The sequence below is a fragment of the Scyliorhinus canicula genome, chromosome 3 (assembly GCF_902713615.1).
Source record: "Scyliorhinus canicula chromosome 3, sScyCan1.1, whole genome shotgun sequence".
Taxonomy (NCBI): Eukaryota; Metazoa; Chordata; class Chondrichthyes; order Carcharhiniformes; family Scyliorhinidae; genus Scyliorhinus; species Scyliorhinus canicula.
Window position 1 is genome coordinate 274,857,380 of NC_052148.1, and position 144,179 is coordinate 275,001,558.

The 144,179-nt window shown below is 48.5% G+C and overlaps 2 protein-coding genes across 6 annotated transcripts in view; one reads left to right on the forward strand and one right to left on the reverse strand.

Moving 5' to 3' along the window:
* The first annotated feature begins 12,393 nt into the window (after positions 1-12,393).
* Positions 12,394-119,877, forward strand: nfkb1 (nuclear factor of kappa light polypeptide gene enhancer in B-cells 1). Of its 5 annotated transcripts, none has more exons than XM_038792889.1 (26): positions 12,394-12,545; positions 15,907-15,963; positions 25,996-26,085; positions 28,593-28,638; positions 33,153-33,243; positions 37,200-37,240; positions 43,515-43,613; positions 64,057-64,208; positions 65,283-65,446; positions 67,897-68,055; positions 70,368-70,472; positions 75,640-75,731; positions 77,711-77,849; positions 78,620-78,739; positions 81,797-81,892; positions 86,546-86,698; positions 87,257-87,398; positions 89,609-89,723; positions 95,580-95,787; positions 100,555-100,724; positions 105,658-105,760; positions 106,708-106,811; positions 109,944-110,010; positions 110,786-110,958; positions 112,086-112,251; positions 118,890-119,877. In XM_038792889.1, exons 4-26 carry the CDS (start codon positions 28,597-28,599, stop codon positions 119,018-119,020), a joined length of 2,832 nt encoding a protein of 943 aa, XP_038648817.1. In that variant the 5' UTR covers positions 12,394-12,545; positions 15,907-15,963; positions 25,996-26,085; positions 28,593-28,596; the 3' UTR covers positions 119,021-119,877. The 5 variants fall into 5 exon arrangements, with proteins under 5 accessions (XP_038648817.1, XP_038648820.1, XP_038648821.1 ...); XM_038792893.1 differs by having other exon boundaries at positions 12,395-12,545; positions 112,086-112,239; XM_038792890.1 differs by lacking the exon at positions 12,394-12,545 and adding an exon at positions 15,585-15,772.
* A 3,449-nt stretch (positions 119,878-123,326) lies between these two features.
* manba (mannosidase, beta A, lysosomal) overlaps positions 123,327-144,179 on the reverse strand; it is a 125,061-nt gene continuing 104,208 nt past the window's right edge. The window contains 3 exon segments of the mRNA XM_038792894.1: positions 123,327-124,115; positions 127,015-127,269; positions 131,801-131,943. Coding sequence (XP_038648822.1) covers positions 123,891-124,115; positions 127,015-127,269; positions 131,801-131,943 — 623 coding nt within the window. The 3' untranslated portion in view covers positions 123,327-123,890.

Here is a 144,179-nt window from a genome sequence, read left to right on the forward strand (position 1 = left end):
CAGGGGGAGGCAGTGTGGGTGCAGTTCCCCTGTTGCACCCAGGGGGAGGCAGTGGGGATGCAGTCTCTGTTGCCCCCATGGAGCGGTAGTGGGGGTGCAGTTCCCAGTATTGCCCCCAGGGGGAGACAGTAGACAATCAGTTTCCGGCCATTGCCCCCAGGGGAGGCATGGGTGCAGTTCCCTTGTTACACCCCCCAGGAGGAGGCATTGTGGTTGCAGTACCCTGTGTTACACCCCCCAGGGGTCGGCATGGGGTGCAGTACCTCCTGCTGCCCCCAGGTGGAGGAAGTGGGGTGCAGTTCCCTCTGTTGCACCCAGAGGGAGGCAGTTGGTGCAGTTCCCTGTGTTGCCCCAGGGGGAGGCAGTGGGGTTGCAGTACCGTGAGCAGCCCCAGGGGGAGGCAGTGGGGCTGCATTCCCTGTGTTACACCCCCCAGGGGGAGGCAGTTGGTGCAGTTCCCTGTGTTGCCCCCGGGAGAGGCAGTGGGGGGTGCAGTATCCTGTGTTACCCCCAGAGGGAGGCAGTGGGGTGCAGTTCCCTCTGTAGCTCCCGGGGGAAGACAGTGGGGGTGCAGTATCCTGTGTTACCCCCAGAGGGAGGCAGTTTGGGTGCAGTATCCTGTGTCACCCCCCGGGAGAGGTAGTGCGGGTGCAGTATCCTGTGTTACCCCCAGAGGGAGGCAGTGGGGTGCAGTTCCCTGTGTTGCACCCAGGGGGAGGCAGTGGGGGTGCAGTTCCCTGTGTTTAACCCGGGGGAGGCAGTGGGGTGCAGTTCTCGCTTTTAACCCCAGCGGAGTCAATAGTATGCACTTCCTCCTATTGCCCCAGGCGGGCAGTGGGGTGCAGTTCCCCCTGCTGTCCCCAGGGGGAGGCAGTGGGGGTGCAGTTCCTCCTGCTGTCCACAGGGGGAGGCTGTGGGGGTGCAGCACACTGTGTTACCCAAAGGGGGAGGAATTTGGGATGCAATTCCCTGTGCAGCCCCTAAGGGGGAGCTGTAGGGTGATGTTCCCTCTGTTGCCCCCAGGAGGATGCAGTGGGGGTGCAGTTCCCTCTGTTGCCTCCCGGGGGGAGGCAATGGGGGTGCAGTTCCTCCTGTGCCCGCAGGGGGAGGCGGTGGGGTGCAGTTCCCACTTTTGCCCCCAGGGGGAGGTGGTGGGGTGCAATACGTCCTGTTACCCCCAGGGGGAGGCAATGAGGTGCAGTTCCTCCTGCTGTCCCCAGGGGGAGGCAGTGGGGGTGCAGTTCCTCCTGCTGTCCACAGGGGGAGGCTGTGGGGGTGCAGCACACTGTGTTACCCAAAGGGGGAGGAATTTGGGATGCAATTCCCTGTGCAGCCCTCAGGGGGAGGCAGTGGGGTGCTGTTCCCCCTGTTGCCCCCAGGAGGAGGCAGTGGGGGTGCAGTTCCCTCTGTTGCCTCCCGGGGGGAGGCAATGGGGGTGCAGTTCCTCCTGTTGCCCGCAGGGGGAGGCGGTGGGGTGCAGTTCCCACTTTTGCCCCCGGGGGAGGTGGTGGGGTGCAATACGTCCTGTTACCCCCAGGGGAGGCAATGAGGTGCAGTTCCTTCTGCTGCCCCCAAGGGGAGGCAATGGGGGTGCAGTTCCTCTTGTTGCCCCCAGGGGGAAGCAGTGGGGTGCAGTTCCTGCTGTTGCCCCCAAGGGTGAGACAGTGGGGCGTGCAGTTCCTCTTGTTGCCCCCAGGGGCGAGACAGTGGGGGTGCTGTTCTGGCCGTTGCTCCCAGGTGGAGGCAGTGGGTGCAGTTCCCTGTGTTGCCCAGGGGAAGGCAGTTGGTGTGCAGTACCCTGTGTTACCCCCCGGCGAGGCAGTGAGGGCGCAGTTCCCTGTGCAGCCCCAGGGGGAGGCAGTGGAGCTGCAATTCCCTGTGCAGCCCTCGGGGGAGGAAGTTGGGTGCTGTGCTTCATGCTGACCCAAGCGGAGGCAGTGGGGTGCAGTTTCCTCTGTTGAACCCAGGGAGAGGCAGTGGGGATGCTGTTCCCACTGTTGCCCCCAGGGGGAGGCAGTGGGGTGCAGTTCTTGCTGCTGCCCATGATCAACGGTCGGGGATGGGGAGGCAGTGGGGTGCAGTTCCCTCTGTTGCTCCGAGGAGAAGGTAGAGTGGGTGCAGTTCCCTGTGTTATTCCCAGGGGGAGACAGTGAGGGTGCAGTCCCTCCTTTTAGTCCCGGGGGAGGCAGTGGGGTGCAGTGCCTCCTGCTGCCCCCAGGGGGAGACAGTGGGGGTGCAGTCCCTCCTTTTAGTCCCGGGGGCGGCAGTGGGGTGCAGTGCCTCCTGCTGCCCCCAGGCGGAGGCAGTGGCATGCAGTTCCCTCTGTTGCATCCAGGGGGAGGCAGTGGGGATGCAGTTCCTAGTGCTGCTCCCAGGGGGAGAGAGTGGACATGCAGTTCCGGCCATTGCCCCCAGGGGAAACAGTGGGGTGCTGTACCTCCTGCTGCCACCAAGGGGAGGCAGTGGGGTTCAGTGGCCTCCTGCTGCCCCCAGGGGGAGGCAGTGGGGGTGCAGTACCTCCTGCTGCCCCCAGGGGGAGGCAGTGGGGATGCAGTTCCTAGTGTTGCTCCCAGGGGGAGAGAGTGGACATGCAGTTCCGGCCATTGCCCCCAGGGGAAACAGTGGGGTGCTGTACCTCCTGCTGCCACCAAGGGGAGTCACTGGTGGTGCAGTTCCTCTTGCTACCCCCAGGGGGAGGTTTTGGGGGGATGCAGTTCCTCCTGCTGCCCCCAGGAGGAGGCAGTGGGAGTGCAGTTCCTTCTGTTGCCCCCAGGGGGAGGCAGTGGGGTGCAGTACCTCCTGCTGCCCCAGGCGGAGTCAGTGGGGGTGCAGTTCCTCCTGCTGCCCCCAGGAGGAGGCAGTGGAGGTGCAGTTCCCTGTGTTGCCCCAGGGGGAGGCAGTGGGGGTGCAGTATCCTGTGTTACCCCCAGAGGGAGGCAGTGGGGTGCAATTCCCTCTGTAGTCACCAAGGAAAAACAGTGGGGGTGCAATTCCCTGTGTTGCTCCCAGGAGGAGGCAGTGGGGGTGCAGTTCTCGCTTTTAATCCCGGCGGAGTCAGTAGGATGCAGTTCCTCCTATTGCCCCAGGGGGCAGTGAGGTGCAGTCCCTCAGCTGTTCCCAGGGGGAGGCAGTGGGGGTGCAGTTCCCTCTGCAGCCCCTGTGTTACACCCAGGGGGAGGCAGTGGAGGTGCCGTTCCTCCTACTGCCCCCAGGGGAAGGCAGTGGGGTGTGGTTCCTCAGATTGCCCCCAAGGGAAGGCAGTGGGGTGCAGTTCCTGCTGTTGCCCCCAAGGTGAGACAGTGGGCATGCAGTTCCGGCCATTGCTCCCAGGGGGAAACAGTGTGGTGCAGTGCCTCCTGCTGCCCCCAGGAGGAGGCAGTGGGGGTGCAGTTCCCTCTGTTGCTCCCTGGGGAGGCAGTGGGGTGCAGCACCTTCTGCTGCCCCCAGGCGGAGGCAGTGGGGTGCCGTTCCCTCTGTGCCCCCTGGGGGAGGCATTGGGGTGCAGTACCTTCTGCTGCTCCCAGGCGGAGGCAGTGGGTTGCCGTTCCCTCTGTGGCACCCAGGGGGAGGCAGTGGGTGCAGTTCCCTGTGTTGCCCCAGGGGGATGCAGTTGGGGTGTGCAGTACCCTGTGTTACCTCCAGGGGGAGGCAGTGGGGGTGTAATTCCTCCTGTTGCCCCCAGGGGAGAAAGTGAGGGTGCAGTTCCCTGTGCAGCCCCCAGGGGGAGGCAGTGGGGGTGCAATTCTCTGTGCAGCCCTCATGGGGAGGCAGTGTAATGGGAGAGGTGTTTTCAGAACCCCAAAATGTATCATGGAAGTGCAACCAACCTCACCTTTAATGGATTGTTGCTTTTGAAGCACACGGCTTGTTCCCCAGGTGTAGTATTACAATTATGGACACGTGGTTTTTAAAACATAGCAATGTTCATTCCATGAACTCAAATTAACCTTTTAAATAAACATTGGATCTCTCAACACCCCTTACTTCAAAGATAACCCCGAAAATAAGACACTACCCAATCCTGCAAACTGTTCCTTTACACATCCAAAAGACTTAACAAATCCTTCAAACAGAAGCACATTAGATTTATATTCAATACTGAGACCTTTTTACAATTCCAATTTCACCAAAGGATTAAGAGATAGTCCTTCATGGCAGAGATCCCCAGCAATGCAGCTCACAGCCACACCCAAGCTTTCTTCAAACTGAAACTAAAACTCCCAAAAGCAGAAGTGAGCTCAGCTCCACCCCCCCCCCCCCCCCCCCCCCCGTTATATCACTTCAGTAATTTGATCAGCTGCACTTCTTAAAGGTACATTTCTTAAACATCCAATTCTTAAAGGCACTCTCACATGAAAGCAGTGGTGTGCAGTTCTTACTGCTGCCCCCAGTGGAGGCAGTGGGGGATGCAGTTCCCACTGTTGCCCGCAGGGGGAGGCGGTGGGGTGCAGTACATCCTGCTGCCCCCAGGTGGAGGCAGTGGGGTGCAGTTCCCTCTGTTGTACCCAGGGGAGGAAGTGGGTGCAGTTCCCTGTGTTACCCCCAGGGGGAGGCAGTGGGGTACAGTTCCTGCTGTTGCCCCCGGGGGAGGCAATGGGGGTGCAGTTCCCTGTGTTGCCCCCCAGGGGGAGGCAGTGGTGTGCAGTCCCTCCTGTTACCCCCAGGGTGAGGCAGTGGGGGATGCAGTTCCCACTGTTGCCCCCAGGAGAGGCAGTGGGATGCAGTTTGCACTGTTGCCCCCAGGGGGAGGCAGTGGGGTGCAGTATCTGCTGCTGCCCCCAGGGGGAGGCAGGTGGTGCAGTACCTGCTGCTGCCCCCAGGGGAGGCAGTGGGGTGCAGTTCCTCCTGCTACCCCCAGGGGGAGGCAGTGAGGTGCAGTACCTGCTGTTGCCCCCAGCGGGAGGCAGTGGGGTGCAGTTCCTCCTGTAAGCCCCAGGGGGAGGCAGTGGGGTGCAGTTCCCTCTGCTGCCACCAGGGGGAGGCAGTGGGGTGCAGTACCTGATGCTGCCCCCAGAGGGAGGCAGTGGGGTGCAGTTCCTCCTGCTGCCCCGAGGGGGAGGCAGTGGGGTGCAGTTCCCCCTGCTGTCCCCAGGGGGAGGCAGTGGGGTGCAGTTCCTCCGACTGCCTCCGGGGAGGCAGTGGGCTGCAGTACCTGCTGCTGCCCCCAGGGGGAGGCAGTGGGGTGCAGTTCCTCCTGCTGCCCCCAGGGGAGGCAGTGGGGTGCAGTTCGTCCGGCTGCCCCCAGGGGGAGGCAGTGGGCTGCAGTACCTGCTGCTGTCCCCAGGGGAAGGCAGTGGGGTGCAGCACCTGCTGCTGCCCCCAGGGGGAGGCAGTGGGGTGCAGTACCTGCTGCTGCCCCCAGGGGGAGGCAGTGGGGTGCAGTACCTCCTGCTGCCCCCAGGGGGAGGCAGTGGGGTGCAGTACCTCCTGCTGCCCCCAGGCGGGGCTGATGGTCCGGGTGTGAGGGGCGGGCGGGGTATTTCCAGCCGGGGAGGGGGAGAAGCGCTCAGCACCGGGAAGCGGAGACTGGGGCCTGGCAGAGCGGGAGCGCGGGGCCGGGCGGAGCGGGAGCGCGGGGCCGGGAGCGCGGAGCGGGAGCGCGGACTGGCGGATACTCTGCAGCCGGAATCTGTGACTTTGTTGCCGCTGTGAGTAAAGTGGAAACATTGTAACTCCCTCCGCCCCATCCCCCATCCCTCAGCCCCTCATCCCTCAGCCCCTCATCCCTCAGCCCCTCATCCCTCGGCCCCTCATCCCTCAGCCCGGACTGACTCCCTCCATCCCTCAGCCCCTCATCCCTCAGCCCGGACTGACTCCCTCCATCCCTCAGCCCCTCATCCCTCAGCCCGGACTGACTCCCTCCATCCCTCAGCCCCTCATCCCTCAGCCCGGACTGACTCCCTCCATCCCTCAGCCCCTCATCCCTCAGCCCGGACTGACTCCCTCCATCCCTCAGCCCTCATCCCTCAGCCCCCGATCCCTCAGCCCCTCATCCCTCATCCCCTCATCCCTCAGCCCCCCATCCCTCAACCCCCCATCCCTCAGCCCTCCATCCCTCAGCCCCCCATCCCCCAGCCCTCCATCCCTCAGCCCTCCATCCCTCAGCCCCCATCCCCCAGCCCCCGATCCCTCAGCCCCTCATCCCCTCATCCCTCAGCCCCCCATCCCTCAGCCCTCCATCCCTCAGCCCCCCATCCCTCAGCCTCCCATCCCTCAGCCCTCCATCCCTCAGCCCCCCATCCCTCAACCTCCCATCCCTCAGCCCCCCATCCCCCAGCCCTCCATCCCTCAGCCCCCCATCCCTCAGCCCCCCATCGCTCAGCCCCTCATCCCCTCAGCCCCCCATCCCTCAGCCCCCATCCCTCAGCCCCTCATCCCTCAGCCCTCCATCCCTCAGCCCCGTCCCTTATCCCCTCAGCCCCCCATCGCTCAGCCCCTCATCCCCTCAGCCCCTCATCCCTCAGCCCCTCATCCCTCATCACTCGGCCCCTCAACCCAGACTGACTCCCTCCGTCCCTCATCACTCAGCCCTTCATCCCTCAGCCCCTCAGCCCCTCATCCCTCAGTCCCTCAGCCCCTCATCCCTCAACACAGCCCCTCAACCCCCCAGGGGGAGGCAGTGGGGGTGCAGTTCTTGCTGTTGCCCCCGGGCGGGGGGGGGGGGGAGGCAGTGGGGTGCAGTTCCCCCTGATACTCGCAGCGGGGAGCAATGGGGTGCAGTGCCTCCTACTGCCCACAAGGGGAGCCTATGGGGGGTGCAGTTCCTCTTGTTGCCCCCAGGGGAGGCAGTGGTTTGCAATTCCTCCTGCAGCCCCCAGGGGGAGGCAGTGACGGTGCAGTTTCTCCTGCAGCCGCCAGGGGGACGCAGTTGGGCTGCAATTCCCTGTGCAGCCCGCAGGGGGAGGCAGTGTGGGTGCAGTTCCCCCTGTTGCACCCAGGGGGAGGCAGTGGGGATGCAGTCTCTGTTGCCCCCATGGAGCGGTAGTGGGGGTGCAGTTCCCAGTATTGCCCCCAGGGGGAGACAGTAGACAATCAGTTCCGGCCATTGCCCCCAGGGGAGGCATGGGTGCAGTTCCCTGTGTTACACCCCCCAGGAGGAGGCAGTGTGGTTGCAGTACCCTGTGTTACACCCCCCAGGGGTCGGCAATGGGGTGCAGTACCTCCTGCTGCCCCCAGGTGGAGGAAGTGGGGTGCAGTTCCCTCTGTTGCACCCAGAGGGAGGCAGTTGGTGCAGTTCCCTGTGTTGCCCCAGGGGGAGGCAGTGGGGTTGCAGTACCGTGAGCAGCCCCAGGGGGAGGCAGTGGGGCTGCAATTCCCTGTGTTACACCCCCCAGGGGGAGGCAGTTGGTGCAGTTCCCTGTGTTGCCCCCGGGAGAGGCAGTGGGGGTGCAGTATCCTGTGTTACCCCCAGAGGGAGGCAGTGGGGTGCAGTTCCCTCTGTAGCTCCCGGGGGAAGACAGTGGGGGTGCAGTATCCTGTGTTACCCCCAGAGGGAGGCAGTTTGGGTGCAGTATCCTGTGTCACCCCCCGGGAGAGGTAGTGCGGGTGCAGTATCCTGTGTTACCCCCAGAGGGAGGCAGTGGGGTGCAGTTCCCTGTGTTGCACCCAGGGGGAGGCAGTGGGGGTGCAGTTCCCTGTGTTTAACCCGGGGGAGGCAGTGGGGGTGCAGTTCTCGCTTTTAACCCCAGCGGAGTCAATAGTATGCACTTCCTCCTATTGCCCCAGGCGGGCAGTGGGGTGCAGTTCCTCCTGCTGTCCACAGGGGGAGGCTGTGGGGGTGCAGCACACTGTGTTACCCAAAGGGGGAGGAATTTGGGATGCAATTCCCTGTGCAGCCCTAAGGGGGAGGCTGTAGGGTGATGTTCCCTCTGTTGCCCCCAGGAGGAGGCAGTGGGGGTGCAGTTCCCTCTGTTGCCTCCCGGGGGGAGGCAATGGGGGTGCAGTTCCTCCTGTTGCCCGCAGGGGGAGGCGGTGGGGTGCAGTTCCCACTTTTGCCCCCAGGGGGAGGTGGTGGGGTGCAATACGTCCTGTTACCCCCAGGGGGAGGCAATGAGGTGCAGTTCCTCCTGCTGTCCCCAGGGGGAGGCAGTGGGGGTGCAGTTCCTCCTGCTGTCCACAGGGGGAGGCTGTGGGGGTGCAGCACACTGTGTTACCCAAAGGGGGAGGAATTTGGGATGCAATTCCCTGTGCAGCCCTCAGGGGGAGGCAGTGGGGTGCTGTTCCCCCTGTTGCCCCCAGGAGGAGGCAGTGGGGGTGCAGTTCCCTCTGTTGCCTCCCGGGGGGAGGCAATGGGGGTGCAGTTCCTCCTGTTGCCCGCAGGGGGAGGCGGTGGGGTGCAGTTCCCACTTTTGCCCCCAGGGGGAGGTGGTGGGGTGCAATACGTCCTGTTACCCCCAGGGGGAGGCAATGAGGTGCAGTTCCTTCTGCTGCCCCCAAGGGGAGGCAATGGGGGTGCAGTTCCTCTTGTTGCCCCCAGGGGGAAGCAGTGGGGTGCAGTTCCTGCTGTTGCCCCCAGGGTGAGACAGTGGGGCGTGCAGTTCCTCTTGTTGCCCCCAGGGGCGAGACAGTGGGGGTGCTGTTCTGGCCGTTGCTCCCAGGTGGAGGCAGTGGGTGCAGTTCCCTGTGTTGCCCAGGGGAAGGCAGTTGGTGTGCAGTACCCTGTGTTACCCCCGGCGAGGCAGTGAGGGCGCAGTTCCCTGTGCAGCCCCCAGGGGGAGGCAGTGGAGCTGCAATTCCCTGTGCAGCCCTCGGGGGAGGAAGTTGGGTGCTGTGCTTCATGCTGACCCCAGGCGGAGGCAGTGGGGTGCAGTTTCCTCTGTTGAACCCAGGGAGAGGCAGTGGGGATGCTGTTCCCACTGTTGCCCCCAGGGGGAGGCAGTGGGGTGCAGTTCTTGCTGCTGCCCACGATCAACGGTCGGGGATGGGGAGGCAGTGGGGTGCAGTTCCCTCTGTTGCTCCGAGGAGAAGGTAGAGTTGGTGCAGTTCCCTGTGTTATTCCCAGGGGGAGACAGTGAGGGTGCAGTCCCTCCTTTTAGTCCCGGGGGAGGCAGTGGGGTGCAGTGCCTCCTGCTGCCCCCAGGGGGAGACAGTGGGGGTGCAGTCCCTCCTTTTAGTCCCGGGGGCGGCAGTGGGGTGCAGTGCCTCCTGCTGCCCCCAGGCGGAGGCAGTGGCATGCAGTTCCCTCTGTTGCATCCAGGGGGAGGCAGTGGGGATGCAGTTCCTAGTGCTGCTCCCAGGGGGAGAGAGTGGACATGCAGTTCCGGCCATTGCCCCCAGGGGAAACAGTGGGGTGCTGTACCTCCTGCTGCCACCAAGGGGAGGCAGTGGGGTGCAGTGCCTCCTGCTGCCCCCAGGGGGAGGCAGTGGGGTGTAGTACCTCCTGCTGCCCCCAGGGGGAGGCAGTGGGGATGCAGTTCCTAGTGTTGCTCCCAGGGGGAGAGAGTGGACATGCAGTTCCGGCCATTGCCCCCAGGGGAAACAGTGGGGTGCTGTACCTCCTGCTGCCACCAAGGGGAGTCACTGGTGGTGCAGTTCCTCTTGCTACCCCCAGGGGGAGGTTTTGGGGATGCAGTTTCTCCTGCTGCCCCCAGGAGGAGGCAGTGGGAGTGCAGTTCCTTCTGTTGCCCCCAGGGGGAGGCAGTGGGGTGCAGTACCTCCTGCTGCCCCCAGGCGGAGTCAGTGGGGGTGCAGTTCCTCCTGCTGCCCCCAGGAGGAGGCAGTGGAGGTGCAGTTCCCTGTGTTGCCCCAGGGGGAGGCAGTGGGGGTGCAGTATCCTGTGTTACCCCCAGAGGGAGGCAGTGGGGTGCAATTCCCTCTGTAGTCACCAAGGAAAAACAGTGGGGGTGCAATTCCCTGTGTTGCTCCCAGGAGGAGGCAGTGGGGGTGCAGTTCTCGCTTTTAATCCCGGCGGAGTCAGTAGGATGCAGTTTCTCCTATTGCCCCAGGGGGCAGTGAGGTGCAGTCCCTCAGCTGTTCCCAGGGGGAGGCAGTGGGGGTGCAGTTCCCTCTGCAGCCCCTGTGTTACACCCAGGGGGAGGCAGTGGAGGTGCCGTTCCTCCTACTGCCCCCAGGGGAAGGCAGTGGGGTGTGGTTCCTCAGATTGCCCCCAAGGGAAGGCAGTGGGGTGCAGTTCCTGCTGTTGCCCCCAAGGGGATACAGTGGGCATGCAGTTCCGGCCATTGCTCCCAGGGGGAAACAGTGTGGTGCAGTGCCTCCTGCTGCCCCCAGGAGGAGGCAGTGGGGGTGCAGTTCCCTCTGTTGCTCCCTGGGGAGGCAGTGGGGTGCAGCACCGTCTGCTGCCCCCAGGCGGAGGCAGTGGGGTGCCGTTCCCTCTGTGCCCCCTGGGGGAGGCATTGGGGTGCAGTACCTTCTGCTGCTCCCAGGCGGAGGCAGTGGGTTGCCGTTCCCTCTGTGGCACCCAGGGGGAGGCAGTGGGTGCAGTTCCCTGTGTTGCCCCAGGGGGATGCAGTTGGGGTGTGCAGTACCCTGTGTTACCTCCAGGGGGAGGCAGTGGGGGTGTAGTTCCTCCTGTTGCCCCCAGGGGAGAAAGTGAGGGTGCAGTTCCCTGTGCAGCCCCCAGGGGGAGGCAGTGGGGGTGCAATTCTCTGTGCAGCCCTCATGGGGAGGCAGTGTAATGGGAGAGGTGTTTTCAGAACCCCAAAATGTATCATGGAGTGCAACCAACCTCACCTTTAATGGATTGTTGCTTTTGAAGCACACGGCTTGTTCCCCAGGTGTAGTATTACAATTATGGACACGTGGTTTTTAAAACATAGCAATGTTCATTCCATGAACTCAAATTAACCTTTTAAATAAACATTGGATCTCTCAACACCCCTTACTTCAAAGATAACCCCGAAAATAAGACAACACTACCCAATCCTGCAAACTGTTCCTTTACACATCCAAAAGACTTAACAAATCCTTCAAACAGAAGCACATTAGATTTATATTCAATACTGAGACCTTTTTACAATTCCAATTTCACCAAAGGATTAAGAGATAGTCCTTCATGGCAGAGATCCCCAGCAATGCAGCTCACAGCCACACCCAAGCTTTCTTCAAACTGAAACTAAAACTCCCAAAAGCAGAAGTGAGCTCAGCTCCACCCCCCCCCCCCCCCCCCGTTATATCACTTCAGTAATTTGATCAGCTGCACTTCTTAAAGGTACATTTCTTAAACATCCAATTCTTAAAGGCACTCTCACATGAAAGCAGTGGTGTGCAGTTCTTACTGCTGCCCCCAGTGGAGGCAGTGGGGGATGCAGTTCCCACTGTTGCCCGCAGGGGGAGGCGGTGGGGTGCAGTACATCCTGCTGCCCCCAGGTGGAGGCAGTGGGGTGCAGTTCCCTCTGTTGTACCCAGGGGAGGAAGTGGGTGCAGTTGCCCTGTGTTACCCCCAGGGGGAGGCAGTGGGGTACAGTTCCTGCTGTTGCCCCCGGGGGAGGCAATGGGGGTGCAGTTCCCTGTGTTGCCCCCCAGGGGGAGGCAGTGGTGTGCAGTCCCTCCTGTTACCCCCAGGGTGAGGCAGTGGGGGATGCAGTTCCCACTGTTGCCCCCAGGAGAGGCAGTGGGGATGCAGTTTGCACTGTTGCCCCCAGGGGGAGGCAGTGGGGTGCAGTATCTGCTGCTGCCCCCAGGGGGAGGCAGGTGGTGCAGTACCTGCTGCTGCCCCCAGGGGAGGCAGTGGGGTGCAGTTCCTCCTGCTACCCCCAGGGGGAGGCAGTGAGGTGCAGTACCTGCTGTTGCCCCCAGCGGGAGGCAGTGGGGTGCAGTTCCTCCTGTAAGCCCCAGGGGGAGGCAGTGGGGTGCAGTTCCCTCTGCTGCCACCAGGGGGAGGCAGTGGGGTGCAGTACCTGATGCTGCCCCCAGAGGGAGGCAGTGGGGTGCAGTTCCTCCTGCTGCCCCGAGGGGGAGGCAGTGGGGGTGCAGTTCCCCCTGCTGTCCCCAGGGGGAGGCAGTGGGGTGCAGTTCCTCCGACTGCCTCCGGGGAGGCAGTGGGCTGCAGTACCTGCTGCTGCCCCCAGGGGGAGGCAGTGGGGTGCAGTTCCTCCTGCTGCCCCCAGGGGAGGCAGTGGGGTGCAGTTCGTCCGGCTGCCCCCAGGGGGAGGCAGTGGGCTGCAGTACCTGCTGCTGTCCCCAGGGGAAGGCAGTGGGGTGCAGCACCTGCTGCTGCCCCCAGGGGGAGGCAGTGGGGTGCAGTACCTGCTGCTGCCCCCAGGGGGAGGCAGTGGGGTGCAGTACCTCCTGCTGCCCCCAGGGGGAGGCAGTGGGGTGCAGTACCTCCTGCTGCCCCCAGGGGGAGGCAGTGGGGTGCAGTACCTCCTGCTGCCCCCAGGCGGGGCTGATGGTCCGGGTGTGAGCGGCGGGCGGGGTATTTCCAGCCGGGGAGGGGGAGAAGCGCTCAGCACCGGGAAGCGGAGACTGGGGCCTGGCAGAGCGGGAGCGCGGGGCCGGGCGGAGCGGGAGCGCGGGGCCGGGAGCGCGGAGCGGGAGCGCGGACTGGCGGATACTCTGCAGCCGGAATCTGTGACTTTGTTGCCGCTGTGAGTAAAGTGGAAACATTGTAACTCCCTCCGCCCCATCCCCCATCCCTCAGCCCCTCATCCCTCAGCCCGGACTGACTCCCTCCATCCCTCAGCCCCTCATCCCTCAGCCCGGACTGACTCCCTCCATCCCTCAGCCCCTCATCCCTCAGCCCGGACTGACTCCCTCCATCCCTCAGCCCCTCATCCCTCAGCCCGGACTGACTCCCTCCATCCCTCAGCCCCTCATCCCTCAGCCCCCGATCCCTCAGCCCCTCATCCCTCATCCCCTCATCCCTCAGCCCCCCATCCCTCAACCTCCCATCCCTCAGCCCTCCATCCCTCAGCCCCCCATCCCCCAGCCCTCCATCCCTCAGCCCTCCATCCCTCAGCCCCCCATCCCCCAGCCCCCGATCCCTCAGCCCCTCATCCCCTCATCCCTCAGCCCCCCATCCCTCAGCCCTCCATCCCTCAGCCCCCCATCCCTCAACCTCCCATCCCTCAGCCCTCCATCCCTCAGCCCCCCATCCCTCAACCTCCCATCCCTCAGCCCCCCATCCCCCAGCCCTCCATCCCTCAGCCCCCCATCCCTCAGCCCCCCATCGCTCAGCCCCTCATCCCCTCAGCCCCCCATCCCTCAGCCCCCATCCCTCAGCCCCTCATCCCTCAGCCCTCCATCCCTCAGCCCCGTCCCTTATCCCCTCAGCCCCCCATCGCTCAGCCCCTCATCCCCTCAGCCCCTCATCCCTCAGCCCCTCATCCCTCATCACTCGGCCCCTCAACCCAGACTGACTCCCTCCGTCCCTCATCACTCAGCCCTTCATCCCTCAGCCCCTCAGCCCCTCATCCCTCAGTCCCTCAGCCCCTCATCCCTCAACACAGCCCCTCAACCCAGACTGACTCCCTCCGCCCCTCATCCCTCATCCCCTCAACCCGGACTGACTCCCTCAGCTCAGGCCCGGTTCCGCCTCACTCCCTCATCACTCACTCCCTCTGCCCCTCATCACTCACTCCCCCCTCACCCTCCCTCCGTCCCCCTCACCCTCCCTCCATCCCCCTCACCCTCCCTCCGTCCCCCTCACCCTCCCTCCGTCCCCCTCACCCTCCCTCAGTCCCCCTCACCCTCCCTCAGTCCCTCTCACCCTCCCTCAGTCCCTCGCTCCCTCCCTCTGTCCCCCTCTCCCTCCCTCCGTCCCCCTCTCCCTCCCTCCGTCCCCCTCCTCCCTCCCTCCGTCCCCCTCTCCTCCCTCCGTCCCCCTCTCCCTCCCTCCGTCCCCCTCTCCCTCCCTCCGTCCCCCTCTCCCTCCCTCCGTCCCCTCTCCCTCCCTCCGTCCCCTTCACCCTCCCTCCGTCCCCTTCACCCTCCCTCAGTCCCTCTCACCCTCCCTCCGTCCCTCGCTCCCTCCCTCCGTCCCCCTCTCCCTCCCTCCGTCCCCCTCTCCCTCCCTCCGTCCCCCTCTCCCTCCCTCCGTCCCCCTCTCCCTCCCTCCCCCTCTCCCTCCCTCCGTCCCCCTCCTCCCTCCCTCCGTCCCCCTCTCCCTCCCTCCGTCCCCCTCTCCCTCCCTCCGTCCCCCTTCCCTCCCTCCGTCCCCTAACCCTCCCTCCGTCCCCCTAACCCTCCCTCCCTCCCCCTCTCCCTCCCTCCCCCTCTCCCTCCCACCGTCCCCCTCACCCTCCCTCCGTCCCCCTCACCCTCCCTCCGTCCCCCTCACCCTCCCTCCGTCCCCCTCACCCTCCCTCCGTCCCCCTCACCCTCCCTCCGTCCCCCTCACCCTCCCTCCGTCCCCCGCTCCCTCCCTCCGTCCCCCGCTCCCTCCCTCAGTCCCTCGCATCGCTCCCTCTCTCAGTCCCTCGCATCGCTCCCTCCCTCAATCCCTCGCTTCCTCCCTCCCTCAGTCCCTCGCTTCCACTCCCTCAGTCCCTCGCATCCCCCTCCCTCAGTCCCTCGCATCCCCCTCCCTCAGTCCCTCGCATCCCCCTCCCTCAGTCCCTCGCATCCCCCTCCCTCAGTCCCTCGCATCCCCCTCCCTCAGTCCCTCGCATCCCTCACTCCCTCAGTCCCTCGCATCACTCCCTCCCTCAGTCCCTCGCATCGCTTCCTCCCTCAGCCCCTCGCATCCCTCCCTCCCTCAGTCCCTCGCATCGCTCCCTCCCTCAATCCCTCGCATCGCTTCCTCCCTCCCTCAGACCCTCGCATCGCTCCCTCCCACAGTGCCTCGCTTCCTCCCTCCCTCAGTCCCTCGCTCCCTCCCTCCCTCAGTCCCTCGCTCCCTCCCTCCCTCAGTCCCTCGCTCCCACCCTCCCTCAGTCCCTCGCTCCCCACCCTCCCTCAGTCCCTCGCATCCCTCACTCCCTCAGTCCCTCGCATCACTCCCTCCCTCAGTCCCTCGCATCGCTTCCTCCCTCAGCCCCTCGCATCCCTCCCTCCCTCAGTCCCTCGCATCGCTCCCTCCCTCAGTCCCTCGCATCGCTCCCTCCCTCAGTCCCTCGCATCGCTTCCTCCCTCCCTCAGTCCCTCGCATCGCTCCCTCCCACAGTGCCTCGCTTCCTCCCTCCCTCAGTCCCTCACTCCCTCCCTCCCTCAGTCCCTCGCTCCCTCCCTCCCTCAGTCCCTCGCTCCCTCCCTCCCTCAGTCCCTCGCTCCCACCCTCCCTCAGTCCCTCGCTCCCACCCTCCCTCCCACCCTCCCTCGCTCCCTCGCTCCTTCCCTCCCTCAGTCCCTCCCTCCCTCAGTCCCTCCCTCCCTCAGTCCCTCGCTCCCTCCCTCCCTCCCTCCCTCAATCCCTCCCTCAATCCCTCGCTCCCTCCCTCCCTCAGTCCCTCGCTCCCTCCCTCCCTCAGTCCCTCGCTCCCTCCCTCCCTCAGTCCCTCGCTCCCCCCTCAGTCCCTCGCTCCCTCCCTCAGTCCCTCGCTCCCTTCCTCAGTCCCTCTCTCTGTGTCTCTGGGTTTAGGCCGTGATGCTGAGGTCAGATTGTCCACGTTTCACCGCATTGTTTCTGAATCTTTCTGTGACTGTCTCCCTCAGACTGTGTTTTGCTGCTTCCTCACCCTGTAGCCCCCATTTCCCAAGTATTTGAATTGCTGCGTTCCTCCCCTCCTTCGATCAGGACCCAACCATTGCTGATGTGTTTGTGGGAGAGAGATTCAGGGTGTGTGTGAAGTGCAATGCTACACGGTTCACACTGGGCACTAACACACGCTAACAATCAGAAAAGATGTGACAAGTTGAGATTGATATTTTATAGCTGGTAAGGCTGTAGGTTTCTCTGCCTGATACAGAGTTTATATGTTTTTGAGATGTGTAATCAGTGAGCTGAGGAGAGAGTTGATTCTGAAGGATGTGTGTTCTCGTTGTAATGCTGTTGTCTACTTTCGTTTCTAGTCTCATTCACCTCGGCCCATGTTAGGAATAGGAAGTGAGGCTGTGACACCATTAACAGTGAGTAGGCCTTTACTTCATGGCAAGAAATGGCTTGTTTCAAATTGTGTAATGTTTATAAATTCCAATTTTTAATGACTGGAAAGTGATCTCAAAGGATACATTGACACAGACTGAGCATTCCTTATTCGAAATTGCAAAATTCCAATAGCTCTGAATCCGCACTTTTCCAGTGTCGGCTGATCCTAGGACTTTGCCCATTCCCGATATTGTGCACATGTGTGTGTGTACCGTAGAATCTACAGTGCAGAAAGAGGCCATTCAGCCCATCGAGTCTGCGCCGGCCCTTGGAAAGAGCACCCTATCCAAGCCCACACCATCACTCTATCCCCGTAACCTTTTTTTTGGACACTAAGGGCAATTTATCATGGCCAATCCACCTAATCTGCACATCTTTGGACTGTGGGAGGAAACCGGAGCACCCGGAGGAAACCCACGCAGACACGGGGAGAACGTGCAGACTCCACACTGACAGCGACCCAAGCCGGGAATCGAACCCGCAACCCTGGAGCTGTGAAGCAACAGTGCTAACCACTGTGCTACCATGCTGCGTGTACCATACCAGTGTGGGCGTGTGTCTGTGTGTGTGCATGTGTCTGTGTGTGTGCGTGTATCTGTGTGTGTGCGTGTATCTGTGTGTGTGCGTGTATCTGTGTGCGGCGTGTATCTGCGTGTGTGCGTGTATCTGTGTGTGTGCGTGTATCTGTGTGTGCGTGTATCTGTGTGCGTTCGTGTATCTGTGTGCGGCGTGTATCTGTGTGTGTGCGTGTATCTGTGTGTGTGCGTGTATCTGTGTGTGTGCGTGTATCTGTGTGTGTGCGTGTATCTGTGTGTGTGCGTGTATCTGTGTGTGTGCGTGTATCTGTGTGTGCGTGTATCTGTGTGCGTTCGTGTATCTGTGTGCGGCGTGTACCTGTGCGTGCATGTACCTGTGTGCGCGCGCGTGTACCTGTGTGCGCGCGTGTATCTGTGTGCATGTGTGTATCTGCGCGCGTGTACCTGTATGCGCGCCTGTATCTGTGTGCGGACGTATATCTGCGCGCGTGTATCTGCGCGCGTGTACCTGTGTGCGCGCATGTATCTATGTGCGTGCGTGTGTCTGTGCATGCATGTATCTATGTGCATGTGTGTGTGTATCTGTGCATGCGTGTATCTATGTGCGTGTGTGTGTGTATCTGTGCATGCGTGTATCTATGTGCGTGTGTGTGTGTATCTGTGCATGCGTGTATCTATGTGCATGCGTGTGTGTATCTGTGCATGCGTGTATCTATGTGCGTGCGTGTGTGTATCTGTGTGCGTGTGTGTGTGTATCTGTGTGCGTGCGGGTGTGTATCTGTGCATGCGTGTATCTATGTGCATGCGTGTGTGTATCTGTGCATGCGTGTATCTATGTGCGTGTGTGTGTGTATGTGTGTGCACCGACCGGTGACTCCATGCTGCGTCAGCAATCTTTGCAGCTTGGCATTCCAAATTTTGAAAAATTCTGAATCCGAGACATTCTCAGCCCCAAGCTTTCAAATCAGGATATTCAACCTGTAAAACATCTATGCTGCAAATAAGCCAGCTCTATCTCAAAGCAAAAGGATGTCCCTTAAGATGCATATTTTGTAGCTGTGATAGGGTGATGGGCGTGTAGCAGGTGGATGTGTGTGTAACATGGTAGCACTTGTGTATCAGGGATGTGTGTAATGGATGTGTGTGATATGATGACAAGTGTATAATGTGGGGATGTGTTTAGTATATGTGTGTGTGTAGCAGGGTGTGTGTGGCAGGGTAATGTGCACACGTGTGTGTGTGTAGCAGCGTGACGTGTTTGTTTAGCAGTGTGATAAGTGTGTGTAGGTAACAGGGTGACGTGTGTGTGTGTGTGTAACGGTGATAAGTGTGTGTATGTAGCACACCCTGCTACACATACATGTGTCACCCTGCTACACATACATGTGTCACCCTGCTACACATACATGTGTCACCCTGCTACACATACATGTGTCACCCTGCTACACATACATGTGTCGCCCTGCTACACACACACACACGTGTCACCCTGCTACACACACACGTGTCACCCTGCTACACGCACACACGTGTCACCCTGCTGCACTCAGGCGTGTCACCCTGCTGCACTCAGGCGTGTCACCCTGCTACACTCAGGCGTGTCACCTTGCTACACACACGCGTGTCAGCCTGCTACACACACGCGTGTCAGCCTGCTACACACACGCGTGTCAGCCTGCTACACACACGCGTGTCAGCTTGCTGCGCACAGGCATGGCGCTCTGTGTAAGTCGAGCAGAGTGACACCTGTGTGTGTGTGGGGGGCAGGATGACACATGTATGTGTGTAGAAGGGTGACGTGTGTGTGTAGAAACGTGACGTTTGTTTCTATGTCTGTAGCAGGGTCACGTGTGTGTGTGTGTGTGTGTGTGTGTGTGTGTGTGTGTGTCTGCAGCAAGGTCACACGTGTGTGTGTGTCTGCAGCAGGATCACGTGTGTGTGTGTGTGTCTGTAGCAGGGTCACACGTGTGTGTGTGTCTGTAGCAGGGTCACACGTGTGTGTGTGTCTGTAGCAGGGTCACACGTGTGTGTGTGTCTAGCAGGGTCGCACCTGTGTGTCTGTCTTTAGCAGGGTCACGTGTGTGTATGTGTCTAGCAGGGTCACACGTGTGCCTGTGTGTCTAGCAGGGTCACGTGTGTGTGTCTGTAGTAGAGTCACGCATGTGTGTCTAGCAGTCACACGTGTGTCTAGCAGAGTCACACGTGTGTGGCTGTAGACGGGTCACGTGTGTGTGTGTGTCTGTAGCAGGGTAACACGTGTGTGTGTGTGTGTGTGTAGCAGGCAGACACGTGTAGCAGGGTGACATGTGTATGTGTGTGTGGCTGTAGAAGGGTCACGTGTGTGTGTGTGTCTGCAGCAGGGCAACATGTGTGAGTGTGTCTGTAGCAGGGTCACACGTGTGTGTGTGTGTGTCTGTAGCAGGGTCACGTGTGTGTGTGTCTGTAGCAGGGTCACGTGTGTGTCTGTAGCAGGGTCACGTGTGTGTGTGTGTCTGTAGCAGGGTCACGCGTGTCTGTCTGTAGCAGGGTTACGTGTGTGTGTCTGTAGCAGGGTCACACGTGTGTGTGTCTGTAGCAGAGTCATGAGTGTGTCTGTAGCAGGGTCACACGTGTGTGTCTAGCACAGTCACACGTGTGTGTCTGTAGCAGAGTCACACGTGTGTCTAGCAGAGTCACACGTGTGTGTCTGGCAGTCACGTGTGTGTGTGTCTGTAGCAGGGTCACACGTGTGTGTGTGTGTCTGTAGCAGGGTCACATGTGTGTCTGTAGCAGGGTCACATGTGTGTGTCTGTAGCAGGGTCACACGTGTGTGTGTCTGTAGCAGGGTCATGTGTGTCTCTAGCAGGGTCACGTGTGTGTCTGTAGCAGGGTCACACGTGTGTGTGTCTGTAGCAGAGTCACATGTGTGTCTAGCAGAGTCACACATGTGTGTGTCTGGCAGTCACATGTGTGTGTCTGTAACAGGGTCACGTGTGTGTGTGTCTAGCAGGGTAACACGTGTGTGTGTGTAACAGGCTGACACGTGTGTAGCAGGGTGACACGTGTATGTGTGTGTGTAGCAGGGTGGCGCGTGTGTGTAGCAGGGTGACACGCGTGTGTGTGTAGCAGAGTGACACACGTGTATGTGTGTGTAGTAAGGTGACATGTATGTGTGTGTAGCAGGGTGTGTAGCAGGGTGACACGTATGCATGTGTAGCAGGGTGACACGTGTATGTGTGTAGCAGGGTGACATGTGCGTAGGAGGGTGACATGCGTGTGTGTATCAGGGTGACACGTGTGTGTATCAGGGTGACACGCGTGTGTGTATCAGGGTGACACACGTATGTGTATCAGGGTGGCACACGTGAGTGTAGCAGGGTGACGCGTGTGTGTAGCAGGGCGACATGTGTGTGTGTGGCAAGACGACACGTGTGTATGTGTGTAGCTGGGTAACATGTGTGTGTGTACATGTAGCAGGGTGACACGTGTGTGTGTAGAAGGGTGTCAAGTATGTATGTGTAGACGGGTGACACGTGTGTCTGTAGAAGGGTGACACGTGTGTCTGTGTGTAGAAGGGTGACACGTGTGTCTGTGTGTAGAAGGGTGACACATGTGTCTGTGTAGAAGGGTGACACGTGTGTCTAGAAGGGTGACACGTGTGTCTGTGTAGAAGGGTGACACATGTGGTGTGTGTGTGTAGCAGAGTGACACGTGTGTGTCTGTAGAAGGGTGTCAAGTATGTCTGTGTCGAAGGGGGACAAGTGTGTCTGTGTGTAGAAGGGTGACACGTGTGTCTGTGTAAAAGGGTGACACGTGTGTCTGTGTGTAGAAGGGTGACACGTGTCTGTGTGTAGAAGGGTGACACGTGTGTCTGTGTAGAAGGGTGACACGTGTGTCTGTGTAGAAGGGTGACACGTGTGTCTGCAGATGGGTGACACGTGTGTCTGTGTAGAAGGGTGACACGTGTGTCTGTGTAGAAGGGTGACACGTGTGTCTGTGTAGAAGGGTGATACGTGTGTCTGTAGAAGGGTGACACGTGTGTGTTGAAGGGTGACACAGATGTCTGTGTGTGTGTAGCAGGGTGACTGTGTGTGTGTGTGTGTGTGTGTGTGTGTAGCAGGGTGACTGTGTGTGTGTGTGTAGCAGGGTGACTGTGTGTGTAGCAGGGTGACTGTGTGTGTAGCAGGGTGACTGTGTGGTGTGTGTGTGTGTGTGTGTGTAGCAGGGTGACTGTGTGTGTGTGTGTAGCAGGGTGACTGTGTGTGTGTGTGTGTAGCAGGGTGACTGTGTGTGTGTGTGTGTAGCAGGGTGACTGTGTGTGTGTGTGTGTGTAGCAGGGTGACTGTGTGTGTGTGTGTGTGTGTGTAGCAGGGTGACTGTGTGTGTGTGTGTGTGTGTAGCAGGGTGACTGTGTGTGTGTGTGTGTGTGTAGCAGGGTGACTGTGTGTGTGTGTGTAGCAGGGTGACTGTGTGTGTGTGTGTGTAGCAGGGTGACTGTGTGTGTGTGTGTGTGTGTAGCAGGGTGACTGTGTGTGTGTGTGTGTGTGTAGCAGGGTGACTGTGTGTGTGTGTGTGTGTGTAGCAGGGTGACTGTGTGTGTGTGTGTGTGTAGCAGGGTGACTGTGTGTGTGTGTGTGTGTAGCAGGGTGACTGTGTGTGTGTGTGTGTGTAGCAGGGTGACTGTGTGTGTGTGTGTGTAGCAGGGTGACTGTGTGTGTGTGTGTGTGTAGCAGGGTGACTGTGTGTGTGTGTAGCAGGGTGACTGTGTGTGTGTGTAGCAGGGTGACTGTGTGTGTGTGTGTGTGTGTGTGTGTGTAGCAGGGTGACTGTGTGTGTGTGTGTGTGTGTAGCAGGGTGACTGTGTGTGTGTGTAGCAGGGTGACTGTGTGTGTGTGTGTGTGTGTGTGTGTGTGTGTAGCAGGGTGACTGTGTGTGTGTGTGTGTGTGTAGCAGGGTGACTGTGTGTGTGTGTGTGTGTGTAGCAGGGTGACTGTGTGTGTGTGTGTGTGTAGCAGGGTGACTGTGTGTGTGTGTGTGTGTGTAGCAGGGTGACTGTGTGTGTGTGTGTGTGTGTGTGTGTGTGTAGCAGGGTGACTGTGTGTGTGTAGCAGGGTGACTGTGTGTGTGTGTGTGTGTGTGTGTAGCAGGGTGACTGTGTGTGTGTGTGTGTGTGTGTGTGTGTGTAGCAGGGTGACTGTGTGTGTGTGTGTGTGTAGCAGGGTGACTGTGTGGTGTGAGGGAAGGGATCTAACATTTCGAGTCGGGATGACTTGGTCAGAGATTCTTGGTTGACTATTGGATTTCAGATATCAGAAATGATCTGACAGAGGGGTGGGATCAGCTGAAGGGGCAGAATGGCCTCCCCTGTTCCCCACACTATGTTGTGTTTCAGAATAACGGGTGTATGTGACCACACAGTGTCCAGTGGAATCTGGGCACAGATTTATTTCCTGTCTTTGCTGAGCCTTTTAGGTTTTTTTATTTTTTCCAACCAAGGGGCAATTTAGTGTGGCCAATCCACCCACCCTGCACATCTTTGGGTTGCGGGGGTGAAACCCACACAGACAGCTTGCCAGTTACAAAACTAATATTCCTTTATCCAAGGACAGATGTAACCTTTAAAAGAAGCCTGGGTCGCATTCCCTGCCCATTTCTCCAGAATATTACATTGAATATATATTTATTATATACGTGAAGTATTCTGAGCAGGTGTCCAGGTGGGTGGGACTGAGTCACAGACTTCACTTCCTGGGTCAGTGACTGGGGTAATCCCACCTCACCAACATAGCTGTGTGCAGACCAGAACCTGGTTTTTAAAAAACAGGTTCAACCTCTCCACGTGGGAGACCTTCAAGCAGTGTCTAGATCAGTTAACAAAACATTGGGAAAGGGTTGCAATGTGCACCGACTACACAGGGTGTTCATATTCACTTTGCAGGATGGCACAGGAGCCCATTCAGCCCATCGAACCCGTGCCAGCCCTTGAAAGAGCGATCCAGTTAGTCCCACCCACCACTGCTCTTCTCCTGTAACCCTGGGAAATTCTCCATGCATGGCTCATTGACAAACTCTGGCCGTTCCCAGATATCTCCATGCGTGACTCATTGACAAACTCTGGCCGTTCCCGGATATCTCCATGCGTGGCTCATTGACAAACTCTGGCCGTTCCCGGATATCTCCATGCGTGGCTCATTGACAAACTCTGGCCGTTCCCGGATATCTCCATGCGTGGCTCATTGACAAACTCTGGCCAGTCCCGGATATCTCCATGCGTGGCTCATTGACAAACTCTGGCCGGTCCCGGATATCTCCATGCGTGACTCATTGACAAACTCTGGCCGTTCCCGGATATCTCCATGCGTGGCTCATTGACAAACTCTGGCCATTCCCGGATATCTCCATGCGTGGCTCATTGACAAACTCTGGCCGTTCCCGGATATCTCCATGCGTGGCTCATTGACAAACTCTGGCCGTTCCCGGATATCTCCATGCGTGGCTCATTGACAAACTCTGGCCGGTCCCGGATATCTCCATGCGTGGCTCATTGACAAACTCTGGCCGTTCCCGGATATCTCCATGCGTGGCTCATTGACAAACTCTGGCCGGTCCCGGATATCTCCATGCGTGGCTCATTGACAAACTCTGGCCGGTCCCGGATATCTCCATGCGTGGCTCATTGACAAACTCTGGCCATTCCCGGATATCTCCATGCGTGGCTCATTGACAAACTCTGGCCGGTCCCGGATATCTCCATGCGTGGCTCATTGACAAACTCTGGCCGTTCCCGGATATCTCCATGCGTGGCTCATTGACAAACTCTGGCCGGTCCCGGATAACTCCTTAAAAACAAATAATGTTTTGGCCTCAACTACTTCCTGTGGTAATGAATTCCATAGGCTCACCACTCTCTGGTTGAAGAAATATCTCCTTATCTCTGTCCTCAATGACCCAGCCCTTATCCTCAGACTGTGACCCCTGGTCTGGACACACCCACCATTGGAAACATCCTTCCTGAATCAATCCTGTCTAGCCCTATTAGAATTTCATAGGTTTCTATGAGATTCCCTCTCATCCTTCTGAACTCCAGCAAATACAATCCTAACCATAGGGCGTAGCTGACTAGTAATCCAGAAGCCCTGGATAATCCCACCAAGGCAGATGGTGAAATTTGATTCAATAATGTGGGATTAAAAGTCTAATGAAGACCATGAAACCATTGTCGATTGTTGTAAAACCCATCTGGTTCACTGATGTCATTTAGGGAAAGAATTCCAGTGGTTGCACTGGTCGTAATCTTCCAAGAATCCTTAAATTCTGGAAAAGTCCCAGAGAATTGGAAAACTGTCTTTATTCAAAAAGGGAGGGAGACAAAAAAGAGGCAACTATCGGCCAGTTGGCTTAACATCTGTCGTTGGGAATAATGTTAGAGTCCACTATAAAGGATGTAATAGCAGAGCATTTAGAAATGCAGAATATAATTAAGCAGAGTCAGCATGGCTTCATGAGGGGGAAATCATGCCCAACAAATTTATTAGAATTCTTTTAAAGGAGCTAAATTGAGGAAAGGCTGCAGCCGAGGGGTTTGGGGTCCTCGTGTATAAATCACAAAATAGCTAGCATGCAAGTTCAGCAGGGGAGGTAAAAAGAATGTTGGCCTTTATTTCAAAGGAAATGGAATTTAAAAATAGGTAAGTCTTGCTGAAACTGTACAAGATACCAGTTAGACCACAGCTGGAATACTGTGAACTGTTTTGGTTCCTTTATCTCAGGAAAGGGAGACTGACGTTGGAGGCAGTCCAGAGAAGGTTCACGCGGGTTGATCCCGGGTATGGAGGGGTTTTCTCATGAGGAGAGGTTGAGTAGGTTGGGCCTGTGCTCAGTGGAGTTTAGAAGAATAAGAGGCGACCTTATTGAGACATATCGGATTCTCAGGGGGTTTGACAGGATCGATGCTGAGAGGTTGTTTCCCCTTGTGGGAGAATCTAGAGGGTATAATCTCAGAGTGAGGGGTCACCCATTAGAGACCGAGATGAGGAGGAATTTCATCCCTCAGAGGGTAGTGAATCTGGGGAATTCTTTACCACAGAGAGCTGTAGCGGCTGGGTCGTTAAGTATGTTCAAGGCCGAGATAGACCCTTTTAATCAGTGAGGGAATCGAGGGTTATGGGGGGAAGACGGGAAAGTGGAGTTGAGGATTATCACATCAGATCAGTCAAGATCTCAGTGAATGGCGGAGCAGACTCGATGGGCCGAATGACCGACTTCTGCTCCTACGTTTTATGGTCTTATGAACAAGTCACTGCCCCGTCAAACAAAATCAATATCAAACATTAGTCCATTTCCAACACTGAGCATGACCCACAAGGCGAAAGAATGTTGTACAGAATTCCTTTGGGCTTCTTTATTGCAAAGTCATGTTAGTATTTGTGCTGGAATGGAAACTGTTGCATTTTCTGGGTTTAATTTTTATTCCGTTCAAAGAGTTACAAAACCAATATGCAGAGTAGACAGGGAAATCCCTTAATTCATCTCCATGTTTGCTCCAGAAACCAAGTTCAAAAATTAAATCCAATTCATGATCCCAATAAAGAGACGAGCAAGATTAAAGCAAATTACTGCGGATGCTGGAACCTGAGGCAAAAGCAGGTAAGGCTGGACAGTCGCAGCAAGTCTGACAGCGTCTGTGGTGAAAGAAGGGAGCTGACATTCCGAGTCTGGATGACTCTTTGTCAATGCTGCGTTGCACCTTATCTCGGGTTTGATCCTCTGCTGGATCAGGTTTTGATATTGATGACATTTCATTGCAAAATTGGCAATAAGCACTCTCCAATCCCAGAATTGTTGAATTCCTGAAGGATCTATTTTGATTATATTCAGGAGCAACATTCTCACACTCAATTTAAAATCAGTGTGAAACCTCTTCAGATGTACACCCTGGGTACACCGCTGTGCTGTCATGTGTTAATGATGTCGAGGCTTCTACAAACTGACATTTTTTCACCGAGCTTTGGCGAAATTTTTTCAACTTGTTTTTTGCGAGAGTTTTCCCAAAATGAGTTACAGCCAATTAATTATTTTGGAAGTGCAGTTGCTGTTCTAATGCAGGAAGTGTCACAGTCAATATCTAATAATAATAATAATCGCTTATTGTCACAAGTAGGCTTCAGTGAAGTTACTGTGAAAAGCCCCTAGTCACCACATTCCGGCACCTGTTCAGGGAGGCTGGTACGGGAATATCTCCACAGCAAGAGTGACTTAATTGAAACATACAAGATCCTGAGGAGTATTGATGGGGTGGATGTGGAGAGGGTGTTTCCACTTGTGGGAGAATCTAGAACAGTTTGAAAATAAGGGGTCGCACTTTTAAAGCAGAGAGGAGGATTATTTTCTCTTTGGAACTCTCTTCCTCAAAAGGCGGTGGAAGCAGATTATTTGAATATTTTTAAGGTAGAGCTAGGTAGATTCTTGATTAACTATCTTCCACTTCCATTTTTCTAGAGGAATAATCGTGCTGTTGTCAGCAGACTTTGCTGCCATTCTATTCATGAGTTCTCTTTGCTGTGGTTTATAGAGACGGTTTAGAAGAAGGTAAATAAACTGAATTTGGTTCACTGTTTGCTTTGAAAATGTAGGGCGAATTGGGAGTGTTCTCTGCATCCATAAATGGATTATCGGGCATTGTGATGTTGTGCAGTATTCCCGCCAGTTTTAGGATGTATTCCACATAATAGGGGTGTAAAAAATGGAACCCCACCCACATTATGTAAATGAATAGTGTATTTAAGGTCATCAATGACACAACTAGAACATAGAACATTACAGCGCAGTACAGGCGCTTCAGCCCTCGATGTTGCGCTGACCTGTGAAACCCCTCTAAAGCCCATCTACACTATTCCCTTATCATCCATATGTTTATCCAATGACCATTTGAATGCCCTTAATGTTGGCGAGTCCACTGCTGTTGCCAGCAGGGCATTCCACGCCCTTACTACACTCTGAGTAAAGAACCTACCTCTGACATTTGTCCTATATCTATCTCCCCTCAATTTAAAGCTATGTCCCCTCGTGCTAGACATCACCATCCAAGGAAAAAAGCTCTCATTGTCCACCCTATCTAATCCTCTGATCATCTTCTATGCCTCAATTAAGTCACCTCTTAACCTTCTTCTCTCCAACGAAAACAGCCTCAAGTCCCTCAGCCTTCCCTCATAAGATCTTCCCTCCATACCAGGCAACATCCTGGTAAATCTCCTCTGCACCCTTTCCAATGCTTCCACATCCTTCCTATAATGCGGCGACCAGAATTGCACGCAATACTCCAAATGCAGCCTCACCAGAGTTTTGTACAGCTGCAACATGATCTCATGGCTCCGAAACTCAATCCCTCTACCAATAAAAGCTAACACACCGTACGCCTTCTTAACAACCCTCTCAACCTGGGTGGCAACTTTCAGGGATCTATGTACATGGACACCGAGATCTCTCTGCTCATCCACACTACCAAGAATCTTACCATTAGCCCAGTACTCGGTCTTCCTGTTATTCCTTCCAAAATTAATCACCTCACACTTTTCTGCATTAAACTCCATTTGCCACCTCTCAGCCCAGCTCTGCAGCTTATCTATGTCCCTCTGTAACTTGTAACATCCTTCCGCACTGTCCACAACTCCACCGACTTTAGTGTCATCTGCAAATTTACTCACCCATCCCTCTACGCCCTCCTCCAGGTCATTTATAAAAACGACAAACAGCAGTGGCCCCAAAACAGATCCTTGTGGTACACCACTAGTAACTGAATTCCAGGCTGAACATTTCCCATCAACCATCACTGCCACAACTGGCTGCCATAATATGGTGTGAATGCTATAGTACACCTTTAGAGATAGATTCACGCCATGTGTGGTTTCTGTTTTTTATGGGGAAGCTTGTTAGGGCAGGTTTAGCAGCTACAGCTGCCCATTTCTCTGAATGAAGATAGGTAGCCTGCTAGCTGCAGAAGGAGCTGCCTGACTGATTATATGTGGGACATTCAATCCTATTTTTCACCAAGTATTTGTCTGGATCTTTTCAGTGTTAACGATTGCCGGCAATAGTAACATGATGTCATGAGTGAGAATGATCATTTCAACCCGCTCCATTTCCCCTCCTCCTTCTGCTGGAGTTAGTGACTAGTTAAGATAACTATTTGGAATCACGGGTCAATGTCCCACAGCTGGTGTGAATGGGAGCGAGTTTTCCACTCATAGTTAAACCAATTCAGCTCCACCTCCCTGTTCTATTCTCAGGATAGGACACATTGGAGGGTAAAACACTGTCTCCATTTCTGCAGCCCCCTTTAACATTAAGGCAGAGTGATGTCTGCAGAGCAAACGCCCATCCACAAAGAGTGAGTTTAAGAAAAACCTGGCCACAGGGTTACTTCTGGAGAAGGTTTTTAAAGAAAGGCAGAGAAATGATGCAACTTGGGGAAGCAGTTCCGGGGGTATGGAACAGAAACATCCACAAGAAGTAGACAATGGAGAATTGTCATAAATGTTGAATGCACAGACTTGAGTACATAATTCGGACTGATGCTTCCGGAGCAGAATGGAGGGAGTGCTGCTCTGTCGGAGGCGTCGTTTGTCAGGTAAAATGTTCAACTGAGACCCCACCTGCCTGCTCAGTTCAACATGTTATTTCCCATGGCACTATTGTGAAGAAGAGCAAGTGAGTTCCCCCCAGTATTCTGCCCAATATGTATCCATCAACATCACTTAAAAGCAGATGATGGTCATTATCTCAATGCTTCTCGTGGAATCTTGCTGTGCGGGTGCATGAACCATCTGCCGTATTTATAGCGCTGCAGCAGTAACTATGCTTCAGAAATATTTAATTAGCTGTGAAGTGTTTTGGGACATGCTGAAGTGGTGAAAGGTGCCATAGAAATTCAAGTTCTTTTCCATTGACTTTAACATTGTTACTGGATTGCATTCATGTGTAAAGCGCTCTTGTTTTGATTTTGAAACCTTAATCTGATTTTAAAATAACTGCAACATAGTTTCTGAAATGTTGCTGTGTGTTTTTTGTATTAATTTTTTTTTTGCTTCCTTCCCTAGGCTGATGATGGGTGATGAGGATACGTATCGACTTGGAGTTCCTGGTGTAAGTGGCAGAGCTTCCTACCTTGTGACACATTACACCTTTCAGTTTGTAAACGCAGTCCAGTTTTCCAAACAGTGCAATGTCATTCCGTGTCTCTGGTTTGCATCGCATTCAGTCCTGATAACCAGGGGCGCGATTCTCCGTAACCACGATGGGTGGGAGAATAGCAGGAGGGCCGCTCCCGCACCTCCCGCTATTCTCCCACCCCCCCCCTCCCAAAATGGCGTGTCCGGTTTTCCGACACGGTGCTCGGAGAAACGGCGGCCTGAGATTCTCCGGCCCGGATGGGCCGAGCGGCCTGCCGTTCCCGACCTGTTCACGGCGGCGGCAACCACACCTGGTCGCTGCAATCGTGAACATGGCGCGCCAGGTAAGTGTGGGGCCTGTGGGGGGCGGAACGGGGATCGAGCAACACGACCGTGCTCGGGAGGGGACTGGCCCGCAATCGGTGCCCACCGATCGCCGGGCCGGCGTCTCAAGGGGACGCACTCTTCCCCTCCGCCGCCCCGCAAGATCAAGCCGCCACGTCTTGCGGGGCGTCATTCTTGGCGCGCCGGGCCTTGAAGCCAGGGACAAGGCCCGGCGGCCGAGTTTCCCGGTACCGCCCTCCTATCCCCCCGGGGAGGGGAGAATAGGGGGCCGGGAGAGGCTTCCGACGCCGTCGTAAACCTCACCAGGTTTCACAACGGCGTCGGGCCTTGCGGAGAATTCCGCCCCATATATATTTACAACTTTTAAGGAGCGTGTTCAAAATTCTGAACAATTTGACAGGGTAAATAAGATAATAACCTTTATTGTCACAAGTAGGCTTACATTAGCAATGAAGTTACTGTGAAAATCCCCCGGCCGCCACACTCCGGCACCTGTTCGGGTACATGGAGGGAGAATTCAGAATGTCCAATTCACCTAACAAGCACGTCTTTCGGGACTTGTGGGAGGAAACCGGAGCACCCGGAGGAAACCCACGCACACACGGGGAGAATGTGCAGACTCCGCACAGACAGTGACCCAAGCTGGGAATCGAACCTGGGACCCTCAAGAAACTTAATTCCAGTGACAGGAGGGTCGGTAACCAGAGGGACAGATTTAAGACCATTGGCAAAAGAAGCAGAGTGATGGGGAGATGGGGAGAAATGTTGATGGGACATTGTGATCTGGAAGGCGCTGTTTGAAAGGCCGATGGAAGCAGATTCCATAATAACTTTCGGAAAGAGCAGAAGAGTTGGCCTAATGGGAAGGTCTGTTATAGACTTGATGGGCTGAATGGCCTCCTGTGTTATGAGATCTAAACTCAAGTCAATCATCAGCTGAATTCAGAAGCAATTTGAAATGTTATTGTGGTTTAGGATCTCCCCTTTCACTTTGCTGCAGTCTCCTGTGCTGCCCCTGCACGGAATGAGTTTTCATCGCTCTGAGTGGATGCAGAGTAACACAAAAATGCTGCAAATTCATCACAAATTAACAATCTTGCCCATTAATAGCTGGTGTGGTAAGTCAGACTGAGACCGAAACTGAGGCATTTGTTGCAGGAACTTTTATCGGCATCAGGTCTGGTGTGGGATTGTTTGTGGCTCTCTCTAGGTGCTTGAAATGAAAAGAGTTCCATCTCTCCAGTCATTTTCACCCACTTGATCAGTTCAAAAACCAAGAAGATACAGAGGAACTTAAATTGTCAACATTTAATATTTCTCTGCTGTTCCTGTGGTAGATATGGTTACGAAACTGCCAGCAATCACTCACGACTACAATAAACAAGCATTACTGAATTATTGTCACAACATTTTAAACATGATGGAAGTTGTATGGTAATTACTAAATATCTGTGCATCTTAACCAGTGAATTTTTTTAAAAACAGTTTAAAAAAAAATAAAATTCACCAGAAACTTACAATCTTGAGTAGAACATAGAACAGTACAGCACAGAACAGGCCCTTCGGCCCTCGATGTTGTGCCGAGCAATGATCACCCCACTCAAACCCACGTATCCACCCTATACCCGTAACCCAATAACCCCCCCCCCCTTAACCTTACTTTTTAGGACACTACGGGCAATTTAGCATGGCCAATCCACCTAACCCGCACATCTTTGGACTGTGGGAGGAAACCGGAGCACCCGGAGGAAACCCACGCACACACGGGTAGGATGTGCAGACTCCGTACAGACAGTGACCCAAACCGGAATCGAACCTGGGGCCCTGGAGCTGTGAAGCAATTGTGCTAACCACAATGCTACCGTGCTGCCCCAAACTGTCTCGAGGTGCTTCACAGGGGCTTTAACATTTGACACTGAACCCCATAAACAGATACCTTTCTGGCCTCTCACGATCCAATGTTCGTAGGTTCATAGGATTAAGGAGCAGAATTAGGCCATTTGGCCCATCGAGTCTGCTCCGCCATTTGCTGCAGAGGGGAGGAGTAGAAAGTGTGGGAATGCAATAGTTACAGGGGATTCAATTGTAAGAGGAATAAACAGGCATTTCTATGGCCGTAAATGAGACTCCAGGATGCCTCCCTGGTGCTAGGGTCAAGGATGTCTCGGAGCGGGTACAGGACATTCTGGAGGGGGAGGGTGAACAGACAGTACTCGTACATATTGGTACCAACGACATAGGTAAAAACGGGTTGAGGTCCTAAAACCAGGGTATAGGGAGTTGGGAAGAAAGTTGAGAAGTCGGACCTCTAGGTTAGTGATCTCAGGATTATTATCAGTGCCATGTTAGTCAGAGCAGGATATATCGGATGAGTAGGGGGTTGAAGGGATGGTGTGAGGGGGAGGGTTTCAGATTCCTGGGGCATTAGGACCGGTTCTGGGGGAGGTGGGACCTGTACAAACTGGACGGTCTGCACCTGGGCAGGACTGGGACCGATGTCCTAAAGGAAGTGTTTGTTAGAGTGGTTGGGGAGGATTTAAACTAAATGGCACGGGTGGGGGGGAGGGGGGGGGGGGGTATGCAAAGAGACAAGGGAAGATGAAACAAGAACAAAAACTAACGGCAGAAAGGAAAATAAGAAACGTGATAGGCAGAGAAAACAAGGGCCCGATTCAAATAGGGCCACAGTGAAAAATATTGGGAGCGGGTCAAGTAATGTCAAAAAGGCAAGCTTAAAGGCTTTGTGCCTTAACACGCAGAGCATTCGCAATAAAGTAGATAACTAATCGCGCAAATAGATGTAAATGGGTATGACATAATTGGGATGACGGAGACTTGGCTGTAGGGTAACTCGGGCTGGGAACTGATCATCCAGAATACACTAGTATTCAGGAAGGACAGAAAAAAAGAATAAAGCAGTGGAGTGGCAGTGCTAGTTAAAGAGAAAATTGATTCAATAGTGAGTCAGTTAGCTCTGACAATGTGGAATCTGTATGGTTCGAGCTAGGAAACAGCAGGGGGCAAAAACATTACTAGGCATTTTTCATAGACCCCAAACTGTAATGGAGATGTTGGGAATTCCTGCCCTGCCTGCCCAGCTCTCTTGCTCTGCCTTGTGGTCACCTATTTCCTTTCTGCCTGTGAGTCTGTGCCTGCAGTGTGACCACCTCTCTGTACGTGATCTCCACGGCACTCCCCACCACGTGGATATTCCACAGTGTCCCCAGCCGCTGCTCCAGCTCTGAAATCTGGGTTTCCTGGAGCTGGAGACATTTCCTGCACACATGCTGACCCTGGGCACTGTAAATGTTCCAGGCCTCCCACGTTGAGCAAGAGGAGCAAACCACGGCGTTGAGGTCCCTGCCATGACTTGAATCTTTCAATTAAATCTTTGGAAGATGCTTGATATCAGATTGGGGTTTAGTTCAGTGGGTATGTAGGAACAGGAGAAGACCATTCAGCCCTTCGGTCCTGTCCCACTGTTTAATGAGATCATGGGTTATCTGTACCTTAACTCCACATCCCATAATATCCAAGGCTTGAAAAATTCCATTAATCTCAGATTCAAAATGATTAATTGAGATACTGGGCGGGATTCTCCCACTCAGTGGCGCACTTTCTCTTCCCGCCGCCTGTCAATGGGATTTCCCATAGAAGCCAGTCCATTCCGACCAGTATCTGTTCCTTTTGTGAGAGAGTTCCAGATACCTTCCACATTTGTGTGAAAAAAATGCTTCCCAATTTCGCGGAAAGGTCTGGTTACATTTCTTTGAAACAAGTTGTAAACAATATTCCTCAGGTCCATTCCGGATTTAACCATTGCAGGCGCTGGCTGGGATATGCCCAAGTTGGGAAAGGTCACTATTAGTTGAAGACACCGAATGCCAGCCAACAGTAAATATTGCGTCCACCAGTTTGAACAACACCTCATCTGCAAGTAGTTCTCTGTACCTCTTGCCCCAAACAATCATTTTCACTAACCCTTGTCCGAAGAAGCGTACTGACTGGCTGGTTTCCCACTTGAGTGGCATCAAGTACCATCTGTGATAACGTCAATACCTGACATGGAACAATGATTTATTTTCTGTGTAATTTACAAGTGAACTCGAATTTTGACTCTTTCCTCCATCTCACCCCGTTTAGATTTATGGCATTGATGATTACAATGCTTTAGACATACCTGCCACCATATTTAACTCACCGATGGGCCCCACAGACTCTGCACTACAGACAAGTGAGTATCAGTGATGGATGTTCTATTGCTCACTAGGTCCTGAATTATATATTTGCATTTTAACACTCTCTTAGAAAAATGTCAAATTGCTTGTATCAGATTTTAAGTATTTGCCCCAACAAAATAATCATCAGAGGCATTCACTGATCAGATGGGGTTATGCAAATGAATTGTGCATCAGACGGATCCTTCACTCTTTCCCAGAGATCTGAACTGAGAGGCTATAATAATAACAATCACTTATTGTCACAAGTAGGCTTCAATTAAGTTACTGTGAAAAGCCCCTAGTCGCCACATTCCGGCACCTGCTCGGGGTAAGGCCGGTACGGGAATTGAACCCGCGCTGCTGGAATTGTTCTGCGGTGCAAGCCAGCTGTTTAGCCCACTGTGCTAAACCAGCCCCTATACCTATCAGGAAAGATTGAACAAGCTGGAAAGTGAGGGCCGAGTGGGTGATGATTGAGGTCTTTAAAAATGTGAAGGAGGTTTGATGTTTGAGAAGAATCTTTTCCACCTGTGGAGGAACCCAAAGCTAGAAGTTATCAATATCAGGCAGACACTAATTAGTCCAATACGGAATTCAGGAGAAACTCCAGAGACTGGTGAGAATGTGGAACTCACTCTCACAGAGATTGTTGAGGAAAATAACAGAGATGCATTTTAACAGGAGAAATGCATGAGGGAGAAAGGAATAGAAAAATAATGTTAATGAAGTGAGAGGAAGCGCAGGTGGGGGGAGATATATAATCTTTTCCTTTGTATAGTGAAAGCGGAAGAAATTATCTTTTGCAGTATCATGGAATCATAGAATTTACAGTGCAGAAGGAGGCCATTCGGCCCATCGAGTCTGCACAGGCCCTTGGAAAGAGCACCCTACTGAAGCCCACACCTCCACCCTATCCCAGTAACCCCACCCAACATTTGTTTAGACACTAAGGGAAATTTAGCGTGGCCAATCCAACTAACCTGCACATCTTTGGACTGTGAGAGGAAACCGGAGCACCCGGAGGAAACCCACACAGACACGGGGAGAACGTGCAAACTCCGCACAGACAGTGACCCAAGCCGGGAATCGAACCTGGGGCCCTCGAGCTGTGAAGCAACAGTGCTAGCCACTGTGCTACTGCGCTGCCCAATAATGAATAATGAGGAGTATTCGGTTGTAAACTGTGCTCACTGATTGATCCCTGCAATTAGAGGATTTCCAATGAGGAGCACTTTTTTATTCATTCACTGGATCAGGATGTCTCTGGCAAGGCCAGCTTTTATTCCAATTACCTTGGTGGTTTCCTAGGCCATTCCAGGGGGCAGTTAAGTGTCAACCACATTGTTGTAGGTCTGGGGTCCCATGTAGGCCAGATCGGGTAAGGATGGCAGATTTCCTTCCCTAAAGGAGATTAGTGAACCAGATGGGTTTTTGCAACAGTTGACGCCGTCATGGTCACCATTACTGACATGAGCTTTATATTCCAGGTTAATTTCACTAACTGAACTTAAATTCCCCCAGCTTCCAAGGTAGTATTTGAACACTTGTCTCTATTCAGGTGTCTGGATTATAGCCTCGTACATTATCACTGCTACTGAGATTTTTTTTAGATTGAGTCGGATGGGCCAATATTCACAGGTATTTAGAAGAATGAGAAACCACATTAAAATGTGTAAAAGGCTTTGCGAGCTAAACGGGTGGACAAAGGGGGGAGATCGTTTCCCCTTGGCCCGAGAGTCTAGAACATTGGGCCACAGCGTCAGGATAAGGAATTGGTCGGTTTGGGCTGAGCTGAAGAGAAATTTCTTCATTCAGCGAGTTGCGAAACTCTGGAGTCCTCTACACAATAGGGCTGTGGATGCTCCATCATTGGACATATTCAAGGTGGAGATTGATAGATTCTTGGACGCTAAGACAATGAGGTTTACGGAGCTGGTGCAAGAATGTGATGAGGTAGAGGAGCAGCCATGGTTTTATTGAATGCTGCAACAGATCTATGGAGCCAACTCCTCTGATTTCTTTTTTTCCCCAAATTCTCCCCAATCTCTTGCCATTACCTCAGATCAGTGCCAAATGGTGGCCTTCAAGATGCCTAATTTACAATCTCAAGATGCTCTTGAGGTTGTGACCAACTAATGTTTCATTGATCTCATTCCTACTTGTGTGTCCTTTTTTTTTGTATAAATTGGCTGCATTATTTGGCTGCTGCACAGTAAAAATTGATTTTACTGAAACTCCTTGAAACATACTGAAGGCATGATAAACTCCAATTTCATTTTTGTCCCCTTTTCTCTGTTCCTCGCTCGCTCCTGCTGACACGCTCCTGCTTTCTCTTGCTCTTTCCTCCCTCCTTCGCTGTCTCTCTTTCTTTTTCCCGTTTTCTCTTGTCTTCCTCTCCTCTCACTGAACGACTTTACCTGTCGTTTTGTATTAACGGCATTTGTTTAATAAGTTTGAGAAATATTCAGCTTCTCGTTTACTATACCAGACAAGAGTTGAAACTCGACGAGGATTAGTCTAGATTCTAACTGCTTCCTGTCTAAGACTTTTTTTAAATATAAATTTAGATTACCCAATTATTTTTTCCAATTAAGGGGCAATTTAGTGTAGCCAATCCACCTACTCTGCACATTTTTGGGTTGTGGGGGCGAAACCCACACAGACACGGGGAGAATGTGCAAACTCCACACGGACAGTGACCCAGATCGAACCTGGGACCTCAGCGCCGTGAGGCTGCTGTGCTAACCACTGGGCCACCGTGCTGCCCTATCCTGTCTAAGACTTTACAGAGATTTCAGTAAATGTTTTCAGCGATGACAAATAGGTTGAGTCACTACTTCTAACTCTCAATCTCAAAGCTCCTGAACACGTTTGATACGAACAGTTTCTTATTTTCCGCATTGTATGAGGAAAAGGTTGTTATCACAAGTCTTGTTGGATTGTCTGTCACACAGTCTCTCTGTCTGGTTTCATGCTGTTGTTTATTAACAGTCAGAATATTTTTTCCACTGTACATAATGTACTTATAAAATTGCAGTGTAGCTCCTTTTTTAGTAATTAAATTAATGGTTTTAGATTTGGTATAGATGACAGAGGTTTTGTTTTAATACAGGAACAGGAGGAGGCCATTCAGCCCCTCAGCCATTGAGATCTACCAAGGCTCTATGGGATATGAGGGTTTCCTAGTGGAATTGTGTTTGGAGGGAAACAGGCTATGGTTGAATAATGGAGATCCAAAGGTGGACAGTTATTGTAGTTTTCACTGAGGAAGAAAGATTTATTCATGCCGAGTTTCTCCTTAGGAATTGGAAAGCAATAGGTCCATGAATCCACTTTAGGAATAGGCTTCAGAGAAAGTTCAGACAAGGTTTACAAGAATTGTTCTCGGGATGAGGATAGACTGGAGAAGCTGGAGTTCTCCTCCTTGGAGAAGAAAAGGATGAGAGGATTTCTAATAAAAGTGTTCATAGTTTCTCTCTCTCTCTCTCTCTCTCTATGTGTGTTTCAACAGGATCATCTGTCATCCTTCTAAACTCCAAAGAGCATAGGCTTAATTTAACCTTTCATAATTACACAAATTAAAACCTCAATCCTGTATATGAGAGAAGGTGCATTAAGTACGGGAGATTGAGATGTAATTCATATTTTATGCCGTGACCTTATTTTTGATGAAGTGATGAGACCTGATATCCTTTTGGGAAAACACTCATCATTTACTGATTTGAAGTTTGACCCGTATTTCTGTCAGGCGCAATTGGGGTCAGATTAATAAGTATATTACAGATTGAATTGATGCACTCAGTATTTTATGATCTAGGCCCTGTGAAGGAGAAGCATTTACTTCATAGGCGGGCTGGGGATTTCCAATCAAAGAACTTTACTGAAATTCAACTCCCAACGGGCTAATGAAATGTATTTTCTGTCGGTTCAATTTCTGCAGTTGTAATAATTACTGTCACTTTTCTTCTAGCTGATGGGCCATATCTGCAGATTGTAGAGCAACCCAAACAGGTAAGAGAGAGACAATAGAAACACAAAAACCCCACTGTCTGTGACAGAGATATCAGCAACACGTTTACCCCCCCCCCCCCGCTCCGTATCAGAGAGACATCAGCAACACGTTTACCCCCCGCTCCGTATCACAGTAACATCAGCAACACGTTTACCCCCCGCTCCGTATCAGAGAGACATCAGCAACACGTTTACCCCCCGCTCCGTATCAGAGAGACATCAGCAACACGTTTACCCCCCGCTCTGAATCAGAGAGACATCAGCAACATGTTTACCCGGCTCCGTATCAGAGAGACATCAGCAACACGTTTACCCCCTGCTCCGTATCAGAAACATCAGCAACACGTTTACCCCCCGCTCCGTATCAGAGAGACATCAGCAACACGTTTACCCCCCGCTCCGTATCAGAAACATCAGCAACACGTTTACCCCCCGCTCCGTATCAGAGAGACATCAGCAACACGTTTACCCCCCGCTCCGTATCAGAAACATCAGCAACACGTTTACCCCCCGCTCCGTATCAGAGAGACGTCAGCAACACGTTTACCCCCCGCTCCGTATCAGAGAGACGTCAGCAACACGGTTACCCCCTGCTCCATATCAGAGAGTAAGAAGTCTTACAACACCAGGTTAAAGTCCAACAGGTTTGTTTCAAACACGAGCTTTCGGAGCACGGCTCCTTCTTCAGGTGAATCATGGTGACCATATCAGAGAGACATCAGCAACACGGTTACCCCCCGCTCCGTATCACAGTAACATCAGCAACACGTTTACCCCCCCGCTCCGTATCAGAGAGACGTCAGCAACACGTTTACCCCCCACTCCGTATCAGAAACATCAGCAACACGTTTACCCCCCGCTCCGTATCAGAGAGACGTCAGCAACACGTATACCCCCCGCTCCGTATCAGAGAGACGTCAGCAACACGTTTACCCCCCCGCTCCGTATCAGAAACATCAGCAACACGTTTACCCCGCTCCGTATCAGAGAGACGTCAGCAACACGTTTACCCCCCCCGCTCCGTATCAGAGAGACGTCAGCAACACGTTTACCCCCCCGCTCCGTATCAGAGAGACATCAGCAACATGTTTACCCCCCGCTCCGTATCAGAGAGACGTCAGCAACACGTTTACCCCCCGCTCCGTATCAGAGAGACATCAGCAACACGTTTACCCCCCCCGCTCCGTATCAGAAACATCAGCAACACGTTTACCCCCCCTCACTCCGTATCAGAGAGACGTCAGCAACACGTTTACCCCCCGCTCCGTATCATAGAGACATCAGCAACACGTATACCCCCCGCTCCGTATCAGAGAGACATCAGCAACACGTTTACCCCCCCCCACTCCGTATCAGAGAGACGTCAGCAACACGTTTACCCCCCGCTCCGTATCAGAGAGACATCAGCAACACGTTTACCCCCCCCGCTCCGTATCAGAGAGACGTCAGCAACACGTTTACCCCCCGCTCCGTATCAGAGAGACGTCGGCAACACGTTTACCCCCCGCTCCCTATCAGAAACATCAGCAACACGTTTACCCCCCGCTCCGTATCAGAGAGACGTCAGCAACACGTTTACCCCCCGCTCCCTATCAGAAACATCAGCAACACGTTTACCCCGCTCCGTATCAGAGAGACGTCAGCAACACGTTTACCCGGCTCCGTATCAGAGAGACGTCAGCAACACATTTACCCCCCGCTCCGTATCAGAGAGACATCAGCAACACGGTTACCCCCCCCGCTCCGTATCAGAGAGACGTCAGCAACACGTTTACCCCCCGCTCCGTATCAGAGAGACATCAGCAACACGTTTACCCCCCGCTCCGTATCAGAGAGACATCAGCAACACGTTTACCCCCCCCGCTCCGTATCAGAAACATCAGCAACACGTTTACCCCCCCGCTCCGTATCAGAAACATCAGCAACACGTTTACCCCCCCCCCCGCTCCGTATCAGAGAGACGTCAGCAACACGTTTACCCCCCCCCCGCTCCGTATCAGAGAGACGTCAGCAACACGGTTACCCCCCCCCCGCTCCGTATCAGAGAGACGTCAGCAACACGTTTACCCCCCCGCTCCGTATCAGAAACATCAGCAACACGTTTACCCCCCCCCCCCCCGCTCCGTATCAGAGAGACGTCAGCAACACGGTTACCCCCCCCCCCGCTCCGTATCAGAGAGACGTCAGCAACACGTTTACCCCCCCCGCTCCGTATCAGAGAGACATCAGCAACACGTTTAGCCTCCCGCTCCGTATCAGAGAGACATCAGCAACACGTTTAGCCCCCCGCTCCGTATCAGAGAGACATCAGCAACACGTTTAGCCCCCCGCTCCGTATCAGAGAGACATCAGCAACACGTTTACCCCCCGCTCCGTATCAGAGAGACATCAGCAACACGTTTACCCCCCGCTCCATATCAGAGAGACGTCAGCAACACGTTTACCCCCCACTCCGTATCAGAGAGACGTCAGCAACACGTTTACCCCCCCCGCTCTGTATCAGAGAGACGTCAGCAACACGTTTACCCCCCGCTCCGTATCAGAGAGACGTCAGCAACACGTTTACCCCCCACTCCGTATCAGAGAGACGTCAGCAACACGTTTACCCCCCCCCGCTCCGTATCAGAAACATCAGCAACACGTTTACCCCCCGGCTCCATATCAGAGAGACGTCAGCAACACGTTTACCCGGCTCCGTATCAGAGAGACATCAGCAACACGTTTACCCGGCTCCGTATCAGAGAGACGTCAGCAACACGTTTACCCCCCACTCCGTATCAGAGAGACGTCAGCAACACGTTTACCCCCCCCCGCTCCGTATCAGAGAGACATCAGCAACACGTTTACCCCCCGCTCCGTATCAGAGAGAAGTCAGCAACACGTTTACCCCCCCCCCCCCGCTCCGTATCAGAGAGACGTCAGCAACACGTTTACCCGGCTCCGTATCAGAGAGACGTCAGCAACACGTTTACCCGGCTCCGTATCAGAGAGACATCAGCAACAGAATTTCCCACTGTACATTCTCGGCTCTAAGGAGAACAATCCCAGCTTCTCTGGTCTCTCCACATTCACTGAAGTCCCTCATCTCTGATACCATTCTGGTAAATCTCCTCCTCACCCTCTCCAAGGCCTCGACATCCTTCCCAAAGTGCCCAGAATTGGGCACAGTCTTCCAGCTGGAGTCTAACTAGAGTAAATTGGTATTAAATTCTGAGTTTAAAATCTTTGCACTCAGCTTGGAGAATCCAAAACCAGCTGGTCCTGAGTCCATGATTAGGTACAGATCTGAGAATTGATTTTAACGAAAGCTATACCCTGGTTTAGAGTCTGTTGGATTGATGGATGGATTCCATTGGTTAGTGGGACAGTGATAAGAGGAAAGACATTTTAGATGATCACAGGGAATCAAAGGGCAGTTTGGAAATAAAATGAGTTGCTGGTCAAGTGGGAGTTATAGGAGAGTGGAGCGTGGAAATGTTATTTTTATACAGCATGGTGTGATCGGGAAGGTGTTGCCTGAAAGGCTGATGGAATCAGATTGAATAGGAACTTTCAAAAGGGAATTAGATAAATCCTTGAGGGAGAAATCTTTGGAAGACTGTGGGGAAAGTGTAGGGGGAATGGGAATAATCGGAGAGTGCTGGTCGAGGCTCAATGGGTTCCTGTACTTGGATTCTATTCTGTGCAGTCAAAAACTTTACTTTCAAGGGTAAATAGGTCATTGCTTGACGAATATTAAGATTTATGGCGAAGAGCAAAGAAAGAGGGTTTCGACTTTTGTGCAAATCGTAGCTCACTCAATAAATAACGTTTCCAATCCTGTTCTGTGAGCAGTGGCTGAGGACATCTGCTTGAGGCTAGTCTGGGACCTGGAGGGCAGTTTAGTTGCTCGGGTGGATGTGACTGTAGCTGTTAGATATTCCTTACGGACCAGTGAATCTTACAGCAGCATTCTGAAATTAATTCACAGCCAATCATTGAGAGAAGCTCTGTAGGTTGGTGGCAGCTTACAAATGCCTGGATTTGTATTTTTGGGATAAACGGATCAAAAAAAATCAACAGGAAATGACCAGCTTTCTTCATATTTTTTGAAAAAGCGGCGTATATTTATTCTTGGAATTTCCCCCTCGGCAGAGAATGCCTTTCTCAGATTATTTTGGATTGTACCCATTGATGCCATTGCAGATTCTTGTTAAATCGGATTGATCCAACTGGCAGGCTGTATATTGGGTATAGTCAGTGCTGGAGCGATTGCAGTGGTTTCACTGTCACTTATGGCGTTTTCAGATTGGTGATGTTGTTTCCTGTGCGGCATTGACACTGTTATTTCATTGTTTCTGTCGCATGTGTTTGGTCAGATTGGTGAAAATGCCCAGAGATTCTAAAGAAGGGGCATTGATAGATGAAACAGATTGCTATTCATAAACTTTTTCTAAACAATTTATTTTCTTTTATAAGCTTATATGATTCGAAGGCAAGCCAGGTCTGTTTGAACAGTAACAACCACAAGATAAACCACAAGTCCTTGATATTAACTTAGCAATGTCAGTAAATGACAGTTTTCTAGATGTTGGGTTTGTAATTCTGGCAAATATTCACAATAGGAAGGAAGTCGGCGTATGAAATAAATGTCAGCCCTGAAATGTGTACGTATGCATCCCCAAATGATGATTATCTCAGTCCATTTAAGCTTCCTCTTCACCCTATTACATAGTGTTCAGCAGAGAAACACAGCCCAATGCTTCATGCTGACATAGATTCCCTACACAAACCCTTCCAATCCAACCTCACCTCCCATGTTCACATATCCATGCAAATATGCTGAGTAAGTGAGGTTCCCCGCTGTTAAATGAATTTGTAATTAAGAGTAAATCTGAAATCTAATATTTGCAGCAAGAAATATCTGATAAATGTAACCCTTGCCCAGCTGTAATGAGACAAATGTTACTGCGAGAAGAGTGACGTTTTGTTGAGGGTTAACTGAATCAGTCAATGTGCTACTTTATCGAATCATGTTTCAAACCTGGTTCATCCTTGAGAATTAATTTTTAATTTGTAATGTCGAATCACGACACTTATTGGGGATTTTTCCCTGCCTTCAGAGGCAACCTGACTTTAAATGTATCAAAGCCTGTCTCTGAAACCATCAGCTGCTGTAGCCTGCCATTATCAATAAGAGGAACAGTGTCCCCATGGTAACGGCAGCTGGTGGGACAAGTTGTTGAGATTCTTTTTTAAAATAAATGGGATCCCATGAATGCAGCATTGAGTACAAAAGCGGGGAGCTACGCTAAACCTTTGTTCAACATTGGTTAGGCCTCACCTGGAGCTGCATCTGCATTTTTGGATAGAGTGTTAAGGAAAAGGCGCAGAGAAGATTTCTCTGAATGGTCCCAGGGATGGGGGATTTGGCTTTGTAAGATTATTCCCCTTGGAGCCGGGGCAGTTAAAGGATATTCGGAATCATGAAGAGTTTTGATAAAATCAGGAGAAACTGCCTCGGGTGGCAAAGGACACGGGTGTAAGATAGCTGGTGATGTTCCAGGGGGAAATTTAGTTTCTTTTAAAGCAGCAAGTTCTGATCTGGAATATGCTGCCTGAAAGCTGGAATTTGCAAGGCTATGGGGAAATGGCAGCAGCAAGTGGGGCTAATTAAAAGCTCGCTCAAAAAGCCAGAATGAATTTCATAGAATTAACGAATGGTTACAGCACAGAAAGAGGCCATTTGGCCCATTATTTTTGTGCTGACTCTCTGCAAGAACAACTGACTGACTCCTGCTCCCCTGCCCTTTCCCCATAAGCCTGGCAATAATTTTCCCTTCAGTCCTTTATCCAGTTGAGTTTTGAAGGCCTTATTTGAAGTTGCCTCCACTATCCCCTTGGGTAGAACATTCCAGATTCCAACCACTCGCTGCCTCAATAAATCTTTTTCCTGATGTTTGTTTATTTGCCAATCACCTTAAATCTGTGACCTCTGGCTCTTGCCCCTTCCACCAATGGGAACAGTTTCTCCCCGTCTACTACTCCGTCCAGACGCCCTCATGATTTTGAACAACTGTAACAAATCTCTTCTCAATCTTCTCTTCCCCAAGGAAAACACCGGGAGCTTCTCTAATCTGTCCATGAAATTGAAACCCCTGATCCCCGGAACCATTTTGTACGCCTTTTCTGCACCCTCTTTTCTTTTTTTGTTTAAAGGTTTATTGTTTCTGATTGAGTTGAATTATTCTTGTACACATCGGTGCTCACAATCCAATCTGATTTATCTTTGTAGAGGGGTTTCCGCTTCCGTTACGGATGTGAGGGTCCATCACATGGAGGGTTACCTGGTGCCTCGAGCGAGAAAAACAAGAAAACCTACCCGACTATTAAGGTCATTGCTTCAATATTAAAACTACTTTTCTTTTCCACATGAATTGTAAAGATCTTGTTGAACGAGTCTGATCACTTCCATTCTTCCCCCGATACCTCAGTTCAAGGTGTTTATAAAAAACCTAACCTTTTACACTTTCGGATCTGTGCAGGGAAAAATCATCAGAGCAAAGTATCACCGGTTAATGTTTTCAAGCATGGCTCGAGACTGAAATAAAATTTCAGGGTATTTCTGTGGATTTTTGCCTGTTCAGCAAATGAGTTGGCAGATGGTGGGTGGAATTCTGACTGTAGAATTTATATTTAGAACATATTCAAATATTTGCTTGATTAGATATTTGTGTGGGCATGGGGCATTGGTGAATAAACTCGACACAGGAAATAGCTTAATTCTGTAAGCAGGAAATTTACCTCTGCCGTAAATGCTAATATTTTAACATCGAGACCGGTGGCGGCAGGAGATGGCTAAAAATCTATGGATTTATTTGCTGTAGAATTTTACCTGCCTTGCATGTCTTCAACAGAAAGCTGGGATTTTGTTGTTGAAAAAGAAACCAAGACGATTGGTTTTTTTTAACGCATTTTATTCAAGCTTGTATCAAAGTAGGTTACAGCAAATAAACATCCCGGGAACATTCTTCCCAACAATCAACTAGACAGTTTGTACAGATTTTTCTCCTTCCCCCCCCCCCCCCCCCTCCTCCTCCTCCTCCTCCCCATCACCCACACCCCCGTGACGAACAGCTCCTCAAACACGGTCACGAACATCCCCCACCTTTTCTCAAACTTCCCTGCTGAGTCCCTTAACTCATACTTTATCTTCTCTAACCTCAGGAAGTCGTACAGGTCACCCAACCATGCTGCTACCCCCGGTGGCGATGCCGACCGACACTCCAGCAACATTCGTCGCCGTGCAATCAGAGAGGCGAAGGCCAAGACATCGGCCTTCCTCCTCTCCATGAGCTCCGGCTTCTCTGAAACCCCATATTTTGCCACCAAAGGGTCCGGATCCACTCCCTCCTCCACTATCCTGGCTAAGACCGTGAACACTCCCGTCTAGAACCTTCCCAATTTTTCACAACCCTGAAACATGTGCGCATGATTCGCTGGCCCCCGCCCACACCTCCCACACTCATCTGCTACCCCCTGAAAGAACCCACTCGTTCTCGCCCAAGTCATTTGCACCCTGTGCACCACCTTAAACTGTATCAGGCTCATCCTTGCACAAGAGGAGGTTCTATTTACCCTACGCAGTGCCTCACTCCATGTTCCCCAATTGATCTCCATTCCCAACTCCGCTTCCCATTTCTCCTTGATCTTCACCACCTGCTCGGCTCCCTGCTCCCCCAGCCATTTATATATATCCCCAATTCTTCCCTCCCCTTCCACATCTGGAAGCAGCAGTCGCTCCAGCAGGGTGCATCCCCATCCCAGCAATCTAGGGAACCCCTTCCAGACCTTTCGTGCAAAGTCCCTAACCTGTAGATACCTGAACTCACTACCCCTCGCAGCTCTACCCTCTCCCTTAGTTCCTCCAGATTGGCGAACCCTTCCTCAAAATACATATACCTCACCTTGACCAGCCCCACTTCCCTCCACCTCCTGTATACACTATCCATCCCTCCCTCCCCCCCCGGCTCAAACCCATGATTCTCACACAACGGCGTTAGCACCGACATCCCTTCCACCCTAAAATGCCTCCTTAGCTGATTCCATATCTTCACCGTGAACTGCACCACTGGGCTCCCTGAATACCAAGACTATTGTGACCACTTAGCCCATCTTAAATCTCTTCTGAACAAAAGGAATATCTCTCTGATTTAAAGTATGGAGCTCAAATCAGTTCAACTTCTGGCTTCTGTTATTTAATCAAATATAGAGTTGAAAATGGGAAGCTAAAATAGGAACAAAACTAGTGCTGAAATTTAAATGCTAAAATATCAATGCCGGCGGAAACAGAAATCCCAAGAGGGAACTGTCATCATTGTGTGGTTCCTCTAACCTGTTCTGTTCTGCATTGCACCTCATCTCAAGACAGAATCAGTGACCAGTGATTTGTAACAACTCGTTTTTACACAGCATCTTTAATGTCGTAAGACTCTATCTGAATTCAAATGATTTTATTTGCCTGGAGGTTGGTTCTCAGCTTGTCTCACCTCCAAATAATTCCTGGTGCCTTTCCAAGACTCTGCTTTTGAACTCCATTCTCACCTTGTAGTGACGGAGACTGTGTTCGATTCGTGCAAATGACCTAATTCCATTCAGTGACCTCTGACATCTGTGAAGTCTCCAAAAACGTATTTCCATTTAGAAAAGAGAAGGCTGAGGGATCTTTAAAATAATGAAGGGGTTCAGTAGGATAAACATAAAGAAGAACATTTGGGGCAGCACGGTAGCACAAGTGGATAGCATTGTGGCTTCACTGCGCCAGGGTCCCAGGTTCGATTCCCCACTGGGTCACTACCTGTGTGGAGTCTGCACGTTCTCCCCGTGTTTGCGTGGGTTTCCTCCGGGTGCTCCGGTTTCCTCCCACAAATCCAAAGGTGTGCAGATTAGGTGGACTGGCCTAGTTAAATTGCCCTTAGTGACCAAAAAAGGTTAGTAGTTGCTATTGGGTTACAGGGATAGGGTGGAAGTGAGGCCTTAAATGGGTCGGGGCAGACTTGATGGGCCGAATGGCCTCGTTCTGCACTGTATGTTCTATGTTCTATGTAAGATGCAGTAGTAATCTTTATTATTGTCACAAGTAAGGGCAGCACGGTAGCGCAGTGGTTAGCACTGCTGCCTCACGGGCGCTGAGGTCCCAGATTTGATCCCGGCTCTGGGTCACCGTCTGTGTGGAGTTTGCACATTCTCCCTGTGCCTTCGTGGGTTTTGCCCCCACAACCCAAAGATGTGCAGAGTAGGTGGATTGGCCACGCTAAATTGCCCCTTAATTGGAAAATATGATTTGGGTACTCTAAATTTATTTTTTTTTAATTAAAGAAAAAAGGCAACGGGGCGATCACCAGAGCCCTCAGGCTCATACCCATACAAGACTGTTCCTCTAACCTGACCCAATCTTCTCCCTCCCACCATCGCCTCACCTTCTCCACGTTCACTGACCAATAATAACGCAACAGATTTGGGAGCGCCAGCGTGCCACCCCATCTCTGCCGGGAGCGCCAGCGTGCCACCCCATTTCTGCCGGGAGCACCAGCGTGCCATCCCATCTCTGCTGGGAGCGCCACCCCATCTCTGCCGGGAGCGCCAGCGTGCCACCCCATCTCTGCTGGGAGCGCCACCCCATCTCTGCCGGGAGCGCCAGCGTGCCACCCCATCTCTGCTGGGAGCGCCACCCCATCTCTGCCAGGAGTGCCACCCTATCTCTGCCAGGAGTGCCACCCCATCTCTGCCGGGAGCGCCACCCCATCTCTGCCAGGAGCTCCAGCCCGCCACCCCATCTCTGCCAGGAGCGCCAGCCCGTCACCCCATCTCTGCCAGGAGCGCCAGCCCGTCACCCCATCTCTGCCAGGAGCGCCACCCCATCTCTGCCGGGAGCGCCACCCCATCTCTGCCGGGAGTGCTAGCCCGCCACCCCATCTCTGCCAGGAGCGCCAGCCCGTCACCCCATTTCTGCCAGGAGCGCCAGCCCATCACCCCATCTCTGCCAGGAGCGCCAGCCCGTCACCCCATTTCTGCCAGGAGCGCCAGCCCGTCACCCCATCTCTGCCAGGAGCGCCAGCCCGTCACCCCATCTCTGCCAGGAGCGCCAGCGTGCCACCCCATCTCTGCTGGGAGCGCCACCCCATCTCTGCCGGGAGCGCCAGCGTGCCACCCCATCTCTGCTGGGAGCGCCACCCCATCTCTGCCAGGAGTGCCACCCCATCTCTGCCAGGAGTGCCACCCCATCTCTGCCGGGAGCGCCACCCCATCTCTGCCAGGAGCTCCAGCCCGCCACCCCATCTCTGCCAGGAGCGCCAGCCCGTCACCCCATCTCTGCCAGGAGCGCCAGCCCGTCACCCCATCTCTGCCAGGAGCGCCACCCCATCTCTGCCGGGAGCGCCACCCCATCTCTGCCGGGAGTGCTAGCCCGCCACCCCATCTCTGCCAGGAGCGCCAGCCCGTCACCCCATTTCTGCCAGGAGCGCCAGCCCATCACCCCATCTCTGCCAGGAGCGCCAGCCCGTCACCCCATTTCTGCCAGGAGCGCCAGCCCGTCACCCCATCTCTGCCAGGAGCGCCAGCCCGTCACCCCATCTCTGCCAGGAGCGCCAGCCCGCCACCCCATCTCTGCCGGGAGCGCTAGCCCGTCACCCCATCTCTGCCGGGAGCGCTAGCCCGTCACCCCATCTCTGCCGGGAGCGCCAGCACTCCACCCCATCTCTGCCGGGAGCGCCAGCACGCCACCCCACCTCTGCCGGGAGCGCCAGCCCGTCACCCCATCTCTGCCGGGAGCGCCACCCCATCTCTGCCGGGAGTGCTAGCCCGCCACCCCATCTCTGCCTTTGAGACAAAGCCCTCTTCCCACTCGGCACCTTCCCCATTCCACACAAAATCCGAGATTAGCGCATCCACCTTCTGAAAAAAGTCCTTGGGGAGAGAAATCGGGAGGGACTGAAACACAAACGAGAACCTTGGCAGCGCGTTCATCTTCACCACCTGCACCCTCCCTGCCAATGTCAGGTGCAGCCTATCCCACCTTTTAAGGTCCCCCTTTGATCTCCTCCACCAACCCTGTCAGATTCTACCTGTGCGTTGTGGCTCACTCGTGCGTTACCTGGATCCCTGGGTACCGAAAGCGCTCCCCTGCCACGGTAAAAGGCAGGGCCTCAGGTTCACACACAATACTGATGAAGGTTGGTGAATGCTATGGCGGGGGCAGGGGAGTGAATTGGCATGATGCAGTCAGGGAAGGCGCTGGGCCAGTTGGATTTCTGGCAGAATTTTATAAGCAGTTCACGGCGGCTTATTCCTCACTTTTCCCTACATTCAATTTCTAACCAGAAAAAGCCCCAAGCCTCTCCAGTAGGCCCATGATTCTGCCCATGCTTTCCAACAGGTTCGACATGAACAACAGCAGGCCATCGGCATACAACGACACCCAGTGCTCCCTGCCACCCCTCACAAACCCCTGCCAGTCAACCGAGGCCCAAAGTGCCATCATCAAGGCCAACGCTAACAACAGCAGCGACAGCAGGCATCCCTGCATCGTCCCCCTGTACAACCCAAAATACCCCGAGTTTGTCTCATTCGTTCGCACACTTGCTATGGGGGATACATACAACAACCGAATCCACACCTCAAACCCCAGCCCAAACCCAAACCTCCCCAGAATCTCAAACGGATACCGCCACACACTACCCGGTCAACAGCCTTCTCTACTTCACCTCTAGCACCCGCTCCCCTACGGGGCCATAGTTACATTCAGAAACCTCCTAATGTTACTGGAGAGCTGCCTCCCCTTCACAAAGCCCGCTTGGTCCTCCGAAACTACCTCCTGCACACACCCCTTCAACCTTCTTGCCAATCCCTTTGCCAGTACTTTCACGGCCGTATCAAGCAGCGAGAGGGGCCAATAGGACCCTCGCTCCAATGGATCCTTCCCCTTTTTCGGAATGGCTTAAATCAACGCCTATGCCAGCGTAGCTGGCAACTCCCCCTTCTCCACCGCCTCATTAAACATTCACAAAGCGGAGGGGGGGCAACTCCCCCTTCTCCACCATCTCATTAAACATTCCCAAAGGGGGGGGGGCAACTCCCCCTTCTCCACCGCCTCATTAAACATTCCCAAAGGGGGGGGCAACTCCCCCTTCTCCACCACCTCATTAAACATTCCCAAAGGGGGGGGGCAACTCCCCCTTCTCCACCGCCTCATTAAACATGCCCAAAGGGGGGGGCAACTCCCCCTTCACCACCGTCTCATTAAACATTCCCAAAGGGGGGGGGCAACTCCCCCTTCTCCACCGCCTCATTAAACATGCCCAATGGGGGGGGGGGGGCGCAACTCCGTCATGAACTGCTTATAAAATTCTGCCGGAAATCCAACTGGCCCCGGCGCCTTGCCCGACTGCATTCTGCCAATTCACTCCACCACCTCCTTTAGCCCTAACGGCTCCTCCAGTGCCTGCCTCTTCCCCTCCTCCAGCTCCGGCAAGTCCAGCCTATCCGAACCCCCCAGCTCAGCCCTATACAGCACCTTGAAAACGTCTTGAACACCTCATTTGTCCTCTCTGGATCCCCCAGGATTGTCACCTCCAGTCAATCTGCATGGATACCACTTTCTCCACCACCTGGATTGTCACTCCCGGCACCTCCAGGCTCTTCCCCATCCATTCCAGAGTCCCGCAAAGAGTTGTCACTACCCCCCCCCCCCCCATCACCCTTGACCAGTCACTGTCCATTTCTTTATGCTGCTGCCGAAATTCGTCCTTAATGAAGCTCATCAACATCCTCCAGTGGCAGCTTTCCAGTCAATGGCGGCTCTTCCCCCGCCGCCATTTTTATAATTGATCCTGCGCCACGCATCTCCTCCAACTCTTTAGCCAAGACTCTCACTGCCTTCTGTCGAGTTTGGCAACCCATAGACACGCCCATCCAGGGAGAACATATCTCCCTCCATTCTCCGCATAACCTTTCCACAGAAATTCCCCAAAGTCCGGGTGAAAGGGGCCAAAACCAACGCCTTCAAGCAGCAGTTGCCCTGTGTGCGACCACTCACTCCATGGCCGCCACCAGAAGCCCGGTTTCCTGACTTCTGACGGAACCTTGACTCTGAAGATTGACTGTAAAGAGGTTATTTTTAAAAGTGGAACATCTTCCATGTTTAAATGAATCTGTACACTAACAATCCAGGGTGTTGCTGAATTTTTGCCAATAAGATGACAGAGTAATGGAGAATAAATTGTGAGCAATAGATCACTCAGTTGCAATGGTGCCAAGTTATATTAACAATATGGAACCTGTGCTAATAACCTATTGATTTTCATGTTGCTAGTTTAAAAATTCATTTAAACGTATCAGTGGCCAAAAGGTCTGCTGTTTTTTTCTCATCATATAACTAATGTGTATGAAAGTATATACTGGGCAAGATTTAACTCGCTCACAGTCCCCTTCACTTAGTGTTAAAATGACCCGTTATTTAGAAATTGTTTTTTAAAATTATTTTCTTTGATGAAGAAATGAAGGAGTGAAAAAGATGAAGCAGGCTGGGATTTATTTTAAATCCCTCCAGGGTTACTATGGGAACTGAGTCCAATCCTGAACCCTTCAACGCAAAGCTGTTTGCTTTGTTTGAATGGTTGAAAAATCAGTAATAAAGGGGCAGTAAGTCCAGTGGTGGCACAGTGGTTAGTACTGCTGCCTCACAGCTCCGGTCTTGGGTGACTTTCTGTGTGGAGGTAGCACAGTGGTTAGCACTATGGCTTCACAGCTCCAAGATCCCAGGTTCGATTCCCGGCTTGGGTCACTGTCTATGCGGAGTCTGCACGTTCTCCCCGTGCCTGCGTGGGTTTCCTCCGGGTGCTCCGGTTTCCCCCCACAAGTCCGGAAAGACGTGCTGTTAGGTGAATTGGACATTCTGAATTCTCCCTCCGTGCACCCAAACAGGCGCCGGAGTGTGGTAACTAGGGGCTTTTCACAGTAACTTCATTGCAGTGTTAATGTAAGCCTACTTGTGACAATAATAAAGATTATTAACAATAATAATTGCTTATTGTCACGAGTAGGCTTCAATGAAGTTACTGTGAAAAGCCCCTAGTCGCCACATTCCGGCGCCTGTTCGGGGAGGCTGGTACTGGAATTGAACCGTGCTGCTGGCCTTGTTCTGCATTACAAGCCAGCTGTTTAGCTCACTATGCTAAACCAGCCCCTGACAGATTATTATTATACGTTTGCACTTTCTCCCCGTGTCAGCGTGGGTTTCCACCGTGTACTCTGGTTTCCTCCCACAATGCAAAGATGTGCAGGTTAGGTAGATGTGCAGTGGATGACACAGATAACATGCCAGCGACTGATAGAAATGAGGCTATGGCAAGTGAGGACCTTGAGATGATTGCTATCACTAAGGAGGTTGTGATGGGCAAGCTAATGGGGCTAAAGGTAGACAAGTCTCCTGGCCCTGATGGAATGCATCCCAGAGTGCTAAAAGAGATGGCTAGGGAAATTGCAAATGCACTAGTGATAATTTACCAAAATTTACTAGACTCTGGGGTGGTCCCGGCGGATTGGAAATTGGCAAACGTGACACCACTGTTTAAAAAAAGAGGTAGGCAAAAAGCAGGTAATTATAGGCTAGTTAGCTTAACTTCGGTGGTAGAGAAGATGCTGGAATCTATCATCAAGGAAGAAATAGCAAGGCATCTGGATGGAAATTGTCCCATTGGGCAGACATAGCATGGGTTCATAAAGGGCAGGTTGTGCCTAACAAATTTAGTGGAATTTTTTGAGGACATTACCAGTGCAGTAGCTAACCAATGGATGTGGTATATCTGGATTTCCAGAAAGTCTTTGACAAGGTGCCACACAAAAGGTTGCTGCATAAGATAAAGATGCATGGCGTTAAGGGTAAAGTAGTAGCATGGATAGAGGATTGGTTAATTAATAGAAAGCAAAGAGTGGAGTTAATGGGTGTTTCTCTGGTTGGCAATCAGTAGCTAGTGGTGTTCCTCAGGGATCAGTGTTGGGCCCACAATTGTTCACAATTTACATAGATGATTTGGAGTTGGGGACCAAGGGCAATGTGTCCAAGTTTGCAGACGTCGCTAAGAAGAGTGGTAAAGCGAAAAGTGCAGAGGATACTGGAAGTCTGCAAGGGATTTGGATAGGTTAAGTGAATGGGCTAGGGTCTGGCAGATGGAATACAATGTTGACAAATATGAGGTTATCCATTTTGGTAGGAGTAACAGCAAACGGGATTATGATTTAAAAGATAAAATATTAAAACATGCTGCTGTGCAGAGAGACTTGGGTGTGCTAGTGCATGTGTCTCAAAAAGTTGGTTTACAGGTGCAACAGGTGATGAAGAAGGCAAATGCAATTTTGTCCTTCATTGCTAGAGGGCTAGAGTTTAAGACGAGGGAGGTTATGCTGCAATTGTATAAGGTGTTAGTGAGGCCACACCTGGAGTATTGTGTTCAGTTTTGGTCTCCTTACCTGAGAAAGGACGTACTGGCGCTGGAGTGTGTGCAGAGGAGATTCACTAGGATAATCCCAGAGCTGAAGGGCTTGGATGACGAGGAGAGGTTGAGTAGACTGGGACTGTACTTGTTGGAATTTAGAAGGATGAGGGGGGATCTTATAGAAACATATAAAATTATGAAGGGAATAGATAGGATAGATGCGGGAGGTTGTTTCCACTGGCGGGTGAAAGCAGAACTAGGGGACATAGCCTCAAAATAAGGGGAAGTAAATTTAGGACTGAGTTGAGGAGGAACTTCTTCACCCAAAGGGTTGTGAATCTATGGAATTCCTTGCCCAGTGAAGCAGTTGAGGCTCCTTCATTACATGTTTTTAAGGTAAAGATAGATAGTTTTTTGAAGAATAAAGGGATTAAGGGTTATGGTGTTCGGGCCGGAAAGTGGAGCTGAGTCCACAAAAGATCAGCCATGATCTCATTGAATGGCAGAGCAGGCTCGAGGGGCCAGATGGCTGACTCCTGCTCCTAGTTCTTATGTTCTTATTGGCCATGATCACTGCGCAGGGTTACGAGGGATGGGGGGGGGGGGGGGGGGGGGGGGCAGGGGGCCGAGGTAAAGTGCTCTTTCAGACAGTCAGTCCAGACTCAATGGGCCGTATGGCCTCCTTTCTGCACTGTAGGGATTCTATGAAATGTGGTTCATGTTAATTAATTAAATTGAAGAACTTGGGTATAACTAGATCAGGGGTGGGCAAACTTTTCCGTGCAAGGGCCACATTCAGAAATTCACAATTTTAAAGGACCGCATAGTATATTAAGTAAAATAATTAATATTTTAAATAGCCAAAATAAAAGGTCTTTAAAAAAAAAAGCACATTTATTTGAAAAACAAAGTAACTCAGTAAGTAACAAAACAATGTCAATGAGAATGATGCATCTGACTGCAGTCATTTACCAGTTTGTTGAAATCAGGTGTCAAGTTGCTTGTGCTGATCCTTAACACTGACAGAAGCACAGCCGAGCCGAGTCAACGATAAAAACGCGCGTAGTGGGGTGGATGAGTGGGGCTGCCTTATTGGTCGGTTTAGTTGGGTGTGCGACCAATAGGAGTCCAGGTTACAAACAATAATAAGGCTTATTGTTTGTAACCTGGACTCCTATTGGTCGCACACCCAACTAAACCGACCAATGAGACAGCCCCACTCATCCACCCCACTACGCGCGTTTTTATGCGGCCCGCCAATGAGGTGCCCGGAATCATAACCGCCATTTTTGAAAAGCCGCCGAAGTAAATGCGCTTATTCAATAAGCGCATTTACTTCAGCGGCTTTTCCCCGGCGGCTTTTCAAAAATGCCGGTTATGATTCCGGGCACCGGGGCAGCACGGTGGCACAGTGGTTAGCATTGCTGCCTACGGCACTGAGGACCTGGGTTCGAATCCCGGCCCTGGGTCACTGTCTGTGAGGAGTTTGCACATTCTCCCCGTGTCTGCGTGGGTTTCGCCCCCACAACCCAAAGATGTGCAGAGTAGGTGGATTGGCCACGTTAAATTGCCCTTAATTGGAAAAAATAATTGGGTACTCTAAATTTTTTTATTTTTTTTTAATGATTCCGGGCTCCTTATTGGCGGGCCGCATAAAAACCTTTGTCGGGCCGTAGTTTGCCCACCTCTGAACTAGATACAGCTCGGGTATGGAGGCTGAATGACCTTTTGTGCTGTTATTTCTCTGATATTCCAGTACTGTGCTGTCAGTTTCTGTCATCTTAACACAGCCACTTTAGAAAATTATTCCCATGTTTTGTATGGCTGAAGGTGACAAAAAAGTGATACACAATGGCAGAGTTGATTGTGGTGCTGTTCTAAGAGCAATGGGTTGTTGTTAATGTTGGGGAAATCCCTGGTATTTCCGAGATGCGTAACAGGCCATGTGGCAGTAAACATCCAAATGTATCTTTGGTTCCTCTTCAGGGAACTGCATGTGACTCAGGAGCTGCATCATTTTCACAGTCAGGAATATTCTGCCAACGACATGTGGTTGGCTGTGTTGAAAATTGGGAAATTCCCCTTGTGTCACCAGAGAAACTTCACTTAACATGTTGTGAATTTCTGAATGGGTGATGTTGATTTTGGATGTGGCCTATGTTAAATTACCCCATCATAAAGGTAGATTGGGACAGAAAAGAGAATTATTCAGTAATTCATGAGCAGTACTGAGGCACACAGATTTAAAGACATTTCTTCCTCCTTTTTGGATGAGACATTAAATCAAAGCCCCAACTTGCCTCATCGGATGAAGGTAGAAGACCCAAACACAGAATCTGAGGCTTAGAGAATACCCCTGTTGTCGTGGACAGTGCCACTCCCCCACAACCCCTTCATCGACACCACCTAAACCTCATAATCAGCTACTTCCCATATTGGTGGATTTTGCAGCCTACACAAGTGGTTACACTTGTGCACACTTGCCGGCTATGTGGCTTCCTTTCGTCTACAATATTATGAGGGGCATGGATAGAGTGGATGGGCAGGCACTCTTTCCCAGGGTGGAGGGGTCAGTCACCAGGGGGCATAGGTTTAAGGTCCGTGGGGCAAAGTTTAGAGGAGATGTGTGAGGCAGGTTATTTACACAGGGTGGTGAGTGCCTGGAACACGTTGCCAGGGGAGGCTGTGGAAGCAGATACATTAACGGCCTTCAAAAGGCATCTTGACAAACACATGGATAGGATGGATATAGAGGGATACGGCACAAGGAAGGGCTGAGGGTTTTGGCCAATGTTGGTATCATGACCAGTACAGGCTTGGAGGGCCGAAGGGCCTGTTCCTGTGCTGTATTGTTCTTTGTTCAAGTGGTAATTAATTTGTGAAGTGCTTTTAGCTATTTTGAAGATGTGTTTTGGAGCTGCAGTTCCAGCCCTGTGTTTCCTGAAGATGAAACTCCTACTCCTGGAGATCACTGATTGAACGGTTCAGCCGAGCAGTTTGCCCAGTCCTTGGAACACACACTGAAATCCTCCAAGGGCCAAGTTTCATTGCATCGCCGCTTAAACAGTTTCTTGGGGACATATCACAGACCACGTGCAACTACTCAGAGCTCCCCAGCTTTACTGTTACTGAAGGGGAAGCTGAGAACGATCTTTGATCTACTCTTACTGAAGGAGACGTCCGCGATAGCAGAACGCAATCAGCAGTCGCAGATCCTGAGAAGATGCTTGTTTAAACAAGGAGAGTGAGAGTTGGTTCATAGAATTTACAGTGCAGAAGGAGGCCATTCGGCCCATCGAGTCTGCACCGGCTCTTAGAAAGAGCACCCTACCCAAGGTTAACACCTCCATCCTATCCCCATAACCCAGTAACCCCACCCAACACTAAGGGCAATTTTGGACACTAAGGGCAATTTATCATGGCCAATCCACCTAACCTGCACATCTTTGGACTGTGGGAGGAAACCGGAGCACCCGGAGGAAACCCACGCAGACACGGGGAGGATGTGCAGACTCTGCACAGACAGTGACCCAAGCCGGAATCGAACCTGGGACCCTGGAGCTGTGAAGCGATTGTGCTATCCACAATGCTACTGTGCTGCCCAATTCGCAGCTGTACGACCAGCGAGAAGTCCAACTGTATTGGCTCAGAATGGCTCAATCTCCCAAACAGCACAAATGGGGGATGTGGAGACGACACACAGACCGGCTGCTATCTCCACGTAACGATGTGTCGGTGCCATGTCTGACAGAATTACCTCAAGTGGAAACACCACCCACTCAGCCAGATGGTGTGAATGTGACCCCCTGGTCAATCCGCTGAAGCAGAGATTGCTGAAGAATCTCCTGCTGCTACTAGATTCCTTCTGAAACACCTTCCAGGGTAGAGACATCCATAGAAGACCCAGAGAGGACCTCTAAGGTTAAGAATGACCAAATCCAGGACAGCATGGTGGCGCAGTGGTTAGCACTGCTGCCTCACGGTGCCACGGTCCCAGATTCGATCCGGCTCTGGGTCACTGTCCATGTGGAGTTTGCACAATCTCCGTGTGGTGTTTGCATGGGTCTCACCCCCACAATCTAAAGATGTGCAGGATAGGTGGATTGGACATGCTAAATTGCCTCTTAATTGGAAAAAAATTAATTGGGTACTCTAAATTTATTTTTTTTTAAAGAAAAAGAATGACCAAATCTCTGAAGTGTGCAGTCAGCCACTGCAGAATAGATACCCACCAGATCGTCTGTCACATTAACTATTATTACTGTGTAATAATTTAATGCCCGTCCTTGTTAATATGTGTAAATGGCTACGGAAAAATACAATGGTTATTTGTTGTGGTAGACCTTCAAAGTCGGGGCAGGATATGTTCTATTATGTGGGTTGTCATAAGAACTCGGAGGAGTCGGCCATCTGGCCCCTCGAGCCTGCTCTGCCATTCAATAAGATCACGGCTGATCTTTTTGTGGACTCAGCTCCATTTACCCGCCCGCTCACAATAACCCTTAATTCCTTTACTGTTCAAAAATCTTATCTATCTTTGCCTTAAAAACATGCTTCTAGGTAGCCTCACCTGCTTCACTGGGGAGTGAATGCCACAGATTTACAACCCTTTGGGTAAAGAAGTTTCTCCTCAACTCAGTCCTAAATCTGCTCCCCCTTATTTTGATGCTATGCCCCCCCCCCCCCAACCCCACTTTTTGCCGGTGTTGTGCTGTTGTACGGTGCCTTTAAGAGTTGAGTCGCGTGGTAGTCCATGATGTCATTGTGGACTTCGAGTCAGTCTCGACGCAGCCTTTGCCCAGTTAAAAAGCAACTAATGAACCTCTGTTAATTATTGCGTTCAACCCATGTGCTTCAGTATTTCCATTCTGTTATCCTGCAGGTACAACAGAACATAATCCTTTCAAATATTTTCCAAATCTTCACCTGCTGAATAATAAAGATTTAAAAAAAGGGAAATCGCTTAATATTTTTATGCGGGCAATGATCTTCCTGAGTCTGACTATGTAAATGAGCTTAAATGTCAGGACCGAGATTGATTAATCGACTGATAATTCAGTTCCTTGACCCCCCGTGCCTCTCTGCACGTGTAATCTCCGATCAGCATCCATAGCAGCTTCTAACGATGCCTTATTGTCATAAATCTGCAGAGCTTGACCATTTGGCCCACCCTAGTCCCTGACAGGTTTTGCGCGTCACACATTGCATAACAATGGGACTAGTGCATTTATTTAATAATTGACAAAAATAATTTTTGCGGTTTGCTGAAAACTGTACAAGTGAGGCATAAACTGAGTGCGAGTTCGATCTTTTTAAGTCACACTGTGGCTGGTTTTTTAACAGAGAAAATTTGGAAATATAGCACACCACCATTTCAGTGACCGTATTGTACAGGCACATTATATATCACATTACCTGATCTTGGCGAATGGTGCAGCCTACTTGATGGGCCACCTAACCTCGTCCAATTCCTCTTATTCCTTATGACCCTATCTGATTGGCTTCAATATCCTGCGAATATAAATCAACATTTCACTGTCAGTGGAATAATGCTAACTGTTCGAAAAATGAGAAGCAGGAGGAGGCCATTCAACCCCTCTGTTCTGTTCCTTGGTGATCTATATCTTAGCTCCATCTACTTGGTTCCATAACCTCTGTGCCCTTACACCCAACCAAATGTCAATCTCAGGCTTGAACTTTCTGATTCACCCCCAGATTCAACAGCTGTTGTTGGGGGCGAGTATCAAAAACTGTTTGATAACACTGCTGTGAAGCACTTTATTTAATATTTTTATGGTGCTATCGAAATGCAGGTTGCCTTTAGTGACCCTTGAAAGATCATCCTGGTTATCTTGGAGGTTACAGAGTGACAGTCAGGAACGGCGGGTTTGCAAACAGTGAGTTGGCGAAGTTTGAGTGTTTCCAACTGCCTCACTGAACGACTGGTCTAAACAAAACAAACCAACTTGTTAACTAGATGTGAAGCTGACCACTATCCATTTCACACATCAGCAACACTTTAGTGATGTAGTGACTGCTTTTTGTGTCCATTAAGATATTGGAAATGGAAAATGGGCAATGATTTTACCCACTTGCGGTCAGACATTGAGCATCTATCCGAGCTGGAAACCCGCCCGAGAGAAGTTCAACTGTTCATTTTGTGAAACTTGAGCAATGCAGCGCTCTGACAGTGCAGCACTCCCTCAGTACTGACCCTCTGACAGTGCAGCACTCCCTCAGTACTGACCCTCTGACAGTGCAGCACTCCCTCAGTACTGACCCTCTGACATTGCAGCACTCCCTCAGTACTGACCCTCTGACATTGCAGCACTCCCTCAGTACTGACCCTCTGACATTGCAGCACTCCCTCAGTACTGACCCTCTGATAGTGCAGCACTCCCTCAGTTCTGACTCTGACAGTGCAGCACTCCCTCGGCACTGACCGTCTGACAGTGCGGCACTCAATCAGTACTGACCCTCTGACAGTGCAGCACTCCCTCAGTACTGACCCTCTGACAGTGCAGCACTCCCTCAGTACTGAACCTCTGACAGTGAAGCACCCCCTCAGTACTGACCCTCTGACAGTGCGGCACTCCCTCAGTACTGACTCTCTGACAGTGCAGCACTCCCTCAGTACTGACCCTCTGACAGTGCAGCACTCCCTCAGTACTGACCCTCTGACAGTGCGGCACTCCCTCAGTACTGTCCCTCTAACAGTGCAGCACTCCCTCAGTACTGACCCTCTGACAGTGCAGCACTCCCTCAGTACGGACCCTCTGACAGTGCAGCACTCCCTCAGTACTGACCCTCTGACAGTGCAGCACTCCCTCAGTACTGACCCTCTGACAGTGCAGCACATCCTCAGTACTGACGCTCTGACAGTGCAGCACTCCCTCAGTACTGACCCTCTGACAGTGCGGCACTCCCTCAGTACTGACCCTCTGACAGTGCAGCACTCCCTCAGTACTGACCCTCTGACAGTGCAGCTCTCCCTCAGTACTGACCCTCTGACAGTGCGGCACTCCCTCAGTACTGACCCTCTGACAGTGCAGCACTCCCTCAGTACTGACCCTCTGACAGGGCGGCACTCCCTCAGTACGGACCCTCTGACAGTGCAGCACTCCCTCAGTACTGACCCTCTGACAGTGCGGCGCTCCCTCAGTACTGACCCTCTGACAGTGCAGCACTCCCTCAGTACTGACCCTCTGACAGTGCGGCACTCCCTCAGTACTGACCCTCTGACAGTGCAGCACTCCCTCAGTACTGACCCTCTGACAGTGCAGCGCTCCCTCAGTAGGGCAGTAATCGTGTCGGCCGCAATCATATTGTCAAGTCAATGGAGTGAAAATGTTTATTGCTAATCTATAGTGTGAATGTGGATAGCAAATCTGCTCAGAAACAAGAAAATCTCTGACTTTGCATCAGATATGTACGTTCCCATGCCACGTTGTACAGTTTACTGTTGAAGAAGATCGGTATTGCGGTGCCCCTTAGGGGGTCTTTGGCAGTTAAATGCGGATGGTAATCTGGTAATCAGTTTATCACAAGATAAAATTTAGCTTTTAACAATTTTATTTTAAAAATCAAATGAGATAAAATGAAAATGAATATTTGGTATTTAAGATGGATCTGATGCAATTCAGGAACAAGCGTTCGCCATCATCCTGCATATCCTCTTCATCTCATGATGTGAAATGAGGTGATCTGTTCTTTTTCTTTACTGGAATCCTGCACGATTCTGCTGGTAGGTCAGGGGACCATGGGCTCAGTGTTGTGAACTACCAATTTGGGAAGAGACATGGGAAAATATTGCTGGAATGGGATATGGATACAGTGATGGGATATGGATACAGTGATGGGAAATGGATACAGTGAAGAGATATGGATACAGTGATGGGATATGGATACAGTGATGGGATATGGATATAGTGATGGGATATAGAACATAGAACATTACAGCGCAGTACGGGCCCTTCGGCCCTCGATGTTGCACCGACCTGTGAAACCATCTGAAGCCTATCTGACCTACACTATTCCATTTTCATCCATATGTCTATCCAGTGACCACTTAAATGCCCTTAAAGTTGGCGAGTCTACTACTGTTGCAGGCAGGGCGTTCCACACCCCTACTACTCTCTGAGTAAAGAAACTGCCTCTGACATCTGTCCTATATCTATCACCCCTCAATTTAAAGCTATGTCCCCTCGTGTTGGTCATCACAATCCAAGGAAAAAGACTCTCACTGTCCACCCTATCTAACCCTCTGACTATCTTATATGTCTCTATTAAGTCACCTCTCAGCCTTCTCCTCTCTGACGAAAACAACCTCAAGTCCCTGAGCCTTCCCTCCATACCAGGCAACATCCGAGTAAATCTCCTCTGAACCCTTTCCAAAGCTTCCACATCCTTCCTATAATGCGAACAGAACTGCACGCAGCACTCCAGGAGCGGCCGCACCAGAGTTATGTACAGCTGCAGCATGACCTTGTGGCTCCGAAACTCAATCCCCCTACTGATAAAGGCTAGCACACCATATGCCTTCTTAACAGCCCTATTAACCTGGGTGGCAACTTTCAGGGATTTATGTACCTGGATGCCGAGATCTCTCTGTTCATCTACACTACCAAGAATCTTGCCATTAGCCCAGTACTCTGCATTCCTGTTACTCCTTCCAAAGTGAACCACCTCACACTTTTCCGCATTAAACTCCATCTGCCTCCTCTCAGCCCAGCTCTGCAGCTTATCTATGTCCCTCTGTATCCTATAACATCCTTCAGCACTATCCACAACTCCACCGACCTTCATGTCATCTGCAAATTTACTAACCCATCCTTCTACACCCTCTTCCAGGTCATTTATAAAAATGACAAACAGCAGTGACCCCAAAACAGATCCTTGCGGTACACCACTAGTAACTGAACTCCAGGATGAACATTTGCCATCAACCACCACCCTCTGTCTTCTTTCAGTATATGGATACAGTAATGGGATATGGATACAGTGAGATATGGATACAGTGATGGGATATGGATATAGTGATGGGAAATGGATACAGTGAGATATGGATACAGTGATGGGATATGGATACAGTGATGGGATATTGATACAGTGGGATATGGATACAGTGATGGGAAATGGATACAGTGAGATATGGATACAGTGATGGGATATGGATACAGTGATGAGATATGGATACTGTGATGGGATATGGATACAATGATGGGATATGTATACAGTGAGATATGGATACAGTGATGGGATATGGATACAGTGATGAGATATGGATACTGTGATGGGATATGGATACAGTGGTGGGATATGGATACTGTGATGGGATATGGATACAGTGATGGGAAATGGATACAGAGATGGGATATGGATACAGTGAATGGATACGGACACAGTGATGGGAAATGGATACAGTGATTGGAAATGGATACAGTGATGGGATATGGATACAGTGAATGGATATGGATACAGTGATTGGAAATGGATACAGTGATTGGAAATGGATACAGTGATGGGATATGGATACAGTGAATGGATATGGATACAGTGATGGGATATGGATACAGTGGTGGGAAATGGATACAGTGAGATATGGATACAGTGATGGGATATGGATATAGTGATGGGAAATGGATACAGTGAGATATGGATACAGTGATGGGATATGGATACAGTGATGGGATATTGATACAGTGGGATATGGATACAGTAATGGGAAATGGATACAGTGATGTATGGATACAGTGATGGGATATGGATACAGTGATGGGATATGGATACAGTGAGATATGGATACAGTGATGGGATATGGATACAGTGATGAGATATGGATACAGTGATGGGATATGGATACAGTGGTGGGATATGGATACTGTGATGGGATATGGATACAGTGATGGGAAATGGATACAGAGATGGGATATGGATACAGTGAATGGATACGGATACAGTGATGGGAAATGGATACAGTGATTGGAAATGGATACAGTGATGGGATATGGATACAGTGAATGGATATGGATACAGTGATTGGAAATGGATACAGTGATTGGAAATGGATACAGTGATGGGATATGGATACAGTGAATGGATATGGATACAGTGATGGGATATGGATACAGTGGTGGGAAATGGATACAGTGAGATATGGATACAGTGGGATATGGATACAGTGATGGGAAATGGATACAGTGATGGGAAATGGATACAGTGAAATATGGATACAGTGATGGGATATAGATACAGTGATGGGATATGGATGCAGTGAGATACGGATACAGTGATGGGATATGGATACAGTGAGATACGGATACAGTGATGGGAAATGGATACAGTGGGATATGGATATAGTGAGATATGGATACAGTGAGATATGGATACAGTGATGGGATATGGATACAGTGATGAGATATGGATACAGTGAGATACGGATACAGTGATGGGAAATGGATACAGTGGGATATGGATACAGATAGATATGGATAAAGTGATGGGAAATGGATACAGTGATGCGATATGGATACAGTGAGATACGGATACAGTGACTGGATATGGATACAGTGATGCGATATGGATACAGTGGTGGGATATGGATCCAGTGATGAGATATGGATACAGTGAGATACGGATACAGTGATGAGATATGGATACAGTGAGATATGGATACAGTGATGGGAAATGGATACAGTGGTGGGATATGGATACAGTGATGAGATATGGATACAGTGATGGGATATGGATACAGTGATGGGATATGGATACATTGTTGGGAAATGGATACAGTGATGGGATATGGATACAGTGATGGGATATGGATACAGTGGTGGGATATGGATACAGTGATGAGATATGGATACAGTGGTGGGAAATGGATACAGTGGTGGGATATGGATACCGTGTCTCAAATCTGACAACCACCAGTCCGAGGCTGTGCCAGGTTTTAGATCTTGCCAGATCTCAGATTGGGTGGTTTAGGTCAAACCAGGTCAGGTGGGTTGAAGGTTCATTGATAGCACAGGAATAGACCGGCGCACAAGTAGTGACGGGGTTAACTACTCCAATGCCACACCGTGCCAATATAGCAACTCGCCGAATTGTCCAGGTAAGTCACGTCTTTCACAAATCTGACTCGGTTAAAATTGATACATGGCAAATTCTATGAATGTCTTGTTTTTGAACAGCCAGACTTGAGACTCTGTTCCATGCAATGAAAAGCTTTTAAAGACTTTTATTTTTGAAGCAAGTGCGGTGCAGTTAAGTTTGTGTTCCAGAGATCAAATGGACCTCATCTTCTGTGGAATGTTTTAATGATCAGTGTCGTATTCTCATTCTGTTTAGATCTGCAACTACGTTGGACAAGCAAAGATTGTCGTTCAGTTGGTGACCTTTGGCAGAGATACTGTACACCTCCATGCCCACAGTCTCGTTGGCAAACAATGCGAGAAAGGAATATGTTTAATTCCAGTGGGGCCAAAGGAAATGATTACAACGTAAGTCAGAACCTGTCCTTCAGAATTGCCTTTTAAAAAAGAAAATTCATACTTCAAAAACTTACCCTTTCAATTCGAGTGTCATCCTATTATTAGACTTTGAAATCTTTTTAGTTACGGTAACTTGTTTGACTTGCCAAGTTTCTACCATCCGGCCGATCAATGTTCACAGTGTGTGTTTGGCGGCAGCTTCAGATACCAACTCCCCCAATCCCCCAGGAGAAGGCAAAGGTCAAATGGGAGAAATTCACCTTTGGATGTGAGATAATTGAGTGAGCATTAAGCTCGGTTGTCCATGACACGCCACTAGGATAGTGCATGACTGGAAAAGAGCATTGGGCTGCTCTCAATGAACTTGCATTTGATGCCTCACTTTATCTCCTATGCATTCTAGAGGTCAGCCTGAAAAATCCATAGAATACCTGCAGGCAAAAGGAGGCCATTTGGCCCATTGAGTCTGCACCATCCCTCTGAAAGAGCACCCTGGCTGGACCCACTCCCCCGCCCTATCCCCATAACCCTATAATTGGGATATTGAGGGGCAAATTTAGCATAACCAATCCACCTAACCTGCCCATCTTTAGACTGTGGGGGAAACCGGAGCACCCGGAGGAAACACACGCAGACACGGGGAGAAAGTGCAAACTCCACACAGTCACCCGAAGCCGGAATTGAACCCAGGTCCCTGACGCTGTGAGGAAGCAGTGCTAACCACTGTGCCATTGTGCTAAATTGCCCCTTAGTGTCCAAAAGGTTGGGTGGGGTTACTTGGTTACGGGGGTGGGGTTGCGATGTGGGCTTAAGAGGGGTGCTCTTGCCAAGGACTGGTGCAGAATCAATGGGCCGAATGGCCTCCTTCTGCACTGTAAATTTATGATCTTCTACTGTCAGCCTTTTGAAATTCATAGCATCACACAAGGGGAAGAGGGGCTACAGAGGGGAGGTGGACTGTCTCGGGAGCTTGAGCTTGTGATTGTCAGAATTGATGCTCTGCTGAGGCATGTGTCAGGGCAGTGGTTCACTAAACATAGATATGGCATTGCTGGTCAATTATAGCGTTTGTTGTTCCTCCAGATTTCCGAACCTTGGTGTCCTCCATGTAACGAAGAAGAATGTGGCCAGCACGCTGGAGCAGAGAATGACTCATGCTTATGTGATGGGTTATAATAATGGGGTTTTAATCCATCAAGAATTAAACCATCAGCACGGCGAGGGTTACAGCCAAAGGGAGCTCACAGGTCAGTTTGAAGCCATTTGCAATTAACACGTGAGATCTCCCAGTTACTGGCAGTTGGGAAAAGGTCTAACAAGGCTGCTAGTCCCTGAAGATAAATATAAAAATCGAAAACATTGTCCCAGATTTTTAAGATAATTAGTAAAGCCAGCGTGAGAAGATGCAAATGTGGGGCAGAATTCTCCACAAGGCCCAACGCCATTGTTAAACCTGGAGAAGTTCACGACGGCGTCGGAAGCCTGTCCCGGCCCCCTATTCTCCCCTACCCGGGGGGGATAGGCGGGCCGTACCGGGAAACTCGGCGGCCGGGCCTTGTCCCTGGCTTCAAGGCCCGGCGCACCAAGAATGACATCACGGCGGAGCCTAATGACGTCAGCCACGCATGCGCAGGTTGGACAGCTCAAACCCGCGCATGCGCGGTTGCCGTCTTTCCCCTCAGCCGCCCCGCAAGACGTGGCGGCTTGATCTTGCGGGGCGGCGGAGGGGAAATAGTACGTCCCCTTGAGACGCCGGCCCGACGATCGGTGGGCACCGATCGCGGGCCAGTCCCCTCCCGAGCACAATCGTGGTGCTCGATCCCCGAGCCGCCCCCCACAGGCCCCACACTTACCTGGCGTGCCATGTTCACGACAGCAGCGACCAGGTGTGGTTGCCGCCGTCGTGAACAGGTCGGGAACGGCAGGCCGCTCGGCCCATCGGGGTCGGACAATCGCACGGCGGCCCGCGTTTCTCTGAGCGGCGTGTCGGAAAACCGGACACGCCATTTTGGGGGGGGTGGGAGAATAGCAGGAGGTGCGGAGGCGGACCTGCTGCTATTCTCCCACCCATTGTGGTTGCGGAGAATCGCGGCCGTTTTTTTTACACACAGCAAGTTGTTGTGATCTGCAATGCACTGCCTGGGAGGGTGGAACTTACAAAAGAAAGTGGGATAAATACTTGAAAAGGGACATTTCTCAGGGCTTTGGGGAAAGAGCAGCTGGAATGAAACTAATTGAGAAGTTGTTCCAAAGAGAGCTGGCCCAATAACCTCCATACCTCAACCCTCCAACCACATGCCTCACCTTTCTGTGCTCTTCCATTTCTCACCTTGATACCTCATTGACGCCTCGTATTTAGCTGCCTGGTGCTCTGCACCACGCTGATGTTAAATGCAAAGTTAGACCAGCATCTATTGCCCATCCCCAGTTGCCCATCACCTAGTTTGTGGTGAGTTGCTTTTTTGAACCTCTGCAGTCGCTGAGGTGTAGGTACAGCCACTGTGCTCGTGATTTTGTAGCCGTTGAGTATAACTGAGTGGTTTCCTGGGCCGTTTCAGAGAGCATTTAAGAGTCAACCACATTGCTGTAAGCCTGGAGTCACATGTAGGCCAGACCGGGTAAGGATGGCACATTTCCTTCCTGAAAGAACATTAGTGACCCAGATGGGTTTTTACGACAATTGACAACAGTTTCATGCTCATTATTAGATTTTTAATTCCAGAGGTTTTATTGAGTTTAAATTCAGCCGTGGTGAGATTTGAACCCAGGTCCCCAGATCATTACTCTGGGTCTCTGGGTTGCTAATCATTACTCTGGGTCTCTGGGTTACTAATCATTACTCTGGGTCTCTGGGTTACTAATCCAGCGACAATGCCACTGCCTCCGTGTTTTTTTGTATAATATGAGGAATGATGTAACATCCAGTGAGGAACAATCCAGTCATTATGTGAACAATTAATAAAGAATATTTATTAACTTAATGACGACAATACACATGACAAGAAGGACTAAAATACAATATGACACTTAAATATGCTGAGGACTACATATGCATAATTTTACATGAAACTATCTCGAGACCCCCAATTGCGCAACTCACTTGAATTCTGAGACACCCCTTTTCCCAAACAACATCCAATATTAAGGAACTCTATGAGCTAAATCCAGCATATAATTACCACACCCAGGTTAAGGTGATCACGCCTGTGAAATAGTCTTTAGGCTCAGCGAAGGAGAAAAATGCAGGTACATGTCAATTTCCTTACCTTTCCACTTACTACCCCATTGTTTTCTCTGGTTACATGTGTAAAATACTTGTTTTCCACTGATAGACAAATTTGTATCTCATAATTTCTCCAGATGTTTGCCTCTAATCAACTCTTTGTTTTGTTAATATTAATTTTCTCCAATTATTAGCACTGGACCCTATGCTTTGGAATTCACCCCCTAAACCTCCCCATCTCCCTACTTTTTAGGACAGTCTTTAACAGCTACATCTTGGGCCAATCATTTTGTCGCCTGTACAATATTGCCCCATATGGCTCAGTGCCAAATTTTGTTAGAAATACCTGTCAAGGTGCCTTGGGGATGCTTTACTATTGTTAAAGCAGTTATATAAACACCAGTTGTTGCTTTAGTTTGCCTTGCCTTTTACACAAGAATGGTAATGATGTAGGATTGTAATACCTGTTTGCAGAGCATGAAAAGAAATTAATCCATGAGGCATCCATACAGCAGGCGAGGGAAATGGACCTCAGTGTCGTCCGCCTCATGTTTACAGCCTTACTCCCAGACAGCAGCTGTCAGTTTACACGGAAATTGGAACCTGTCATTTCTGACCCCATCTATGACAGCAGTAAGTGGAGACTTTATAAATCTGCACCTTGTTAAACTTGATGTGGCAGTAAACTGGAATGTTGTGAAATTTCTATTTGTTCATCCTCTTACCTTAAATCTGTTTACTTTGTCTTTCATATCGCAGAATGTTTTTTGTTTGATAAATTGATGTGTTAACAAGGGTCGGAATTAGCGAATAGTATGTTCTTACAAAAGAGTTGGAGTATAAAAGTAAGAGTCTTATTATAACTGTATAGGGTCTTGGTGAGACCTCGCCTGGAGTACTGTGTGCAGGTTTTGGTACCCTTATCTATTGGGGGTGGGGGGTATATTTGCCTTTGAGGGAGTTCAGCAAAGGTTCACTGGACTGATTCCTGGAATCTGGAATGATGCCTCAAGAGACCAGGCCTATATTCCTAGAATTTAGAAGAATAAGAAGCGATTGTTAGTCATTTTGGACTAAGGTGAGGAGAAATTTCTCCACTCAAAAGATTTGTGAAGTTTGGAATTCTCTGCCCCAGGACTTGTGGCTCTTCCGTTACCTCTTGTTGGTGTTATGATGACCATCAGCTGCTGCTGTCTTATTAAAATACATTCCTGGTCATCATAGAATTTACAGTGCAGGAGGCCATTCAGCCCATCGAGTCTGCACCGGCTCTTGGAAAGAGCACCCTACCCAAGGTCAACAACTCCACCCTATCCCCATAACCCAGTAACCCCACCCAACACTAAGGGCAATTTTGGACACTAAGGGCAATTTATCATGGCCAATCCACCTAACCTGCACATCTTTGGACTGTGGGAGGAAACCGGAGCACCCGGAGGAAACCCACGCAGACACGGGGAGGATGTGCAGACTCCGCACAGACAGTGACCCAGCCGGGAATCGAACCTGGGACCCTGGAGCTGTGAAGCAACAGTGCTATCCGTGCTATCGACTAATGCACGTTTGAAACAGGACAACTTGCATTTCTAGACCACCTTTTGCATCCTCTGGACATCCCAAAATACTTTACAGGCAATTAAGAACTTTTAAAGTGTAGTCACTGCTGTAAGACAGGAAATTCAGCCGGCACTTTACGCACAGCAAGATCCCACAAACCGCAGTGTGATTGTGACCAGATCCTCTGCTTTAATGCCATTGGCTGAGAATTAAACATTGGCCAGGAGAACAAGTTCTGTGGGATTCTTTATTCCACTGGAGAATCAGACAGGGGGCCTCCGTTTAACGTTTCATCCGAAAGATGGCACATCGGGCAGTGCGGCACTCCCTTGGTACCCCACTGGAGGGACAGCTTAGACTTTGTGTCCAAGTCTTTGGAGTGAAGTTTGAACTCCCCACCTCCTGACTCGAGAGACGAGTGCTAGCCACTGAGAACCAGGACTGATATCATCTCGGTGTTAACAGGAAGGATTGGGAGTGATCCCAGTGTTGGTAATAACTTCCCGATGTTAATACTGGAGTGTACAGCATTCCCAACCATATTCCTACACTGAGCGACTGTTGCCCTCCACAGAGAGAGAGAGAGAGAGAGAGAGCGCATGGTAACCGTCCTGTAATTCAATTCTGTGACACCCTGATGAGTCCCAGCTATTTCTCTCAAACTGGGTGCTGAACAGAAACACGCCCTCAGGTTGGGAATGCTGTACACTCCAGTATTAACATCGGGAAGTTATTACCAACACTGGGATCACTCCCAATCCTTCCTGTTAACACCGAGATGATATCAGTCCTGGTTCTCAGTGGCTAGCACTCGCCTCTCGAGTCAGGAGGTGGGGAGTTCAAACTTCACTCCAAAGACTTGGACACAAAGTCTAAGCTGTCCCTCCAGTGGGGTACCAAGGGAGTGCCGCACTGCCTGATGTGCCATCTTTCGGATGAAACGTTAAACGGAGGCCCCCTGTCTGACTCTCCAGTGGAATAAAGAATCCCACAGAACTTGTTCTCCTGGCCAATGTTTAATTCTCAGCCAATGGCATTAAAGCAGAGGATCTGGTCACAATCACACAGCGGTTTGTGGGATCTTGCTGTGTGTAAAGTGCCGGCTGAATTTCCTGTCTTACAGCAGTGACTACACTTTAAAAGTTCTTAATTGCATGTAAAGTATTTTGGGATGTCCTGAGGATGTGAATGGTGCTATAGAAATGCAAGTCTGTCCCGCCTCAAACGTGCATTGGTCAATAGCTCAGGATGTCTCTGTGATGACCAGGAATGTATTTTAATAAGACAGCAGCATCTGATGGTCATCACAACACCAACACTGGTGCTTTGTCTTCACTTTCTTCCTTGTTTTCACGAGGATTTCTGAACTTTTATTTTCAATGTTACAGAGGCACCAAATGCATCAAATTTGCGAATTGTCAGAATGGATAAGACTGCTGGATGTGTGGTTGGAGGAGATGAGGTTTACTTGCTGTGTGATAAAGTCCAGAAAGGTAAATTTATTCAGCAAGTGCTGCCGTTATAACTCAATGTAAAATATTCTATATTTGCTTGTGGTGCTCGCTGCTTATTGAGCGTGGCTTTGAATCTGTTCCAATTACTAATTGTGTGTGCCTGTGATGTGTGCTTGTGACTGTGTGTGTCTTACCTGTCTAAGTACGGATACACCCCAATTCTCTGCTATCTGACTTTATGAAGCTTCATTAACTCTCCATTATGAAGGGGTATTTTCCTAGTCTGCAGAATGCATAATTACATTCTATTAAATCTCCAAGATGAATTCACCTCCACTTCTAGTGAGCAGCTTGTTGTGACTATGATGTGAAGATTCCAACACTTCTGGCTTGTCTCTCATCTTTTATCCTTGAGACGTTTGATCACCCAAAGTTCTGCTTCTTGTATCCTTACCCTGAGACCTGTTCCCCTGTGTTCACTGATCTACACTGGCTCCCACCCCAGCAACACCTCAGTTTTAAAATTCACATCCTCCTTTTCAAATCTCTCCATGGCCTCGCCACTCTCCTATCTTGTATCTTCATTCAGCCCATCCACCCTCCGAAATCTCTGCACTCTTCCAATTTGTTCTTTTGAGCAGCGTCCCATTTCGCTGCTGCACCATTGAGGACTGTGCTTTCAATGTGTCTTTGCCCTAAATTCTGGAATTCCGTTCCTAAATCTCCACCTATCTCTCCTTTAGGATGCTTCCTAAAACCTGCCTCTTTAGCCAATCTATTGATCACAGATCTTAATACATCCTGAATAACTCAGTGTCAGATTTTATCTAACGTCCTTGTGAAGGCATTTAAAAACATATTTATTCATTTTTACGGGATGTGGGTATCACTGGCTGGATCCTAGTTGCCCTTCAGAAGATGGTGGTGATCTGCCTTCGTAAACCGCTGCAGTCCCTGAGGTGGAGGTACACCCTCAATGCTGTTAGGGAGGGAGTTCCAAGATTTTGTCCCAGCAACAATGAAGGAACAGCACCATTTTTCCAACTCAAGATGGCGTGTGGCTTGGAGGAGAACCTCCCGGTGGTGGGGTTCCCAGGTATCTGCTGCCCTTGTCCTTCTAGTACTGGTGGTTGAGGTCATGGGTTTGGAAGATGCTGTCAAAGGAGTTTTGGTGAGTTGCTGCTGTGGATCCAGTAGATGGTAGACACAGCTGCTACTGTGTGTCGATTCATGTTTAAGGTGGTGGATGGGGTGCCAATCAAGCGGGGCTGCTTTGTCCTGGATGGTGTTGAGCTTCTTGAGTGTTGTTGGAGCTACACTCATCGAGGCAAGTGGAGAGTATTCCATCACACTCCTGACTTGTATCTTGCAGGTGGCGGACAGGCTTTGGGGGGTCAGGAGGTGAGTTACTCTCCGCAGGATTCCCAGCCTCTGACCTGCCCTGGTAGCCACAGTATTAATGTGGCTGGGTCCAGTTCAGTTTCTGATCAACGATAACCCCCCAGGATGTTGATCTTGGGGATGTCAAAGGGAGATGGTTTGATTCTCTGTTCTTCGAGGAGGTCATTTTCTGGCACTTGTGTAGTGCAAATGTTACTTGCTACTTAGCAGCCCAAGTCTTAATATTGTCCAGGACTTGCTGCATTTGAACATGGACCGGAGTCGTGAATGGTGCTGAATATTGTCCAGTCATCTACAAACTGACCTTGTCATAAAGGGAAGGTCATTGATGAAGCAGCTGAAGATGGTTGGGTCTTGGACACTACTGAGGAACTACTGGAGCGATGACATTATTGATGTTGACAAGACTCGGAATGGGGGCTAACTAGCCTTGAAGCATGGCTCCTATGAGATATTTGAGTGTAGTGAATTTACCCTCCTATCTACAATCATTATTCAACCAAATGTACTGTCACTGATCATGTCCATGACCCATTAGACAGACTGCAAATCTCAAATGCACGTTTCTGCATTTCACCACCTTTCTCTCTCTCTCTCCCTGACCACTATTGCTTCTAATTGGTTAGAGTGATAGAGGCTATACGTTTTGGGGAAGTGTTTGTAAGTGGTCACTCTCAGGGATTCTCCAGTGACGACATCAGGGGAATTTGACAAGCTTTAGTAACTACATCTTGTCCGATATTTGTGAATATTATATTTTTGTAAGAAGTTAAACTTGTACCTATGCCAGTGCAAACCTTTGGAAATTTTACTATTATTGAAGGTGATTTTTTTCCAAAAAGATTCAGATTAACTGTATATTGTTTATACTTGGGGGGAAAAACGTACCGTTAAATAATTCTGGGAAAGTTGTTGGGCAAATGTAGTTGAATTGAGAGCATAGATTAGTTACAATACAGAGTGAACACTTGCCATTAATGGCATGACTTTGTCAGAGGGAGGTCATGCCTAACAAATTAGATTTTTTGAAGAGGTGACCATGTGTGTAGATGAGGGTTTGGATTGGATTGGATTGGATTTGTTTATTGTCACGTGTACCGAGGTACAGTGAAAAGTATTTTTCTGCGAGCAGCTCAACAGATCATTCAGTACATGGGAAGAAAAGGGAATTAAACAAAAATCAAGAAAATACAAGAAAATATATAATAGGGCAACACAAGATATACAATGTAACTACATAAGCATTGACATCGGATGAAGCATACAGGGTGTAGTGTTAATGAGGTCAGTCCATAAGAGGGTCATTTAGGAGTCTGGTGACGGTGGGGAAGAAGCTGTTTTTGAGTCTGTTCGTGCGTGTTCTCAGACTTCTGTATCTCCTGCCCGATGGAAGAAGTTGGAAAAGTGAGTAAGCCGGGTGGGAGGGATCCTTGATTATGCTTCCCGCTTTCCCCAAGCAGCGGGAGGTGTAGATGGAGTCCATGGATGGGAGGCAGGTTCGTGTGATGGACTGGGCAGTATTCACAACTCTCTGAAGTTCCTTGCGGTCCTGGGCCGAGCAGTTGCCATACCAAGCTGTGATGCAGCCCGATAGGATGCTTTCTATAGTGCATCTGTAAAAGTTGGTAAAGGTTAATGTGGACATGCCGAATTTCCTTAGTTTCCTGAGGAAGTATAGGCGCTGTTGTGCTTTCTTGGTGATAGCGTCGATGTGAGTGGACTAGGACAGATTTTTGGTGATGTGCACCCCTAGGAATTTGAAACTGCTAACCATCTCCACCTCGGCCCCGTTGATGCTGACAGGGGTGTGTACAGTACTTTGCTTCCTGAAGTCGATGACCAGCTCTTTAGTTTTGCTGGCATTGAGGGAGAGATTGTTGTCGTTACACCACTCCACTAGGTTCTCTATCTCCCTCCTGTATTCTGACTCGTCGTTAATCGAGATCCGGCCCACTATGGTCGTATCATCAGCAAACTTGTAGATGGAGTTGGAACCAAGTTTTGCCACGCCATTGTTTGTGTACAGGGAGTAGAGTAGGGGGCTAAGTACGCAGCCTTGCGGGGCCCCGGTATTGAGGACTATTGTGGAGGAGGTGTTGGTGTTCATTCTTACTGATTGTGGTCTGTTGGTCAGAAAACCGAGGGTCCAGTTGCAGAGTGGGGAGCCAAGTCCTAGGTTTTGGAGCTTTGATATGAGCTTGGCTGGGATTATGGTGTTGAAGGCGGAGCTGTAGTCAATAAATAGGAGTCTGATGTAGGAGTCCTTGTTTTCGAGATGCTCTAGGGATGAGTGTAGGGCCAGGGTCGTGCAGTTGATGCAGTTTATATGGATTTCAGCAAAGCCTTTGACAAGGTCCCACATGGGAGACATGGGGATACAGGGGAACTTGATACGGTGGATTTAAAGCTGGCTGAACTGTCGGAGACAGAGGGTGATGACAACGGGCTGCTATAGTGATTGGAAGCCAGTGCCCAGTTGTGTACCACAGGGATCTGTGCTGGGTCCCCTATTATTCGTTATTTATATAAACAACATAAGTGGCTATGTGGGGGTTGGATCAGTAAGCTTGCGATAACAAAAAGATTAGCTGTGAGTGTCTTGGGTTACAGGAAGATATCGACGGGATGGTCAAATGGGCAGATAAGTGGCAGATGGAATTTAACCCTGAAAAGTGTGGGGTGATCCACTTTGGGAATAATGTGACAAGGAAATATTCAATGAACAGCCTGACACTGGGAAGGTTTGAGGAACAAAGGGACCTTGGTGTGTTGTCCATAGACCTCTGAAGGCGGAGCGGTTGGTTAATAGGGTGGTGAAAAAGGCATATGGACCTTTAGCAGTTGAGGCATAAAACATTATTATATTTTAAAAAAAGAAAATTATTTCTCAAATCCGTTTTTACCATCTTTTCAAATCCGAGTGAAAACAATTCTCCTCATCTCCCTCTGAATCCTTTTACGATGATTTTGATTCCATGACTCTCGGTCATTGACCGACTCTCCAAAGGGAATCGTTCACCCTGATCCAGGCTGTCAAAAGCTCACAGCATCTTGAAAATCCCTCATAACCTACCCTGTCCCAGGAGAGCAGTCTGCATTTTGCCACCTTCACCTCGGAACTGAAGTCCCTCGTTCCTGGTAAACCTCCGCAGAATTGTCCACAACATTCCAGCTGATACCAAACCAGTAATTTGGAAAGTTCTAGAATGATTCCAGGCCTTAATTTACATACCCAACTTGCCTGACAGCTTGCCATTTTATTCTCTGCAGTCAAGCACCTGGTCTCCACTCTTCAATCTCATTTCATGATCTACATGTACATAGGGTTCCTTATCTCGAGTGAAAGCCCACATTAAGCAAACTGAGACTCCGATCCCCCAATTAATTACTGATATTAGCTTTACACAACGTCAGAAATGGGTGCCACTATTTCAGGGAGGGGTAAATTTTAGAATAAATATTCTTTGAACTTGTCAAAACCTTTGCTCGAAGTCTAAATTGACAGAAAGTATGACTTTTGTCACTGCATAAGAATTTTAAAGAGGTGTTTTTTATATAATACGCACATGTCCACAAATGTTTAGCAACCAATCTTGTTATATTTGAAGTGTTGTCCATTTCTTTGTATTGGCCAATCTGGAAGACAATTTCGACATGTCTTAACAATCCTCTATATTTCTAAACAAAATCATCAGTTATCCTGCAACCTGATAACACATCTCTTCATCCTGTTTAAAACTTTGATGAGGTCTAGGTTTGGTAGTTTTGCTTTTCCACCATCTGATGAGCATTCTCATTTGGTCAGATGATATCCAGGTTCGGTTCTATGAAGAGGATGAAAATGGTGGAATTTGGGAAGCGTTTGGGGACTTTGGTCCGACGGATGTTCATCGGCAGGTTGGTGTCTGAATAACCTCCTTGTTCTGATTTCTCTTCACTGCTGACGACTTTTTACTTTTTATGAATTCTCACAGTGCCAGCGACCCGGGTTCGATTCCGGCCTCGGGTCTGTGGTAATTTGCTCTCCCTCCCCGTGTCTGCGTAGGTTTCTTCCAGAAGCTCCGGTTTCCCCTCTCAGCCCAAATGTTTGCAGGTTAGGTGGATTGGCCATGATAAAATGGCCAGGGGTGTGGGTCTAGGTAGCATGCCCTTTCATGAGGGCTGGTGCAGGCCCGATGGCCGAATAGCCTCCTGCACCTTAGGAATTCTATGAATCTATGGTTCATATTCTTCCTCAAATAAGGAGACCAAAACTAGACACAATACTCCAGATGTGGTCTCACCAACACCCTATACAATTGCAACAACACTTCTCTACTTTTATACTCCATAAATGCTAAAATTCATGTTAGCCTTTATGGCAAGAGGATTTGAGTACATGAGGAGTGAGGTCTTGCTCAATTGTACACAAGCTTGGTTAGACCGCACCTGGAGTACTGTGTGTAGTTTTGGTCCCCTTACCTCAGAAAGGATATTATTACCATAGAGCGAGTGCAACCAAGGTTCATCAGACTGGACCTGTATTCTCTGGAGTTTCGAAGAATGAGAGGTGATCTGAGCACAGAACCAGGGGGCATAGTTTCGAAATCACGGAGAAGCCATGTAGGTCGGGGATGAGGAGAAATGTCTTTACTCAGAGGGTTATTTATCAATCACAGAGGGCAGTGGAAGCTCAGCCATTGAGCATGGTTAAAACAGAGACTGGCAGATTCCTAAATACCAATGACATAATGGGGATAGAGTGGGAAAATGGTATTGAGGTGGATGATCAGATTTGACCGTATTGAATGGAGGAGCGATGGGCTGAATGGACAACTCATGTTCCTATGTCAACAGCAATGTGCAATTATTAGATTGGATGTTACATGTTTTCCACAGAAAAAGCAAAATAGGCTGCCGATTCTAGAAATCTGACGTAAAAACAAAGTGTTAGAAATGCCCGGCAGGTCTGGCAGCATCTGAGGAGGAAGAGTTAATGTTTCAGGTCAAAGATCTTTTACCAGAATTGAACAAGTTAGAGTTTTACAGGGACTGAAGGCCTGTGATCGGGGCGGTGATTAAATGATAAATGGAATGAGAGTTCAGGGCCAAAGAGGGCGGTAATGGGACCAGGAAAGTAACAAATGACCGTCCAGACGGGACGCACCTGCCGTCGAGGGAAACAAATAAAAGCGGTGGCAATGATCTGAAATTGCCGGATTCCGTGTGGGGAATTGAGTGATAAAAAGTGTCTGATCAAAAAAGGAGATGACACTTCTCGCGCTTGTGAAAAGCAGTAAAATAACTTATCTGTCAAATGAATGGTTCGCAGTGTCTGAAGCAGAACGAAGCTGGTAACAATATATTTTGGGGACTTGGACAATGGTCAGTCACAGCAGTGACTGAGGAACTTTCCCTCTCCGTCCATAGAAAACAATTTAATAAATGAACCAGGCTGCTTCATGTGGGGGCAGCACGGTAGCCTTGTGGATAGCACAATCGCTTCACAGCTCCAGGGTCCCAGGTTCGATTCCGGCTTGGGTCACTGTCTGTGCGGAGTCTGCACATCCTCCCCGTGTGTGCGTGGGTTTCCTCCGGGTGCTCCGGTTTCCTCCCACAGTCCAAAGATGTGCGGGTTAGGTGGATTGGACATGATAAATTGCCCTTAGTGTCCAAAATTGCCCTTAGTGTTGGGTGGGGTTACTGGGTAATGGGGATAGGGTGGAGGTGTTGACCTTGGATAGGGGGTAGGGTGCTCTTTCCAAGAGCCGGTGCAGACTCGATGGGCCGAATGGCCTCCTTCTGCACTGTAAATTCTATGTAATCTATGTCTAATTATCAATAAATAATGTCACCAGTTTTGACAGACGGCTGAATAACGCAGTCTTTCCTTCCAGTTTGCTATAGTTTTTCGGACACCGAAATACCGGGACGTGGACATTTCCAAACCTGCATCTGTGTTTGTCCAGCTTCGGAGAAAATCCGACAACGAAACAAGTGAACCAAAGCCATTCACATACTACCCGCTGATTAAAGGTGAGGGACAATCTCCTGCATTAATTATAGGTTCAAGTCAGCTCTCCACATGAAGAAGATACCAAGTGGCAGCTGAAGGTAGCCGTTTGGTCCTCTCAGCCTCTGTGCCATTCAATGGGCTCACACTGATCTTCAACTCCACTATTCCCGCAAACCTAATCAATCCCAACCATGAGTTCACACAGAGCATCCACAGCTCCCAAGAAAAGAGAATTCCAAACGTTCACAACCCTTGCAGTGATGGGATTTGTCCTAAATAATGACCTCTTATCCTGAGACTGGCTCCTGCCCTTTCCTCGTGTCAGTTTGTTCTAATTGTCATCATTTGTGAGAAAAAAAAATCACTTTGGCTGTCTAAGGCTGAAAAATTCCATAGAGTCCCGCAGTGCAGAAGGAGGGCATTCGTCCCATCAGGTCTATACCGAACCTCTGAAAGAGCACCCTCCATTGGCCCACTCCCCTACCCTATCCCTATAGCCCTGCACATTGATCTTGGCCAATCCACCAAACCTGTACATCATTGCACCCGCCTCACCCTATCCCTGTAACCTGGCCCAGCCCCTCGGGGATCTCTGCACTTTTCCAATTCTGGCTTCGACAACCTCCCTGATTTTAATAATTGACAGCGTATCTCCACCTCACTGGGCCCAGAGCCCTGAACCATGTGGGGTGTTTACGCGCACGGGGTGGGGTTTACACGTGGGAGGGTGGGGGCGGTTTAAGTGTGTGAGGTGTTTATATGTGTTGTGTTTATTCCTGGCTCTCTCCAGATAAAGAGGAAGTACAAAGGAAGCGACTGAAACTTTTGCCGAATTTCTCGGACCATTTTGGAGGAGGCCCAGGTTCAGGCGGAGGTGGAGTTTACGGAGGAGGGGGTGGAGCAGGCGGGTGTGAGTATAACACCTGTTACCAGAGTAATGTCCACATAAATGTTGTCTTTAATTGTCTGACTGTCCGAGTGGTAAGTTGTGGCTCAATGTTTGACCTGAATTGGTGTTTCTCTGTTCCTGCCGGTAGCGTACCCCTGCCTGTAGGTTTCCCCACAGCGTGGGGGTGGCTTCATCACATCGACAAGCCTCGCGAGGGGAATCCCGCTCCCAGCGAACAGTCCACTACCGAGATATGCGGGGTTGGGGCACCTGACAAACAGGCCGTTGTTTAGTATTTATCTCTGGTACACTGTTTGTGGTACGCTGTTTGTGGTGCGCTGTTTGTGGTGCGCTGTTTATGGTACCGTGTTTATGGTACACTGTTTGTGGTACACTGTTTTTGGTACACTGTTTGTGGTGCACTGTTTATGGTACCGTGTTTATGGTACACTGTTTGTGGTACACTGTTTGTGGTACACTGTTTGTGGTACACTTTGTGGTACACTGTTTGTGGTACACTGTTTGTGGTGCACTGTTTGTGGTACACTGTTTGTGGTGCACTGTTTGTGGTACGCTGTTTATGGTACACTGTTTGTGGTACGCTGTTTTTGGTGCCGTGTTTATGGTACACTGTTTGTGGTACGCTGTTTGTGGTACACTGTTTTTGGTGCCGTGTTTATGGTGCACTGTTTATGGTACACTGTTTGTGGTACACTGTTTGTGGTACCGTGTTTATGGTACACTGTTTGTGGTACACTGTTTGTGGTACGCTGTTTATGGTACACTGTTTGTGGTACGCTGTTTTTGGTGCCGTGTTTATGGTACACTGTTTGTGGTACGCTGTTTGTGGTACGCTGTTTGTGGTGCACTGTTTTTGGTGCCGTGTTTATGGTGCACTGTTTATGGTACACTGTTTGTGGTACACTGTTTGTGGTACCGTGTTTATGGTACACTGTTTGTGGTACGCTGTTTTTGGTGCCGTGTTTATGGTGCACTGTTTATGGTACACTGTTTGTGGTACACTGTTTTTGGTGCCGTGTTTATGGTGCACTGTTTATGGTACACTGTTTGTGGTACACTGTTTGTGGTACCGTGTTTATGGTACACTGTTTGTGGTACGCTGTTTATGGTACACTGTTTGTGGTGCACTGTTTTTGGTGCCGTGTTTATGGTGCACTGTTTATGGTACACTGTTTGTGGTACACTGTTTGTGGTACCGTGTTTATGGTACACTGTTTGTGGTACGCTGTTTTTGGTGCCGTGTTTATGGTGCACTGTTTATGGTACACTGTTTGTGGTACACTGTTTATGGTGCACTGTTTGTGGTACACTGTTTATGGTACACTGTTTGTGGTACACTGTTTATGGTGCACTGTTTGTGGTACACTGTTTGTGGTACACTGTTTATGGTACACTGTTTGTGGTACACTGTTTGTGGTACACTGTTTGTGGTACACTGTTTATGGTACACTGTTTGTGGTACACTGTTTGTGGTACACTGTTTGTGGTACACTGTTTATGGTACACTGTTTGTGGTACACTGTTTGTGGTGCACTGTTTATGGTACACTGTTTGTGGTACACTGTTTGTGGTACACTGTTTGTGGTACACTGTTTATGGTGCACTGTTTATGGTACACTGTTTGTGGTACACTGTTTGTGGTACACTGTTTGTGGTACCGTGTTTATGGTACACTGTTTGTGGTACCGTGTTTATGGTGCACTGTTTGTGGTGCACTGTTTGTGGTACACTGTTTGTGGTACCGTGTTTATGGTGCACTGTTTATGGTACACTGCTTGTGGTGCACTGTTTATGGTACCGTGTTTATGGTACACTGTTTTTGGTACCGTGTTTATGGTACACTGTTTTTGGTACCCTGTTTGTGGGTTAGTGGCTGCTGTCCACAATTTACAATCCATCCATTGTACTGAAGTGAAACCCAGGGGTCTGTCCCCACAAATTCCTATAGGGTCATCCTCTGGACCGAGAGTGAAATTTCATAAATTCCACCACTAAATATTTTATCAATTGTGCTTTGTAGGATTACACAGGGATTGGCCATTCGGCCCAACCAATCCATGTTGGTGTTTATGCTCCACTCAAACCTCCTCCCATTTTTCCCATCTAAATCTACCATCGTAACCCTGTGTTCTCCTTTCCCTCGCATCCTTATCAATTTCCCCTTAAATGTCTTGACACTGTTCACTTCAACCACTCGCTGTGGGAGCGAGTTCCACATTTTGTATAAAGAAGTTTCTTACTCACTCCCTATTGGAAATTTTGGTGACTATCATTTATAGATGGCTTCTAGACGTGCTCTTGCCCACGTGAGCAAACATTCTGTCGGTATCCAGCCTATCAAACCCTTTCAGCATTTTAAAGATCTAAATTAGAGAACTTCGGATCACCTCCTCAAGAGGAAAGAAGACCCAGCCTGTTGATCTTTTCCTGATTTGTAAACCAATGCCATTCTGATATCACCCTTGTGAATCTGGTGTGCACACTCTCTGTTCCCTCTACATCCTTTTTGCAATCCTGTTTGGATAGACAGTTGTTCCGGGGTGTTGATTGATGTGTATCTGAGGCAGCAGGGCACCGTGCTTTAAGTTGAACCAAATGAAGGGAAGCTAAATAAATTTCAAGTAGCTGTTTTCTGAATATTGCCTTCCCTTTCCCTGGTATTACAGTTTGACGAAAGTTTGTTAAGTGTTAGATAGTTTGGGGCAGCACGGTGGCACAGTGGTTAGCATTGCTGCCTACGGCACTGAGGACCCGGGTTCGAATCCCGGCCCTGGGTCACTGTCCGTGAGGAGTTTGCACATTCTCCCCGTGTCTGCGTGGGTTTCGCCCCCACAACCCAAAGATGTGCAGGATAGGTAGATTGACCACTCTAAATTGCCCCTTAATTGGAAAAAATAATTCGGTACTCTAAATTTATTTTTTTTAAAGTGTTACACAGTTTGAAGCTGGAAGCTGCTGCCAAGGTCCTGATTTGATTGTGTCACTCCGTCACAGGGCTGTCTTTATACTCTTGTCAATTCTCACTATTTGTGGCTTACTGTTTTCTGTTTCTCCCAGGTACCAATTACTTTACTGGATTTCAAGGATTTTCCAACTATGGAAGTTATGCATATAACCCCGGAACGCCAAACTCCAGTGCGGGAATGAAACACGGTAAAATTGCAGACTTGAATTTAGTTTTGAACAAACAAAGGATTTTAGCGCTTCTGCAAAATATTCAGCGAGTGGTACAGGGTTGTGAATGGGGGGAGTTACGGGATTGTGAATGGGGGGAGTTACGGGATTGTGAATGGGGGGGGTATGGGATTGTGAATGGGGGGGTATTGGATTGTGAATGGGGGGGTATGGGATTGTGAATGTGGGATACGGTGTTGTGAATGGGGGGGTAACGGGATTGTGAATGGGGGGGTATGGGATTGTGATTGGGGGGGTGGGGGTATGGGATTGTGAATGGGGGGGTGGGGGTATGGGATTGTGATTGGGGGGATATGGGATTGTGAATGGGGGGGTGGGGGTATGGGATTGTGAATGGGGGGGTGGGGGTATGGGATTGTGAATGGGGGATATGGGATTGTGAATGGGGGTGACGGGATTGTGAATGAGGGGTAACGGGATTGTGAATGGGGGTAAAGGGATTGTGAATGGGGGGTATGGGATTGTGAATGGGGGGGGTAAAGGGATTGTGAATGGGGGTGACGGGATTGTGAATGGGGGTATGGGATTGTGAATGGGGGGTAAAGGGATTGTTAATGGGGGTAACGGGATTGTGAATGGGGGGTGACGGGATTGTGAATGGGGGGTTATGGCATTGTGAATGGGGGGTAAAGGGATTGTGAATGGGGGGTACGGTGTTGTGAATGGGGGGGTAACGGGATTGTGAATGGGGGGTACGGTGTTGTGAATGGGGGTTACGGGTTTGTGAATACATCGATACATAGAAGATAGGAGCAGGAGGAGGCCATTCTGCCCTTCGAGCCTGCTCTGCCATTCATCACGATCATGACTGATCATCCAACTCAATAGCCTAATCCTGCTTTCTCCCCATAGCCTTTGACCCCCATTCTCCCCAAATGCTGTATCCAGCTACCTCTTGAATATATTCAAAGTTTTAGCATCAACTACTTCCTGTGGTAATGAATTCCACAGGCTCACCACTCTTTGTGTGAAGAAATGTCTCCTTATCTCTGTCCAAAATGATTTACCCTGAATCCTCAGACTGTGACCCCTGGTTCTGGACACACCCATCATTGGTAACATCTTCCCTGCGTCTACCCCGTCTAGTCCTGTTAGAATTTTATAAGTCTCTATGAGATCCCTCCTTATTCTTCTGAACTCCAGCGAGAACAATCCCAACCTAGTCAATCTCTCCTCATATGACAGTCCCGCCATCCCTGGAATCAGTCTGGTAAACCTTTGCTGCCCTCCCTCGAGAGCAACAACATCCTTCCTCAGAGAAGGAGACCAAAACTGCGCACAATACTCCAGGTGTGGCCTCACCAACACAATTGCAGCAACAAATCCCTGCTTCTTTAAAATAGAGATTAGGAGAATTTATTTCAGCCAGAGGGTGGTGAATCTGTGGAACTCTTTGCCGCAGAAGGCTATGGAGGCCAATTCACTGAGTGTCTTTAAGACAGAGATAGCTAGGTTCTTGATTAATAAGGGGATATGGGGTTATGGGGAGAAGGCAGGAGAATGGGGATGAGAAAAATATCAGCCATGATTGAATGGCGGATCAGACTCGATGGGCTGAGTGGCCTAATTCTGCTCCTAGGTCTTATGGTCTTCTATACTCGAAACCTCTCGCAATGAAGGCCAACATACCATTAGCCTTCTTTACCGCCTGCTGCACCTGCATGCTTACCTTCAGTGACTGGTGCACAAGGACACCCAGGTCCCGCTGTACACTCCCCTCTCCCAATTTACAACCATTCAGATAGTAATCTGCCTTCCTGTTTTTGCTTCCAAAGTGAGCAACCTCACACTTATCCAAATTATACTGCATCTGCCATTGATTTGCCCACTTGCCCAACCTGTCCAGATCTTGCTGTAGGATCCCTGCATCCTAACCCCACTAGTTACTGCTTGTCAATTTGAAAAGGGCCCATTAAACCCTGCTCTTTGTTTCCTCTCTGCCAACCAGTTTTATATCCACCTCAATACATTTCCCCCAATCCCATGCACTAATTTTGCACAATAATCTCTTCTGCGGACGTTGTCAAACGCCTTCTGAAAGTCCAAATATATCACATCGACTGGCTCCCCCTTGTCAACTGTACTGGTTACCTATTCAAAGAATTCCAGTAAATGGAGGTTACGGGGTTGTGAATGGGGGGGGGGGGGGGGTTGTGAATGGGGTTACGGGGTTGTGAATGGGGGGGTACAGTTTTGTGAATGGGGTTATGGGGTTGTGAATGGGGAGGGAGAGTACAGGGTTGTGAATGGGGGAGGGTGGGTACAGGGTTGTGAATGGGAGGGTTGTGAATGGGGGTACGGGGTTGTGAATGGGGAGGGGGGTGAGTACGGGGTTGTGAGTGGGGTACGGGGTTGTGAATGGGGGAGGGAGGGTACGGGGTTGTGAAGGGGGTATGGGGTTGTGAATGTGGTAGGGAGGGTGAGTACGGGGTTGTGAATGGGGGTACGGGGTTGTGAATGGGGGTACAGGGTTGTGAATGGGGGAGGTACACGGTTGTGAATGGGGGGATACACGGTTGTGAATGGGGGTACAGGGTTGTGAATGGGGGTATAGGGTTGTGAATGGGGGTATAGGGTTGTGAATGGGGTTACGGGGTTGTGAATGGGGAGGGGGGTGAGTACTGGGTTGTGAGTGGGGGAGGGAGGGTACAGGGTTGTGAATGGGAGGGTTGTGAATGGGGGAGGGAGGGTACGGGGTTGTGAAGGGGGTACGGGGTTGTGAATGGGGGTACGGGGTTGTGAAGGGGGTACGGGGTTGTGAAGGGGGTACGGGGTTGTGAATGGGGTAGGGAGGGTGAGTACGGGGTTGTGAATGGGGGTACGGGGTTGTGAAGGGGGTACGGGGTTGTGAATGGGGTAGGGAGGGTGAGTACGGGGTTGTGAATGGGGGTACGGGGCTGTGAAGGAGGTACGGGGTTGTGAATGGGGTAGGGAGGGTGAGTACGGGGTTGTGAATGGGGGTACAGGGTTGTGAATGGGGGGGTACACGGTTGTGAATGGGGGGTACACGGTTGTGAATGGGGGTACAGGGTTGTGAATGGGGGTATAGGGTTGTGAATGGGGAGGGGGAGGGTGAGTACGGGGTTGTGAATGGGGGTACAGGGTTGTGAATGGGGGGGTACAGGGTTGTGAATGGGGGTACGGGGTTGTGAATGGGAGTACAGGGTTGTGAATGGGGGTATAGGGTTGTGAATGGGGGTACAGGGTTGTGAAATGGGAGTGCGCGCTCCATCATTCCGTCCCATCGGCTTTCATAATTGGGCCAGAAATTGCCCACTTTTGGCCAAGTGGCTAATCGACTAAACGATGCCCGCGGGGCGGTCTACAAATGTGAAGTTTGAATTCAGCGGGCGTGTTCACCAATCCCCCACTGGGAGCCGTTTCTATCAGGAACTCGGGCACTGATTGGCTGAGAGAAGTTTGCAGACTCAACCCAAATGTGTGGAGGGTCAGGGACACTGCTGGAGGTTAACCAACCAAAATGAACAAGTAGGGGCAATTTTAACTGGGATGCAAGAACAGAGAGATCTGGAAGGGGGCAGGTTAAATTGAGAAGGCAGGGCAGCACGGTGGCGCAGTGGTTAGCACTCTGCCTCACGGCGCAGAGGTCCCAGGTTCGATCCCGGCTCTGGGTCACTGTCCGTGTGGAATTTGCGCATTCTTCCCGTGTTTGCGTGGGTTTCGCCCCCACAACCCAAAGATGTGCAGGGTAGGTGGATTGGCTTCGATAAATTGCCCCTTAATTAGAAAAAATGCATTGGATAGTCTAAATTTATCAAATAAAAATTCAGAAGGCTGAAAAAGGCAAAGATCCCAAATGGATCTTCACTATTAGAGGCAGCATCCAAGAGGGTTCTGGTGAATCAATGGTTCACCCTCAGTAGGGGATTGTTTCCAATTCTGGGCACAGCATTGAGGACATCACTGCCTTGGAAAGGGTGCGGAGGAGATTTCCCGGAATGGGATTGGGGATGAAGTTACGTGGAGAGACTGGAGAAGCCGGGATTGTTCTCTGTGGAGCAGAGAAGGTGAAGGAGAATTATTAACAATTCTGTTCGTATCCATGTGGAGGTTTTAATCAAACAAACAAGGAGGAACTGTCTCCAGGTGGGTCAGAAATCAGAGGAGATGGATTTAAGGTGATTGCCAGAAAATCAAAGGATGGGCTGAAGAGGCTTTTTGGCAGTGGGTTGGGATCTGGAGACAATTCCAGTGAAGCCACATCTGCTGAATGAATAAAAAAGAAAATAACCTCTTTCAAAAGGAAATTGGATAAATATTTGAAAAGAGGACCTTGCAGGACAATGGGAATGGAGGTGGGGGTGATGGAATCGCTCTTTCCAAGAGCTGGAACTTGCATGATGTGGCCGGCGACCCATTTCTGTGCTGTATGAATGAAATCCACATCTATCTTCCTGCTGTGTCCCACTCAGTCAATCTGACCCGTTATTAAGTGACGATTTGATCTTGTTTTTGATGCTGAGGGACTGAAGAATGTTGGGTGTTGCAGACGTTCTTTTAACGCTTTGCATTCCCCTGATCAAAATCTTGTTGGTGGTTTCAGCAATCAATGAGTTAACCCCTCTACTGAATACTTTGATTCTGTTGCAGCTGCTAACTGCCCTACTGAGCACGGCGATGGTAATGTGATGACTGCTGGCAATGTCATCTCCAGTTTCCAGCCCCCACAAGAATCCACAGAGTTCCTCAGTGACTCGGAGGCTACAGAACCAACAGGAACAGGCGAAGAACTTCAAGAAGCAAGTATGTCAGTTGTGTTTTAGCGATTAAAGTGAAAAGAGCTGCTTTTTCATCAAATATTTCCAGTTGGAGTAACTTGCATTGGATGCATTTTAAAAGATTGAATTTCGTTGTAAAATCATGAGAAAATCTAAACGTCACTTCTTGACATCCGACAACATTAGCCCATCGCTGACTCTCTCTCCACCAACATCATTGAGCAGAAACCTGATGGATTGTTAACTGTGTTAATTCAGGTGCAGGACTCCCAGGGGGTTCCGTTTGTATTTCAGATTTACAGAGTCTGCGGGATTTGGTGTTGATACTAACAGTGTGCTGAAGTGACGCTTGCTGTCTTTGGAGATTACGTTTGTTGTATTTTAACTAAGTCTTCAAACTGAAAAGAAATGAGTGATTTCTGTTGCAATATCTTCAGTGCCTGCCTTCTGATCAATGGCTCTCGTGCCTTGCGAGAGAAACTAGCAAAACCACGATGTTGTGTTGTACAATGTTTGCACAATGCAATGCTTGACTGTTACTGAAAATAACAGAATGATTGACCTGTGCGGTAACTGGTTTCAGATCAATATTTCCTGGAGAAAGCCCTGACTTTAGCTGAGCGACACGCAAGTGCCCTTCTGGACTATTCCATCACTGGTGATGCCAAGATGCTGCTCGCTGTTCAACGCCACCTTACTGCAGTTCAAGACCAGAATGGAGATACGTGAGTTGTTCAAAAATGCCATTGCTCCTTAGCGATGTAGCTCACTGCGGAGCGCTTGTGAAGTCTCTCTGGTTGGTTCCAGTTAATAGCACATAGATTCTTACAGCACAGAATCAGCTCAATGGGTCTAACCACTGTCTGTTGCCACTGGAGAGAGATGATGGGCCTTTGGTTTCACGTCTCATCTGAAAAACGTCACGTCTAACGGTGCAGCACTCCCTTAGCACTGGCACTGGGGGTGTCACCTTGCAGGACTGGAACCCACCCAGACCCCAACTCCTAAAATCCACATCGTTCCCAGAGTGGTGAATGAGGGGGAACTGGGTCAGGGTTAATAAAATTACACCTTCGCTGGTTTCCTGGACATAAGCAAGTTCTCAAGTGGAGAATATAAACCTTGGAGTAAAATACTACAAAATATTGCATAGTTAGACTGTTTTCAAAGTCAGCTTTTTTCCAAGATTAATTTTATTATTTCTATCTTCCCTAGGAATGATGAGTGAAATAAAATGTGAGAAAGGTGCAGAGATATTACATTTCCTGTATCACAGCACTTGACATGCGTCATGCTCAAATCTTCCTTCACTACCCAGAGGAATAATCAGGCCCGGGATTCTCCCCTACCCGGCGGGGCGGGGGGTCCCGGTGTGTCGGGGTGGCGTGAACCACTCCGGTGTCGGGCCGTCCCAAAAGGTGCGGAATTCTCCGCACCTTTAGGGGCTAGGCCCCCTCCGGAGTGGTTTCCACTCCGCCGGCTGGCGTGAATGGCCTTTGGCGCCAGACCAGCCGGGGCCGAAAGGACTTCGCCGGCCGGCGTAAGTCCGCGCATGCACCGGAGCGTCAGCGGCTGCTGACGTCATACCGGTGCATTCACAGGGGAGGGGGGTCTCTTCCGCCCTTCACCATGGCGGGGGCGGAAAAAAAAGAGTGCCCCCACGGCACAGGCCCGCCCGCCGATCGGTGGGCCCCGATTGCGGGCCAGGCCACCGTGGGGGCACCCCCGGAGTCAGATCGCCCCGCGCCCCCCACCCCGGAGCCTGCCCGCGCCGCCAATCCCACCGGTACCAGTGGTGGTTTAAACCACGCCGGCGGGAAAGGCCTGTCAGCGGCAGGACTTCGGCCCATCGCGGGCCGGAGAATTGCCGTGGGGGGCCCACCGACCCCCCGGGGGGTCGGAGAATTCCGCCCCAGATGTTTGTCTTTTGATATCTCAACTGTTTCAGCCACATTTCAGAGACTTTTGCCACAATAGTTAGTGTTAAAGTGTGTCAGCGAATGGCGTTAACCAGGGAATTGTGGAAAACGAAAAAGGATTTATTAAATCTGCAAAGTGCCCAGCTTCACTGGTGAATATTTGTGTGTGGTGAAATCTGCCCGGAATATTCTCTAGTACTGAAGGCCTGATTTGAACAGTGGAGACACTGGACGATGGAGTTGGAAAACCGGTAGTAGTGCTTCATAAAGGACAGCTAGATAAAGTCATATACAATATCATAGAATTTACAGTGCAGAAGGAGGCCATTCGGCCCATTGAGTCTGCACAGACCCTTGGAAAGAGCACCCTACTTAAGCCCACACCTCCACCCTATCCCAGTAACCCCACCCCACATTTGTTTAGGCAATAGGGGCAATTTAGCATGGCCAATCCAACTAACCTGCACATCTTTGGACTATGGGAGGAAACCGGAGCACCCGGAGGAAACCCACGCACACACGGGGAGAACGTGCAGACGTCAAGTGGAATAGAAGGAGAAATGATGAAAGGAGCAGAAGTCGACCATTCAACCCATCGAGCCTGTCCGCCTTTCAATATGATCATGGCTGTTCTTGCACATCCACTCCCCATATCCCTCGACTCCATAAGACACCAAAAATCAGTCTATCCCCTGCCTTAAGTACATGCAGCAAGGGCGTGTTCACAACCTGCTGGAGTAGAGATTGTGAAAGGCTCACAATTTGCTGGGTGAAGACAATTTCTCCTTCTGTATTGTAAAATTCAGGACCGCATTTTTAAAATCAAAATTACTCAAACAATTCAAAATGAGATTGAGGAAGGACAAGTACAACTGACCCTTAAAACTGAGGTACCTAAAGAGTTAAATTATTTCTCTGTATTGCCGAGGAGTACGGACTTTTGCAGCAACAATGTTGAAACTATGAAGAGTGCCAAACTGAACAGTTTTCCTCTGTGTTTCTGTCTTGAATAACAGAGCTTTACATCTCGCAATTATTCATCTCCAACCTGCCGTTGCTAAACACCTTTTACAAGTTATCATTAGCCTTCCTGAGAAAAGCATCATCAACATGAGGAACGATCTTTATCAGGTACGGTTTATTCATTGTCAAGCTAGGAGAGCTTCACTGATATATGTCTAATTATATATGTACAACCGGAGTGCCTTTGAGGGAGATATTGCAGTTCGGGATTGAGGGAGATATTACAGTTCGGGATTGAGGGAGATATTACAGTTCGGGATTGAGGGAGATATTACAGTTCGGGATTGAGGGAGATATTACAGTTCGGGATTGAGGGAGATATTACAGTTCGGGATTGAGGGAGATATTAGAGTTCCGGATTGAGGGAGATATTGCAGTTCGGGATTGAGGGAGATATTGCAGTTCGGGATTGAGGGAGATATTACAATTCGGGATTGAGGGACATATTACAGTTCGGGATTGAGGGAGATATTGCAGTTCGGGATTGAGAGAGATATTGCAGTTCGGGATTGAGAGAGATATTACAGTTCGGGATTGAGGGAGATATTGCAGTTCGGGATTGAGAGAGATATTACAGTTCGGGATTGAGGGAGATATTGCAGTTCCGGATTGAGGGAGATATTGCAGTTCGGGATTGAGGGAGATATTACAGTTCGGGATTGAGAGAGATATTGCAGTTCCGGATTGAGGGAGATATTGCAGTTCGGGATTGAGAGAGATATTACAGTTCGGGATTGAGGGAGATATTGCAGTTCGGGATTGAGGGAGATATTACAGTTCGGGATTGAGGGAGATATTGCAGTTCGGGATTGAGAGAGATATTACAGTTCGAGATTGAGAGAGATATTGCAGTTCCGGATTGAGGGAGATATTGCAGTTCGGGATTGAGGGAGATATTACAGTTCGGGATTGAGAGAGATATTATAGTTCGGGATTGAGGGAGATATTACAGTTCGGGATTGAGGGAGATATTACAGTTCGGGATTGAGGGACATATTACAGTTCGGGATTGAGGGACATATTGCAGTTCGGGATTGAGGGAGATATTACAGTTCCGGGAATTCAATCAGCTGCTTCATTTAAGGCTTCACCAATTGTAGACATTGGTGAATCTGGTTGGATGACATTGTTCTATCTGGTTACATATTGGATCCTTTTGACAAATATCAATGGTTATGATATTTGTATTCAATCAGGTGTTTTGTACAATCTGTATACTTTCCCACCAGTAGAAACTAGCAGTAAAATCTAGAATGTTTATAACACAGCCCAGGCCATTCAGTTCATCTAGTCTGTGCATGATGTTTGTTCAAGTAATTCCAAACTATATATTGTATATATTCAAAATAATTCCACTTTCTCCCCATACTCTATTATCAATCTCAAACTATTCCCACTCTCTCCCCATAGCCCTGTATCAATCCCCAAACTAATCCCACTGCCCCACTCTCTCCCCATAGCCCTGTATCAATCCCCAAACTAATCCGACTGCCCCGCTCTCTCCCCATAGCCCAGCATCAATCCCAAACTAATCCCTCTACCCCACTCTCTCCCCATAGCCCTGTATCAATCCCAAACTAATCCCACTGCCCCACTCTCTCCCCATAGCCCTGTATCAATCCCCAAACTAATCCCACTGCCCCACTCTCTCCCCATAGCCCTGTATCAATCCCCAAACTAATCCCACTGCCCCACTCTCTCCCCATAGCCCTGTATCAATCCCCAAACTAATCCCACTGCCCCACTCTCTCCCCATAGCCCTGTATCAATCCCCAAACTAATCCGACTGCCCCGCTCTCTCCCCATAGCCCAGCATCAATCCCAAACTAATCCCTCTACCCCACTCTCTCCCCATAGCCCTGTATCAATCCCAAACTAATCCCACTGCCCCACTCTCTCCCCATAGCCCTGTATCAATCCCCAAACTAATCCCACTACCCCACTCTCTCACTATAGCCCTGTATCAATTCCCAAACTAATCCCACTGCCCCACTCTCTCCCCGTAGCCCTGTATCAATCCCAAACTAATCCCACTCACCCACTCTCTCCCCATAGCCCTGCATCAATCCCCAAACTAATCCCACTGCCCCACTCTCTCCCCACAATCCTGTATCAATCCCCAAACTAATCCCACTGTCCCACCCTCTCCCCATAGCCTGTATCAATCCCCAAACTAATCCCACTGCCCCACTCTCTCCCCATAGCCCTGTATCAATCCCCAAACTAATCCCACTGCCCCACTATCGCCCCATAGCCCTGTATCAATCCCCAAACTAATCCCACTGCCCCACTCTCTCCCCATAGCCCTGTATCAATCCCCAAACTAATCCCACTGCCCTGCTCTCTCCCCGTAGCCCTGTATCAATCCCAAACTAATCCCACTCACCCACTCTCTCCCCATAGCCCTGTATCAATCCCCAAACTAATCCCACTGCCCTGCTCTCTCTCCGTAGCCCTGTATCAATCCCCAAACTAATCCCACTGCCCCACTCTCTCCCCATAGCCCTGTATCAATCTCCAAACTAATTCCACTGCCCCGCTCTCTCCCCATAGTCTCTGATTCACATATTTATCCAAATTTCCTTGCAAAGATGCTCTACCTCAGACATTCCCTGTGCTAAGATATTCGACGCACCAACAGCCACTGCGCAAAGAAATTCCTACAAAATAGTTCCTCCTGGTCGGAATTTGAAATCGCTGACTTTGTCTCTTATCTTTCCAAGAAGGCAAGTTTCACTTTTCTTTTCCCATCACTGGCATTATCCACACTTTGAGCTCTGAGTTTTTAAGTCCTTTATATAATGTTAACAAAGCAACATTTTATACAAAGTTTTCAGTGTCTCCTTCCTCTCGAGCTCTATTTTCCTATTTGTAAAACCCAGAATGCAGCTGGAATTGTCTAATGGTTTTATTTTACCTGAACACTCATTCAGGAACTTTTGCACTTTATTTGCTTTTGAGTCAAGTGTCAGTGTTTATTTCCCATCTCTAGTTACTCTAAAGGGTGTTGTGTCAGGCTGATAGTTTTAACCAGATTGGGTAAAATAGCCAATCACACCTTGTAGTAATTAGTAACCCAGTGCGGTTTTGGGAAGAATCCAGCAGCTTTAATCCAAATCCCCACAGTGCAGGAGGGGGCCATTCGGCCCATCGGGTCTGCACCGAGCCTCTGAAAGAGCACCTCATCCAGGCCCACTACCACACCCTATCCCCATAACCCCACCTAACCTGCACATCTTTGGACTGTGGGAGGAAACCGGAGCACCCGGAGGAAACCCACGCAGACACGGGGAGGATGTGCAGACTCCGCACAGTCACCTGAGGTCGGAATCGAACCCGGGTCCCTGGTGCTGTGAGGCTGCAGTGCTAACCACTGTGCCACCGTGCTGCCTCGGCGTGTCCGCAAGTTACTCAATTTATTGAACTCACTTTCATTCTGAACCTTGTGACATTTGAACTCCTGATCCCTGGATTGTTGGTGCTTTCCGAGTTATTGTATCCTGGATTTTCAATAAGATATCTTTACCCCTATACTCAAATCTTCTTGTAATAAAGGCCAACATACCATTTGCCTCTTTAACTGCTTGCCTGTATGTCAGCTTTCAGAGACCTATGAACAAGGACACCTGAGTGCTTTAGAAGTTCAACACACCCCAGCATCTCACTATTTGAGAAATACTCTTTCTGTTCCTCCTACCAAAATGGATAACCTCCCATTTCTCCACATTCCATCCGTCAAATTTTTACCATCTGTCTTAGTCTCTCCATATTCCCTTGAAATCTCTTTGCATTCTCCTTCTCGCACTTCCACGTAGCTTTGTGTCATCTGCAAACTTGGAAAGAATTATTATTAATATTACAATTAATCCCCACATGCAAAACATTGCTATTGATTGTGAACAGCTGGGGCAATATCCCACTAGACACAGCCTGCCAACCTGATAATTATTCCTTTTATTCCTTCTCATGTGTTTTCTGTCCATTAACCAGTTCTCAATCCATATCCCCCCCCCCCCCCCCCCCCCAGTCCCATTTGCTGCAATTTTGTTTACTAATCTCTTGTGTGGGCCCTTATCAAATTTTCGGGAAATTTTATATACCACATCCACTGGTTCTGCCTTACTTATTCTGCTAGTTACAGCCTCAAAATAAAACTCCCAGCAGATTTTTAAAATATGATTTCCCTTTCACAAATCCTTGGTGACTGTGCCCAATCCTGCCATTACGTCATAAAGTGTCCTGTTACTACATCCTTTTTATGGATTCTAGCATTTTTCCACTATTGATACCAGGATATAACAGGTCTGTTGTTCCCCATTTTCTTTCTCCCTCCTTTCTTAAGTAGTGGGGTTATAATTGCCACCCTCCAATCTGCAGTAACCATTCCAGAGTCTATAGAATTTTGAAAGGCCATCGCCAATGCCATCTACTACCTCTACAGCCACCTATTTCAACACTCTGGGATGTGGAGCATCTACTTCAAATTCCATTAATTTCTCTAAACTCTTTTTTACTAATAACATCTTGCAGTTCCTCATTTACACTCGTCCCCTGATTCTCCAGATTTCTGGGAGGTTCTTTGTATTTTCCATTTTGTTTTGTGAAAACAGACAAAGTATTTATTTAGTTTCTCTGCCATTTCCTTATTCCCCATTATACATTTTCCTGACTGTTTGTGATGGACTCACATTTCTTCATTGAAGCTTTTCTAGTCCATTTTTATGTTTCTCTCTAGTTTCTCTCGCATTCTATTTTCCCTTTCTTAATCAATTTCTTGGTCCTCCTTTGCAGAATTCTAAAATGCTCCCATTTCTCAGGCTTCCATTTTTTGGCAACTTCATAGAATCCTTCCATTGCTCCCTCTGGGGTAGAGAATTCCAATGATTCACAACCCTTGGAGTGAAGTAATTTCCCCTCTTCTCAGCCTGACATGATCGCCCTCTTGTCCTGAGACCCTGTCCCCCGTGTTTTAAATTCCCAGCCAGGAGAAACAATCTCTCAGCAGCCGATCAAATCCTTCAGAGATGGACAATCATTCTCGTAAACTCAAGATAATATGGGACCAATTTACTGAGCCTCTCGCCATAGGACAACTCCCAATTTAGTGAACCTTTACTGAGCCGCCCCAATGCAAATAAATCCTTTCTTAAATGTGGAGACCAACGCTGCACACAGAGGCTAACTTTTAACATTCCTTTTGCCAGCACACCCAAGTCTTTTTGCACATCAACATTTTAAAATATTCTGTTTTTTCTATCCTTGCGATCAAAGTGAATAACTTCACATTTATACTCCATCTGCCATCTTTTTGCTCATTCACTTAACCTTTCTATCCCTGTGACACTCTACAGTTCACTGCCTGCCAGTTTGAAAATGCTCCATTTCTGTCCACTCTTTGCTTCCATGCCGTTAACCAATTCTTGATCTGTACTAATATATTACCCCTAATTCCATGAGTCCTTATCTTGCCTATTATGTGGCACCTTATTGAAAGCCTTTTGGAAATCCGGGTATACTACATCTACTGGTTCCCCTTCATCTACCTAACTAGATACATTCTCCAAAAAACTCCAATTTATTTGTCAAACAGGACTTCCCTTTAATAAAGCTATGTTAACTTGCCCTAATCGTACTCTGCTTTTCTAAGCAATATTACTCAGACTTCCTAAAGAAGGAATGTTTCCCAGTGATTGATTTTAGTCTAACTGGACTGTAGTTCATTATTTTCTCTCTCTCTCTCTCTTTTTCTGTCTCCTTCCTTGAAAAGCCATGTAATATTTGTCAATTTCTAATCTGATGGGACTGTTCCTGAATTTAAGGAATTTTGGGAAAGTGGGGATTTTTCAACCTGATTCCCATTATCTATTCCAAAGAAGCTGTGCTCGCCAACGCTCTTTAATTGTTCTAGTATTGACAGTGAGTCTCTCTGAACTGTGCACAAAACCAGGAGTGTTTCCTTTTCAGACTCCATTGCACCTGGCAGTGATCACAAAGCAGGTGGAGGTGGTGGAGGCGTTGCTGCAAGCTGGAGCTGATGTGGGTCTCCTGGATTGCCACAGTAACTCAGTCCTACACCTGGCTGCGGAGCAGGGAGATGTGAAGATGCTGGGCGTCCTGCTAAGCAAAAGGAGCAAAGCTGTCCTTGAACTCCTCCGTCTGCGAAATAATGCAGGTGTGTAGATCAGGGATTGTGAGGCAGCCCTACCCCACGGGAGGAGATGGGCCTCTCTGATTTCCACAGTGCTGGTCTGTTGAATCTTATAATTGACAGTGGATAAATAATATTTTACACTGAAGAGGATGATTATTAAGAGTGCCTGTCCCTCATGAAGGATTTTTAAGAATGAGCAGAATTCCTTCCAAATGTTTTGATTTTTGTCGCTTATTTTTACATTTTACACCCCTGAGGATTGTGAACTTGATGTGGAGATGCCGGCGTTGGACTGGGGTGAGCACAGTAAGAAGTCTTACAACACCAGGTTAAAGTCCAAAAGGTTTGTTTCAAACACTAGCTTTCGGAGCACTGCTCCTTCCTCAGGTGAATCTGATGTTGTAAGACTTCTGATTGTGGACTTGGCTGTGTTAATTCTGAAGCAATTTCTATTGCAGAAATCTACAGGATTGGTTTTGTGTTGAGTCAGTGGAATTGATCTGTCCAAACACGTGACTCAGCCCCAAGCTCAGAAAAGCAGACCTTAGTGTATAATAATCTTTATTATTGTCACAAGTAGGCTTACGTTAACACTGCAATGAAGTTACTGTGAAAAGCCCCTAGTCGCCACACTCCGGTACCTGAACGGGTACACGGAGGGAGAATTCAGAATATCCAATTCACCTAACAGCACGTCTTTCGGGACTTGTGGGAGGAAACCGGAGCACCCGGAGGAAACCCACGCAGACACGGGGAGAACATGCAGACTCCTCACAGACAGTGACCCAAGCCAAAGGGCAGCACGGTAGCATGGTGGTTAGCATAAATGCTTCACAGCTCCAGGGTCCCAGGTTCGGTTCCCGGCTGGGTCACTGTCTGTGCGGAGTCTGCACGTCCTCCCAGTGTGTGCGTGGGTTTCCTCCAGGTGCTCCGGTTTCCTCCCACAGTCCAAAGATGTGCGGGTTAGGTGGATTGGCCATGCTAAATTGCCCGTAGTGTCCTAAAAAGTAAGGTTGGGGGGGGGGGGGGTTGTTGGGTTACGGGTATAGGGTGGATACGTGGGTTTGAGTAGGGTGATCATTGCTCGGCACAACATCGAGGGCCGAAGGGCCTGTTCTGTGCTGTACTGTTCTATGTTCTAAGCCGGGAATCGAACCTGGGACCCTGGAGCTGTGAAGCAACAGTGCTAACCACTGGATAAAGGCAAATCACTGCGGATGCTGGAATCTGAAACCAAAAGAGAAAATGCTGGAAAATCTCAGCGGGTCTGGCAGCGTCTGTAAGGAGAGAAAAGAGTTGATGTTTCGAGTCCAGATGACCCTTTGCCAAAGCTAAAGCACAGAAATTGGGAGATATTTATACTGTAGGGTGAGGGAATGAAAGATGAGTCATAGCCACAGAAACCAAGGGAAAGGAGTGCGAATGGCAGTCCCCAGAGGGAATAAAAGGTGTGAAAGGCCAAACAGCAGGGAAACTAAAATCAGAGGGTGCTAACCACTGTGCTACCATGCTGCAGTGTAATGTTTCCATTTCCTACACCAATTATCTTTAGTGCCCAATAAGAGGCATTGTTGCTGTTCAGACCCACCAGAGTGGCTTGAATATTAAGACCATAAGACATAGGAGCAGAATGAAGCCATTCAGCCCATTGGTTCTGCTCCGCCATTCAATCATGGCATTTTTTGCATTCTCATTCTCCTGCCTTCTTCCCCATACCCCTGACCTGCTTATTAATCAAGAACCTATCCATCTCTGTCTTAAAGACACTCAGTGATTTGGCCTCCACAGCCTTCTGCGGCAAAGTGTTCCACAGATTCACCACCCTCTGGCTGAAGAAATTCCTCCTCATCTCTGTTTTAAAGGATCGTCCTTTCAGTCTGAAGCTGTGCCCTCTGGTTCTGGTTCCTCTTACTAGTGGAAATATCCTCTCCATGTCTACTCTTTCTAAGCCTCTCAGTATTCAAGGATGTGAGCAAATAGCCACAAGTACTTTCACGGAGCGAAGAAACTGACATCTTCTTCGCAGCCTCCAACACGTCATCGATGAAGATGAACATCTTGCCAAGGTCATCCCCACACCCCCTCTACTTGCCTTCAAACAACCGCGCAACCTCAAACAAACCATTGTTTGCAGCAAACTACCCAGCCTTCAGAACAGCGACCACGACACCACACAACCCTGTCATGGCAATCTCTGCAAGGCTTGCCAGATCATCGACATGGACACCACCATTACACGTGAGAACACCACCCACCAGGTACGCGGTACATACTTGTGTGACTCGACCAACGTTGTCTACCTCATACGCTGCAGGAAAGGATGTCCCAAAGCGTGGTACATTGGCGAGACCATGCAGACGCTGCGACAATGGATGAACAGACATCGCGCAGCAATCACCAGGCAGGAATGTTCCCTTCCAGTCGGGGAACACTTCAGCAGCCAAGGGCATTCAGCCTCTGATCTCCGGGTAAGCGTTCTCCAAGGCGGCCTTCAGGACGCGCGACAACGCAGAATCACCGAGCAGAAACTTATAGCCAAGTTCCGCACACACGAGTACAGCCTCACCCCCCACCATCTGGCCTGGGCTTGCGAAATCCTACCAACTGTCCTGGTTTGAGGCAATTCACACCTCTTTAACCTGGGGTTACCCCATCTCTGGATCTGTAAAGATTCAATTACCTGCAAATGCTCGCATTCCAAGTATTGTCTGGCATCTTTGACTTTGTCTATATAGATGTTTCTGGACCATACCTCTTCATTCACCTGAGGAAGGAGCAGTGCTCCGAAAGCTAGTGTTTGAAACAAACATGTTGGACTTTAACCTGGTGCTGTAAGACTTCTTACTGTGCTTTCCAATTCTTTTCAAGTAAAACAACAAGAAATTCCATGTGAACTATCTTCTGATATTGAGTCTTGGCCATTCCCAAATGAGGAGTCACTGGTTGAAGAATAACGCTGAGACACATTCCTGTACAACAATGAGCAGACATTGTCCCTGACTCTTTATGAATTCCAGCTTTTCCTTGAATTGTGCTGTTGGATATTTTAAGTTACTGGGAAGAGGAAGGTGGTAAATGGGCTTTAAGTTTCAGCGTAGCACTCCATCATCATTATATTTCCAGGGTTGCATCACTATGCACTCTGTATGTACTATGTACTCCATCAATGCTGACCCTCCGCCAGCTTCGACCTTCCAAAAGTGCAACCGAGGAAACTGATTAGCAAGGATGTGGCTGGCTTTATATCCGGGCTTAATGAACTAGACATCAAACAGCAGTGATTTCTCCGTTCCAGTTAAGCTGACGGACTGTGCACAGTCTTGCAAAGATTTTTCTCTCCTAGCTTTGGTTTTCTGTCCAAATAAGCATAGTACTATACACACCCCTGTCAGCATCAACGGAGCCGAGGTAGAGATGGTGAGCAGTTTCAAATTCCTAGGGGTGCACATCACCAAAAATCTATCCTGGCCCACTCATGTCGACGCTATCACCAAGAAAGCACAACAGCGCCTTTACTTCCTCAGGAAACTAAGGAAATTTGGCATGTCCACATTAACCCTTACCAACTTTTACAGATGCACTATAGAGAGCATCCTCTCGGGCTGCATCACAGCCTGGTATGGCAACTGCTCGGCCCAGGACCGCAAGAAACTTCAGAGAGTCGTGAATACCGCCCAGTCCATCACACGAACCTGCCTCCCATCCATTGATTCCATCTACACCTCCCGCTGCCGGGGGAAAGCAGGCAGCATAATCAAGGATCCCTCCCACCCGGCTTACTCACTTTTCCAACTTCTTCCATCAGGCAGGAGATTCAGAAGTCTGAGAACACGGACGAACAGACTCAAAAACAGCTTCTTCCCCACTGTCACCAGACTCCTAAATGACCCTTTTATGGACTGTCCTCATTAACACTACACCCTGTCTGCTTCATCCGATGCCAATGCTTATGTAGTTACATTGTATATCTTGTGTTGCCCTATTATGTATTCTCATGTATTTTCTTGAATTCTGTTCAATTCCCTTTTCTTCCCATGTACTGAATGATCTGTTGAGCTGCTTGCAGAAAAATACTTTTCACTGTACCTCGGTACACGTGACAATAAACAAATCCAATCCAATCCAATCCAATCCAATTAAGTGGAGCTCTTAAAATCACTTTAACCGGTAATTTTGAAGTTGATGTCAGTGCAATAGAATAATTGATATCATTCTCTGGGTATTTTAATTGCCTTATACCAGGGGTAGGCAAACTACGGCCCGCGGGCCGCATGCGGCCCGCCAAAGGTCTTTATGCGGCCCACCAAGTCATTAAAAAAAAAATTTTTTTAAATTATTTTTTAAGGTTAATGGGGGGGCTGTTGGGTTACGGGAATAGGGTGGATACGTTGACTTGAGTAGGGTGATTATTGCTCGGCACAACGTCGAGGGCCGAAGGGCCTGTTCTGTGCTGTACTGTTCTATGTTCTATATGAGGCGCCCAGAATCATAACCGGGTGAAGTAATTATTTTACTTAATATACTATGCGGCCCTTTAAAATTGTGAATTTCTGAATGTGGCCCTTGCACGGAAAAGTTTGCCCACCCCTGCCTTATACCGTCTTCCCATCACCAAATCTGATCCAGCTGATTTTGACATTTCCCATTGAGTTTCCACCAATAAGATAGTGGATTGTTCACTTGATTATTTTAACAATTATACAAAGTAAGAACAAGAATTATTAGTTTGGCAAATAAATCAACAGCTGGTGATATAAGCAGTGTTAACAAGCACCTTGTTATTCCCAGGTTTCAGTGCCATACACCTGGCTGTGATAGCAAACAGCCTCTCGTCGCTCAGGCAGTTGATTGCAGCGGGAGCGGAGGTTGATGGTCAGGAGCAGCATTCCGGCCGGACTGCACTCCACCTTGCCGTCGAGCAGGAAAACATCTCTTTGGCCGGTAGCCTTCTGTTGGAGGTGAGTTTGGAGCATTTCTATTTCACAATCTCAGAACCTCTCAAAGTGTGTTACAGCCAGAGGAATTGCAACATAATTACTAATGGAGATTCATCAATCAATTACACACAGCACAGCAAGATCCCACAAATGGCAATATCATAATGACCCAGATCATCTGGTTCAACATGAGACGGGTGATACATTTCAGCCCAAAGGGACGGGGAGAATGTCCCACCGTTCACAGTAATGATCAGTACTGACCCTCTGACAGAGCGGCACACCCTCAGTACTGACCCTCTGACTGTGCGGCACACCCTCAGTACTGACCCTCTGACAGTGCAGCACTCCCTCAGTACTGACCCTCTGACAGTGCAGCACTCCCTCAGTACTGACCCTCTGACAGTGCAGCACTCCCTCAGTACTGACCCTCTGACAGTGCAGCACTCCCTCAGTACTGACCCTCTGACAGTGCAGCACTCCCTCAGTACTGACCCTCTGACAGTGCAGCAACTCCCTCAGTACTGACCCACTGTCAGTGCAGCACTCCCACAGTACTGACCCTCTGACAGTGCAGCACTCCCTCAGTACTGACCCTCTGACAGTGCAGCACTCCCTCAGTACTGACCCTCTGACAGTGCAGCACTCCCTCAGTACTGACCCTCTGACAGTGCAGCAACTCCCTCAGTACTGACCCACTGTCAGTGCAGCACTCCCACAGTACTGACCCTCTGACAGTGCAGCACTCCCTCAGTACTGACCCTCTGGCAGTGCGGCACTCCCTCAGTACTGACCCTCTGACAGTGCAGCACTCCCTCAATGCTGACCCACTGACAGTGCAGCACTCCCTCAGTACTGACCCTCTGACAGTGCGGCACTCCCTCAGTACTGACCCTCTGACAGTGCAGCCCTCCCTCAGTACTGACCCTCTGACAGTGCGGCACTCCCTCAGTACCGACCCTCTGACAGTGCAGCAACTCCCTCAGTACTGACCCTCTGACAGTGCAGCAACTCCCTCAGTACTGACCCTCTGACAGTGCGGCACTCCCTCAATACTGACCCTCTGACAGTGCAGCACTCCCTCAGTACTGACCCTCTGATAATGCAGCACTCCCACAGTACTGACCCTCTGACAGTGCAGCCCTCCCTCAGTACTGACCCTCTGACAGTGCAGCCCTCCCTCAGTACTGACCCTCTGACAGTGCGGCACTCCCTCAGTACCGACCCTCTGACAGTGCAGCAACTCCCTCAGTACTGACCCTCTGACAGTGCAGCAACTCCCTCAGTACTGATCCTCTGACAGTGCAGCACTCCCTCAGTACCGACCCTCTGACAGTGCGGCACTCCCTCAGTACTGACCCTCTGACAGTGCGGCACTCCCTCAGTACTGACCCTCTGACAGTGCGGCACTCCCTCAGTACTGACCTTCTGACAGTGCAGCATTCCCTCAGTACTGACCCTCTGACAGTGCAGCACTCCCTCAGTACTGACCCTCTGACAGTGCGGCACTCCCTCAGTACTGACCCTCTGACAGTGCAGCACTCCCTCAGTACTGACCCTCTGACAGTGCGGCACTCCCTCAGTACTGACCCTCTGACAGTGCAGCGCTCCCTCAGTACTGACCCTCTGACAGTGCGGCACTCCCTCAGTACTGACCCTCTGACAGTGCAGCACTCCCTCAGTACTGACCCTCTGACAGTGCAGCACTCCCTCAGTACTGACATTCCGACAGTACAGCACTCCCTCAGTACTGGCCCTCTGACAGTGCGGCACTCCCTCAGTACTGACCCTCTGACAGTGCAGCACTCCCTCAGTACTGACCCTCTGACAGTGCAGCACTCCCTCAGTACTGACCCTCTGACAGTGCAGCACTCCCTCAGTACTGACCCTCTGACAGTGCGGCACTCCCTCAGTACTGACCCTCTGACAGTGCAGCGCTCCCTCAGTACTGACCCTCTGACAGTGCGGCACTCCCTCAGTACTGACCCTCTGACAGTGAGGCACTCCCTCAGTACTGACCCTCTGACAGTGCGGCACTCCCTCAGTACTGACCCTCTGACAGTGCGGCACTCCCTCAGTACTGACCCTCTGACAGTGCGGCACTCCCTCAGTACTGACCCTGTGACAGTGCGGCACTCCCTCAGTACTGACCCTCTGACAGTGCGGCCCTCCCTCAGTACTGACCCTCTGACAGTGCGGCACTCCCTCAGTACTGACCCTGTGACAGTGCGGCACTCCCTCTGTACTGACCCTCTGACAGTGCGGCACTCCCTCAGTACTGACCCTCTGACAGTGCGGCACTCCCTCAGTACTGACCCTCTGACAGTGCAGCACTCCCTCAGGACTGACCCTCTGACAGTGCGGCACTCCCTCAGTACTGACCCTCTGACAGTGCAGCACTCCCTCAGTATTGACCCCATGACAGTGCGGCACTCCCTCAGTACTGACCCTCTGACAGTGCAGCACTCCCTCAGTACTGACCCTCTGACAGTGCGGCACTCCCTCAGTACTGACCCTCTGACAGTGCGGCACTCCCTCAGTACTGACCCTCTGACAGTGCGGCACTCCCTCAGTACTGACCCTCTGACAGTGCAGCACTCCCTCAGTACTGACCCTCTGACAGTGCAGCACTCCCTCAGTACTGACCCTCTGACAGTGCGGCACTCCCTCAGTACTGACCCTCTGACAGTGCGGCACTCCCTCAGTACTGACCCTCTGACAGTGCGGCTCTCCCTCAGTACTGACCCTCTGACAGTGCGGCACTCCCTCAGTACTGACCCTCTGACAGTGCAGCACTCCCTCAGTACTGACCCTCTGACAGTGCAGCACTCCCTCAGTACTGACCCTCTGACAGTGTGGCACTCCCTCAGTACTGACCCTCTGACAGAGCAGCACTCCCTCAGTACTGACCCTCTGACAGTGCAGCACTCCCTCAGTACTGACCCTCTGACAGTGCAGCACTCCCTCAGTACTGACCCTCTGACAGTGTGGCGAGGGTGTTAGGCGACACCAAGCCTGCTGGCTGTCAAACCGCTGCCAAGACTCTTGGAAATGATTCATGATGCCATTCAGAAACGAGTAATTTAAAATAGTTTCCTTTCAAATCTGATCTGTGCTGTACTGTTCTATGTTCTATGTTCTATTTGTGTAAATTAAAACAGTTCTGGGCAAGCTGCATATTCCCATCATCTTTTTGTCACAAAGCACTTTGTGTCCGTGTAGTGGGAGATCTGGTCAATGTTGCAGTAGTAATTAGCTGCAAACATCTTGTGATTAGCAGGTGCTTGTATTGAGATCGAGCTGGTGAAAGGTTTCCCTGGTTGGCTGGCGGTGATTAAATGTTTGTGATGCCGCTGCTTTGCAGTGATTGATAATGAGGTGCAGCTCCCTCCAGTGGCGGGTTTGAGCTGCAGTGAGACTGCTTTCTGAGAATTGGTGATACTTTCTCTCTGCCCCACGATTGTATTGAGGAAGGTCCCATACAGACAGCAAAGCCTCACAGAATTATCTACGTGTGTTCAGGCTAATTGTGAAACTATAGAATCCTGTAGCGACGCTCTTTTTAATTCTCATCATGTAACTTGTTGACATTGGGATTCTGAAGTATTTTGTTGTGTACAATAGACCTTTCCAGATATGGTTGAAAATGGGGAGTTTGTCTACTCCTCATAACTGCTAAAGGATTTCTGACGGACTCCAGTGTTCTGGGTGTGTTTCAGATAAAGAGAAACAAAATATTTGCATTTAAATCATAGAATTTATGTTTAGATCATAGAATTTACAGCGCAGAAGGAGGCATTCGGCCCATCGAGTCTGAACCGGCTCTTGGAAAGAGCACCCTACCCAAGTTCAACACCTACACCCTATCCCCATAACCCAGTAACCCCACCCAACACTAAGGGCAATTTTGGACACTAAGGGCAATTTAGCATGGCCAATCCACCTAACCTGCACATCTTTGGACTGTGGGAGGAAACCGGAGCACCCGGAGGAAACCCACGGACACACGGGGAGGATGTGCAGACTCCGCACAGACAGTTACCCAGCCGGGAATCGAACCTGGGACCCTGGAGCTGTGAAGCCATTGTGCTATCCACAATGCTACCGTGCTGCCCCAGGATGTCTCACAGTGGTTTGCAGTCACTGAAATACTTATGAACTGCTGTTATGTGGGAAACAAGCTGCCCAGTTAATGCACAGGAAGCGCCCACAAACAGCAATGTGATAATCAGTTTTCAATGATGGTTGAGGAATATTATTGTAGCAAAAGTGTCCATCAGCGTTACCACGGACTGTCCGGTGCGTTACCGTACACTGTCTGGCGGCGTTACCACATGCTATCCAGTGGCGTTACCGCATGCTCTCCAGCAGCATTACCGCTCACTGTCCACTGGTGTTACCCTGTACTGTCCGGCGGCTTTACCGCTCACTGTCCACCGGTGTTACCCTGTACTGTCCGGCGGCTTTACCGTGCACTGTCCGGCGGCTTTACCGTGCACTGTCCACTGGTGTTACCCTGTACTGTCCGGCGGCTTTACCGCACACTGTCCGGCGGCTTTACCGTGCACTGTCCAGTGGTGTTACCCTGTACTGTCCGGCGGCTTTACCGCTCACTGTCCACCGGTGTTACCCTGTACTGTCCGGCGGCTTTACCGCTCACTGTCCATCGGTGTTACCCTGTACTGTCCGGCGGCTTCACCGCTCACTGTCCAGTGGTGTTACCCTGTACTGTCCGGCGGCTTTACCGTGCACTGTCCGGTGGTGTTACCCTGTATTGTCCAGCGGCTTTACCATGCACTGTCCGGCAGCTTTACCGTGCACTGTCCGGTGGTCTTGCTGTATGCTATCTGGCGGCATTACTGCGTGCTCTCCAGCCAGCGTTACCACATTCTCTCCAGTGGCATTACTGTGCAGTGTCCGGCGGCCTTACCATGTGATGTGTTTCAACCCTCAGGGCAATGCTGAAATTGATTCCACCACATTTGATGGATCTACGGCACTTCACATAGCAGCAGGAAGAGGCTGTGCCAAACTTTGCGCCCTTCTAATGGCAGCAGGTATGTAGTTGGGTGTTTTTGTGTAAGGGATGCTTCACTGGGCAAATCTGGTTCTTCAAAGAATTATGTTATAATATAATAATCTTTATTGTCACAAGTAGGCTTACATTAACACTGCAATTAAGTTACTGTGTAAATCCCGTCGTCGCCACATTTAGGCACCTGTTTGGGTACACAGAGGGAGAATTCAGAATGTTCAATTCACCTAACAGCACGTCTTTTGGAACTTGTGGGAGGAAACCGGAGCACCCGGAGGAAACCAACGCAGACACGGGGAGAACGTGCAGGCTCTGGACAGTGACCCAAGCTGGGAATCGAACCTGGGACCCTGGAGCTGTGAAGCAACAGTGCTAACCACTGTGCTACCGTGCTGCCCATAAAAGCATTAAGCAGAATAATGCTGTGCATCTCACGGATGTTGCGCTGAAGGCCCCAATGTGCTGTCTTGGGAAGGAAGCGAGTATACTTGTGGAGACCTGGAGCCTCGAATCTGATTGAATCATTAACAGAAAAGAATCCTACCAGCCTCATTGTGCCAGCCTCTAGCATCTGGAGCATGGGGCAACTGGGCAGAGGCTTGTTACTGTGAGCATTGGGAGTTGTTTTAATTACCAGCTGAGTCTGAGCACATCCTCTTACAACACCCACACTGCGCACCCTCAGGCAGCCGCTGTGCGTGTGAAACGTGAAGCAACACAGAGCATCAAAATGCGTTCAGGGAGACCATTCAGCCATCTTTGAACGAGCTATCCAATCAGCCCCACATCCACTCAGATATTTGTTGCTCGGCCTTGAGGGTGACCTGCTTCCTGATCTATTTGAAATTATATGTTTGTATTTCAAATGAAATAAGTTTCTTAAAATTGATTTTCACAATTGACTTTATTATAAACGTTCTTATTGGTCACCTGCTAACCTGGTGTTTTTCTGGCATCTAATTTTCTCAGGTGCAGATTCACAGATCGAGAATCATGAACCACTGGATGACGAAGATGATGATGAAGGGATTTTTCACGGGACCACACCCTTGGACATGGCAGCTTCGGAAGAGGTAAGATAACCAACTGAAATAAGACCATTGCTGGGAGACTCACTGATCGATCATTTGAAGGGAAGGAAAAAAAAGAACTTTAGAAGTACTTTTCACAATCCCAGGATGTCCAGAAGTGGCTTACAACTAATAATAATAATAATTGGTTGGTGCCATTCCCACTGCCCTGAAACATCTCCTTTCCAAGGAGCCATTCAATTGCTATTTAATCTGCTTCCACCCCCCTTTCAGGCAGATCCTAACTCGCTGTGTCAAAAACACTCTCATCTCTCTTATTTGGCTTTTCTTCCAATTAATTTTTGATTCTTTTATTAGGAAATGTAGCATGTGTGTGATTGAGGTAATATATTAGAATGGATTGAAGATTGGTTAATGGATAGGAAAGACCAACAATGAGCAGGCTGTAATTTCGCAGTGATCACTCCCGGGGCCTCTGCTATTTCCAACATATCAATGATGTGGATGAGTAGACTGAGGGTAATGTATCCAAGGTACAAAGCTAGCTGGGAAAGTAAGCTGCAAAGATGACACAACAAGGCTGCAAAGGAATATCTCAACAGGTGGAGTGAGTGGGCAAGAACATGGTAGATGGCATATAGAACATAGAACAGTACAGCACAGAACAGGCCCTTCGGCCCTCAATGTTGTGCCGAGCAATTATCACCCTACTCAAACCCACGTATCCACCCTATACCCGTAACCCAACAAACCCCCTTAACCTTACTTTTTAGGACACTACGGGCAATTTAGCATGGCCAATCCACCTAACCCGCACATCTTTGGACTGCGGGAGGAAACCGGAGCACCCGGAGGAAACCCACGCACGCACGGGGAGGACGTGCAGACTCCACACAGACAGTGACCCAGCCGGGAATCGAACCTGGGACCCTGGAGCTGTGAAGCATTTATGCTAACCACCATGCTACCCTGCTGCCCCTTATAATCTGTGGAAATGTGAGGCTATCCACTTTGGTAGGCAAATGCTTCCCATTCAGATGACTGAAGTACAAGATGTCGTTGTACATGAATCACTTGAAGTTAACGGAAGTAAAAACAATTAGGAAAACAAATGCCAGGTTAACCATTATTACAAAGCGATTGCCCTATGAGAATAGACGAGTCTTGACTGCAATTGTATAGGGCCTTGGTGAGCACCAGGCCAGGGATTTTGTGCATAGCTTTGATCTCCTTACCCAAGGATGTATACTCTGGTTTTCGAGAGTGTGCAGCAAAGGTTCACCACATTGATTCCTCGGGCAGGAGGATTGTGGTAGAGTAGAGATTGAGTAGAATACACCTATATTCCTAAAGTTTATTAGAATGAGAGGTGGTGTTATTGAAAGAGGTAGGGGTCACACCCTCACAATAGGAGCTGGCCATTTAGAACTGAGATGGGAATTTCTTTATTCAGATAGTTGTGAATCCCAAATTCAGTGGCTGCTCAGTGAGTATATTCAAAGTGGAGATTGATAATTTTCTAGCTATAAGGGAGTGGAGGGATATGGGGGTCAGGTGGGAATGTGAAGTTGATACAGAAGTTCAACCATGATCTTATCAAATGGAAAAATAATTACCACTAGTCCAAGAGCATCAATGTCATAAATTTACTGTCACAAAAACGAGTGACGTGAAGATGCCGGCGTTGGACTGGGGTGAGCACAGTAAGAAGTCTGACAACACCATGTTAAAGTCCGACAGGTTTGTTTTGAATCACTAGCTTTTGGAGCACTGCTCCTTCCTCAGGTGAATGAAGAGGTGGGTTCCACAAACATATATATAGACAAAGTCAAAGATGCAAGACGATACTTTGAATGCGAGTCTTTGCAGGTAATTAGGTCTTTACAGGTCCAGTTGGAGCAACTGGAGAGAGGGATAACCCCAGGTTAAAGAGGTGTGAATTGTCTCAAGCCAGGACAGATGGTAGGATTTTGCAAACCCAGGCCAGATGGTGGGGGGTGAATGTAATGCAACATGAATCCAAGGTCCCGGTTGAGGCCGTACTCATGTGTGCAGAACTTGGCCATCAGTTTCTGAAAGGATGTCCCGAAGCGTGGTACATTGGCGAGACCATGCAGACGCTGCGACAATGGATGAACGGATATCGCGCGACAATCACCAGACAGGAATGTTCCCTTCCAGTCAGGGAACACTTCAACAGTCAAGGGCAACACGGTGGCGCAGTGGTTAGCCCTGCTGCCTCACGGCGCCGAGGTCCCAGGTTCGATCCCGGCTCTGGGTCACTGTCCGTGTGGAGTTTGCACATTCTCCCCATGTTTGCGTGGGTTTCACCCCTACAAACCCAAAGATGTGCAGGTTAGGTGGATTGGCTATGCTAAATTGCCCCTTAATTGGAAAAAGAAATGAATTGGGTACTCTAAATTTAAAAAAAAAAAAAAACAGTCAAGGGCATTCAGCCTCTGATCTCCGGGTAAGCGTTCTCCAAGACGGCCTTCAGGGCGCACGACAACGCAGAATTGCCGAGCAAAAACTTTTGGCCAAGCTCTGCACACATGAGTACGGCCTCAACCGGGACCTGGGATTCATGTCGCATTACATTCATCCCCCACCACCTGGCCTGGGCTTGCAAAATCCTACCAACTGTCCTGGCTTGAGACAATTCACATCTCTTTAACCTGGGGTTATCCCTCTCTCCAGTAGCTCCGCCTGGACCTGTAAAGACTAAATTACCTGCAAAGACTCGCATTCAAAGTATCGTCTTGCACCTTTGACTTTGTCTATATATATGTTTGTGGAACCCACCTCTTCATTCACCTGAGGAAGGAGCAGTGCTCCGAAAGCTAGTGATTCGAAACAAAGGTGTTGGACTTTAACCTGGTGTTGTAAGATTTCTTACTAAAAAGAGTGAAAAAGGTTAGGAGGAAATGGTTTACACAGTTTGCTTGTTTGAACACGGGCTGCCTTACTCGGAACAGCAGTGGAAGCAGAAATAATCACAATTATTTTCAAGAAGTTGGTCAAAAATTGGAAAAAATAATATTTTAAAAAGGCTTGAATGGACGTATGGCCTAACCCTTTGCTCTTATTTATCATCCCCTAGTTCTAGTTATTAAATATTCTGCTGTCTCCTTAATTGTGAGCAATTTGATTTATCGATTGTCATTTATTTTCCAGGTGTATGATATCCTGAATGGTAAACCCTACCAACCAAAAACTGCATCTATTTCTCCTTTCCCACGAGGTAATAATTAGTCACCGCTTCAGTGAAGCACATCATTAATCTTTATCATTCCTTCAAATGAACCATCTCCAAAAGTATTCTGTTGGGAAGAGGTGGGGAATCTCAGTCCTTGGACTCCACAGCTTCTAAATGGTATAATCTGGTGTATCCTGTTCTGAATTGGATTATTTGATATCTGACATTTGTTTTATATGTAATTAAATAAGTTTTAATAGGGGCCTGTGATTGTGCTAAAGATTTGCAGAAGGATTTCAATCAATTGTAAAACTGAGCAAGAAAATGCCAAATGAAATGTTACACTGGGAAACGCGATGGGTTAAAAAGAATGTAAATACTAATGGCAAGAATAGAAATAGACATGTCCATGCAATTAATAATACAAATAAAATATTCAGAACTTGGATTTTTAGACTGCCTTCCACGCCCTCAGGGTGTCCTGAAGGATTTCCCAGCCAATGGAGTAATTCACTGCCATGATGTAGGAAATGCGCCAGCCACTTGTTTAGAGAGAATGGTGTAGTGTCTGTCTGCTGCTCGCTCGGACTGCTTGGATCACGCTATAAAAATGACATCCAGGAAAAAGCAACATTGATTCTGGAGGGTGTACAGTTTATAAACTCAATCTGCCAATCCTTTCCCTCCATGTGAAGCATTTCTGTGTTCCACTGGAACCTCAGGAACCCAAATAAAGTAGAAATGTTCCACCTTCCTGGAATACTCGGCCAGGCAGCACAATGTTGATTCTACACTGAGAGACGGTCTGTTTGTTTGCTAGGTGATCTAGGGCAACTGGATGTGGAAGCTAAGCTGGAGCTTTGTAAACTGTTGGAGGTGCCGGAACCCAGTCTCAACTGGATGACCCTTGCACAGAAATTGGGTCTTGGCATTCTAATCAATGCCTTTAAACTCAGCCATTCGCCAGCGAAAACTCTGCTAGATAACTATGAGGTGAGCTGAATATGTCCTCTGTCTTATACATATGTCATTTTATAATGAAACTGGATTTAGATTTGTCACCGGTACTGAGGTACAGTGAAAAGTATTGTTCTGTGTACATTCCAGGCAGATTGTTCCATACCTGGGAAAAACATGGGACATACATTAATACACAATGTAAATACATAGACACAGACATCGGGTGAAGCATATGGAGTGTGGTACTACTCAGTAGAGAAGATGTGTGAAGAGATCAGATCAGTCCATACGAGGGTCGTTTAGGAGTCTGGTAACAGCGGGGAAGAAACTGTTTTTGAATCTGTTCGTGCGTGTTCTCAGACTTTTGTATCTTCTGCCCGGATAAAGATGTTGGGAGAGAGAATAAGCCTGGTGTCCATGGGATTAAAAATAGAGGGGGATGTGTACTTTACAAGCCAGGTTTGAGACTGAATGGTTTAGTTATCTCCTCCTCCCCATTCAGAGAATGCCACAAAGATTTGCTACTTTCAATAATGCACTGACTGTTGACATGGTTGGGGGGGAGGGATGTAGTGGGGAAAACAGTAGCCAATGTGCATTGGCTTGTGCCAGATTCCCCCAACATTTCAATCAGGAATGGAGTGAGTACTGAATGCAGGTTGAATGGAGTGGGTACTGAATGCAGGTTGAATGGAGTGGGTACTGAATGTAGGTTGAATGGAGTGGGTACTGAATGCAGGTTGAATGGAGTGGGTACTGAATGCAGGTTGAATGGAGTGGGTACTGAATGCAGGTTGAATGGAGTGGGTACTGAATGTAGGTTGAATGGAGTGGGTACTGAATGCAGGTTGAATGGAGTGGGTACTGAATGCAGGTTGAATGGAGTGGGTACTGAATGCAGGTTGAATGGAGTGGGTACTGAATGCAGGTTGAATGGAGTGGGTACTGAATGCAGGTTGAATGGAGTGGATACTGAATGCAGGTTGAATGGAGTGGGTACTGAATGCAGGTTGATACCACCCTTCAGCAGAGCAAAGCTGAAATTGTTGTACACAAACTGTCGGTGCTGCCTCAAATGTTCACCACTCTCAGGTGTTCTTTAAGTTTGCATTTCTCCTTTGTGCTGTACCAACCCCTTTCTATTCCCTTGTTTATTGAAGGTATCTGGTGGCACAGTCATGGAGATTCTGGAAACATTGAAGTCTATGGGCTACAGTAAAGCAGTTGCAGTGCTTCACAAAGCAATGGCAAACTCAGAAAACACACAACCAGATGAGAGAGACAACTCACCAACACCCATTGAACAGCAGAACAGTAAGTGCAAATGTGAGAAAACTCCGGCTGGTAAAAGTAGGGAAAATCCCAAGATATTCTGTAAATATATCAATGGGAAGAGGATAACCAGGGAAGAGAGAGGCCCATTAGGGACCACGGGGGAAATCTGTGGGTGGAGCCAGAGGACATTGGGAGGGTGGTGAATGAATATTTCACATCTGTCTTCATCCAAGAGAATGAGGAGTTGATATGGAACTCAGGGAGAGAGACTGTGAGGATCTTTAGAAAATTGTCAGAGGGGGTGACAAGGTGTTGGGAGGCTTGAAAGTGGATCAGGCGTTATGGGGAGAAGGCAGGAGAATGGGGATGAGAAAATATCAGCCATGGTTGAATGGCGGAGCAGACTCGATGGGTCGAGAGGCCTAATTCTGCTCCTATGTCTTATGGACAAATCTCCAGATATGGATGAATTGTGTCCCAGGTTGCTGTGGATTGTGTCCCAGATTGCACAAAATTTTAATTCCTCTCTGGCTATGGGGGAGGTGCCAGAGGATTGGAGAACCGCTATTTAAGAAAGGTTGTAGAGACAAGCCAGGAAACTACAGACCAGCGAGTCTCAAGTCAGTGGTGGGGAAGCTATTGAAGAAAATTCTGAAGGAGAGAATCTATCTCCACTTGGAGAGACAAGGTTTGATCAGCATGATAGTCAGCATGGCTTTGTCAGAGGGAGGTCACAAATTAGATTTTGTTTGAGGAGGTGACCACGTGTGTAGATGAGGGTAGTGCAGTTAATTTAGTTTATATGGGGCTGGTTTAGCACAGGGCTAAATCGCTGACTTTGAAAGCAGACCAAGGCAGGCCAGCAGCACGGTTCAATTCCCGTACCAGCCTCCCCGAACAGGCGCCGGATTGTGGCGACTAGGGGCTTTTCACAGTAACTTCATTTGAAGCCTACTTGTGACAATAAGCAATTTTCATTTCATTTCATTTCATATGGATTTCAGCAAAGCCTTTGACAAGATCCCATATGGGATTCTTATCAAATTATACTGTATCCGAAATGCATTCGCCTTTGTAAGGTGGATTCAAAATTGGCTTAGCTGTAGGAGACAGAGGGTGATGACAGACGGCTGCTTTAGTGACTGGAAGCCAGTGATCAGTGGGGTACCACAGGGATCCGTGCTGGGCCCTCGATTGTCATTTAAAGAAATGACATAGATGACTATGTGGGGAGTAGGATCAGTAAGATTCCTAATGACACAAAGATTGCTGGGTGGTTAACAGTGAGATGAGTGTCTTGGGTTACAGCAAGATATAAGCAGGTTGGTAAAATAAATGGCAGATAGAATTTAACCCTGAAAAGTATGAGGTGATACACTTTGAATATTTCCTCATCAAATTTTGCCTTCCAATGAATGGCCTGACACTGGGAAGTTTCGAGAAACAAAGGGACCTGAGCATGTTTGTTCAAAGATCTCTGAAGACAGAAGGGTGGGTTAATAGGGTGACCTGATCGAGGTGTACAGGATTATGAGGGACATGGACAGGGTGGATAGGGAGCAGCTGTTCCCCTCAGTTGAAAGGTCAGTTACGAGGGGGACACAAGTTCAAGGTGAGGAGCAGGAGGTTTAGGGGGATTTGAGGAAAAACCTTTTTACCCAGAGGGTTGTGACGATCTGGAACGCACTGCCTGGGAGGGTGGTGACGGTCTGGAACGCACTGTCTGGGAGGGTGGTGACGGTCTGGAACGCACTGTCTGGGAGGGTGGTGACGGTCTGGAACGCGTTGCCTGGGAGGGTGGTGACGGTCTGGAACGCGCTGCCTGGGAGGGGGGTAGAGGCCGGTTGCTTCACATCCTTTAAAAAGTAGCTGGAAGAGCCCTTGGCAACATCAGAACATTCAAGGCTATGGGCCAAGTGCTGGAAAACAAGATTAGGTAGACAGGTCAGGTGTATTTTTCATGTGTCGATGCAGACTCGATGGGCCGAAGGGCCACTTTAGCGATGTGGTTACAGAAATATCTGAACCTTTCTGGAGTATTACTGGCTATTATTAAATATCAAGGGATAATTATATTTGAATATTTGTTAATTGTTTCCAATTATTATAAGAATTTGCTACATCTTAATTCTGCACACACAATTTGTTCAATGAACAAATGTTTGTTCGAAACATTTTCTCATCAATCCAGCTAACATTGGCTTTTACACACTTCCAACTTGTCCTTTATACAAAACACTAATGATCCACCTGATGCACCATAAATGGCAACTTTGTCCTCAAACTGATTATTATTATTGCCCATACATTGTGACGTTCATTCCATTCCTATCTCCAATGTTCAGCCTCCTGAGCATCCCTGATATTTGCTGCTCCACTATTGAAATGCAGCTGCCTTCTCTGTAACAGATTCCCCATCTCCCTCCCTTTAAGATGATTCTCAAAATCCTACCTCTTTGACTAAGCTTTTGGTCTAATGTGGAGGTGAATAGTTACAGGCCTCTCCTTCAAGTGTAACTTTGTCAAATTACTCTCACTATAGTATTCTTTTAAATGAAGAGGCCTCTGTGGTTTGGGTTGAAATTGATGTGACAGAGACGTCACAAAGAGCCTGAAGAAGGGGGTTTTCAGGCTGGATGTGTTACTTTTACAGGCAGCATTTTATGATAATTCTGTTTATCAAGCCGGTTACTGGTTCGCTGTTTATATTTTTGCTTTGCAAAATCCCTGATGCGCGGCATCCTTTATCCAGGGTTTTCTTTTTCTAAGTAAATGAGCTTTAACCATGGATGAAGATACTGTAACATCACAGTTGTGTTCCATAATATTTTCTCCCAACACATAATTTTGTCGTGATTAGTTCTTTGTGCCCAAGATTTTAATTTCACCACTAAAACCTTTTATGACAATTGCCCCAAAATAATTGAAAGCTTTAGCTTAACAGCTTTAACAATTGTTCAACTGGCTTAGTTTAACTTAAGAAGTTAGGGGGATGGGAATCTATGCAAGGAGTCAGAGGTGGGGAGAATCAAGGACAAAAGCAAAAGACAGAAAGGGGAACAAGAAAAGTGATGGGCAGAGAAACCGAGGGCCAGATTCAAGCAGGGCCATAGTGGAAAATACTGGGAGAGGGATAAGTAATGGTAAAAAGACAAGCTTAAAGGCTTTGTGCCTTAACGCGCATATAGATGTAACGAGTATGATATAATCGGGATTACAGAGACATGACTTTGGTTAGGCCACATTTGGAATACTGCGTGCAGTTCTGGTCGCCACATTACCAGAAGGATGTGGATGCCTTGGAGAGGGTGCAGAGGAGGTTCACCAGGATGTTGCCTGGTATGGAGGGTGCTAGCTATGAAGAAAGGTTGAGTAGATTAGGATTGTTTTCGTTGGAAAGACGGAGGTTGAGGGGGGACCTGATTGAGGTCCACAAAATTATGAGAGGTATGGACAGGGTGGATAGCAACAAGCTTTTCCCAAGAGTGGGGGTGTCAGTTACAAGGGGTCACGATTTCAAAGTGAGAGGGGGAAAGTTTAAGGGAGATGTGCGTGGAAAGTTTTTTACGCAGAGGGTGGTGGGTGCCTGGAACGCTTTACCAGCGGAGGTGGTAGAGGCAGGCACGATAGCATCATTTAAGAAGCATCTAGACAGGTATATGAATGGGCGGGAACAGAGGGAAGTAGACCTTGGAAAATAGGAGACAGGTTTAGATAAAGGATCTGGATCGGCGCAGGCTGGGAGGGCCGAAGGGCCTGTTCCTGTGCTGTAATTTTCTTTGTTCTTTGTTCTATGACTGCAAGGTGACCAGGGATTGGAACTGAACATCAGGGGTATTCAGTATTTAGGAAGGACGGACAAAAAGGAAATTAACGCAATAGTGCGGAAGGATATTGGCTCCAACATTGTGGAATCTGTATGGGTAGAGCTGAGCAACACCAAGGGGCAAAAACATTAGTGGATGTTGTGTATAGACCCCCAAACTGCAGTGGTGATGTTGGCAATGGCATTAAACAGAAAATTAGAGATGCATGTGAAAAAAGAATATCTGTAATTATGGGCGATTTTAATCTGCATGTAGATTGAGCAAATCAAATTAGTAACAATACTGTAGAGGAGGAATTCCTGGAATGTATATGGAATGGTTTTCTGGACCAATACGTTGAGGGACCAACTAGAGAACAGGCCATCCTAGACTGGGTATTGTGTAATGAGAAAGGAATCATTGGCAATCTAGTTGTGTGAGATTGGGGATGAGCGACCATAATATGATAGAATTCTTCATCAAGCAAGGCAGCTCAGTGGTGCAGTCGTTAGCACTGCTGCCTCATGGCACCGAGGTCCCGGGTTCGATCCCAGCCCTGAGTCACTATCCATGTGGAGTTTCCACATTCTCCCCATGTTTGCATGGGTTTTGCCCCCACAACCCAAAGACATGCAGGGTAGGTGGATTGGCCACGATAAATTGCCCCTTAATTGGAAAAAAATTAATTGGGTACTCTAAAATTTAAAAAAAATTAATACTTCATCAAGGTGGAAAGCGACATAGTTGATTCTGAGACTAGGGTCATGAATCTTAATACGATATGAGGCACGAGTTGCTATCATCGATTGGGGAATGTTGTTTAAAGGGATGACTGGATAGGCAATGGCAGGAGCACATGGGGGAACTGCAACAATTGTTTATTCCTGTCTGACACAGAAATAAAACAGGAAAGGAGGCCAAAATATGACTTACAGGGGAAATTAGAGATAGTATTCAATCCAAGGAAGAGGCATACAAATTGGCCGAGAAAAACAACAGGTCTGAGGATAGGGCAGTTTAGAATTTGGCAAAGGAAGACCAAGGGATTGATTAAGAAGTGGAAAATAGAGAATGAGTGTAAGCTTCCAGGGAACATAAAAACTGACTGTAAAGGTTTCTATAGGTATGTGAAGAGAAAAAGATTGGTGAAGACAAATGTAGGTCCCTTACAGTCAGAAAAGGGAATGTTATAATGGAGGAACAAAGAATTGGCTGAGCAACTAAATACATACTTTGGTTCTGTCTTCACAAATAAGATACCAGAAATGTTGGGAATGCCAGGTTTAGTGAGAGGGGGGAACTGAAGGAGATCAATCAATATTAGCAGAGAAATGGTGTTGGGGAAATTGATGGGATTGAAGGCCGATAAATCCCCAGGGCATTAAAGGAAGCGGCTCTAGAAATAGCGGATGCATTGGTGGGCATCTTCCAGGATTCTAAGGGTGGCGCAGTGGTTAGCATTGTTGCGTCATGGCGCCAGGGTCCCAGGTTTGATCCCGGCTCTGGGTCACTGTCCGTGTAGAGTTTGCACATTCTCCCCGTGTCTGCGAGGGATTTGCTCCCACAACCCAAAGATGTGCTGGTTAGGTGGATTGGCCACGATAAATTGCCCCTTAATTGGAAAAAATGAATTGAGTACTCTAAATTTATATATATTTTTAAATCTTCCATGATTCTATGGACTCTGGAATCATTTCTATAGATTGGAGTGTAGCAAATGTAACCCCATTATTTAAAAAAAGGGAGGTAGAGAGAAAACAGGAAGCCTGACATCTGTAGTGGGGAAAATTCTTGAGACCATTATCAAAGATTTTATAGCAGAGCACTTAGAAAACAGTGGCAGGATCGGACAGTCAGCACGGATTTATGAAGGGGAAATTATGCTTGACAAATCTACTGGAATTTTTCGAGGATGTAACTAATAGATTTGATGAAGGGGAAGCCAATGGATGAGCATTTGGATTTTCAGAAGGCTTTCGACAACGTTCCACACAAGAGATTAGCGTGTAAAATTAAAGAGCATGGGATTGGGGGTAGTGCATTGAGATGGATAGAAAATTGGTTGGCAGACAGGAAACAAAGAGTAGAAATTAACGGGTCTTTTTCAAATTGACCGTGGGGTACCACAGGGATCGGTGCTGGGACCCCAGCTATTCACAATAGATATTAATGATTCAGGTGAGAAAATAAAATGTCACATCTCCAAATTTGCAGATGGCACAGCTGGGTGGGAGGGTGAAGCAGAGATGAGTGAATAGGCAAATGAATGGCAGATGCAGTGTAATTTGGATAAAAGCGAGGTTTCAACAGGAAGGCAGACTATTATCTGAATGGCCATAAATTAGGTGTGGGGAATGTGCTCACGCCAGTTGTTGAAGGTAAGCATGCAGGCGCAGCAGGCGGTAAAGAAGGCTAATGGTATGTTGGCCTTCATTGCGAGAGGATTCGAGTATAGAAGCAGGGATGTGTTGCTGCAATTATACAGGGGCTTGGTGAGGCCACACCTCGAGTATTGTGGGCAGTTTTGGTCTTTTATCTGAGGAAGGATGTTCTTGCTCTAGGGGGGAGCGCAGCAAAGGTTTACCAAACTGATTCCTGGGATGACATGAGGAGAGATTGAGTCAGTTGGGATTGTATTCGCTGGAGTTCAGAAGAATGAGGGGGGGATCTCACAAAACCTATAAAATTCTAACTGGATAAATGCAGGAAGGATGTTCCTGAAGGAGGTGGTGTCCAGAACCAGGGGGGTCACCACCTGAGAATACAGGGTAGAACATTTAGGACAGAATTCTATCCAACACATTCTGTCACTAGAGGAAGCTTGGCTTTTTAAATGTGCAAAAATGTAATTTGTAGACAATGATAAACCTCATTCTTTTGCAGATATTCAGATTGATTCAAAATCCCAACAATGTGACAGTGTGTACGACAGTGGAGTGGAGACGTCATTTAGGAGACTGAGCCATATGTCTTCCGAAGCTTTCAGCAACAACCAGACTTCATTCGAACTGTGACATTTGCAGCAAGCATCTGAGTTCGGAGTTGATTAATCGGGACCAAGCTCGTCTGTGTAATCCAGTTTTGATTACTGCCACAAGGCAATAGGTTCGCTTGGAATTATTCAGACAAGTTCTCAAACCTAATTAAGTATCACTTTTTTTCTACTATGTTTAAAAATACACATGGACCAAAAAAAAATGCCAATAATCTTATGGGTTCAAGCTCCAGAAACATAGGGCGGGATTCTCCGCCGGCCGGATGCTCCATTTGCCGGCAGCCCCGGGGGGTTTCCCAACGGTGTGGGGCTGCCCCACAATGGGAAACCCCATTGACCAGCTGGCGAAACGGAGAATCCCACCCATAGTAAATTGTGGAGGTGCTGTCTGCATCCCCCCCCCCCCCCCCCCTCCTCCTCAAGGGGACATACATTCCAGTGTCTGGGCGCCATTGATCCCTCAAGCAGATTCTGGTCACATCATACCATTTGTGGGATCTCACTATGCACAAATCAGCTGCTGAATTTACAATCTGACAGTGACCACAGTGCAACTTATTACTCCATCGGGTGTCCTGCTCTGCCAGTCAGAAAGGCACTCGATAGAAATGCGCGTCTTTACTTCTGGCTGTTTATTGTTGCAAATGCAGAAAATGAAGTTGGGGGGATTGAGCTGAACTGTTTTTATATGGAACAAAAAGCTGATTGTTGTACATTTATCACAGATTATTTCATCAAACCTTTACTCATTCTTAAAATGGGTTTTTGTAAATAGTCTTAGCAGCTTCTGTTGCCTAAATTACTCCCAGATTTTTTATTTTTGCTTAATGTAGTTTGAAATTGTTAGCTTTTTTAATAAACAAATTTTAAAATGGACCAATTATACTGACTGGCAGTTTTGTTCCCCAACTTGAACCATTCATTTTATCATCAATTCAGAACTTCACAAATACTCTCTACCACCTCACTGGTGAAACATTCTGCTTCTTTCTGGTCTTGTTGGACATGTCATATTTGCACAAATGTTTTACAAAACTAGCGAAAACTACTGTACGTGATTTGATTTAGCAGGGCTGTGGGAGAGGTCACACTTACACTATCTAATCTGTGTTGTTTTTTATAAATTTAGAGTACCCAATTCATTTTTTCCAATTTAGGGGCAATTTAGCGTGACCAATCCACCTAGCCTGCCCATCTTTTGGATTGTGGGGGTGAAACCCACACAAACACGGGGAGAATGTGCAAACTCCACACGGACAGTGACCCAGAGCCGGGATCTAACCTGGGACCTCGGTGCCGTGAGGCAGCAGTGCTAACCACTGCCCCACCGTGCTGCCCTAATCAGTGTTGCCGGAAGAAACTTCAGAGCAAAACATCCAGGTCCAAATTGGGAGGTGCAGCAAACTGAAGGAAAATTCAAACAGATAAAAATACAATTTAGCACAAATAACACAGGGCAGTGAATAGTAAGTGGTCAATCAGTAAAATCATGCGTTTTGACATCCCCACTAGAGGGAAGCATTTCAGGCAAATGTGATGTATTTTGTACATAATTTAGCCATGTATCGTACTGACTGGAACAGTGACGATATCTCAGCCAGCTGCTTCTGGACAAAAGTAAAGGGAATTTCTAGGTGTTTCATATAAATACAGGAAGATGGAGGATTTGTACAAAATATCAGTTGTGCCACAATTGGAGAAGGTTTGGTGCAGTGGAAACTGACTAGAGACAAGGACAGATGTTGAGAGAGGAAGCGACTCACCAAAAACTTAAAGAATTGAAATAAAATTTTCACAGACACAAATGCATCAGAACTGTCCAGCTGCTTCCAGTTTATCAAGGACTCAAGCCCCTATAATGATAAAGAACATCACTGATGCTTATTCTAGAAGGCCTAACTTCCCAATCGAACCCACGCAGCAAAGAAAGTAGTCTAGTTGAGTATATGAACAGAAAATGCTGAATATTGCATCAGGCCAAGAAATATCTGTGTAAAGAGAGTTAACACCTCAGGACTGTAAACCTTTCATCGGAAGTGGAAAATGTTAGATGTAACAGGGTTTTGAGTAAATACAGAGGCAACTAGCAAGGGAAAGGGGGAACCAAACAGGAATGGTCAGGTGGAAGCTGGTGAGAATGAATGTGGAGCACCCACTGTCTGAGCAATGGTTCCGATCAGAGGTTGTTGAACAGTGTTGAGGCCAGATGTCTGCCAAGTGCTTGATGGAAAGACGAAGCAATGTTCCTTGAGTTTCACAAACGGCGTAGAAGGGTGGAGGACAGAAAGTGGGAGTGAGATGGAGAATTCAAACAGATCGTGGTTGATCATCTACATCGGGCCCATTTTTCCCCACATCCCTCGATGTCATTAGTATCCAGAAATCTATCGATCTGAATCTTGAAGCTGCTCGGTGGCCGAGTTCCACAGCCTCTGGGGTAGAGAATTCCAAAGATTCACCATCTTCTGAGTAAAAAAAAACCCTCATTTTGGCCTTAATTGCTCTATTAATCTGAGACACTGTCCCCTGTTTCAAGACTCACAGCCAGGGGAAACATCCACATCTACCCCGTCACACCCTGGGAGAGCTTTGTTTCAGTTAGATCAGTCCCCATTCATTGAAACTCTGGAGAGCACGGCTCAGTTTCTTCAATCTCTCCTCACAAGGCAACCTCCCATCCCAGGGATTAATCTGGTGAACCATTATTGTGCTCCGTCCTTGGCGAGTATATTCTTAATCAAAAAAGGCGACCAAAACTGTACACAACTCTCCAGGTACAGTCTCACTGACCCTCTACACAATTGCAGCAAGACATCGTTACTCTGCTATTTAAATCCATTTGCCTTCCTAAATGTTTGCTGTACCTGCATGTCACCAGCTTTTCCTGGTTCATATACAAGGACACCCAGGTTTCTTTGGACATCCACACTCCCTAACATCTTACCTTTTAATAAATATCTTGCCTTTCTATTTTTTATGCTAAAGTGGACAATGCCATGGTCTTGGCCATTTACTGTAACCTGTCCAAGTCCCCTTGAAACCTCCTCACAACGCATCATCAGCAAAACTGGAAATATTACATGAATCTATGTCGACTTTGCCCAATCATATTTTATGTGACCTGTTATCATATGTGAATTGGACATTCTGAATTCTCCCTCAGTGTACCCGAACAGGTGCTGTGGTGTAGCGACTAGGGGATTTGGGCAGCCTGGTAGCACATTGGTTAGCACTGTTGCTTTACAGCTCCAGGGTCTCAGGTTCGTTTCCGGGCTTGGGTGACTGTGCAGAGTCTGCACGTTCTCCCCGTGTCTGCGTGGGTTTCTCCGGGAGCTCTGGTTTCCTCCCACAAGTCCTGAAACACATGCTTGTTAGGTGGATTGGACATTTTGAATTCTCCCTCTGCGTACCCGAACAGGCGCCGGAATGTGGTGACGAGGGGATTTTCACAGTAAGGTTATTATCATTAGATACTGGAAAGGAGCAAATCTAACACTATTATTTAAGACGGATGGGAGCAAGAAAACTGGTCTATTAGTTTGACGTCCGAATCTAAAGATCCCCAGTGTGAAAGGGAGTTCTGGAGATCAGGGGCTGGATTCTTTGCCGGCGGGATGCTCCGTTTTGCCGGAAGCCCAGGGGCTTCCCAACAGTGTGGGGCTGCCCCGCAATGGGAAACCTCGCTGACCGGCCAGTGTAACAGAATATCCCTCCGGCGGGGTGAATCAGAAATGCGGGACGGAGAATCGAACCCAGGTTTCCCACAGACGTTGAGAATAACAGATGCACCGTCAGCACTAAAAGCCACTCCAACAAGAAGAATTCAATCACATATCCCTAAAATCTCACCTGTAACTGGGGATCAGGACATGCATTACAACCTCCGATGTTGCTTCTGACTTGGACTTTGAGATTTTCCTTCTGTTTCACTGCAAGTGGAACATTGACAAATGGAATAAAGGAATGTGGTACGAAAGCAAAAAACTGCAGAAGCTGGAAACCTGAAATAATATCAAAAAGCACAGGAAAAACTCAGAAAGTCAGGCATCTGTAGAGAGAACGGGAATTAACGTTTCAAGTCAATGGACCTTTCATCAGAACTGAACTTTGTTTGGGTGTTAGTTCTGATGAAAAGTCATCAATCTGAAATGTTAACTCCGTTTCTTGCCCTAGATGCTGACTGACCTGCCGAGTTTTTCTACCGTTTGTATTAAAGCAGTGTGGTGCCCAGAGAGGATATGACACATGATAAAAGCAAATTAACATTGTTCAATTAAATTCACTTGGTCTTTCTAAAAAAAAACAAGCTACCTTTAACACAGAAATGTCCTCTTTATATCCATTTAATTAAATTCACGTGAAAAAGATTTGCTACACTTAAAAGAATTGATACACAGTATTCTTTACACAATAATTTCAACAATTGGTTGATTTAGAAGCTGACGGGTTTTGTCCTGGATGATGTTGAGTGCTGAGGCTTGTTGGAGATGTATTCATCCTGGTAGGTGGAAAGTCCAAAGTGATTTTATGTAAGAAAGTCTTTCAAGTAATGAATTGTAACTTACAGGTGGACAAAACCTTCAGTAAGATTTTTGTGACGGACTTCGACCATTGAAACAAAAGTCTGTACAAAGTGTGTCGCAGGAAAACACTGCATCTTTGTTTAATGAATTGAAAAAAATATACTTCACAACTGGAAACAACATTTCCTTTCCTGATTTTGTCTTTGATTCCAAACACACCCAATTCTGAGTGAGAATTGCAGAAATGAACGACCATCGGCATTCGCCAATTTCACTTCAGTCCTCTTCATTGCATTGATTACACAGAAAGGCCAGCACGTCCATTATACAAATCAGGCAGTCTCTACCCTTTTAGGATATTAGCTGTCAATAAACATCTGGAAGTGACTGAACATGCAAAGACTGATTCAATTCGGAGATGCTGGTCGGGCGCCAAGGGTGAAAGGTCGTCAGTTTGGTCTCCTCCAGCATGAGGAAACCATTGTCGCCAAACCTTCCCGGGATATTCCCTACATCCAGCCAGACGTAGGGAGCAATACTGGAGGTTCGCAGAGTGATCCTGTACATCTCCCCTTGCTGGCTGATGGTAGCCTAAAAAAAGACAAGGTACTGGTGTAAAACAGGTTATTTCTGTTTACCGTGTGGGAAGGTTCCCTGACACAATATTCCCTCAATTGTCGTTAGATTCTGCTAGAAGGGTTTCTAATCTGACAGTACAGGATAAACTGTCTCTATCCATGCTGAAATGCACCCACATGGAGGAACTGCTGGAGTTTGTCATTTCCTAATCTGCAATCCTAAAGAGCAAGATATTCATGATGTTTACTCAGTTAACTAAAAAATAATGAAAGTAGTCATATCATCAGCGACCTTATTTACGCAACTTGACCCAAAACGAAGTGTACAAGGCGAGAATAAAAGTCTCAGTTTTTAATTTATCGATCAACCCTCAATCCCCCAGGTAGGTGGAGTTGAAATGCCCATCAGCCATGATGGGCCGAATGGCCTTACTTCCACTCCTATATCTTATGGTCTTATGCCTTTTGTGGGAATAAATACTTCCTGGCATCATAACACTTCAGGATTAAGGGTTGCCTGGGCCACCACGATTCCAGAAATTTCACTTGCTGCTATTAAGGGGTTAACTGAATGTTACATCAGGGTTATAAGAGTTATAGAATTCCTACAGTGCAGAAGTAGGCCATTTGGCCCATCGAGTCTGCACCGACCCTCTAAAAGGACCCCCTACCTAGGTCCACTCCCCTGCCCTATCTCCCAACCCCACCTAACCCTGGTCACTAAGGGACAATTTATCATGGCCAATCCACCTAACCTCCACATCTTTGGGACTCTGGGAGGAAACCAGAGGACCTGAAGGAAATCTATGCAGACACAGAAAGCGTAACTCCTCAGTCACCCAAAGCCGGAATTGAACGCGGGTCCCTGTCGCTGAGGCAGCAGTGCTAATCACTGTGCAGCCGTGCCGCCCGGGGCTTCATTCAATTGTTCTGATTTCCATTGCTGTGCTCAAACCGGTTTTAACACCCACATAACAAACAGCAGAGCAAATAATGCAAACTGCGATTCAGTGTTAATGGAACAGCTGGAAAAGCACTGGGAGGCTTGGGCAGCTGTGAACTGCAGAAGTTTGGAGAATGGTAGAATGGGGAAAGGCAGATATACTGGTCAGGTTTTATTTTAATCCATTCACAGGATGTAGGTGCCATCATTTATTGCCCAAGTCTAATTGCCCTCGAGATGATGGTGAGTTGCCTTCTTGAATACAACTGAGTGGCTTGCTGGATAATTTCAGAGAGGGGATAAGTCATCCACATTGCTCTGGGTCTGGAGTCACATGTAAACCAGAAGGGGTGAGGACGGCAGGACCAGGGGTTTAGGTTTATAACCTTGGACAAAAGAGCTGAACTCCAAAGGTGAGTGACTCTGTCCTTGACATCAAGGCAGCATCTGACCGAGTGTGGCATCAAGGAGGCCGAGCTAAACCGGAGTCAATGGGAATCGAGGGTAAAACTCTTCACTGGTTGGAGTCATACCTGGCACAAAGAATCACCACCTTCTCAAGGGCAATTAGGGATGGGCAACAAATGCTGGCCTAGCCAGCGAAGCCCACATGCCATAAAAAAAGAATTTTAAAAACTCAAGAAGTTATAGTGCGGGACTGGTGATTGCAGGCTGCTCCGACTCTCACAGCAGATTGGCCAAAGGGTAAATGCATGTTCAGGGACTACAGAAGCTGCCGTATGTCAACAAATCTGTTTAAGGGTCACCTAAAACTAACTCTTTAGAGATTCAGACCTTATATGACCTGTGAACAGGGACTGTTGCCTGAGAAGAATCCCCGACAGCACAGGAGGTAGCCATTCAGGCACTGAGTTTCCACCAACTCTTTAAAATAACAATCCAGTTAGTCCCACTCCCCCCTGTTCTGCCACACAAAGTCCTGCAATTTTCTCTACTTCAACTGTTTCACCATTTCTCTCTGAAAGTGATTACTGAATCTATTTCCTGCACCCCTTTTGGCAGCATATTCCAGATCATAACTGTGTACACAATATTCATTCCACCTTCGCCTCATTTATCAATTACTCTGGTTACTGACCCTCCTACTATTGGAAACTGTTTATCTTTCTTTACTCTATCAAAACCATTCAAGATTTTGAACACCGTTATGAAATTTCCTTTAATCTTTTTGGCTGTATGGAGAACAATCCCAACTTCTACAATCGCTTTCCATAACTGAAGTTCCTCATTCCCGATACTATTCTAGTAAATATATAACCTCTCCAAATTTTGATATCCTTCCTGAGGCTGCGGTGCCCATGTAACTGCTCATTTGGAGAGCTGGTGCAATCAATGGGCCAAAAGGCCTCCTCCTGCACTGTAACATTTCTGTGTCATCAGTTAATTTCCCCCCCCCCCCCCCCCCCCCCCACTCTCCAATGCAGAGCAGTACACCCCAGATGCAGGGTGAGACTAACAGCAGGTTCCACATTCTGAGGCAGAGTACCCAGACATGGAGTAGCAATACACTGCAGGAATTCAGTCAGAATACTTGCCACAAAATCATTCATTCGATTGAATTGCAACAATGACTGATGTCTCATAACATCACGATTAGATAGGTTGGGAAATAGCAGCAAACTGGTTTATCACAATCTGAAACAATTGCATACCTGCATTTCCACGGTCAGTGATTTTAAAACGAGGAACTGTTCAAACAGGGAGGAATTTAGTCCAAGCATGTTTGCATATTTTATAATAATTACAAAGAGAACAGGATTATTGAGGTGTACTGGGGGTACATCTCGATGTATAGCAATAATCACAAGGCCAAATACAGACTGTACGGCCTCGACTTTGAGACATCCAAGGCATCTCATAATTTAAACAATTCAAATCACAATGTAACTACTTTAGGAAACTTTATGGATACAGTGTTAGAGGATGCATAATAAATATGTTTACTTACATTAATTTGTGGCTTTCTGAGGATCTGAGCATCTTTTAACGAAGATAACAAATAATAGTTCAGAGGTCCCAGCTGCTGCCCATTATCCTCAAGGTTAAATGTTGCCACACAGTTACGGCGGTGACAACCACATCGCCTCAGCAGATTATCAGTGACTTCCTTGTACACTGGGGCTGAGCTCTTTGCCTTCAGGATAAAGGGCTCAGTAGCATCAACACATACTGGCTCCATCAGATTCCACTTGTAAACCTTAACCTGAAAGACAAATATATTACAAAATTAAATCAAATCATATTGAAGCTCATACAATGTATACCAACTTGTAAATGAAACTATACCACTAGTTTAACACACATAAAATCACAGAATAGTGCAGCACAGAAGAGGCCCTTTGGCCCATCGAGTCTGCGCCTGCCCACCTAAACCCATTTGTCAGCACTTGGCCCATAGCCTTGAATGTTGTGACGTTGCCAAGTGCTCATTCAGGTAGTTTTTAAGGGATGTGAGGTAGCCCGCCTCTACCACCCTCCCAGGCAGTGCGTTCCTGACCCTCACCCCCCTCTGGGTAAAAAGGATTTCCCTCAAATTTCCCCCTAAACCTCCTGCCCCTCACCTTGAACTTGTGTCTCCCTCGTAACTGATCCATCAACTAAGGGGAACAGCTGCTCCCTACCCACCCTGTCCATGCCCCTCATAATCTTGTCCACCTCGATCAGGTCACCCCTCAGTCTTCACTGCTCCAGCGAAAACAGCCCAAGCCTATCCAACCCCTCTTCATAACTTAAACGTTCCATCCCAGGCAACATCCTGGTGAATCTCCTCTGCACCCCCTCCAGTGTAATCACATCCTTCCTATAATGTGGTGACCAGAATTACACACAGTGCTCCAGCTGTGGCCTAACCAAAGTTCCCCAACTCCAACATGGCCTCCCTGCTTCTGTAATCTATGCCTCGATTGATAAAGGCAAGTGTCCCTTAGGCCTTTTTCACCCCCCTATTAACCTGTCCTTCTGCCTTCAGAGATCTATGGACAAACACGCCAAGATCCCTTTGTTCCTCAGATCTTCCCAGTATCAGGCCATTCACTGATATTTCCTTGTCACATATTCCCAAAGTATTTCACCTCACCCTTTTCAGGGTTAAATTCCATCTGCCATGTATCTGCCCATTGACCATCCCGTCGATATCTTCCTGTAACCCGAGACACTTAAACCTCACTGTTACCCACCCGGCCAATCTTTGTGTCATCCGCAAACATACTGATCCTACCCCCCACATAGTCATCTTTGTTGTTTATATAAGTGACGAATAATAGGGGGCCCAGCACAGATCCCTGTGGTACGCCACTGGACGCTGGCTTCCAGTCACTAAAGCAGCCGTCTGTCATCACCCTGTTTCCTACAGCTAAGCCAATTATGAATCCACCGTATCTAGTTACCCTCTATCCCATGCCCATTTGCCTGGTAAAACCTCAACCTTGTAAAACCTCGTTACCATCCTAAAAAAAAGCATCTCCTGACATTTGAGTTCAAAATAACAATCACATTGAGGATATTGTTAATAGGATTTGTTGCTGAGAATTGAATAAACAATTTTCATCTTTATATCACTGTTGCCAATAATGTGATGAGGCTCTATTTATGATATGATGTTATATCCCAACAGCGTCGCCAATACTGTGGGTGTTTCTGTTTCTCTGAAGCACAAGGCTTTCCCATATATATCGGTCAAATGACCACACAACCAGTTAGTCAGTTCAAGTTCAAAGATGGTTTATTCATACACAAGGGTTACTTCGACATGCAAGCACAACATACTACACGTTAAGCTACACCTATCAACTACAATAACCTATACTTAACTTCAGGATGACCGGCACTGTGCAAGTGGATAAGGCCTTTATCTTAATCTCACGTGGCTGGTTTGAAGAAGTGGCTCTGCTGGGCTCATCCGTCAGGTAGCGATCGTTGGCCTTGAACTTGGCTGTCTGGTCGTTATGCTGCAGTTGGGCTGGCACAGGCCGGATTCACAGGAGACAGAACACATGGCTGTGTCCTCTTTTATCCCTCTAGGGTTTCACGCTCTTTGGGGTGGTCCTTAATCTTGGACCCAATAATTCGACAGGGCTTCGATCACTGCCTTTGAATTTGGCCGATAAAGGGGTGGGTGCCTTGGTGGCTGGGCGGGTCCTTAGCGGTCATTGACCTTGGTAGCTGGGCGGGTCCTTAGCGGTCATTGACCTTGGCAGTTGGGCGGGTCCTTAGCGGTCAGTGACCTTGGTAGCTGGGCGGGTCCTTAGCGGTCATTGACCTTGGTAGCTGGGCGGGTCCTTAGCGGTCATTGACCTTGGTAGCTGGGCGGGTCCTTAGCGGTCATTGACCTTGGCAGTTGGGCGGGTCCTTAGCGGTCATTGACCTTGGTAGCTGGGCGGGTCCTTAGCGGTCATTGACCTTGGTAGCTGGGTGGGTCCTTAGCGGTCATTGACCTTGGTAGCTGGGTGGGTCCTTAGCGGTCATTGACCTTGGTAGCTGGGTGGGTCATTAGCGGTCAGTGACCTTGGCAGTTGGGCGGGTCCTTAGCGGTCATTGACCTTGGCGGTTGGGCTCTCTGAGTTAAGGGAGTGGCGCCGATCAGTCTGTGGCTGCATCAGTTTCGTGATTGGAGTCCCATTGTTCTGGGGAAATGGGCCATTAGAATGCAAACGAGCGGGGGTTTCGATCAGGTCTAGCTACCTGCGTTTCAAATACACAGAAGCTCTGTATCTGTCTGAGTCCTGGGTTGGCCATAATTCCCATGGTCCTTTGCAGGTGGCCATCTCAGATGGCTACATCACTGAGACAGCTTTGCCTATTTCCCAGGTTGCAAATCCACTTGAGTTTCAAGCTTGCAGTTTTTTGAACATTTGAACTGTTGGCTATTTTCTATAGTACACAGAGTATACCGTACAGAAGCCGACCAACTAGCCCATGCTTGTGTTTTTGTCCCACAAGGGATTCCCCCATTATGAACTTTAAATTTTAGTTAGATTTGGTTGATCACTTGACGTAAAACAATCAAGTGGTTCAGAATAGGTCACTGCTTCACCTGAACTGGAATTGGACACATGACGAACATCGATCAGACCAAGATAATGGCCAACAACCTATTCCTGGAGTTTAAACAACTGAATCAGCCAGTTGACATCAAAATTCACCTTTAACAAGGAGGTTTAAATATAGTTTTCGCCAACCTTCCCACACAAAAGGCTACTGCAGTTTGAAACTGTCAGGAAAGATTGACAGGCTGGAACCTTTTTCTGTAGAAAAGAGAAGTTTGCGGTGGCAACCTGATTGAGTTCTTCTCATTTTTGAAAGGTTTCAACGGGGTAAATGTCAAGAAGATGTTTCTATTTGTGGAGGACACCAAAAATATTGACCATGAATATCAGATAGTTGGTAATAAAACCAGTCGGAATTCAGGAGAAACCTCTTTACCCAGAGAGTGGGGAGAATGTGGGACTCACTCCCACAGGGAGTGGGGAGAATGTGGGACTCGCTCCCACAGGGAATGGGGAGAATGTGGGACGCACTCCCACAGGGAATGGGGAGAATGTGGGACTCGCTCCCACAGGGAGTGGGGAGAATGTGGGACTCGCTCCCACAGGGAATGGGGAGAATGTGGGACTCGCTCCCACAGAGAGTGGGGAGAATGTGGGACTCGCTCCCACAGGGAATGGGGAGAATGTGGGACTCGCTCCCACAGGGAATGGGGAGAATGTGGGACTCGCTCCCACAGGGAATGGGGAGAATGTGGGACTCGCTCCCACGGGAAGTGGGGAGAAAGTGGGACTCGCTCCCACAGGGAGTGGGGGGGAGAATGTGGGTCTTGCTCCCACAGGGAGTGGGGAGAGTGTGGAACTCACTCCCACAGGGAGTGGTTTGAGACAAATATCATGAATACATGCTAGCAAATGTCTGAGTGTAAAGTTAAGAGTTGATATTGAACAATGGGATCAAAGGCTATGGGGAGAAAGCAGGATTAGGCTATTGAGTTGGATGATCAGCCATGATCGTGATGAATGGCGGAGCAGGCTCGAAGGGCCAACAGGCCTCCTCCTGCTCCTATCTTCTTTGTATGTATGTAAAAATATTTCCTGCGACCAATTCATATAATTCACCCAATATTTTAAATTAGCAGTGCTAGTTTCAATTTATCTTGACAGGCAATTCAGTTTGACCTGATGTTTCATATGAAATAATTTTTCAAAACCACTCACTATACAGAGTAAAAGGGCAAATTCTTACATTTAGAAACCAGGGATTGAAGCACTGGACAAGCTCTCCTGGATTTGATGAGTAGGGAAATACAGTATTGGCAACTGATGGCTCAGTCAGATCCAATTTATTCATATATTTAAAAGTATTTACAGCACAGCACAGGCTGATCAATTAAAGGGTATATGTTGGTTACGCTCAAAACAAACTGTATCCCTCCCGCCTTCTTCATTAATTCCCATCAATGTTTTATTGTGCTTTCCCTCAGATGCTGTTCTACTTCCTCTTCATGTATTCATGCTATTTGTCTCAAACCGCTCTCTGTCAGAACGGGTTTTGGTGTCTTCCACAAATAGAAACAACTTCTCTACAGTTACCTGACTGAAACCTTTCATAACCTGGCCCCTCACCCTGCCCCTCAGTCTTCCTAGCCTGTCAATCTTTCCTGACAGTTTCAAACTCCTGGTTCTGGTCTGAGTAAATCTTTCCAGCAGCTTCTCCGGTGCCCCCAATGGACTAGTTGCTATCCATACCTGTAGAATGAGTTTAAGGTCTGTCGGTAAATCGGAAATGCCATAGATCAACAGTGTTCCACGGTCTTCAAAGGCGACTGGCAAAACAGGGGCAAAGAAATTCTGCGCAAAGTAATGAAGCATCTTCCACTTTCCACCATATTCTGGGATGAAGAAAAAAGCAGGATATTTTCAGTTGTTTCAACAACATCAACTGAAAACATGTCGATATTTCTTTTGGCTTACCTTGAAATCCTAACCTTCTAAGGAAAAGGTGAACAGAAATCGTGCCAAATCCTTTTAACAAACAACATTTAGAATCACAACAGAGAGAGATAACTGGACCAAGGACAAATGCTTGTGCGCTCAATACTTATTGTTACTGGGAACACAGGAAGTGTTATTGAAAGTACTAGAGTAATAAATAAAGTTGAGCTGAGAATTCTCCATCGTGTGTGTCAAACTTCACTACATCAATGACAGGCAGTTAGGACATCCGAGATTTGGAGCTGAGATTGAAGACAAACGATAGTTGCATTGGAAAAGCCCAAGTGACGTTGTGCCAAATGACCAGAGGAAAATTCCAAGTTGATTCCCTATTTGGACTGGACTGGAAAAGCTCACATGGTGACCTGTCAACCCAGTGTGGGCTTGAGAAAGTCAGGGGGAATTACCATGCCACTAGTTACCCAGTACTGCTGGCTGGTTGGTGCAGCAGGGGGATATGAGAAAAGAGAATCAGGAAAATCTTTTGACATAACAAGGTGAATCTGGCTGGCACAAAGAGATGGGAATTGTTTTTAAGTGTAGAAAGTGGTGTTTTCTCAAACTTGAAAGGAGAAAGTTAAAGCTAGGAATGAACAATTTGTTATCTAAGTTTGTTATTTATAGTTAGAACACAGAAAGGAATAAGTTAATTTTAGGACATTTTGTATTTATTTCACAACTCGCCACATCTCTCAGTAATCCAAATCCATTAACTGTAACGGTAGAAGACAATTTGCTTGCAGCAAGAAGCTATGAGCTATGTGTTACAACAAGTCTTTGTATCACACATCCTCCTATCTCAGAGAGCAGCAAATTATTGCTCTGAAAAGAATCTTGGAAATGCACCCAAGATTAAAACCCAAGACCGATCAGAAACAGCAACAAACACAAACATTTTCTTGTTGCAAGAATTTTCAGGAGAAACTCTTACTTGTTTCATTCTTTGGGGGACAATGATCGCAGAATTATTAGGTTTAAAGTGATTTGGAATTCAGATATATCAGAAACCAGAGTCCAGGTTTGGAAGATGACTTTTGAAAGGTCAGATTCAATGGAACGAAGGAACATGGAAAGCAGACAGCAAACCGAAGACAGTACAGACAGGAGCGGCAGTTGCAAATCAATAATGTGGAGAATACAAGGTAAACCTAGAATAAACAAACAGAAATAGATTAACAAATTAAAAATGAAATACAGGGGTAAAATCTTGTCGGAGGGGGTGTCATTGGCATTCTCCCTTACAAAGGAGTGAAAGTGAAACAAAGAAAATAGGAAAGATTTGTATTTATACGTGCCACAACGCAGAATTGCCGAGCAGAAACTTATAGCCAAGTTCTGCCCGCATGAGTACGGCCTCAATCAGGACCTTGGATTCATGTCACATTACATTCACACCTGCTTTTTAATCTGCTTTTTAACATTGTGAATGAAAGGATAAATATTTTCCATAACATTGTGGAGAATTCCCTCTGTGCTTCTTTCAAATATTGCCGCGGGATCGTTTCTATCTGCCCGGGAAGGCAGACGAACCCTTGGTTAATATCCTGTCCGAAAGACAGCACCTCAGACAGTGCAGCACTCCCATAATGTCTGGTACAACGCTGGGGTCAGGAATCCTTTATAACTGTTTTCATTTTTCTTTGTTAAATTTAGAGTACCCAATTATATATATATATTTTCCAATTAAGGGGCAATTTAGCGTGGCCAATCCACCTATCCTGCACATCTTTGGGTTGTGTGGGTGAAACCCACGCAGACACGGGGAGAATGTGCAAACTCCACACGGACAGTGACCCAGGGCCGGGATTCGAACCCGGTACTCAGCGCCGCAGTCCCAGTGCTAACCACTGTGCCACATGCCACCCTACTGTTTTCATTTTTTTTAATTATAAATTTAGGGTACCCAATTCATTTTTTCCAATTAAGGGGCAATTTAGCGTGGCCAATCCACCTACCCTGCACATCTTTGGGTTGTGGTTGCAAAACCCACGCAAACACGGGGAGAATGTGCAAACTCCACACGGACAGTGACCCGGGGCCGGGATCGAACCTGGGACCTCGGCGCCGTGAGGCAGCAGTGCTAACCTGTTTTCATTTTTAATGGAGGTCAAATTTTGAAGGAAATTCTGGAAACCTTAGATTTTAATGAACCTGAAAACGAAGGCTGAGGTCATCACAATGGTAAAAAGGTCATTTTCGATTAGATATTTTCCATTATATTTTAGAATTCCCATTCATTAACATTCATAAAGAACACAAAATATCAAATTATATTACAAATCCTAAGGACATAGATGGGAGCAGAAGTCGCGACAGCCTCTTATTGCTCCTCCATTCAATGGCTGACCTTCTGTCTCAGCTCTGCTTTCCTACTCACTCCCTATATCCTGTGATGCCGAGGTCAAAAAATAGGCACTTTCTAATCATAAAACCTATTTCTTGTTGTGTTGTCACATTTTTGAGTCAACCGTTTCTACCATTATAAAATCGGAAAACCAATTTAACGGTATCAATGATGACCTACACTCACTCGTCTCTACACTTCCAATCACTGGAATCTAGACATTAACGAGAATGCTGTGATACTTGAGTAAGTCCTAAAATTCTTTCTCCTTTCTAACCAGAAGGTCAAGTTACAAAAATAAATCTCCCCCGTATTTAAACGACTGTGTTCTCCGAATTCCAGTGCCAATTCCAGGTCTGCAGATGTCTGAACAACGCAGTGCATCAACCCATCAAAACCAACGCAAATCTTCGAGGCTGAGTATAAGGACCTGAAGAGATGGCTAAAATGAAATACTTCTATTTCTATTGCACCTTTAATAATCTCCAGACATCCCAAAATGCTTCACTGTGAAAGACTTTTTTTGAAGTGGGCCAGCTGTTGGAAAGTAGGGACGCTGCTGCCAATCTGCACACAGAAAGCTCCAGCAAACAGCAAAGTGATGATGCTATTCCAGGACAAATGGATCCCTCAGGCTAACGTTACAATCCCAGTTGATATTGTTACTGAGCAGGAAAATCGCAGCATGGAACCCTGGCTCATAAGAACCTAACTTTGGCCTTTTTTTTTAATAAAACGTGGTGAAACAGACTCACAGGACCAGCAATTCATTTTAACAAGAAAAAAAACATTTATTAAACATGAAAAGTTGGATTATTATGTCATACACCTTTCCTCCTCCCTTAGCTTCAGAAATACAAAGAGATTTAAAGATTAACACTGTTCTGACACCCTGAGCTGGTCAATTCCAGCCCCATTTGACCTGGAGTCACAAGACAGGTGAAATTAGATGTTGTGCAAATTACCATGGCTTTGGTTGAGTTGAATCGACCAATCACCAGGTTTGTAAAATTTAAACACAGGTAATCTTTTATTAACACTAATTATAAAATACAACTTCCTCTCATCTATCTAATTCCTAACATTCCCCACCTCCTTTCTAACTCCCCCTCTCTCTACGCACACAGACAACATAGAGGGAAAAGGGTGGTTGAGAGGTAAAGACAATATAATAATATAAAGGGCTAAGGATCTTTGATTCGGATAGTTGGCTTTAAGTTAGTTTCTTTCTCAAGGTTAGCCTCCCAGTTGGGTAATTTCTTCTTCAGCGTGTAATGATCTTCACTGCAGACTCACAGAGACAGCAGCAAACCAGCAGCAGAGAGAGGGGGGAAGACACAGCTCCTCTCCCTCCGATAGTCCAGAGATTTCTGGCAGCTTCGCTCTGAAGAAAGCACCTGACAGGAACCAATCGTTGATTGTTGTCAGGCACAACACTGTCCCTGGCCAATCCACTGGTTCCTAAGATTCACCCGACACCGACGAGTATGGTTTCTCCTCTCCAAAATACCAAACCCTAGGGAGACGCTGTCCCAGCAAGCACTCTGCTGCTTAAAGGCACATTCCTATTATGAGTCCACAGACCAAAGATAAAATAAATGGAAACAAACAAAATCATAGAATTTATCATAGACTTTACAGTGTAGAAGGAGGCCATTCGGCCCATCTAGTCTGCACCGGTCCATGGAAAGAGCACCCCACTTAGGCCCACACTTCCAACCTATCCCCATAACCCAGTAACCCTACTTAACCGTTTTGGACACTAAGGGCAATCCACCTAACCTGCACATCTTTGGACTGTGGGAGGAAACCGGAGCACCCGGAGGAAACCCACGCACACACGGGGAGAACGTGCAGACTCCGCACAGACAGTGACCCAAGCCAGGAAATTAAACCTGGGACCCTGGAGCTGTGAAGCAATTGTGCTAACCACTGTGCTACCAAGCTGCGCAGACTCGGACAGCTCGGACTCTCACACCACTGATTACAAAGTACATCTCAAGTACAGTGGTCTCATCACCACAAAAAGTCCCCTTTTAAGTACACAAGATGCATGCGGTCAAATACACACACTCCGCTCTGAACCCAAGTTAGTGTTTATGGATTCTCCACAGAATTCCCCAGATGACCACGAGAGTTTCCAAACTCCACTCCCAAAACATGCTTTAAAATCTTCTCTCAAATGCTTTCCCTTAGCAGTTTGCATTCCGAAATCCAGTCCATAGAAGAAAGAACATTGAACATTACAGCGCAGTACAGGCCCTTCAGCCCTCGATGTTGCACCGACCTGTGAAACCACTCTAAAGCCCATCTACACTATTCCCTTATCATCCATATGTTTATCCAATGACCATTTAAATGCCCTTAATGTTGACGAGTCCACTACTGTTGCAGGTAGGGCATTCCACGCCCTTACTACTCTCTGAGTAAAGAACCTACCTCTGACATCTGTCCTATATGTATCTCCCCTCAATTTAAAGCTATGTCCCCTCGTGCTAGCCATCACCATCCGAGGAAAAAGGATCTCACTGTCCACCCTATCTAATCCTCTGATCATCTTGTATGCCTCAATTATGCCTCAATTAAGTCACCTCTTAACCTTCTTCTCTCTAATGAAAACAGCTTTAAGTCCCTCAGCCTTTCCTCATAAGATCTTCCTTCCATACCAGGCAACATGCTGGTAAATCTCCTCTGCACCCTTTCCAATGCTTCCACATCCTTCCTATAATGCGGCGACCAGAACTGCACGCAATGCTCCAAATGCGGCCACACCAGAGTTTTGTACAACTGCAACATTACCTCATGGCTCCGAAACTCAATCCCTCTACCAATAAAAGCTAACACAACGTACACCTTCTTAACAACCCTATCAACCTGGGTGGCAACTTTCAGGGATCTATGTACATGGACACTGAGATCTCTCTGCTCATCCACACTACCAAGAATCTTACCATTAGCCCAGTACTCTGTCCTCCTGTTACTCCTTCCAAAATGAATCACCTCACACTTTTCTGCATTAAACTCCATTCGCCACCTCTCAGCCCAGCTCTGCAGTTTATCTATGTCCCTCTGTAACCTGCAACATCCTTCTGCACTATCCACAACTCCACCGACTTTAGTGTAATCTGCAAATTTACTCACCCATCCTTCTACGCCCTCCTCCAGGTCATTTATAAAAATGACAAACAGCCCCAAAATAGATCCTTGTGGTACACCACTAGTAACTGAACTCCAGGCTGAACATTTCCCATCAACCACCACCCTCTGTCTTCTTACAGCTAGCCAATTTCTGATCCAAACTGCTAAATCACCCTGAATCCCATGCCTCCGTATTTTCTGCACTAGCCTACCATGGGGTACCTTATCAAACACTTTGCTGAAATCCATATACATCACATCAACTGCTTTACATTCGTCCACCTGTTTTGTCACCTTCTCAAAGAACTAAATAAGGTTTGTGAGGCACGACCTACCATTCACAAAACCTTGTTGACTATCCCTATCAAATTATTCCTTTCTAGATGATTATAAATACTATCTCTTAAAAACCTTTCCAAGACTTTGCCCACAACAGACGCAAGGCTCACTGGTCTATAGTTACCAGGGTTGTCTCTACTCCCCTTCTTGAACGAGGAGACAACAATTGCTATCCTCCAGTCTTCTGGAACTATTCCTGCAGACAATGACGACATAAAGATCAAAGCCAAAGTCTCAGCAATCTCCTCCCTAGCTTCCCAGAGAATCCTAGGATAAATTCCATCCGGCCCAGGGGACTTATCTATTTTCACACTTTCCAGAATTGCTAACACCTCCTCCTTATGAACCTGAAGCCCTTCTAGTCTAGTAGCCTGTATCTCAGTATTCTCCTCGACAACACTGTCTTTTTCCTGAGAGAATACTGACGAAAAAAATTCATTTAGCACCTCTCCTATCTCCTCGGACTCCACGCACAACTTCCCACTACTGTCCTTGACTGGCCCTACTCTTACCCTAGTCATTCTTTTATTCCTGACATATCTATAGAAAGCTTTAGGGTTATCCTTGATCCTACCTGCCAAAGACTTCTCATGTCCCCTCCTGGCTCTTCTTAGCTCTCTCTTTAAGTCCTTCCTAGCTAACTTGTAACTCTCAAACGCCCTAACTGAACCTTCACGTCTCATCTTTACATAAACCTCCTTCTTCCTCTTGACAAGTGATTCAACTACTTTAGTAAACCACGGTTCCCTTGCTCGACCACTTCCTCCCTGCCTGACAGGTACATACTTATCAAGGACACGCAGTAGCTGTTCCTTGAACGAACTCCACATTTCCATTGTGTCCATCCCCTGCAGTTTCCTTCCCCATCCTATGCATCCTAAGTCTTGCCTCATCGCATCATAATTCCCTTTCCCCCAGATATAACTCATGCCCTGCGGTATATACCTATCCCTTTCCATCGCTAAAGTAAGCGTAACTGAATTGTGGTCACTATTACCAAAGTGCTCACCTACCTCCAAATCTAACACCTGTCCTGGTTCATTACCCAGTACCATATCCAATGTGGCCTCACCTCGTCCAGGTTTTGCAAATTACACTTTTAAACAAAGCTTCCACTTCACTTTTAGCAGCAAATCCTTTCCAGGATTTAACACCACCCCCTTTTAGGTTTCCCTTGTCTTAACCCCTTTTACACCAACTCTGAAATCCAGCCACCGATTTCCAGAGTTATTTCAACTCGTGTTCCAAAGTAAAATCTCACAAACCTGAAAATCACTTCAGATAGCTTTCTGGCCTCTCACAATCCAATGTTCATAAGTTCATAAGATATAGGAGCAGAATTAGGCCATTTGGGCCATCGAGTCTGCTCTGCCATTTGATCATGGCTGATCTCATCCTGGCCTCAACTTCAATTTCCTGCCCGTTCTCCATAACCCTTCAACCCATTCCCAATTAACAATCTGTCTCACTCCGCCTTACATTTATTCACTGTCCCAGCATCCACCACACTCTGGGCTAGCAAATTCCACAGATTCACAACTCTCAAGTTTCTCCTCAGCTCCGTTTTAAATTTGCTACCTCTTTATGACCTCTTGTTTTAGAATGCCCCACAACGGTTTCTGCTCCACAACTACTTTATCCATATCTTTTATCATCTTGCATACCTCAATTTGATCTCCCTTCGTTCCTCTCAACTTAACAGTTCTCTATTCTAGTACCTTTACCCTCAGACTTCTTAGAAACTTCTCATAATTTCTCTAGTTTCCTTAACTAGCTGCAGCTGCTCTTAAGATCTCGACACTTGTTTTCTAAACCATGATTCCACGGCATGGCTTTTCGACTAGCCTTTTGAACCCAGCTGCTTCTAACAGCTGTGAGAGCTGCCTTCGCTCTCACTACCTATCTCCAACTACCCACAAATTAGCTAAACTAAAACTCAAAAAACTCTCGACCTTACAAGGCTCCAGTTGCTAGGCAACACCCACATGCTTCTGACATTTATTTATTCTTCACACCGTAGCTCAGTGTTCTTCAAAGTCGAGGGTGCGACCCGCGGGTGGGTCGCGGGCGGGTGTCGGGAGGGTCACGGAGCCGTCCTTCGCGGCGCTCCCGATCGCGCAAATCCCCGCGCAGCAGCCGGCTTTTAATAACGCCGGCTGCAAGTGGCCTTTAAAACGGCCGCGAACATGTAAAAAAAATTCAGCCGCATTGCGCATGCACGCACAATCATCGGCGGCATGCACAAAACTATGCGCATGCGCGCCGATGATCGGGCACGCATGCGCAGTGCTGCTGCTACCTTTTTTAAACGGTCGCAGCTTTTTGTTTTACAAGTTCGGGGGGTTTTATTCATTTTATTCATTTATTTTATTCATTTAATTTTTATTTTTTTCATTTATTTTATGTTATTTTTTTTACAAGTACGGGGGGGTTTTATTTGATAAAATTTTACAGGAAGAAAATGCAGAATTTGGACAGTTGGAGACTCCATACTTTCCGACACGGGAAGGCTTCACCTTCATCCAACAGGTTCCATTGGAGGAGCGTGTACGAGGGCCAAAGGGACCCAAAACCATTTCCACCATTTTTATCAGCAGCAAATAAGGTAAGAGAAAATGGTGGGTTGCGAATGTTGGCCGGGTTGGGTCTCGAAGTTCGGCCGGTTAGTAAAAGTGGGTCCTCAGAAAAAAAGTTTGAAGAACACTGCCGTAGCTCTCTCGAGGCACAACACACAGTTGGCACTTTACCAACCCACACACATACATACACCTTTGTCCAACATGAACCTAACCAAAGGTTTTACTCTTCCAGGCACAGAACCATTAAATTAAACCCACTTAAAACTATCCCTCATTTCCAATGTTTACCAATACAAATATAAATCCCTTAAAACCACCTTTGTTTTCCGAACAGAGAATATATTAAAGCACCTCAGCTCACCACACATCCCTCAAACCAAGGATAAAATTGGAGCCAGAGAAAAACACAAAGCAGTTCCTTGTATCACTGCCCACTGAACCAAAAACTGCTGCCCTCCTGTTCTGCCACAAAATCCTCTCTTGCCAACTGATCAAAAACTAACTGGAGCATTGTTAACCCAGTCACGGCCAGAGAGGAGACAGTACCGGTCTCTCTACAATGCCTCCATGAATATTCTACTTAAATGCCATGGGACATATTACATACGTACATAGGAAGAGGAAACCGTTGAGCTCCTTGAGCCTGATCCACAATTCAACAAGGTCAGTCAATCTGCAACCAAACTCCATAAATCCTCCTTTGCCTCCTATTAGAACATGAACATCATCAGGGCATTCTGGTTTCCATAGAATTCCTACAGTGCAGGAGGAGGCCATTTGATCAATTGAATTTGCACTGACCCTCTGATAGAGCACTCCACCTAGGCCCAATCTATCCCTGTAACCCCGCATCACATATTGATCATAGCCAATCCACCTAACCTGCACATCTTTGGACTGCGGGAAGAAACCGGAGCACCCGGAGGAAACCCACCAGATACAGAGAGAACATGAAACTCCACACAGACAGTGACCCAAGGCCGGAATTGAACCTGGGTCCCTGGCATTGTGAGGCAGCAGTGTTAACCACTGTGCCATCATGCCACCTCTTAATTAATCTGTGGAATCCAGTGCGAATCCCGCCCTGCTGCCCGCTGCCGTATTCTCCGGTGCCAGGTTTCGGGCAGAGGTTCACGCCACGCCGGTCGGGGGCCATTGGCAGCGGCCCCCCCCCGGCATTTCTGGCCAGTCCCGCCGGCGTGGACAGTCCCTCATGACGCGACCTGACAGGTAAGTCGGCTGGGGCGGTTCTGGGTGGGGGACGCAGGGGGATCCGACCCCAGGGGGCCCCCACGGTGGCCTGGCCTGCAATCGAGGCCCATCAATCTGAGGGCGAGCCTGTGTCATGGGGGCACTCCTTCCTTCCAGGCTGGCCTCTGTAGGGCTCCGCCCTGGATGGCGCAGAGAAGACAACCCCCTGCGCATTCACCAGAATACGCCGGCCGGTCTACGCATGCGCGAGATAACGGCGGCCCTTCGGCGCCAGCTGCCAACCCCTCCAGCGTCCACCTAGCCCCCGGTAGTGCAGAGAATTCCGCACTTTCGGGGGCTGTTGACGCCGGAGTGGTTCGCTCCGGTTTACCCGCCGGCGTGGGGACTTAGACCCGCGATGGGAGAATCCAGCCCAATATCTTTGGTTAACAAAAAACTATTTTCCTCAAATTTAAAATTAACAACTGACTAGCATTAATTGCCAAATTTACAGGTGTTCAAAACTTCAACCACTATTTCAGTGTCAAGGCATTTTCTAATTCCCCTTCTGAAATGTCTGGGCCCCCTAGTTCCCGTCTCCCAAACCAGTGGAAATAGTTCTCTCTCTATCTACGCTATCTGTTCCCCTTAAAATCTTGAAAATTTTATGATATTGGACCCATATATCTTTGGACTGTGGGAGGAAACCAGCGCACCCGGAGGAAACCCATGCAGACACAGGGAGAACGTGCAGACTCCACACAGACAGTTACCCAAGGCAGGAATTGAACCCGGGTCCCCTGGCTGTGTGGAAGCAGTGCTAACCACTGTGCCTGACAAAAAAATTGTCAAATTTGTCAATACTGTCAAAAATGTAGGGGCTGGTTTAGCTCACTCAGATAAATCGCTGGCTTTTACAGCAGACCAAGCAGGCCAGCAGCACGGTTTGATTCCCGTACCAGCCTCCCCGGACAGGCGCCGGAATGTGGCGACTAGGGGCTTTTCACAGTAACTTCATTGAAGCCTACTCGTGACAATAAGCAATTTTCATTTCATTTCAAATTCAATTTGCTCACAATAAAATCCACTATCCACTTCGACCCATTCACTAAATCTATCAAAATATCCTTGTAATGTTATGCTTCTATTGGCAATACTTACAATGCTGACCGTCCTTGTGTCATGGGTAAATTTAGATTTGGGGCTTTCTGTCCCATTATCTAAGTAATTAATAATCATTTTTTTTTTAAATTTAGATTACCCAATTATTCTTTCTATTAAGGGGCAATTTAGCGTGGCCAATCCACCTACTCTGCACATTTTTGGGTTTTGGGGGCGAAACCCACGCAGACACGGGGAGAATGTGCAAACTCCACACAGACAGTGACACAGAGCCGGGATTGAACCTGGGACCTCAGCGCCGTGAGGCGGTTGTGCTAACCACTAGGCCACCATGCTGCCCCCGTAATTAATAATCATGATGAATATTTGAGACCCAAAGCAGACCCTTGCAGGACACTAGTGGTCACATCCTGCCAGTTATAATACCTGCTGTCCTGTCTCTTAACATTCAGCTAACCTCTGAACCAGGTTAACAATATTCCTTCAATTCAGTGACATTCAACTTTAGATAAGAATGGCTTTCTGAAGTCCATATAAATAACATGCACAGACATTCCCCTTTTGATTACTATATCTTCTAAAAATGCAATTAGTTTGGTCAGACAGGCACTATTCTTTACAAATCCATGCTGGTTCTCCCTGGTCAGCTGAAATTTTTCTAGCTTTCAGTTATCCTGTGATAACCACTAGTAATTCCCGTACCAGCCTCCCCGAACAGGCGCTGGAATGTGGCGACTAGGGGCTTTTCACAGTAACTTCATTTGAAGCCTACTTGTGACAAAATTTATAATTATTATAATTTTACAATTTCCTCACTATGTATTCTCAGTGAACTGGTCTCGAATTCCCTGGTTACAGTTGCTTACCTTTCTCCTACAGTGGGCACTCCAGTCTGCGTTTGTATTTTGCACCTAATATTTATCTGACAGTAATATCTGTCTTCCACAGAAATTTCCCAAACTCACAAAGAGAGGTAACAATAACTTTGGTGTAGTCAGACACCAAGCTACACGCTTTACTGCAGCTCCAATGTTATTGTGCAAAGGTTAGATATTACAAATGAAGAAAATTATAATTGTATAATTTTAGGGTTTTAAACTGTAATGGTTACAACATTTCAAACCCAGGAAGTTATTTTGAAATAGTTGATCAGTAACATTTTTTTTTTTGTCTTCAGGTAGCTGTGGACAAGCTTTTTTTAAAAAACAACCACAAACATTTCAGTCTAAAATCTGAAATTGAAAACAGATAGTTTTCAAACCTGCCCTGACACTATAATTACATTTATATTTCCACCATTTCCAAGCTGAAGTGGGCAAAGTTGTCTCTTGGAGAGGGTCTTGCGTCAATTGCTTAAATTCAACTAAGGTGATGTTATACACCCAGTTTGCATCAATCCAGAGCTACTTTGTATGAATGC

What these genes read in the sequence shown, in the direction of transcription:
- nfkb1 (XM_038792889.1), top strand. Translation starts at nt 28,597, where the DNA reads ATGATGGGTGATGAGGATACGTATCGACTTGGAGTTCCTGGT. An exon ending in CGAAGAACTTCAAGAAGCAA is followed by an intron (nt 86,699 to 87,256) that starts GTATGTCAGTTG and finishes AACTGGTTTCAG; the next exon opens with ATCAATATTTCCTGGAGAAA. An exon ending in TGAGGAACGATCTTTATCAG is followed by an intron (nt 89,724 to 95,579) that starts GTACGGTTTATT and finishes TTTCCTTTTCAG; the next exon opens with ACTCCATTGCACCTGGCAGT.